The following is a 131,334-nucleotide window of genomic DNA, read 5'->3' as shown; positions in this document are numbered from 1 at the left end:
AACCCCTGGAATTCTGGTAGGTGTGACAAAATGGAGAAATTTAAACCAAAATGACGTTCATTTTCTAGTGAACCCCCTTTTTCTTTTTTTCTTTTTTGTTTGTTTGATCGGAACCAAAATTACTATCATTTTGTAGTGAAACCCTTATATTTTGTGCTTGTCAAATTAACATCAGTACCCCCTGTAAAAAAAAAAAAAAAAAAAAATCGTTCCTCGGCGGGCCCTGACACACACGTTTTCTTTTGCTCTCCACCCGTCCCACACTTAAAAAAAATATGGTGCAGCAACAGTCGAGAGGGAAAGTGGAATGGACTGGAATGGACGTGAGAAGTGAATACCAAATTGGTATCAATCTGAATTAATCACCGCACTGAACTATGCTCAACAAGCCTTTTTAGAACATCAGAGGGTACGTTGCAGACATTGGCGTCAATCACGGTGCATTAGCCCCTCCATATTTAAAAGTAAAGTGGGGGACAATACTCGGTCATGCCCCCCTCGCGCCCTCGTGAAATATAAATTATGGGTGGACTTAAAGCTGAGTTCACATTAGGTATACGGAATTCGCTGTTCACTATACGCTATACGGGCATGGCAGGTCACATAAAGTATAGCATGCGTGTCCTATACTTTTATATTCATTTAGCGCCGTCAAAATAAATACATCAGGAGATAAAGGTTTGGCTCTTATCCTCCCACTTAAAATAGGGGGAAATAATCATTTGTTATTTATGAGAAATCGTTTCTGTCTTTTTTTTGTTTGTTCATCTGGACTTGAATGTATGACAATAAGCATTCTTTCATACAATAAGCATTCTTTCATTTTACAAATTATATATCACAAATCCTTTACACAAATTATTTTGTATGTAACGTTCTTATAACATGTCTTTTTCAAGTTGATTTAATGACCTTGGTATCTTTGTTTATGATGTTGACTTATTATGAATGTATTTATTTGATTTATATTTTGTTGAAATGAAATAAATGAAATGAAAATGAAATGAAAATACCTGTATGAAGTAAAAAGTTCTGGGGTTTTTTAAGAGAAAAGAAAACACAATTTTTCTCCGCACAATATTTATTGGCATTCGAAAAAAAAAATTGTTTTGGAATAAATTAAAGCAGAGAAATTCCCTCTGCAAATAATTGAAGTTCAGTCTAAATACGACTGTTTAATGTGGTTATTTGAGTCATATGATTTCACACACCAAAACTAAAATTTTATTTATATTTGGGGGTGATTGGAAATATACAATGGTTATGTTTCCAAATATAATATATTTTAACAATTCAAACATGTATCAGCCTAATTGATGTTATCAATTATTCCTATTTTTTGCTTTGAGGTCGTCATTTTTATGATGGGGGTATGCTTAATTCTAGGCTCCACCATCCCAGCTTTGTAACCTCATATCAAAATCGAATAATAAAGAAATCATTATGAACAACATTTTCTTTAATGAAATATATTTCCCCATTATTTTCAACTTATTATAAGACTAATAAAGTAATTAGATATGGCTCAACTAAGTATGCACAACAAAATGGTTGAACTTGTTTTCAATCATTTCACGGTAGAAAAATGATGAACCACATAAATCAAGTATGCACAAGTATGCACAACAAAACGGCTGACCTAACACGCACTGCGGTAACACACTCTGCGGGTTAGTTCAACCATTTTGAACTTGTTTTCAATCATCTCATGGTCAAAAGGAGAAAGAAAAATGATGAACCCACATAAATCACGCAAAATATATATGAGGTGTTGTTATTTCAATAAAAAAAAACGATAGGGGGAGCTTGACATTGTAATCCAGAAGTGCTGGTATATACTATGTAGGCATTTCCTATGAAATTGCAATAAAATGCGAAACAGGATTATTATTTTTTTTTTAATTTACCTTATTTCACCACAGCACACCACCTGCCACATCCGGAGTGGATGGTATATGTTGCACGAAAATCGAACAAGTTCGATTCCTACTAAACTATACTATACGACATTTCCGAATAGTATCCTCTATAATGTGAACATGTTTTAGGTAATCCTATAATTCGATTCAAGCTATTCGCGTGACCTTCGAAAACGTGCATCGTATACCGAATAGTATATACTTCTATGTGAACTCAGCCTAATGTAGCAGCCAACTTTATTCTAGAAACTAAAATAAATCAATGGATTGTTAAAGGCTTTCAGTGGAACATTCAATTCCTTTGTCCATGGCGGACTAACAATGCAAGTCACATTCAGAAAATCAGAGGTATATAGGCCTACTGAGGCATTTGTTCTTGTTTCGTCGCGACGGTTACAGCCCGATAGTCCTCGGGTTCGACTTAATAAACTTATTACATCGACATGGCGAGATATTTTATCTTGCCAAGTCGACTTATAAAACGTTATAAGTCGACTAGGCAAGATAACGTATCTCGCCATGTTGACATAATAAGGCTATTAAGTCGACGTGGTAAGATAAAATGTCTCGACAACCTCGACAACCAAATTGCAAATTGTGCGACCCAATTTGACACTATGAGCAATCGTAATAGTCAATCACCTTTTAAGCTAGTCGGTTCTTACCACTTCGGTCTTTCTTAAATATAGAGCACGAATATCAAACCACAGTTTGGTCATTCTATATCTGCTTATTTTCCTATATCTGCTTTACATGTATAGCAGTGATTCGCATGAAATAACAGGCTTGATTTTTATTATCCCTTGTCATGCCTGGGGAAAGTGTTGAGAAATAAGTATGAAATGAAGTATAACATGAAGTATGAAATAAACTATGAAATGTAAACCCCTTTTAAATGAAAAAAACCTTATTAATGAAATAAGGTTGGAGGTGTCTGAAATGAACTTTTGGTTACAATGGTTTGTTTCATTGTATGTCCTCAGATCCAGCTGGCACAAACAACCTAAAAGTTATGTTTACCTATAGCTTAAAAAGTTCATTTAGGGAGAAAATCGTTATAAAAAGTTAAATGTATCCGTTTTATTTCCATTAACCAGAAATGACTCCCAAAAGATCAAAATGTACAGCGCGGTTAATTTTTTTGTTTTTGGCCGTTTTCCATCGACACAGGCGTGAAAATCATCATTTCTGCGCAAACCGATTTCTGCGAGCTTTACAAACTTAAATGGACAGTGCTCACTCAGTCGTAGGATTTTATCAAATATTTTACTTTCATCTGATAGATGAGACCAAAGCCTAAGAATATATGTGAAAAAAAATATCCCCATGTTGTATATTTTTCAATGTGTAAACTTTTTATCGATACGCACTTTATAAGAACTGTACTTTTATTACCGTTATTATTATTATTATAAAGACACATTTTCTTCACTGTTTTTAATCTTCACTTTATTCGGTAATTAAGATGCAGTAAAGACACAAACTATCCGTTGGAGATGATAAAATATAAATGGGTTACTTATTGTGACAGCCATTTCCAATTCAAGGCAATTTACAACTTGTTTCTATCGCTGTAAGTTTTGGTGTATTTGTCTGTATGTTAATGGCTTGATTTATGTTGTCTGAAGATAATCATCCTGTATTTATTTTCATATAAAAATATACAAAAGTTCGTATATTCATTAAGAAATTCGAGATGGGGGGGGGGGGTATCGGTATATTACGAGTAAATAATTACCAAAGAAACGATGCTCCTTTCCATCTCACGCGTACTGTGTCTCACTTCGCTGAGACGGATTTGAGACGTATTTGGGACTACTTTGAAACGGTTTTATGACGGTTTCGAAACTCGGTGATGCCTCCGCGACGGAAAACAAGTATCGAAGACCCGGGATCGAAGACAGGCGCGTAAACAGGATTTTGCATCCCGGGGATGGGGGGGGGGGGGCGACGTGATTTTGGCGCCCCTGTGTACTTTTCGTAAAATGCCCATCCCTCTCTCCGCCTTAATTGCATGTTGAATTTTATTATCTTATTTCATAATCACATGAACCAAAGGCAATTGAATACCACTTATTTTTTTAATGAAGTGTTCATTAAAAAAATCTATTCATATGATGTAATACCCCTATTTAAAAAAATGATCTGATGAACTTAAAAAGGACATTTCAAGCCTCATTTGAATCTATGAAAATTATAAGTATATCACTGAACAAATAATGCGAGAGCGAAGCGCGAGCTGACATTTTTGATCTAAAAAAAAAGGAGTATTTCAAGCTCCATTTGAATTTAGGAACAGAATATCATTGAATCAATCATTCAAATTTGCGCCCCCTCCCCAAGTTTAAGTGAATTTGGCGCCCCCTGAAAAACATGAGTTTGGCACCCCAGGTCAAACATACATTTGGCGCCCGATCCCCCCTAAGTTTAAGGTAAGTTTGGCACCCCTTATTTCAGGTCAATTTGACGCGCCTGGTGGAACATGAATTCCGCCCCCCCCCCCTTCATGTGAGACATGAGTTTGGCGCCCCCCCCCCCTCCATGTAAAACCAATCCGACAGTACGACCAGTACGACAATACACCAGTCGGTGGCCTGTACTGTTTTTTGAAGAAGAGGAAAACATAAATGTGTCGCCCCCAGTCAAACATCAATTTGGCACCCCATCCCCCTGCGTTTAAGGTCAGTTTAGCGCCCCCTAATTACAGGTCAATTTTGCCCCCCCCCCTTAGGTCGAACATCAATTTGGCGCCCCCCCCCCCTTTACAAACTCTTTATGGTGGTATCTCACGTCGCGGAAACTACTTTGAGACGGATTTGGGACTAAAGTAGTTTCCGCGAAGTATAGATACCACTTTCTTTGTACAGGCCTACAACATTCATCCCTTGACCTTTTGTAAATTTGATACGTTCAATTTAGTTTAATTGTTTGTTTAATTAATATCCTTAATTAAGCATAATCATATATATATATATATATATATATATATATATATATATATATATATATATATATATATATATATATATATATATATATATATATGGGGCTTGTCAAATCTTAACCAGCACCCCCTGTTAAAAATCGTTCACACAGCCCTGACGACTTGCTGATAACATGATGTAGCTCGGTACTATACCTGTAGCATGGGTCTGACGAGTTTGCTTTGGTTTGGTTTTATTTACCGGATGACAACAAAATACATTGTACAAAATATTAAGAATGAATATATAAACACTTCAAGAGATACAGATGGATCACTCTATTCAGAGCCATTGATAAAATGGCTCTGTTCTTCCTGGAGGTCCAATAAAAGTAACAGGAGAAATAATTTATTTATTTATTCACACATATATTTAAACAGGTTCACAAGATTAGAGATAAAATTACTGTTTTGCATCTTGGTCCTGGTGTATAAAAAAAGTAAAATGGTAATTAAAGTAAATATGACATATGTATATTAATACATTAATGATAACAAGTATATTAATAATTATGAATTAGAAACAAAATGAATACTACACATGAGCGAGTGGTAAACAAAGTATAAATACCACAAAATAGATGACACGTAATATCAGTCCTAACCCTCCCCTATTCCCTAAGGAAGTAATGATACCCTCAATCCAACCCCCCCCCCTCCGGTTAACCAAAAGTTAAAAGATCAATGTTTTCTATCCATTCATCAAGGTCATGCAGTTTTAAATAAAGTGAGTGTGTTGGGACTGCGAAGGTTGAGTGACAGTTCATTATATATTTTCGTTCCACGATAGGAAAATGACCGCTTACAATAATTAGTCTTTGGTTTGGGCAATACAAGATTTTCTGCATTTTCTCAGGGCAAAAGTACTTTGTTTAATTTGTGGACGAGATTATTTTGTAAGTATTTCGGAGCTAAATCGTGAAAAATCTCATCTAAAATCTATTGAAATCTAAATCTGAGTGGCGACCCAGTCTTCTACCAACCAAAGACAAAAATGACATCACAACGCTATAGCACTAGGGTTCAAGCCCCTGCTTCTAATCCAAACCGACATGGTAATCGTATCATAGAAATCACTTTGAACGGCAATCCAGCAACCACTGATTGTAGTTTCCTTTTAACAGCCCACATTAATGTGTATTCTGAAGGGGATTGCTCAGTTCAACCATGGACCTATAGTAGGTCCATGGTTCAATAATTAACTCTCTTTTGTTGTATATTCTTTGCCAGGGCCCTGGGAACGATTTATTTTTCAGGGGGTGCTGATGTAAATTTGATAAGAAAATAAAGAAGGTTTTCACGCTACAAAGTGAAAGTCATTTTGGTCACCTTGAACCTTGAAGAGTAATCCCTTTCAGCAGCTTCAAAGCTATCCCGGGATGAAAACATTCTGTGTATCAGTGCGAGGTGCCATGGTGAAGTATATACATTAAAAGTGAGTGTGAACCGTGCAAGTATAAACTGCCTCTTGGTTTACATCATATAAGAGATCCAACAGGATGCTGCATCACGAGCAAAATTACAAGCAAAAAAGAAGAAAAAAAAGGTTTCACTACAAAATGAATGTCATTTTGTTCCAGAGATATTTGACAAGCAAAACAAAGTTTCCATGCAAAATGTAGGTTACATTTCTCAATTTTGCCACACCTATACCAGAATTCCAGGGGGTGATACCTATATATGGCAGAATGATTTAATGAGAATGATAACCGTCAGCGCCCCCGCTTCCCATGGCCATACTCTTTGCCTGCACATAATTTGGTAATCATAGGTGGGGAAATTAATGCACAAACTTGGGCCCTGGATGCTCATTGTACTATTTCATAAAAACCAATAGGCATGGCTTGCTTCTCAAAGATTTTATGTATAGCAACACAATAGCCTTGCTACCAACTTTAGATTCTATCTCCGGGTATAGGCTGTGGTCATCTTGCTCAAATCGATGATATCCTAGTCAGAAGGAAGTGGATCAATTCATTTATATAAGGAGAGCATAAATTTCAGTCTTTTTGGTAGGATAACGTCCAGTATCGATTGAATTGTATTACGTAAATATCAAATAAGTTATCGCCAGTGTGAAACTCAATCTAAAGACCCCGCGAAAAGTATTGGGCTCAGGTAAACCCAAATGATCAGTTGAAAGATCAATATGTGTGTTCGGGAATCGATGACGAAAGTGTCACAAAACCTCAGTAGTGACAGTGACACTGTTAGCCCTTTGCAGTTTCGGTTACTAAGGGCATGAGGAGACTCTTTGCCCTGAGGTAAACTGTGGACGCTTAGCATGAATGATGAAATGAGAATACTGCGCTTCATCAATTACATTAGCTTCCGTGATGCCTTGCCTGATCTGGAATAATTAATAAAAACAAAAGAACCGCGGTCACTGTACACATGGCACGTGTGTAACAGCTCATAGCAAAATCAGGCAAGGCATTGTTTGGAGTTGGCTCAAATGGGTTTTCGACTAGAATTCACGTCTGTTTAGTCAACCATGACTAGTATCCCAACAAACTAAATAAAACTAAACAAACTAAAATGCAAAATTGTTTTAAAATCCACATCCCCTTTAAGGAAAGGGCTATAATAAAAGTGACATATTTTTTTTCTGGCTCGCTCCGTATAATGCAGCCCGAGTATTCAAAATAACTTAACATTCTATATAAAGAAAATGTTTCATTTGTCGTTTGGTCATTCCGCTCGCCAGTAAAATTTAAAAAATAAAATTATGGGCGACAATGAGAGAGAGAAAGAAGGATAGAGTAGATTGAAAATTATGTATCTCACAATTTTCCTTAAATAAGTGACCTTTGATATTAGCGGTGTATGAAATACATCTTAAAATAAACTTCTTCGGCGAAAAAAGGAGTTTTTTTTTTCAAATTTCTTGTGCGGTAGGTTATTAATTGTTAAAATCACAGGGTATAGAAACGGGAAGATAGGGAAAAGATAATTTCGGATATCGAACAGGTTAAGGACAAAGATCAAATCAAGTGTGGGGTGGAGCCAGAATGTTCCTATTTGTGTGGAGCTCGGTGAGCAGGTCATTCTGCAATATACCCCATAAACATACAAAAAAATAACACTTCCCCCCAAAAAAAGTGATAAAATCTATCACATTTTCCAGGCTCATGTTCTAAATACGTCAAAAAACAATATCCAACGAGTTTTAGTTTCGATATTCAAAATAAACATGATAAAGACCTGGTGTTATTTGAGAGAAATCTCTGTTGTCTCAAAAAAAAAAGAGTAGGTCGGAAAGGTAGAGACAAAATTAATATTTGGTAACAAAATCTCCTGGATGGCTTATTCTGGATTTTTATCCTCCCCTCTTCTTTTTTTCTTTGTTTCTTGAATGCCCTTGTTGGTGTTTATTCTTTTTCTTTTCCTCCTTCCCCCTTTCCCTCTTCTATTCCTATCATGATATTAACAAAATACTCCTTTTCCGTTCCCTTTCGGGGTTTCGTGTGGCTTTCTGGAATGAATCAGCCCAGTGCATAAACACTTACACTAACCCTCTCACACACATGCCCCCCACCCCCCTCGAGTCATGAAATATCTAATTTAGAAAGAAAATGCTTTCCTTCGCTTTCCCGAATTGTACAAGAGCTTCAACGAAAATTGTATTTTGTTATTGGTGGAGAAAATAGTCATGTGGTTCATTTTTCTTCCTATACTTGTTATAAGGGATATCTCACAGTACTTGTAACTAAAGCCCCTTTCACAATTGACGTACGACCTGTTTACGACCGCCTGCAACAGATTTTTCTTGTTGTTGCACGATCGATCTCTTGGTGTCTTGCGAGCACTCGCAGTGGTTGTAGACGAACGCACGAATTTGAGGTGGTCGTGACTGGTCGCATCTGAATCTGAACATGTTCAAAATCCAAACGCGATCAAATACGATTGGTTTACTCGCATCAGGTCGTACCATCGGTCGGGCGATCATCGTGTGAGTGTTGTTCAACGTTGTACGACTTGGTGCGAGAGGTGACACAACTACGTATAGTCGCATTTAGTCGACTGGAGGTCGTACAACACTTGCACATGCGCTAGATACCTACAGAGACCAGTCTTGCGACTGGTTGCGATAATATAAGACTGTTGCAAGACCGATCGAAATTACGGCTTACAACATTCCACTACCGTTGCATTCGCATGTATGCGACCGTACAGCCCCTTTCACAATTGACATCCGACCAGTTTACGACCGCCTGCAACAGTTTTTTTCTGCTGTTGCACGATCGATCTCTTGGTGACTTGCGAGCACTCGCAGTCGTTGTAGACGGTCGCACGAACTCGAGGTGGTCGTGACTGGTCACATCTGAACTTTGAACATGTTCAAAATCCGAACGCGATCAAATACGACCGATTCACTCGCATCAGCTCGTATCCGGGGTCGTACCATCGGTCGGGCGATCATCGTGGGAGTGTTGTTCAACGTTGCACGACTTGGTGCGAGAGGTGGCACAACTAAGTAGTCGCATTTACTCGACTGGAGGTCGTACAACACTTGCACATGTGCTAGCGACCTACATGTACAGAGACCTGTCTTGCGACTGGGTGCGATAATATGATGTGCCATAAGACTGTTGCAAGACCGATCGCAACGGCTTACAACATTGCACTACCGTTGTGTGCGACCGTTCCCCTCGCAATCCCTCGTGCAACACTCGCATGTGATCGCACGAGCACAATAGGATCATAATCGACTTACTCGTGCAACGGGTTTTACTGGTTGTTTTTGTTGTACGACAGCTGTTGCAACTGTGAAAGCCTATGTGCGATATTATGAGATGACTGGCGATTGATGCCTGTTGCAGCCTGTCGCACGACCAAAAGGTCGCAAGTGGTCGTACGTCAATTGTGAAAGGGGCTTTACATACATAGTTCGCGACTAGTTTGCGACTTCAGATTTGCCTATAGTCATGTTTATTTTTTTTTCTTCCTATGCTTGTTTTAGCCTCCCTCTTAAGGGATATCTCACAGTACTTGTAACTAAAGCCCCTTTCACAATTGACGTACGACCATTTGCGACCTTTTGGTCGTGCGACAGGCTGCAACAGGCATCAATCGCTAGTCATCTCATAAGATCGCACAGAGGCTTTCACAGTTGCAACAGCTGTCGTACAACAAAAACAACCAGTAAACCCCGTTGCACGAGTAAGTCGCATATGCTCTTATTGTGCCCGTGCGATCACATGCCAGTGTTGCACGAGGGATTGCGAGTGGAACGGTTGCATACATGCGAATGAAACGGTAGTGCAATGTTGTAAGCCGTTGCGATCGGTCTTGCAACAGTCTTATGGCCCATATTATTATCGCAACCAGTCGCAAGACAGGTCTATGTACATGTAGGTCGCTTGCACATGTGCAAGTGTTGTACGACCTCCAGTCAAGTAAATGCGACTACTTAGTTGTGCCACCTCTCGCACCAAGTCGTACAACGTTGAACAACACTCGCACGATGATCGCCCGAGCGATGGTACGACCCCGGGTACGGCCTGATGCGAGTGAATCGATCGTATTTGATCGCGTTCGGATTTTGAACATGTTCAAAGTTCAGATGTGACCAGTCACGACCACCTCGAGTTCGTGCGACCGTCTACAACGACTGCGAGTGCTCGCAAGACACCAAGAGATCGATCGTGCAACAACAAGAAAAAACTGTTGCAGGCGGTCGTAAACTGGTCGGACGTCAATTGTGAAAGGGGCTGAACAGTCGCATACAAGCGAATGCAACGGTAGTGGAATGTTGTAAGCCATAATTTCGATCGATCTTGCAACAGTCTTATATTATCGCACCCAGTCGCAAGACTGGTCTCTGTAGGTCTCCAGCACATGTGCAAGTGTTGTACGACCTCCAGTCGACTAAATGCGACTATACTTAGTTGTGCCACCTCTCGCACCAAGTCGTACAACGTTGAACAACACTAACACGATGGTCGCCCGACCGATGGTACGACTTGTTGCGAGTGAATCAATCGTATTTGATCGCGTTTGGATTTTGAACATGTTCAAAGTTCAGATGCGACCACTCACGATCACCTCCGACCACCTCGAGTTTGTGCGATCGTCTACAACGACTGCGAGTGCTCGCAAGACACCAAGGGATCGATCGCGCAACAACAAGAAAAAATTGTTGCAGGTGGTCGTAAACAGGTCGTACGTCAATTGTGAAAGGGGCTTAACATACATAGTTCGCGACTTCAGATTTGCCTATAGTTGCACATTACGTCTCCGGAATGTCTCCTTAAATCATGGAGTCTCCGAGGAGTCGCGAGAAAATCGAACACGCACGATTTTATTGAGACCTTTTTCTAGTCTTCGCGAAGTCTCCGAGACATCCGTCGCAGACTAATGTGATGACTAATGACATCCCACATTACTGAGATGTGTTGGCGCGATGTCTCTGCAGAGTCTCATAAACCCTCTCAGAGACGTCGCGAGACCTGCAGCAGACCAGCAGAAAAGGCAGCGGCGTAACAGGGGTTGGTGGCCAGGGGGGGCAAGAGCCAAAAATTTCCCGGTCATATCATGGAACAGGCAATGGCGTCATAAGGCAAAACTTTTGAGGGGGTGATATGGCGTACCGGGCAAATATATATATATATAAGCGAGCGAAGCGAGCGAGCAAAAAATTTCGACATTTTTATTGCAAAAATCAAATTTTGTGATAGATTTTGACATAATGTTAAAAAGATGATATCATATTTCACCCTCCTCTCTTTCCTTTTTTCTCTCTTTTTTTGTACGCCACGGTGAACAGGATTTTTGTTATGATTGTGAGCATCAGGGCGAAGCTCTATATGCTCGAGGGGGCCGAGTATGGCGCTTCTGGCAATAAATAGCTTGATATAGGTCCCGAGAGAGCGAAGCGAGCGAGATAAAAAAAATCACCTTTTCATGAGAATCTAACATGAAGATAGATTTTAACGTGATATTCAGAAAAATATAATACACTTTCCTTTCTTTCCTCATTTTTTTTTGTTTGGTTGTAGAACTTTTGGGGGCCATGGTCCAAACTCATCCATATAACAGTGCTTTATGGGTGGGGTCCAGGGCAGAGCCCCGGAACCTCTTGATATCAAAGCCATTTTGAACCTTACAGATGGCCACTTATTTTAATCAAATTGCGTGTATATTTATATAGCTTTAACACAACACATAAATTCAATGCAGTTGTGTATCGTAATCATCCAAATATTGTGAGGGGCACACCATAGCAAATGTGTGAAAATTTGTAAAAAGTCACCAGCGAGCGAAGCGAGCCGGAAAAAAAATGGCCTGTTAAAATGAAATTCTAATTATGTGATAGATTTTTACATCATTATAGCAAATATCATGTCATATATTTTTTTTCATTTATCTCATTTCGCTGCCTCCTTTATTTTCTTTTATTTCCCCTTGGCTGTGGAACCACCCCCCGGTACGCCAGGGTCCATATAGGGGCCCGTTATAGAACCCATTAAAGTACGCCAGGGTCCATATAGGGGCCCGTTATAGAACCCATTAAAGGTTACAGATGAAGAGCCCCCACTGCACGGGGTCTTGACTCTTGGACAGAGCCTTTGGAGATTTAGCAAGTTTATGATAGACTTTCATACGACATTATGCTATATACCACTGGCGTAAATCCGTGTTGATGGGTGGGGGGATGACTAAAATATTTTGGCATTTTTTTGCAATCATGTTTTTAGATATGCAAGGAATTGTCATTGATATGTCCACAGTGGCGACCGTGGGTCACGGCATGGGGGGGGGGGGGGGGCACCAGCAAAATTTTTGAATGACTGAGTGAGTGACCTAATAGAGACATTTTAAGGACAATGTCATTAAACGGATATGTATCTCACTGATCAAATAATGCGAGCGCGAAGCGCGAGTTGAAATTTTTTTATATTCACACCTAAAAGGGGCATTATAATAAAATTTGTGTAATCATGATAGGTACCTGTCTCGCTTAACAATGCGAGCGCGAAGCGCGAGCTGAAAACTTAGATAATTCAGACCTGAAGTGGGGCATTCTAAGGTTTCTTTGTAGGAATTAACTAGGACCATACGTATTTCATTAACCGAATGATGCGAGCGCGAAGCGCGAGCTGAAAACTTTTGATATTCAGATCAGAAGAAGGGACATTTTAAGGACTGATTTTAGGAATTCATGAAGAGCAGACATATCTCACCAATCCACTAATGCGAACGTAATCACGGACAAGAAATGTTTCATATATACCAGGGGCCGCGGAACGGTTTTCAAAGTGGGGGGGGGGGGGCTGAGCCAAAAGTGGGGGGGCTGACCATGCTAAAAATCACAATCATATGGTCATTTTTACGTTTTTGTACACGGTTTTGGAAAAAAGTGGGGGGCTGAAGCCCCCCCAGCCCCCCCCCCCGCTTCCGCGGCCCCTGTATACGAAGACCTTAACAAGGGGCAATCACTTTTGAGTCATGAAAAAGAAGCATATGTCACTACATAAAACAATGATAACTCAAGTGCTAGGAAATATATTTGGTTTATATTGACTTGAAAACGGGATGTTTTAGTACAACAGGATTATATATCTCGTTAGACAGACAATGCGAGCACCAGGAACAATGAAGACGTAGGCCCTGGGCAAATTATGTTTCATAAAGTTATGATACAAATGTTTCTTATGTAATGTAACTTAACATAGTTATAATATAATACAACATTCTAATGAATAATATTTTCTTCTTTCCCACAACGTTTCTCTTCCTTTCTCCCTCTTTTCTCCTTTTCCCCCTTTCCCCGTTTTTTTTTGGTCAGCCGATGGGGGGGGGGGGGATGTGCCCCCATGTCCCCCGTAGTTACGCCACTGTATGTCCATATGGCAAATACCCCTCCAATATTATTATCTTTTTTACCCCATGATGGTTTAATGGTTATATTAGAGATTACATTCAACAAATTTTTGACATTCCGTCTTAATCCCTTCCCAAAGACCCCAACATTGATGAATTGGAAGAAACGGGGGTTTCTCTTCAATGTTATAATAAGGACATAAGTATTTCGTTTGGAAATGGTGAACTGGCTCTTTATTTGCATTTTATGATTCAATAATATTATTTTATTTGTTAAGCGGTATTTTTGGAAGAATTTTCACCAATAAAACAATTATCTCTTGTGATGTTTTTTCATTTCTTTCGTAAAAAGTGGGGGGGGGATGTTTGTACAGGCCATCCCCCCTCCTCGAAAAGTGGGGGGGGGGATATATCCCCCCATCCCCCCCCCCGGGATTTACGCCAGTGCTATATACCATCCATTTTCCTTCCCGCTCGTTATCTCAATCCTCGGCAGCCCGGTAGTGTACGTTATCTTGTCCCTATTCTTTAATTTCCAGTTTAGATTTTGGCTAATTCCATTCTGCATTTATTTCCCGCTTTTGTTTTCCTTTTTGTCATCTTTAATTTATTTCCCTGTCTTACTAATCATGCTAATGTATTTGTATATCGGGGCGAATTGTTCTTTCTCACTTGTTTTTTTTTTCCTTCCTTTTCCCGTTATCTTTCCGTTTTCCCTTTTTTATGTTTTTTCTTAGTTTTCTTTTCCCTTTTCCTTTCCCTTTCCCCTTTTTTCTTTCCTTTCCCTTTCCCCTTCCCCTTTCCCCTTTTTTCTTTCCTTTCCCTTTCCCTTTCTTCCCCCTTTTTTTTCTTTTTCCCGTTTTATTTTTATTTTCCCGGTGAGCTCCGCCAGGGGGGGCAGCTTGCCCCCCCTGCCCCCCCGCCTGTTACGCCACTGAGAAAAGGTACTATATATCCGTCATCAAAGGAAACGTCTTTGTGGCATCTCAGTGACTACAGTTCAGAGGGCGTCTCAAACATAAAAGTTCCTTGGGTCTATACCTAGGAGACGTCTTTGCGACATCTCACCAGACAAGGTGACAAGCGTTTTTCTCCGACAGTCGCGGGGATGTGACTGAAAGGTCTCCATAATGTAGTTGCAGCGACGCCTATAGGACATTTTAGTTCTGTCGAGGTCTAAGATATGTTATATACCGGGCAGTTGTTGCAACTAAGAAAATGCTTCGACATGTTGCAGCAATATCCCCGTGACTGTCGGGGAAAGTTCTTGTCACCGTGTCTGGAGAGGTCATGCAGATAGCCGCCTCCTTAGTAAGACCGAAGAAATTGTTAGTTTGGAAACATAATTTCACAAAAGCTGAAGTCTCTGCATGCGACGCCCAAGAGACTACAGTCGCGATTCTGTGATCTAATGGGACGTCTCTACGACTACGTCTCTATTACCTCTCAGAGACTACAGTCACGGCTCGACTCCAACATAAAAAAATCCCCGGTTTAACCAAGGAGACGTCTGTCCAACGCCTCCAGACAATCACTTTGTCTGACACTCACAGGGATGCTTGCTTTGAGTAGTCGCTGCGACGTTTCGGATATATTGCTGTAATGTCCCCGCGGCTGTCGGACAAAGTGCTTGTCACCTTGCCTGGACTTGAATCAATAGAGAAAATCGAACAAAAATAACGCTGAAAATTTCATAAAAATCGGATGTAAAATAGGAAAGTTATGACATTTTAAAGTTTCGCTTTTTCGCCGAACAGTTATGTGCACAAGTCGGTGATATGCATAAAAAGTCAACGATATTTCTTTTGTTTTTGTTATTTTTTATTATACAATATTTCAATTTTGGCAAATTTGACAACAATGACCAACTTGACTGAGCCACAAATGTTAAAACAATGGTAATTCCATATGACTTGTTCAGAGAGGAAGAAAACTTTGTTTCACATGACAATTTAATGAGGAGAAAATAAAAAATATTTCACGTAATGAAATACAAAATAATAGTGAGTGGGAGATGGCATCGATCCCCTCATCGGCATACTGACCAGGGTGTGCCTAACTAAAATAACTTTTTTTTTATTTTACATCCGATTTTGATAAAATTTTCAGTGTTATACTTATTGTATTTTTCTTCTTTTAGTCAAATCAACTATTAGTTGGGGTGGACTTATCCTTTAACCCTAATAAGTCTATGGGCTGATTCACGCCCCCTCCTTCGACATTTTTCGTGATAATTAAACCCGCAGCGCGAATTTTATTTTTGACCGCGTCGCTCGCTGACTTTTTACTTTTAATTCTCGCGCAACTTTTTGTTTTTATTAACCACTTTTATGAGGCCGCCATCAATTTCAATCATAACCGCCTACGGAGGATGTCTCCTGCGTTCATTAAGTACTTTTGTTATCATTATTAATATTAAAAAGTCTAGATAAATTCCAGTTTTGGTAACGATCTAAAAATGACTTTTTACAGAATCTAATATAATGACCACCTAAGTGTCTGTTTGTATTAATAAAAAATATGTGCCAAAGGATTCTGGAAGAAATTGTGTAATTGCTGAGAAATAAGCAAAATAAGCGCGGATTCGGTCACTTCCGTCGGGTCTTTATTTTAGCAATAATAATACACTGTCCCACGTGTGCCTATCTGTGTTGGTGATCTTCAGTGTGAACATTTTTCAGCGTAGATTTCAAGATTTCACAAAGTTCAGTTTATGTAACTGTACCAGATCTAGATCCTCGATGATATACTGACAATTAAGCCTTGTTTTACAGACTTTCTCATGAAATCAGTGTTTACTGCAAATACTGGAATTTCTCTCGCATCGTTATTTTGTATTCATTATGGTATTATGATTACAGTATATTGTTTATGTTATGGATTATTTTGTATATTGTATATAATTATGTCAAATTTGATATTTTATTATTTTGAACGCAGAAATACAAGCAACAAACAAATAAACTTTTGAGACCAAATTTGTACCCCCCCCCCGATACACAGTTCCCAAATTACGCAACATTTCGTAAGTGCATGTCAAACCCTCGAAAATTGCTTTTAAAAAAGGGAAGAAAAAAAAACACCATGAATTCATGTACAAATCCAATGCAAATAGTGTTTTAGCCAAAATTCATAAATGTATCATTGTGTTTACTTTTAGTGGTTAAACTCAATTCATTTCATTTTTTATTAAGGTCAAAATAATGATTTCCGTTCAAAAAAATAATGTAATAACAATTTTATTTTGAATTCATTTGATCAGAATCGTACAGAGATTATATAATGAAAATAAATAGCAGTCTAGATGCCTTATTTAGTTAATTACAGCAAGTTTTTATTTGATTCATAAAATTAGCATATTTATTAGTAACGAGATTTTTGACGAATTTGATCGTAAAGTTTTGTAGATTATGCCATGGGAGATACTTTTATAAATTTTTCAAATTTTGGTCGCAATCGCGCATTGGACATCCGAGATCATAAGGGGGAGGGGGCTGAATCAGCACCTCATACAGTCTTCTAATCTTATGCGTCAAAATAGCCCTGTCATTTTAGGGTTAATACCGGGTGAGCAAAGTTCTCGATTATGCTCTTCCTAAGGAAGTTAAAGTCAACTACCGGGTCTTACAAAATGTAATAAAATAGGAATGTTGTTCCTTCAAGACCTCTTTCTCTTTTCTCCACCCCCTCTCTCTCTCTATCCTTTACTCTCTTCCCCTCTATCGATATCATCTTCCTTTCTACAAATGATTTGAGTTGCTTCTTCACAAACGACTCGTTTTACATTTTTTTTTAGATTCGGTTTCAGAACTCTCCAAATGGAGCCTATCGGATATCATTTTTTGTTATATTCATGTGCTTACGTATTATAAGTTTGTTGTTTTTATTCACCAATGTTTATTTTTATTTATAATCATGTTAAAAAAGGGGGCAGGACGAAGCTGTTTTTTTTTTCATAAAGACAATATGATCTTGAATACATTGCCTACTTAGTTGAAGTCTACAGGACAGTTTACTTTTTTTTTGTTAAATATGGATTTAATATTGAATATTGTAAAACCATAATAACGCAGTTCTATAGCGCATCACATGGCATAGGAATGCGCTTCCAATTGACTTGGATATTATTACCCTGGCTTTAGCCCAGCGGCCTTTTACAGCCTTTTACATCGACATCGACGAGGCATTTCAAGGAATAAATAAATCTCACCTATGTTGGGTGCAGCACAATGTGGACGAATTTCTTGCCGAAGGAAATTACGCTATGGGTATAGGATTCGAACCCACGACCCTCTCATCTAATAAACCAGGGGCGTAACAAGGGTTGGTAGCAAGGGGGGGGGGGGGGGGGGGGCAAGAGCCAAACATTTTCCGGTTATATCATGGTATGAACAGGATTTTTTATGATTGTGCCCCGAGCATTAGGGCGACGCTCAATGCGTGTTAAGTACCCCCCCCCGGAAAAAAAGAGGGGGCACAGCGTGGCGCGCGCAGCAAAGAAAAAAAAAAGAAAGAAAGAAAAAAAGGGGAAAAAAGAGGGAAAAGAGAGGAGAAAAAAGAAGAAGAGGATGACGAGTGAATAAAATAAGATGAGGGGAAGACTTGGAAAATAAAAAGAATCTTTCATGTCACTATTTAAAATTTTTGCTCGCGCTTCGCGCTCGCATTGCCTGTTGGGTGATTTTCATATCTTGCTCAATATGGAGCATAAATATCAAGTTCGGAAGTCAATATACAAAAACATATTCACCTCGGAAATCTAACTTTCATTGTTTTGTGTGATTTACAAATTGATTTTTAAAAAGTGCTCTGTAAAAATGTCATGGTTATGGTCTGACTATTAAGTTAACCATTGCTCTGGACAGTACTGGCACTGGATATTTGGTTGGGAGGCCTATTAGGCTTAAAGGACAAGTCCTCCCCAACCAAAAGTGGATTTGAATAAAAAGAGAAAAATCCAACAAGCACAACACTGAAAATTTCATCAAAATCGGATGGAAACTAAGAAAGTTATGACAATTTTTAGTTTCGCTTAATTTCACAAAATAGTTATATTCACATCCTGGTCAGTATGCAAATGAGAAAACTGATGACATCACACACTCACTATTTCTTTTGTATTTTATTATATGAAATATTCTAATTTTCTCCTTATTGTCCTGTGAAACAAAGTTTTAGTTCGCCCTGAACATGTGGAATTACCATTGTTTAACATTTTATGTTTCAGTCAAGTTGGTCTTCATTGTCAAATCTGTAAAAATTGAAATATTGCATGATTCAAACTATAAAAAAAAAAAAAAGAAATAGTGAGTGAGGGACATCATCGATTCTCTCATTTGCATGTGACTAAATTGTGCATATAACTATTTTGTGAAAAATAAGCGAAACTTTAAAATGTCATAACTTTCTTATTTTACATCCGATTTTGATGAAATTTTCAGCATTATGCTTGTTTGATTTTTCTCTATTGATTCAAATCAACATTTTTCTGAGGTGGACTTGACCTTTAACGGTTGACCACATAGACGAGAGTCACATATCCCTTTTAGGAGATGGGTTTGATTAGGGGAATGAACCCCCCTTTTTTGGAGGGGGGGGGGGTTATTTGCTTGTCAACTTCACCTGGGAGCATGGCCCTGGGAAGCGGGGGAAGCTGCACCAAATAATTATTTGGGGGTGCTGCGTGTATTATTCTCCGGCATAGGCAGCACCCCCAGGTATTGGGGAAGATATTATTATTATTATTTTATTCGGCATTTTAACAAAAACAGTTTACAATCAATTTACAAGAGAAGAGAATATACAATTACAAAGTGAAAAGGGATGTTTACAGAACAAGTCCAGGTTGCCTGGAAAAGGAAAAAGTTAAATTAATTACTGTAGCCCGCAGGCTTTCCTCTCCGACCTGGACTTGTATGTTAACACCCCAAGAATAAAAACATATACATAGATTATTATATTAATACAAACAATAATTCATATAGAAAAAACATATTGAAATTGATATGTATAAGAACAATCTAATATAGTGTGATTAGAAACGTAGGACAACTTAAAGGTGTAGTAGATTGGTATTATATGCAAACAAAAATGTTCCCAAAATGACCTTCATTTTGTAGTGAACCCACCCCCCTTTTTTTTTGCTTTCCCAATTTCTCGGGACCAATTTGATCTCCCTTTTGTAGTGAAAGCCTTTTTTTTTTGCATTGCAAATTTACATCAGAACCCCCAGTTGTTGTTCCCAGGATTCCGAAGGTTTATTTATTCAGAAGATTCATTTTTCCGAAAAGGTTATACCGACACATCCAAATTACAAGATAATAACTCCTGTTGCACAGCTATAATACAATAGTTCTACTGCGACATGGCCCTGGGAAGCGAGGGTGCTGGGGTGAAGAACCCCAAGATTTCCCGGGGGGGGGGGGCAGCATGTATTATTCTCCATAGGCAGCACCCCCAGGAATTCTGGTAGTTGTGGCAAATTTGAGAAATGTGAGGAAAATGACCAACATTTTGTGTTGAAACCCTTTTTTGCGCTTGTCAAATTTACTTCAGCACCCCTGCAAAAATCGTTTCCAGGGCCCTGTACTGCGTATTACAAAATGAATCGTACATTAATAATAATAATAATACACAGTTCTTGTATAGCGCATATCACAATTATGAATAATGTCTCTATGCGCTTTTCCAAAGGACTTGGATATTATTACCCCAGCTGTAGCTTGGGAGCCGTAATTACTAAGATCACAGCGCGCGCGCATTTCAAGGAATAAATTCCTGCCAGGTACCCATTCACATCACCTGGGTTGAGTGCAGCACAAGGTGGATAAATTTCTTGCCGAAGGAAATTACGCCATGGCTGGGATTCAAACCCACAATCATGGCATCATTCCGAAGGTTGGTAATTCCAAAAGTTCTTTAATCCGAAAAGAAAAGGTTCGTTGAAGTCTTTAAGGCCGAATATCCCACATCAACTATGGAACTATAATATATCTTCCATCAATTTTCGGACTTTTACCTTCTGAATAGCAAACCCTATTTCGTTTCCGGATTAACCATGGACTTACAACTTCGGACTTATGAACCTTTGGAGTACTCGAACCTTCCGAATAATTATTGCGTAAACGGTAATAGTTTTCTATTCATTAGCATTTTATAGTTATATTTGGTCTTGCTATACAGACGAATTAATGACGATGATTTATGATATCATTATCATTAATATTATTATCATTATTATTAGTAGTAGTATTATGGTGATGATATTGATGATGATAGTGGTGCTGGTGATAATGATAATGCTGATGACGATGGTGATGATGCCCAAAAGACAAATGGAGCTCTCTATTGACATGACTAAAAACGGACATACTGAAGCTTTTCGACATGCACGCATCGGAGTAAAATCGCATGACTGCTAGAGCAAAACAATATATAACAGAACCGAAACTAGACAATGGACGCTAAATGGCGAGCCGTGATTGGATGTCAAGTAAACAAGATAGGGTCTACATTTCAAACAAAAAAAATGGAAACCATCAGGGTCGAAATAATTTTGCAGCACGATATACCGGTAAGTAGATTTGTAAAATTTATTCATTTGTTCACATGAAAAAGTAAATACATTTGCTTTAAGCATACATGCCATACATTGCAATAATAAACAATAGTCTTGGGTCAATTAAAAAAAGACAATTACAATTTTCAAAGGTAATTTGAATTTAAAAAATATATGAATGATAAATGCAGTATGATAAATGGTAATTATACAGTTCAATTCATGACATAAGTGAATCACACCATTAAGTTTCAGAAAACAAGTGCCACACTCATTCAATTTTTTTCCTTTTCCTCATGCAGAGGTATTATATTCTTCATATTCCTTTCTCATTTTAAGGTCAAGTCCACCCCAAAAAAATGTTGGCTTGAATAAATAAAGAAAAATCAGACGAGCATAACGCTGAAAATTTCATCAAAATCGAATGTAAAACAAGAAAGCTATGACAATTTAAAGTTTTGCTTACTTTTCACAAAACAGTGATATTCGCAACTCAGTGACATGCAAATGAGACAGACGATGATGTCCTTCACTCACTATTTCTTTTGTTTTTTATTGTTCGAATTATACAATATTTCATTTTTACAGATTTGACATAAGGACCAACTTGAATGAACCATATCATATTAATCAATGGTAATTCCACGTGTTCAGGGAGGAATTAATTGTTGTTTCCCTTGACAATGAGGAGAAAATTTGAATATTTCATATTTCGTATAATGAAATACAAAAGAAATAGTGAGTGGATGATGTCATCAGTCTCCTCATTTGCCGACCAGGATGTGCATAACTGTTTTGTGAAATTAAGCGAAACTTTAAAATGTCATAACCCTCTTATTTTACATCCGATTTTGATGAAATTTTCAGTGTTATGCTTGTTGGATTTTTCTCTTTTTATTCAAATCAACTTTTTTTGGGACGTGTCCTTCAACAATTTCTTTCGATCCGCATTGTATGTAGAGTTACAAAACAGCTTACATATACACATGCAGTAAGCATCAACTATTTAATCTAAAATTAAATAAAGATGAAATAAAGTTTCTCTATCGGAATGAAACTCTTCAAGCATTTGAATTAAATGAACACTGGATTTAAATCGCCATTTTACATAAAGAAGTATCTCATTCTTGAACTCATACCAAATTGATTATACATCGAAAACTCTTTCTTATTATTGTTTAATATAATTATGCTTCCACATCGCATTTCATCTCATCTGAAAATTCAATGTTACATTTGATTGGTTTGGAGTCGGTTTATCCGATGCGACTATGCATGACCCGACTGTGCATAACCAAATAAAATGTAATAGATACATAGGCCTACACTTGTTTTCCTCTATAGATAAATTACATAAAGACAAAACAAAAATGGAAGAACGGAGAGGTCAAATATACAATCCCACTATATACCACAGTAAAATGTGTACACACAGAATGGGGCGAGAATGCAGAATCAATTTCCCTCATTAAGTTGTACAATATTTCATCTCAATTTAAAATCGTCAGACAAACATATCTATTATACGATAAAAGACATTTCACAGTTTCAGTAACACTTTTTACAGATAAGTACTATTTTCATCCCTGTAAAATTCTTGTAAAAAGTTCTTTTTTTCAGAGTAATCATGAATGATAAAAGAGAATACTTGCATCTCACAATTTGGAAGATCATACATCCCATTTTTCCCAAATAGAAAATTTTATCACTGCAGCATGAAATAAAGAAGCATAGAAAAATATCATGAGATCATACATTACATATAAACCCTTTTTAATCTAATATATTTACAGTTTATTTCTGTACATTTCTAAGATGTCAAACATGATTGTAGAAACCCGATGAATTATTAATATTTTCTAAAATATTTTTAAAAAGTTTTATATCAGTAGTAACTTGTATTCTATGAATTGTATAGTGTTTTTATTTTTAATTGATATTGTATTAGTCTATTCTTTCTTTTGATTTCGGTTTGTAAATATAACATTTTCAGCCTGCGAGCTACTAGTACCTGTTTCATTCGAAGTACTATTAATTTGAATGATTGGGCAATATTTAGCAAGAACACATGAACATTTATACAAAATGAAAGCGCTATCAAAACAAGACATTACTACTTGTCTTTGACCTTAAGAATATGACATTTTTGAAAGATCAATGGCATGGTTAGCTCTAAGTTTGAGCGTTTGAAAGACATTCAGTGCAGTACTGTAGTGTAGTTTTGACGCACAAGACTAGCATAAATGCAACTTGTTGTTTTGATGCGAGGGTCCTTCGAGCCCAAGATATTACCAGGTACTTTAGGCTGAATATTCAGACCACTTTCATCAAGGGAAGGGTTTGCACCAAAAATTGAGGGTAACACAGGCATGTTGCTTTTGGCCAATATGTGTTCTCAGGTTTTTGCAGTGACAAGTGTGGCATATCATCATTAATTGGAGTACTAATAAATGCAGAAATTAATTGTAGTACTTAATTGCTATATAGTATTTAATACAATTTCTTGCAGTACTTCATTTGAGTACTTAATTGCGACCAGTAAATTTTCTTAACATTTAGGAGGAGAGTTCAATTAAAAACCCGGTCATAATAGAAATATAACAAACATTGAATAGTATTCCTCTATTTTCTGAATACATTCAGTGAAAACAGCCAAGTTTTGTTTCCATGATAAGCTATTATATCTAATAACATTATCCAAAGGAACGCAAATATACATTAATAACAAGGCATGTGCTTGGGTTGAATTGTGTTAAAAAAGTATATAAAAAACTCAATACAAGCATACATGTACATCATTATTACCAGCTGATATTGATAATAGGGGAAAAACTGTTAAAACAAACTCCTTCCTAAAAAGAACATTAGAAACAACACCTAAACCTAATCGTGCTGGGGTTAAACTTAATGAACCAAACAATTTAAGAACAATCCTACATACATATAAAAACATTTACAAACCACAAAATGACTCTGGGAGTAAGCACTGCTTGAACAAAATGTGTCTAAATCTTTTAACACAATACATTAGGCCTTTACCAGATATGGTAGGAATTTATTCTTTGAAATGCAGAGCACATAGCAGCTGCTCTGTTAAAACCAGGGTAATTATGCTGCATTACCACAGAGGATTTGACTTCTAATAAGCGCTGTATTAACAAGTAAAGTTATAGTACCTCAATGACACAAGTAATCAATTATTATTGCTTGCCCTGGGACTGGGGCCTGGGGAATATAGTCCCTGGAATGATGTCCTCAAGGTAGAATTGCCTTCACGAGAACTGTCCTGAGATACTGTAGAGGCATGTTTTGAGAGAAATTTTCAATGGGAATCGTTCATGGGGGGGGGGGGGGTGGAGGGGGCAAGGGGATGGGAGGGGCAGGGGTAGGGAAAGGGAGAGTAGGTCACCCTCCTGGGGGTGGGGTACAGGCAGGACATCCACCCTCCCATCCCAGGAATTTTGAATTTTTGTACAGGGGGTGGAGGGGGCAAGGGGATGGGAGGGGCAGGGGTAGGGAAAGGGAGAGTAGGTCACCCTCCTGGGGGTGGGGTACAGGCAGGACATCCACCCTCCCATCCCAGGAATTTTGAATTTTTGTACAGCAGCATATGGAAGAGGGGAATAAAACAAATCCCTGAACATTATTGCAACAAACATACAATATTTTGCATTTGATATCAATCATATTATTAGGTTTATCTATGGTAACAAGGCACTATTGTCTAGATCATTACCGGCCGCACAGAAATGTTGTTAGCAATAGCAGAGCACTAGCAATAGGCCAAGTCAGATCTTTCAGATTGTGATTTTAAACGTTGATCCAACGCTGTTGACATTACCGGTTGTAACAATGGCCTAAGTTAGTGCATTGTTGGTGCAAACAATCTTTCTTTGCGGACAAGGTGTTATTGGTTCAGAAACCCCAGTGGCGGATCTACAAGGGGAGGGGGGGTTAGGGGGTTTAACCCCCCCCCCCCACACACACACACTTGGACTGCCAAGTACGAAATAGTAATGACCTACATTTTGCAGCCAGCCCGAAATTACCTTCATTTTATAACCCCTTTGTTTTTTTGCTTGTAAAAAATTTTTCAATACCAAAATGACCTTCATTTGGTAGTTCGCTTGTCAAATTTCTTGGTACCGGTAAATGACCTTCATTTCAGAGTGAAGCCCTTTTTTATTGGCTTATCAAATTTCTCGGTCAAACCCCCTCCTTGGAAAAAAAGCTAGATCTGCCCCTCAAACCCTACACTCGTGAACTATGCAGATTTTATGTACATGATTACGTTTATTTCCTCGTGAAAGTTCAGTAAAAAAGGGGCTAAATTCATGCTTGAATGAGACGTGATTAAACAAACATAAAAAATCCTGCATTTTACATGGTTTTGTATGATGGTACAATTGAAACCTTTGAGAATAGAGAACAGTGAACACACTGTGTGGCGTTGTGTCTTTCCAAAATGGATCAAAATCCAGTATTAGCTGCTACCCTCTAGATTCATTCGGTAAAAAATCTTTTTTTTTTAAATGTTCATATTTATTTATTAGTATTATTTTTTTTTTTTTTTGGGGGGGGGATTTTCACAACCTATTGCCTAAATCTGCAACATTGGAAAGCGTTAACATGGAAGAGAATGGGGAGTTTTGGGGGCGCATTTTCAAGGTTTCCAAACCGGTTTTGTGCGATTCAGGGGCTCAAAAGACCTGAGCCCCGATGTATTTTCTTCACAAGGATTCATGTGGCCTTTGGTATGGACTCCTGCTTCTGGCTCCCCTGTTTCTTCTGAACATTGTGTGATGATTGGATCCTTAACTGAAAAATAATAATGATTGTGAAGATCATAAGTTGTTTGTTTCTTAAATATGGAGATTCCATTTTTCATTACTAGTTATCACTCTCGGTCTCAAGGGAGAAATTAAATTAAAGTCAAACCTGCTACATTGACCACCTGTAGCCTAAGACTGCAAAAGGGTCTTCCTTGAATATCATTCCCAATTAAAACATGCTGGAAAGGAACCTTTAAACAAAGACCAACTGCTTACAAGTATAAAGACAGCTTTTGTCTCTAATAAGACTAATTGATGGTCTCCATCGATAGGTTCACTCTCTTATCAACAAGAGTGTCGCTGAGGCAAGCACATAATCTGCCTGCCTGTAAAGCGGAAAATGGAGTTATTGGTCAAGCAAGAAAAGTGGAAGGTGGTGACTTCACCTTTGACCTTCTGACCTCAAAATCAATAGAATTCCTGGGATCTATGTTAGTATCATACACACCAAATTATATTAGCCTAGGTTGAGTTAAACTTATATCGCGTTTACAAGGACTGCAGAAGGGTACAATGAAAACATGTCACTGTGACCTTGGCCTTTTGAACTCAAAATCAATAGGCTTCCTGGGATCCATGCTAGTATCATACACACCAAATTAAACTGAAGTTTTCGCGTTAACAAGGAAACCTGAACGGATGGAGAGACAGACGGACAAAGAGCATGATACCATAATACTTCCCGTCTAGGATGGGTATATAAAAAGATTAATAATTCAAAATATAAAGCCCCCCTTTCTGCCAAACCTGTATAAATTTATATACACTATCTCATATTGAAACTTTAATGTATTATTGAAGAATTATGATCTATTTCTGCAATTTTCACATACAGTAACCGTATGACCTTTGGGCTATATTGACATCTACTTCTAATAAAATCAACCTCCTTACTAAAAAAGAGTAAAGTTTTAAAATAATCTGTCTCATTATGGTTTTTCAGTTATCAAAAGGCACGAATTGGAAGGAAAAAAATCCCAAAACAACTAACTCTCGTATAAATTTTTGAATTTTCAATTATTGATCTAATATTTCAATGAATTGAAGATTTTCATTCTTCACGACATAGATGATCATTTACATGTTAGAATAAAACTCAATTATTTTAATAAAAGAGGGGGTATTACCACACACACCCCCACACACACCCACCCTCACACATACAACACATACCTACCATTCTTTGGGAGAGATGGCTCAAATTCTTCCAACGTCTTGACAGCGATGCTTAATCTCTGTTCGCGTAGAATTTTCTGAAGTTTCTTGGATGATTCGAGGCTTGATCCTTCTCTATTCCTCCACCTTATAAAGCACTGAAAGAGAGCTTCTTTGTAGTTTGGTGGTTTATTGCCACCAACTAAGTTGGAATATTCAACATCGCTTCCTGTGAGTTTCCGGCCAAGTGGATCAGCGTACTTTGGGCAGTCAATCTGGGAGGACAAGTCCAGCAAAAATCTATCATTACCCAAACAATTTGGTTGTTCTCCTTGTCCTGTAAATAAAAATAAATGCTATGTAAATAGGAGAATCATGAATATTTAGACTGCAATAGGTAGTCTACTTTATCAATATTCATTTACTATTTTTTTAATCTATTAATTTATTCATTTTCTTTTTTTTAATAGTCAATGACAATTATGCTGTTCTTTTTATGCATGTACAATACAAGCTTGAAATAATGAGTTAAGAGTTGGTGGTTATCAACTTTGATGAAATTACTCAGGCAAAGTACACCAATCCCCCCCAAAAAAAAAAACCCAAACTAAATAAATAAACAAACAAACAAATAAATAAATAAATAAAAAAAGGGAAAAAATAAAACAACCATATTAATAAAGCGATTAAAAAACTCCCTTTCTCTTTTATTACAATTTGGTTCTCAGTGACAAAAAAAGTGATAATTTTTGTCACAAAAACTAACACACCAAAAGATTAATGTGGAGAAAATGATACAATTTTCATTTATTTTCATTGTTATTAATCTAAGGGGCTAAGTTTATGCACCTCTCCGCCATCTATGCTACCATGTCTTATTTAATAAAATTCAAAATCATGTTGCAAGACTTCATTGTCATTTTTTTAAATTGGGTCACTTGTCATTTCTTGCAATTTATGTAACATTAACTTAATCACCATAGGAAACAATTGTATCAACTTACTTTTTTGAAACCAGGTTGCAACATCTGTCAATCCAAACTTGTTTAGAATCATAATCATTTCCCTGCACTGGCCATCTCCACATCCATTTGCATCTCTCCATTTAATAAAGCACTTGAAAACAACATTTTTATAGTCAACCGACGTTTTTCCAATAATATTGGCAACCTCAGCATTGGATTCTAATAAAGCAAGGCCAAGCTCACCATAGTTCTCAGGAGCATTGATAGTTTCAGAGAGTTCATATATTTTTCCGTCCTCAGATAAAAATGATGATATCTGTTGGCCCCCAGCAGCCATTCTGAAATTAAAGAAAGGAAAGTGGGATGAAACAAGACCAAGGTCAAGGATACCTCAGGTGATGGTTCGTATAGGCTCCACTACACTTCAGCTGAGAGTAGCGGTAGTGAAGTGTAGTGGAGCCTGGGGGAGGGGGGGGGGGCCCAGTCAAATTATGTTTTTCTCTGTGTGCAAAATAACCCCCTAAACAAGGATTTTGCGGGCTTCTTTTACACATTTTGGCCTCTAAACAAGTTGTCGAATATGATCCCCAAACAAGTTTAATCTACTTGCTAAAAATAAGCTATAGACAAAACTATATTCATGGGTATTGCATGCCCCCCGGTATAGGGTTAAAATCCAACAATCAGGAAGAACCAAAACACTTTTCAGAAACGAGGAAAAAGCCCTATAGGGTAAGAGCTTGGGGGGAAAAACATACCCTAAACACGTTTGGCTAGTCTTTAAAAAAAAGCTTTGGAAAAAAAAATACCCTAAATATGTTTGACCCAGCGATTGACCATTGACCAGTTTTTCAAAACAACCCTTTTTGGAAAAACGGTGTTTTTGATACCCTTAACGAGTGCACGCACAGCCCGTGTACAAAACTGAAAAAACACCATTTTAAGTTTAAACGCATTTTTTTGGTCACGCGTGTGTACAGCAATATATTTGACTGGCCCCCCGGGCCTATACGAACTATTGCCTGAGTTAGGTCAAGGAGAAACTGACCCATTTGAAAACCAGAAATTGGTTGGTCCTTTAAAAGCAAATAGGAATTAAATAGGCCTAGTCTAATTCAATAGTCAACAGAGATCAATATAGTTCTGATAGAACTCATAGATGCTCAAGGCTAAGTTACATGATACTGTATCATGTAACTTAGCTTGATACATCACAAAAGGAAAGGTAGCACATCTACTCCAAAATTGAAAAAGAAGATGAGCAAGGGCTTAAATTTAATAATCCAAATTCCAAGAAACACCATCAAAGACCATGGCCTATAACAGTTATACTCGTCAGACCTAACATTAGATCATGGATTGATCCTACTAGTATAGACCAAAAGCTTCGGTCTCTGTTATGTTGGTTGTTCAGCTGAACTCCGTTGGCTTCACTCACCAAATACAGAGACCGAAGTTCTAGCGCGATCTGTACAGGGGACTCAATGGCCATATGTTTATGTGTATTAAGTTTAAATAAAACAGGGCAGTGAAGTTGCGCGACAGCCGAGGTAAGTCACTGTTTTTGTTCCTTTTAACTTGATTTTCCCCGTTTTTTGGCAATTAATGCCAAGAGGGGATATTAATTTGCATTTCGGTCGCGTTAATTTTCAAAAGTTTGATTCATTCAAGACAAAAATTGAAGAGCCCCGACGGGGGGATTTTGCATTGTAAGTCCCCTAATGGTGGCTGCACGATAGCGAGCCGTCAGTGTATGAGGAGAAATTAAAAAAATAAAAAAATGTTAAAAAACTCCTCGAAACAGACGGCTGCCAGCTGTCTACTACTAGTACTACTCGAATCCATGTTGTTAGATCTAATGTTAGTCTACCTGCTACCTAACACATGTTTTAACAAGTTAATGGTTTAAGAATAAATGCATCTAGGATAATTTCTATTTCTAAACTTAAATTATAAGTTACCTCGGCTCAATTCAGTCACAGACACATGCACAGTTATATTAATATATATAGTTACGGACTTGGTTGTAAATGTAATGCCTTTTGAAATCGAAAATGAACTGGATCGAATGATGTATAGTAGATATCGCACTGGTTACGAACTTGGAAAGAGAGTTTGCTGGGATGAGCTTCTCCGCTTTATAGCTTTAGAACTTCACAAAATATGGCGTTGACTGGGCTTTGTCACAATTCGTGTGTGTTATTTGTGGCCGGTGGGAATCGCTCGGGAATTCCCCCAAACTTAGTCTGCTCTACAGCTTTGTGTGAATATTATTATTTAAAACTAGATTAAATTTCATTATAAATTCGAAGAAGATTAGAAAAAATTGAAAAGAAGAAATAAATATAAACATAATGAAATTATCTAAGTCGAATCAAACCCCCTGTATCCCAAATTACTTCACATAGAAGATAAAGAAAATTAATTGCAAGCTGCGTACTGACCCTGCCAGTTAACCATTAACACTAGCTTCACGCGAGAACTTTGACCATATTTTCCGGCGCTGCATTGCTAGCCGCTCATTTCCAGCTCCATAAGAAGGGTGAATATATAAGCATTAGATTTTGCCATAAATAAGGTTTATTTTTCTATATATATGTGGTATGGTAGTAAAAGACCCCATTGTGTTGACGGTACTTGTGTTTCCTCTTTTTTAGAATGATTAAGGTGTCGTTAAGACGTACTTATGTTTGCAATGACAAGATGATGACGAAAGTCAAATCAGACTTTGTCATTTTTTACTTCGGTCCCAGCCATAGCTATTGGTGTAGACCGATAAACAGTAGAGGCGCTGGTCCCGCGATCCCGCAATTAAAAGCTCTGTCTCAAAAGATTGGGATTGTCCCACTCATTCTATGAACAAGGTTATGATATACATGAACCTTGTTCTTATTTTCTCTTTTTTTTGGGGGGGGGGGGAGGGGACAAATGCTTGATTTTTTTGACACTGTCAGTTTCCATTACAGGCAAATTGAAATAGTAAATACAGCTACATTTCATCATATTCTCAAAGTAAATTTGATTCTTAAAATAGAGATTGAAAATGACAATTATCTTGCCATAGTACTTTCCACCGTCTATTTTTCACGACTTGCCGTCTTCCAATAATCTTGTTATGAAACCTGATATGTTTACATTGACTAGCACACTTGATTGGCGTCGGCACTTGACAGAAAAATTTCCTAGATTTCTTGTGATAATGTTTGCCAAAACTCATTTTTGTTACTCGCAAGCTCACCGGGGCACATCCGGTGAGTAGTTATAGTACAAATTATAAATATATTAAAATTTTACGCTTTTAAATTCAATGAAAAATAGCAAAATTGCTTACCTCGGCCTGAAAAGTGGTTTTGCATGTTTATTGAACCACGGAAGTAAAAGGAAGCCCGATGGCGCTAATAAATTTCATAACCTTTATTCAACTCATCGGTAGTTTTAAAACTGTGTCTAAGTTCAATTCCTATGATTGTTTGATAAAATATGGACACCAATAAATGCATTACCTTCCAAACATATTTTTAGATTATTATTACTGACGATAACACTTTTTTAAATCATTCAAAGCAATGACAAATTAACAAAAAATAAAATTCTATGTGCCTTGAACAAAACCAGCAGTGCGAGCCGTTGTTCGTTTGTCAACAAACAGTCCACCAAAGTCTACAATGAAAAGACTGGACACTTTGCCATCTTCGCGTAACGCTTTGCATCAATTTGCGTGTAAAGTAATGTCTTTACCCTGTAGTGTCTTTGATATGAATATAAATTGCACGCCCTCCTTAGTTGAAAATTGCTGTTCAAGGAGGGGCACAGCACAGACATCAACAGCAAGGAAAAATATTCTTTATTCAAAGTCAAGTTAGAAAAAAGTCACCAAAGAGAATATATATCATTCGGTAAGTGAAATAGAACAATTTGACTTTATTTTAGATTTTGTCAAAATACCAAATTTCGCGCAATCCCATGGATGGAAGTGTTCCATCTGGACTCCAGGAATCTCCAAAGAAGTGGAGGGATCAGCTAAGAGAGAGAGTTGCATGCATCGTGCCTTGATTTTCCTGTGCATCGTGGCATGTAATGAACGTATGGGTGTTTGCCTTGATTTGCAGATAGTGTTTGGAAAATTGTGTACTGAGGAAAGGTAGTCAAAAAGTCAGTCCAAGTTGAAGATGTAAGTCTGAAATGAATGAAAGTCTGAAGTTTATATAATTCGGCTCTATAGGTTTGCCTTATACTCTCGCATAGATATAATTTCTATAATTGTTATATAGCTTTATTTTGTTCTCACTCCAGTCAATTTTTCTACTTTGTCACCAGCTCTGAGAGTTGCTGTTTTATTTGGTGATCCTCAAACTTGGATGAACAGCTGTGTCAGGTAGTGACCGACTAGCTCTGTGCATCATGAGTACTGCTACTACTACAGCCAGGAAACAAACTCCTAGTGATTTCTTAAAGCAAATCATCGGCAAACCAGTTGTTGTCAAACTAAATTCAGGTGTAGATTACAGAGGTAAGAAAAGGGCATACTTCTCTCAGGACTTTCATTTTCTTCTTTTTTTCTTCTAGGTCTATACAGTATATTTAAAAAATCTGGTGTTTATTCCTTTTTTCTTTATGCTCCCTTTTCCCCTTTCTTCCTCAATTGCATCTATGGCTTTTGTATGTGTATTCATTCTCCTGCTAATCTTGTTTATTTTTCCCATCTTTTTTCATACTTTCCCCATTTTTTTCCTTATTTTTTATCACCTTCCTGCTTCTATTTCTTCATAAAAATAAAAAATCATCATATATATTTTTGAAATTGTAAAAAATTGGTGTTCATCCTGTGTCTTTGTATCCAGACACACTATTACATGCAAGCTTCTATAAAAGACATATTAATTCATTGTGAACTGTAAATAACGCAATATGTAAAATTTCGAATAAACAACAAATATCATGGATCAGCTCACAGATGATGTCACAGAATAATCAGAACAGAAAATTTGTTATAAAGTTTATAGTCTTCATATTATCCTTCTGTATCTAATGTAAAAAATTGTAATCTCATGAAATTTATATTATTCAATTTTTTTTCAATTTATTTTATTTCATTTTATTATCATTTTACTAGTACTAGTAGTATTTTTTTTCTTATTGTCATTTTTATTATTATTATTATCATTATTATTATTATTATTATTATTATTACTATTATTATCATCATCATCATCATCTTCGTCATCATCACCATCGTCATCATCATCACCATTATCATCATCACCATCATCATCTTTGTCATCATCACCATCATCATTAAGTACTATCATTACTACCATCTTTTTTTACAGGAGTTCTTGCCTGCTTGGATGGATACATGAACATCGCCTTGGAGCAGACAGAAGAGTATGTCAACGGTCAGCTCAAGAACAAATATGGTGACGCTTTCATCAGGGGAAATAATGGTATGCTCTATTGACACCTTAAAACTAACCCCAAACCGACTAATGCTATCCAATATTTCTCTTCACATGTTAGTCAATTTGCATTATTCAGTGTTTCATAATGCATGCTGCGCCGCCAGCATTCATTGTCATGAGAGGCTTGCTGGTCGACACACTTTTTCCGTAGACGTATAAAATAGCATGGGCCGTGGTCTGCAAGTCAAGTGAAAACTGAAATATATCCAACCGAAGGATAAATCAGTGGTGGATCCAAGGGGGGGGGGGGGGGGGCACAGCCGGCCTGTCCCCCCCCCTCCCTTTGAGAGCCATAATCAACATTTCTAATGTAAAATATATACTGGTTTTACCCGCTTTTGAAAGTGAAGACCTTTTTTTTTTGCTTGTCAAATTTTCAATTTACATTTCATCTTAACCATTATAATGGGGAATGCATGATAGCCACTATGAAAAAAAACACATAAAACAGGGAATCAGTTTTATAATTATGAGGGGAGCAATAAAAAGCTCTCCTAAAACTTTAAGGGGAGTGGTAGGGGAGCACGGCAAAAAGCTCTTATTTTACATTTCAAAGGGAGCTTTTTTTTGTCCGATTAATGGATAGAGGAATGTACAATGAGCTACAACCCACAACCAAAGGAGACAAAAATCAGATGCCCTGAATATATGTAATGTTCATATCACTTCAAATATGTGTTATTGCTTAAATGTAATTGTGTAATGAGGTTTTCAGGGTCGGCTCTAACAGTTCGATCATTGACCGACACTCGTTCTACATTCAGGTAGATTGATGTTAGAATAGAGATTATACATGAAAGAAAAATGTTGTACAAACAATACAAAAGTGTATGATGTTCCTTGATTTCTATTTTTTTTTCTGCATTTATCATTTTATGTCAGAAAAAAAATCAAATTCGCTTAGGCAAGCGATAAATCGATCTATGTGAAATGGATTAAGGCGAGCAGTAGAGAGTGATCGCTCTCACTCCCCTTAAACTGACTGAGCACCTGATAAAACCATTATAGCAAGATTCCTGCTCAAAGTCACAGCACAGACTTTGGCAAGTTATCTTATAGTCATTGAAATGCATGCAGTGCTTTGAAAAGTTTTGTTCTTTTCCTCATCATCATCCAATTATTATCAATATCAATCAATTTTGTATTGCATCCATTTCTTCCAGTTTTATACATCAGCATGCAAAAGAGGTTCTGACGACACACCATGGAACGCTCCACGCTTATCTTAGCATTGTAAATATTTTCTTAGAACTGTGCCGTGAGAGGTCGATATGTCAGGAAAGGCCCAAAGTCTCAAGAACTGCAAGAAGCAGGATGGAAGAGTTGACAAGCTACTGGACTGAAGAACTGTTGAGGATGAGCCTTAGAACAACAGTATCAGCAGTGGTTTCCAATGAAAATAAGTGACAGTGGAAGACCTATTATGTGGTGACTTAAAGATGCTCATCGTTATATCAGGGCCTCATGACACAAAATTTTACATCCAATTGCAAACTACAGGTACAAACAATTTTGACTGGGCTACAGTGGGTATGTTGAACAATATACGCATGCTCCAGTGAACTTGATTGGTCTCTGTCATTTTGCAATCGATTGCATACTTTTGTGTTACAGGGCTATGGAGATGTTGCTGAAAGAGTTGCGTTTGGCTTGAAGTTGTACTAAAAATCAGTGGGGCATGGGCTTTCAAGGGGAGTCTGACACTATTTGGATATAAATCTCACATGGTAGAACCGTGGTGGATCAACTTTTGACTTGCAGAAGTTACGTATTGCCTTTGGAAATAAATGGTTAAGTCTTTATCTCACTTTCCCTGGCCCGACACAGTTGCCTGATGCTAATGAGGCATGGTCGAAGCTTTCTCGCTGGTACACTGAGTTTGCTTTCCCCACAAGATGTCTCTGTTACAGGTTTTCCCAATGCTTTTTCCAAAGTGTGGGATCAGCAAATAAAAATCCATTGACTGTGAAAGCAAATGCCCCAATGACTTTAAAATTTCTTTTGATATTCAGTACATCACTGCTTTTACAGTAACATGCTCTACTGTGTAGTCATTAATGCATTAGATTCTTCATATTGTGCTTGATATTAAGTCACTCCTAACTCTCATTTTAATACCTCTGGGGCCCGTCTTACAAAGAGTTGCTTTTGATCCGATCAATCTGAATTATATGGAAATTCATCAATGTCATAATTTTTTCTTATGGAAATTTGCTCAATGTCCTTTTAAAAAAAAGAGAAGCATACTGAATTGTCAAGAAAACAGTGAATGAATGAATATACGTCATTTTTAGAAAATATTTTGAACAAACAGGATTGTATATTAGATGTTGACGTTGCTGGCTTTCCATAGTTGCAAGTGATCGGATCAATCACATCTTTTTGTAAGACGGGGGCCCCAGTGAGAGTTATATTTTCATTGAAGCCCATGGGGGGCCATTTCACAAAGCTGTTTGTATGTTAACCACAACCTTATGAATGACCGGTGATCCTTTCTTGTGCTAAATTTTCCCCGGTTTAACGTTATTTGATAATTTGAGTGCATTTCCATTTACCCTCATCAAGCTTTGAATATTGAAATTTTCATTCAGAAGCTTTTTAGAATGAGAACTTATTTCTATAAAGAGTGGATTTAAGATGCAGTAAACACTGATTTCATAAGAAAATCTGTACAATTGTAAGATTGTCACTTATCACCATGGATCTGGACATGGAACAGTTTCATTTAATTGAACTTTTTGAAATCATTAAATCTATATGCGAAATAACTATCACACTGTAGATCGCCAACACAGAATCCACATGTGGGACAATGTATTGTTATTATTGCTTGGAAGAATACCCAACATTTTGCTTGAATCTCCCGCTTGCTTTGCTACTCTCTCAGCACATGTGGGGGCAGTGTATATTATTGTTACTTGTAAGAATTCCCAACATTTGCTTGAATCCTGTGCTTATTTTGCTAATTTCTCAGCAATGACAGAGTTTCTTCTAGAATCCTCTGCCCTTTGCAATTTATGCAAACAGACATTAGGGTGGTCTTTTAATTGCATTCTGTACTAATTCCTTTTTAAATTCTTACCACAACTGGCATCATTTTTAAACCGTGAACCAACATGACAGAGATTCTGATAGCCCCCAAGGAAAGGGTCACCATTAGAGCATAAAGTCATTCGTAACTTATATTAAACAGCTGCATGAAACACCCCTGGGAAACACCACCCCAGTTTAGGTCAACAGTGCTCAACAGAAATTCACAGAGGGCCCGTCTTACAAAGAGTTACGACTGATTGGATCAATCGTAACTCTGGAAATCCATCAGTGTCACAAACTTTTCTACAGGAAATTTGCACGGTGAATTTTTAAGAAAACAATTAATGCATGAATATACATCATAGCTAGAAAATATTTTGAACAAACATGTTGACGTTGCTGGCCATCCATACTTGCAATTGAGCGGGTCAATCGCAACTATTTGTAAGATGGGGCCCTGTTTTGTATACATGTACAGTGAACAAAAAATCTATGCTCTGTAATGAAATTAATCTTATGATTGGTTTTATTCATATGAATAAAGGTTTTTTGCTAATTGATTACTAAAGATTTTCAATCAGTTGCTTGATTGATTTTAATTTTTTTATGTAACAGGTCCCTGATGTATCATGTTCCGAATTATTAATGTCCTTGGATATTTTTTTTTTGGGGGGAGGGGGTGTTTCAATTTGAGTGAAGTTTGATTAAGTCATTGTTAAGTTCCAACATGCACATGTAACAGTTAACATGCATTCTCATTGATTAATATCCAGTATTCATAGCAAGTCGAATGGGGATGATCTTTCCAGTTCAGTGATGGGTTATATTGTGATTGTATACCATACGTAACTAGGTATTAAGGTGTGATTTGAAGTCGCACTTAAATCTTTCAGTTTCAGTTTACAGTACCTCCCGTAGGAACTCGACAGGACAGCGTTTTGCTGGTAAACGCCAAGCTGGTATATAACCATTTACCTAAAGGAAACATTTTACGTCTAAGTTGATCAGTCATTGTGGCTGACCTTATAGACGACAGATATTACTCTCGGGTCAAAGTGGAGACAATGGCAGAGTAGGGATTTGAACTCACAACCTTGCGATTATGAGTCCAATGCTCTAACCACATCTCTGTTTAAACACCCCCTGGTATTTATTGGTGAGCATCAAAAAATGAATGAAGTTGTGATTTAAGTATTGAAATAAATGTATCCTGGTATTTGACAAAAAAAGAAAGGTCTTCACTTGTACAATGTATATGCCCGACATTTCCCACTGCAAGTATTCTTTATGTGCCTGTCTTGGAATGGGAGGGGGCATGGGCCCTCATCACATTCAGGGCAGAATGAGTGTAATGCGCCACAGTTGCAACAAATTCTTTGACTGCCGATGATTTCATGTTTATCTTGCTCTGACAAAATAAATCGATTTTAAAACCGCACAAAAATGTGGACTTCGAAATGGGTCGTTGTGAGAAAACTTACATTCAATTGCATATCAAGCGCAATTGCATTTCAAGTAAATAAGCCTGTACATGGTTAGCTCATGGTCAACTTTTCTCAAATGACCTATGCAATTTTTCATTAGGATGAGCACTAACATTTTCAAATGAAGATGTTGCGTAAAGCTTTCCTGGCAAAGCATTCAAATTCTAAGAACGAAAGCCATTCTGGGGCCCGTAACCCAAAACTCAGCAATGGTCGTAGAACATTTTTCTACGATTGATTCCATTGACTACAATGTGCAATCAATCGTAGAAATCAGCGTACGATCAATTGCTAATCTTTGTGTTATGGGACCCTGGTGACATAGTAAGGTTTGGAAATCAGTTTTATTGTCTGCTTTTGGCACATGTGACTATTGTTTGGGCTACTGTCAAATACCAGTGAATATTAAGGCTTTGTTACTCTTCAGCTTGGATGTGATGGAAAGAATATTTTTCTAAAGTATTACATAAGTAATCATCAAATCACAAATGTATGCATGTGAGTGAATTTGAAAACCACCTTCATGGTTTATCTCAAATTACCCTTTACTGCTCGTGTGCAGCTTACAACCATCAACAGGCTTATCAAGTTGCACATGAATGCTAATCAAATACTAATTTGTGTTTAGCAGAGGATTTGAGCTCGATTCTGAGACTTACTTTATTGGAATGGAATGTCGAGTTTCTCGTAACAACCCATTAGATGTTTCAAGGGCATTGCTATACGCCTTTTTTTTCAGGGGCGGGGGGGGGGGATGAGGGAGTAAACCATTCAAGCTTACCACGCATGAATATTTATAGGGGTTAAATTGCCCCCCCCCCCTGCTATATATGTATATGTTCAAGGAACAGTTAACCAGGAGTATTGAAAAAATTATCACTATTCCACTTTAGTTTTATTTTATTTTTTTAATCTTATTTTTCATTTGGTTTGTAATAACTTGTATGTTGCAGATTCCAGAAAAAAATTCCATAGACCTGCAAAATGACTTTGTACAATTCCAAGCTTAATACACTTCAGTGAATAATTTTCCTGGTATCACATCGCAATTTGCACAACATTTTTTAAAGACTGCTATGCATAATGTTTTTTGTATAGCATGTTTTTACACTATAGGACTGTACATTATCTCAGATGAGAGCTTCTCTTATGACCAAAAATGCTATACAAATTTGTAAAGCATAACTATTCCCTGCATTTCTCTTTTGACATCTTTCTTTCATTTTTTATTTGTGTGAATGGAGTCAAGGTAAAAGTCAGTCTGTGCCTCCGGTGTAGTAATCCTGCAAGCATTTTTTGCCAATCCTCACATTCCTCAAGCAAGGATAAGCCAATAAGTGAAAGAGGCTTGCTGGATACCTATCCAAAGACATGGCAAAGCCTTTTGTTAATATTCTTTATTCATTCCAAAAAGAATGTGACATTTTTTTAAATTGAATTAACTTTATTTTAAGGCAAAGTTAGCTATTCCCTTGATTTTTTTTTAAATAAACATGATTGGCTTAAGTTCTGATACCATTATGAAGTCCAATATTTGCATTTCTGTATGAAGTCATATGACCTCTTTAGTATTTAATATTGGCATTTCATATTCTTTGTTGCATTAAATTAAACATTTCCCAATCATTTTCAAAGAGTTTCAACTTGATATCATAAATTGGAACTACAATTTATCTAGCTGAAGCCAGCTTATCTGAAAAGATTTTACTATAATCCTTTAACTTTTTGCCCCTTCTTTTTCTTGGAAAACAGTACCTTATACTTATTGAAGAAGTAAAAAAAATGGTAAATTGTATGCTTGTACAGTCTAGTCATTTCATTACAAGTTTTGTAATAAAATTCAAATTGACTAAAAATCAAGACAATTGTGTGCTTTTAATCTCTTTGTTGTTTTATGTAGAACCAGCACAATAATACATGTACCAAAGAGCACTAAAGGAAATTACAGTGAAATTAGTTCAAATTAAAGGACAAGTCCATTAACAAAAAAGTTGATTAGAATTAAAAGAGAAAATTTCATGAATATTAGGTGTAAAATGAGAAAGTCATGACGATTTTGATTTCCGCTTTATTTACAAAAAAATTATATGCACATTCTGGCTCGTAAGCAATGTAGGGGACTGATGACGTCATCCACTCACTATTTCTGTTGTATTCTATTATATGAAATAAAGAAATATTCTGATTTTCTTAAAACAAAATTTTTATACCTCACTGGAAATATCGGATCACCATTGTTCCAACATTTTATGGTTCAGTCAAGTTGGTCTTTATTGTCAAATCTATGGCGAAAATTGAATATTATGATTCAACAATAAAAAGAAATAGTGAGGGACATGGACTCTCATTTGCATGTCACTGAGTTATGCATATATCTGTTTTGTGAAGAATAAGCGAATCTTAAAATGTCATATTTTACTTATTTTTTCATCCAATTTTGATGAAATTTCAAGAATTATTTGCTTGTTTGATTTTTCTCTGTTGATTCAAATCAACATTTTTCTGGGGTGGACTTGGCCTTTAAAATGACATGCCACTCATAACCACTAGAGGCTGTTAGCGTTATTCATGGCAAATGGTGATGATAATATACTGGATGGCTTTAATACTTCTGGTATTCAAGAGTATTGGCAAATGTTCCACAAATCGCAGATGAGTGGAATGTTGGCCCAAACGAGTGGAATATTTCTGATATTCCATGAAATAAAGCCATCCAATATAATTATCTATCCCATTTCCCCCCCCCCCCCAAAAAAAAAAAGAGAGGGAACATTTTGAATTCAGGTGACAAGGCAAACTATTACTTCTTTGGTGAGCTGGATTAACACAATATTCTCCTCAGCTTACCCTCAGCACTGCTTCAAGAAGATAGCTACATCCAGTTTGGAAAAGAGATAGTGTTATGTAGTATGTATTCAACTTCCTGTTATCCTTTCAGTCATTCACCTTCACTTGTTTACAAACTCCCCCAATGTCATCTAAGAATCCCCAAACCCCCAATACCATTCAACTCCTAAACCCTGACCATAAATGACCAACTCTCAGTGACGTCGGCTAACTTCAAGGAACAAAATTTCTAAGTATGACTCACACTTCCAGCCCCAGTCACTTGCACAGAGCATCATCACGTCCCTTATACCAGAGAAAGTTTGATAGACAGTTACCTGTAGACCAATCAGATCAAGTTTAGATCCCCCACCTTAAATTGTTACACCCCCAAAACTAATGATATAAATAAGACTTCTTGATCATTAGAGAGGTAGAGAAAAGAGATAATACTAGACCCACACTCATCCATATAGACTGACTTCAAGACTTGGACGTTCATCCAAAATTAGTTTAACTTCAGAATCTGAATCTCATACTTCGAAATAATTTTATTAATCGTCTGTTATATCTAAATCTTCATGTACTTCGAATTGTAAACTGTAGCTGAATACTGATGATTAAATACTTTGTGATTTTGAACTGTATAACTTTCTCAAAAGTTTCTTCATTACGCTTCCCTTCTAAATTATAATTACCAATCCCAACACAATAGTCCCCTTCACCAACTGTGATTATTTGCTTTATATCTTAACAACTACATATACATGTAATTCAAAGCTATTGCTCACTGTTTCAACCTCTTTTGGAATTATACCTCAAGTGATAAAACTCAGAAGGAATGACCTTACTGCAGAAAGAGAAAACAAAAACAAATCGAGAATAGTAAAAAAAAATTATCAATCTGATAATTGAATATTCATTTGAACTTTTTCACATTCCATAACCAACAGAAAATCTAAATGTAGAATATGTGATGACATCTTCAAGTCCCTAAACAAAAATCAGAATATGCCCCCCCCCCCCCGACTACTTGTTGATGAACTTACCTTTTAAAACATATTTCATGATTTATTCAATCTGTTTTGAACCTGTTTGATAGCGTCTAGACTCTTGGTACATGTCTGTGTTGATTTCTCAAAATGTCCAGGGCCCTGTTGCATAAAAGTTATCATTATGGTAACTTGCATGGAATCCTTGATTTTGATTGGCTGCTGATCATCGTTACCATGGTAGTTACCATTGGATGGTAAAGTTACCTTACCTCTAATAGTAAATTTTAGGCAACGGGACCCAGAAACATACATGTAAACCAAAATAACTTTGGTTTGTGCTGTGTAGCACATGCGCAATCTCATAAAATGAAATCACTCGAGAACGAAAAATCTCTTGTTTTAGCAGCCATGACCCCACTTCAATGAGAACAAAAAAGCAAACAAACAGATGAGAAAAAATATGAAACAGAAAGAGTTTAATTTACAATGCAATTATGCACCGAAGGTTGGTTTACAATTCAACCTACAAAGTTGATAATATTTGGAATGTCCATAAGACACTTTCATGAGCAAAAATATTCACGGGCTGAATGTTTTTTATGATTCAATTTCATCATCCTATTATGAAAAAAAATTAAGAATTTATACATCATGAAAGCAAACATTTTGTGATAGACAAAAACAGTACAAGACACATTACGTAAAGACATACATTGAATAAATGAGAATTATAGTAAAATAACATGAAATGGCAGTTTCAAGTAAAGGATTGTAATGCAACTACATGCCCGATCCAATAATATACACAGCTGGCTGGACGATTTCCTATGTCACACAAAAAATATATACTTGTAAAGTACATTATAAAAAGAAATTATTCACTCTCCTTGCAATGTAAGACAAGGTATAAACTGAAGAAATTAGGCAAATATTCATATTATACATGTACTAGTATTATCTAGGATAATTCTATAATATTATAGACAATATCTTGTTTATACAGGATATATTACAAAGATATGTGGGCCCACACAAATGAAAAGTGGGGAGGGGGTGGGTTGGAATAGCAGTATCTGCCAAACGTATTTTTACTTTTCTTGATTCATAGAGAGATTGATGTTAAAAGTTGCCTTTTCTATGATTTTTTTGGCATCCCCCATTGAAATATATTAATAATATTCATGAATGTTGAAAGTGCACCGACAAAATACTCCCCAAGGAGTGGAGATTTGCCTGGGTCATGTTAGAGCAACAAATACGCAATTTCTATGGCAAGTTTACTATTAGCCAATCAAATTGAATTACTTTACTAGCTTTACACTTTTATTGCAAATTTGTTATCATTTACAAGCTTTATCGTGAAACTTGCCCCCTGATCTTTACAAATATTCATGTTGAAAGAGTGCTAAACAGAATAGTACTCCCTAGGGAGCGGAGATGGTGCATACACTATCTGTATGCTGTCAAGCCAGACTCTAACAACGGGAAAAAATATGTAAACTCTTTTTAAGTTAAACGAGCTGTCTCAATAAAGTGGAATATTACAATATAAACCCCCACAAAGCTAATTAGTTTACATGCATACCAAAGGCACGTAAACAAGCATGTAGTCTTGAAAGACATATAATACTGACGGAGAAATATACAAAACTTCACACAGATATCAGATTTTGTTGGAAATTTCTATTATTTGGGATAAAAATGAGGTAAAGGTGACACTTTCATGTGAACAGCGAATCTTCCTTCCTCATTAACGACGAGCTGACGGAGATATATACAAAACTTCACACAGGTATCAGATTTTGTTGGAAATTTCTATTATTCTGGATGAAAACGAGGCAAAGGTGACACTTTGCTGTGAATGGTGAATCTTCCTCACTAACATCAAGCTGAATTCAGATTTTGATCGAACATCGTTTGCTCTTTTCTTCTCAATATCAGGGGGGGGGGGTGGGTTAATGAAGGAGGCCCTCTATGGACATTCGCTCCTCCAGTCATCCAAAGCGTTGGTGACGGCGCCATTGAATGGAAGGAAAGTGACTCTGCGATCCAGGCTGAGAGGCTCGCCATCAGTAGCATTCATCATGATGATAAAACGCTTCCGGGTGGCTGTGTATACAACATGAAAAGAAAATATTCAAGATTATTTCACTATTGGTCCATGAATGCAAGCATACAAAAAAAAAAAAATTTCTAATGGCTTTCAGATAAATACATACACAAAGATGAAAAATATAATGTTATAACAATATCAAACTATACATAAACAAAATAACTTAATAATAACTGACTGCAATAGCTTACTACGGCCCCTTCATAATTCATTAGTATGATGATTAGATGTCTGCATAATGAGTACTATAACATCCCCCCTCTTCCCATTCTCCTATGCGGTATATAAATCATCATAAAATTTACATAATTGCATTTACAATAATCATATAAGAAATAAACGAGATCAGTGTTAATCAAAATAACACAGGACCTATCAGAAGTTTGTCCCCATCAAATAAATTAATCTACATATTCATTGCAGGCACCCAATTCCAGTTTCAACAAAAAGGGATAATCACCCTGACATGTTACTTTTAAGAATAACAAACATGAAAATTGATATGTGATAGTCCACTATGTGAATACACTGCACAATCAAACTACTGAGGTCCCTACAGTGTGAAAGCATCTTCACAATGTTTAATTTGATTTTTTTTTAACAGCCTAAATCACATCTTCATATATTCCACTATGTGAACACACTGTGAGCACTCAAATGTTGAGATTTCCAGTGTAAAACTACCTTTTCACATGATTAATTTTGATTACTTGAAGAAGTGTGAAGCGCATTCGCATCTTCACATAATCCACTGTGTGAACACAGTTTTATTTATTTATTTCAGTATAAAAAACATTGCACATAGCAGCCTTACGGCTGAATTGCGTACAATTTACAAAAAATGATCGATACGTACAATACACATACAATAGTTGATAAAATATAAGATATTGAAATAAGACATAAATAACTAAACTCTGATCTAGATTCAATGAATATTGGTAATAGGATTTAACAAATGAATTTACTGATGAATATTTTATAATATAATTCAAAACGGTTGCTTTGGGATGTATATGTCAAATAAATATGCCATCTTTCATATAATTCATGTACCCAATGCAAACCAATCATCTCTGCTGCAATAATTATACTATATGATCATAGGAGAGGCAGCCAACTGGCCTGCGTGTATTAGGGCATTTTTCTTCTGGTGCAAGTATAGGATTAAGGATACAAAGTTTAAGGTCATATAATGCATACAATATGAGTGGAAATGGAAATATAATATAATTCAAGACGTTCTCCTATGTCTCTCCAGTGTGAGAACTCAAAATGCTGAAGTATCCACAGTGTGAAATGAACTTCACACTATTAAATCTGATTATTTTTGTGAATCAAATTTTCACATAGTCCATTATGTGAGAACTTAAAAAATGCTGAAGTGTCTGCAGTGTGAAATTACCTTCACACTATCACATTTTAACAAATATAAATCACGCCTTCACATAGTTCACTAGGTGAAAACACTGTGATCATTCAAATTGTTGAGATTTCTACAGTATAAAATTAATCTTTTCACACGATTAACTTTCATTATTTCAAGCAGTGTTAATTGCATTTTTCACAAGGTCCACTATGGGAACACACTGTGATCATTCAAATTGTTGAGGTGTCCACTATGTGAAATTATCTTTTTATATGATTAATTTCTTTATTTTAAGAAGTGTTTACTGCATTCTTCACAGGGTCCTTTTTGTGAACACACTTGTGAGAACTCAAAATGCTGAAGTATCCAGTGTGAAATGAACTTCACTCTGTTAATTTTAACATGGTGAATCACATTTTCACAGTCCATTATGTGAGAACTCAAAATACTGAAGTGTCTGTAGTGTGTTCACATTAACACATTTGAGAATTTTAACAATGTAAATCACACCTTCACATAATCCACTATGTGAAAATACTGTGATCACTCAAACTGTTGAGGTGTCCACACTATAAACTAATCTTTTCACACGATTAAATTTGATTATTCAAGAAGAGTTTATTGCATTCCTCAAAAGGGACCACTATGTGAACACACTGTGAGAAATCAAAATTTTGAGGCGTCCACAGTGTGGAATTATATTATATCACATTGTTAAATATGATTTCATCTTAGAGTGAATCAAAAAGGTAGGATATTTCCCATGAAAACAGATAAGACTCATGATTTCCAAACAAAACCCGCTGACCTACCTGACATATCTTCAAACATATCACATCGGCCACTGCACGAGCTATCAGGAAATTCATAGTCAAGGGCGACTCTATTTTTACCGGTGAGCAGTTCATCATAGTGGCGTTTTTCTCGAAGCAACCGAACATCATTCGCTCTCCTTTTCACAATGTATACTGCAATAAGATACAAAAATATGAATTATCAAACTACATGTAGGTTCAAGTATTTCTTGAAGCAGGCGAACGTCATTCGCTCTTCTCTTCACAATTTATACAGCAATAAGGCACTAAAAACTATTCATTATCAAACAAGTTTCACATGTACATACATGTATGTTTATATTTATGTTTTCTCTTTGGTACATTTCCTAATCATATTCCTCACTCTGATGTGTCTATATAACATTATTACCTATGCAAGGCATTTTAGCAGCTGAATAATAAGTCATAAATTTGTACGCTACATTCAATACGAGACCAATGTGGTAAACATTTGCCATGGTGCCCTCTTCGAGTTTTGCCTGAATGGAATATTGTACAAAAACAGAGGGCAACCATTTGCCATATTCTTGTCAGCACGCTTGCACAGTAGGAGCCAATTTTGATAGCCGATTTCAATATTCGCAAAATCTGGTTGGGACCAGTTTGTGAAGCAACACAATGTAGATAAAGCGTGGCGAAGCTCTACGCAGTGCATGATGATGCATGCATTCCCAGCTGATCGAACAAAAGTGCAAAATTTTTATGTGTTAGGTGTATGTGCGCGCCATGAATGGTGCGTGACTGGGCGTAACAATTACACCACAATAACTCAGCAAGGATTACTTCATTAAGTTTATGAATAACCAGAAATCAGAAGTAGTGACAAGCAAACAGGCATATATATTGTTCCAAATAATAGCCTGAATTATACATTTCACAGCTACAGATACGAAGAAATACATTGATATGCTCCTCTTTCGAGGAACATCAAGTTGCCCTTGAGAGAGCCATAATGCCCTCATCTAAAGACTTAGGCCAATATGGTTCCGTTGCAGGCAATATATTTAATGTTCCCGTCAAAGCCAGTCAATATTATACAAATATCTGTCATTTCATTAATTTCATTCTAGTTGTGCATTTTGTCCATAAGAGCATGCCAAATTGACATGTAATTATCAAATGCAATTTTCACTATGGAATTAACAGAGTTCAACAGAGATTTCTCAACCTCCTTTTTAGCAGTGAGCAAACATTCTGACCTTTTTAATACAAACATTTAATTTTGTGACAATTTTTAGCATAATATTTAATAATTCATAATTTGTCACCCCATTTCCTCTCCTTTTCTTTCTTTTTCTCCCCCTTTTTTTTCCTTGGTCATGAAAATTTTGGGGAGTCCATGGCCCCACATCAGTAGGCCAGTGCCCCCCCCTCCTCTGATATTTTACAAGTAGTGGGAAAAGGCCAAACATATTTTATTTTCAAAAAATGGGCAATAGATGTCTTAAGTGGTCATGTAGTCTATATTACCTCTATAATTGATCGAGACAAAAATGTCACTTTTGTTCGTCTCCCCATTCCCCCCCATCAAAATACAATGACATCGCCCCTGAAAGCAGATATGAATGATCACAGTATGAATTTAAATAGTAACAAGAATGTTGCTAAGGCAAGCACATAATACGCCCGCCTGTAACACGGAAAATGGAGTTATTGGTCAAGCAAGAAAAGTGGAAGGTGGCGACTTCACCTTTGACCGTCTGACCTCAAAATCAATAGAATTCCTGGGATCTATGCTACATGTAGTATCATACACATAAAATGATATGAGCTTATACATTAAGTTAAACTGTAGTTATCACGTTTACAAGGACTGCAGAAGGGTAAGATGAAAACATGTCAGTGTGACCTTGACCTTTTGACCTCAAAATAAAGAGGATTTTTGCAATCCATGCTAGTATCGTACACACCAAGTTATATGAGCTTAGGTTAAGTTAAACTGAAGTTATCGCGTTCACAAGGAAAAGTTAACGGACGGATGGACGGACACCGAGCGTGATATCATAATACATCCCGTAGGACTGGCCTATAAAAATCCACTCACCAAAGTTTGAGCTACAGAATCTGTCCATTCCATCTTCTGGGATTGAGGCTTCTTCACATCTAGGGCAATCTACATAATTACACATAAGGTTTTGAATAAAATGAATTTTACTTCTACACTGTACCATGCCAAATTCACCAACTGACACCAGAAAAGACACATAAACATCAAACAGAGTTGACATTTTCTCGCACATTAAAGGGGAAGTCCAACGTATCAGTTACATGAAGTTAATTAATCATAAAAATACAAAATTTGGGAAACTATTACATGATACAAAATACCAAGTCAATTGCTTGACACTGGTATCATTATTTTTACACAAAACCAAGAATCAGATGAAAATACTGCAAAAGAGCTACAAGCTTCCCTGTACAAAAATGCATTAGGGAATTCAACAACCCTGACCACATTTTCTATAGGCGCGATCAAATGTCGTATCATTCTTTCACGTGCAAATTTGATGTATTGCAGGTTTGGCTGACCACACATTTGCATATTAAGTGTCCGCAGCTTTTGTTTGCTTTGCTTCAGGACATGTTTCCAAAAGGATTTGCACATTTTATCAAAAATCTGTATGGCATCTCCTTGAAAATCCCCACATATCTCAGTAACAAAAATTAATTGCTGCCTAGAAATTTGATTATGTAAAGAGAAGGACTTGTACTTTCATTACTGTAAAACGCAAAAAAAAATTTTTTAGACCAAATATGACTGATATAACGGTTTGGATGAATGCAAAGGAAATGTTAGATCAGTCGAATGAACTGTTTTTAAAACAACCTTAAAGGGGTACTCCAAGCTGAAAATAATAAGATTTGAACAGTAAGAGTTATATTAGAAAAATAAACCCTGAAAATTTTTCATCAATAACGGATGAAAATAACAAAGTTATGTCATTTTGAAAGATTTCTTTAATTCAGTGAAACAGGCCTGTCTTCATAATATGAAATGAGTGAGCCGATGTTGTCTCTCAACTTACTACTGTGTAATATATCATATGAAATTAAATCTATTCTAATTTCATCTATTCTAGTTTCATCGCACCAGAATGTAAAAATATGAATACGGTAACTACAAATTTAATGTGGAAGATCGTCATTAGTGAAAATTATTTTCTTTCAAAAGAGACATTCATTTTCATTTGTTTTACACACAAATGAAAATATGAAATTGGGGACATGTCATCAGCCCACTTTAATTGCATATCATGATGGCAAGCATGCAACCGTTTAAAAAAATCCAATAACTTTGTTATCATTAATCAAATTTGTATGAAATGTCCAGCATTTAGCCGATTTAATTCTACTTGATTCATTTAGGTATTTTTCAGCCTGGAAAACCCCTTGAAGACAACCTTGAAGACAATTATCTTACCATGGCAGCTTCCATCTTCGTCTTCTGTGTAGCCTTCAATACATCGGCATTCATAAGTACCAGGGAAGTTGACACATTCTGAGCCTGCTGGGCAGATGTCCTCAACAGTGCATTCATCGAAGTCAGTTGGAGGTGGCGGCGTGGACGGTGTTTGAGTTGCTTCTTCTGTTGTTCCTGCGACCACTTCCTTGGGTTCTTCTGCTGCGGCTTTCTCAGTTACCTCTGATTTCTCTGTGCTGTCTAAAACTGTCACAACCTCTGTTCCTTTTGCCATTACCTCTGTGCCTTCAGCAACTGTCACAACCTCTGTCACTACTGCCATTTCTTCCGTGCCTACAACAACTGTTCCCACCTCTTTACCTTCTGTGGCATTAACGGCCGGAGTGCCTTCTGTGGCATTAACAGCTGGAGTGCCTTCTGTGGCATTAACGGCCAGAGCGCCTTCTGTGGCATTAACAGCTGGAGCGCCTTCTGTGGCATTCATGGCTGGAGCGCCTTCTGTGGCATTAACAGCTGGAGTGCCTTCTGTGACATTAATGGCCGGAGCGCCTTCTGTGGCAATAACGGCCGGAGCGCCTTCTGTGGCATTAACAGCTGGAGTGCCTTCTGTGGCATTAACGGCCGGAGTGCCTTCTGTGGCATTAACAGCTGGAGTGCCTTCTGTGGCATTAACAGCTGGAGCACCTTCTGTGGCATTAACAGCTGGAGTGCCTTCTGTGGCATTAACAGCTGGAGTGCCTTCTGTGGCATTAACAGCTGGAATGCTTTCTGTGGCATTAACGGCCGGAGCACCTTCTGTGGCATTAACAGCTGGAGTGGCTTCTGTGGCATTAACGGCCGGAGCGCCTTCTGTGGCATTAACAGTTGGAATGCTTTCTGTGGCATTAACGGCCGGAGCACCTTCTGTGGCATTAACAGCTGGAGTGGCTTCTGTGGCATTAACGGCCGGAGCGCCTACTGTGGCATTAACAGCTGGAATGCTTTCTGTGGCATTAAAGGCCGGAGCACCTTCTGTGGCATTAACGGCCGGAGCACCTTCTGTGGCATTAACAGCTGGAGTGGCTTCTGTGGCATTAACGGCCGGAGCGCCTTCTGTGGCAGTAACAGCTGGAATGCTTTCTGTGGCATTAACGGCCGGAGCGCCTACTGTGGCATTAACAGCTGGAATGCTTTCTGTGGCATTAAAGGCCGGAGCACCTTCTGTGGCATTAACGGCCGGAGCACCTTCTGTGGCATTAACAGCTGGAGTGGCTTCTGTGGCATTAACGGCCGGAGCGCCTTCTGTGGCAGTAACAGCTGGAATGCTTTCTGTGGCATTAACGGCCGGAGCACCTTCTGTGGCATTAACAGCTGGAGTGGCTTCTGTGGCATTAATGGCTGGAGCGCCTTCTGTGGCATTAACAGCTGGAATGCTTTCTGTGGCATTAACGGCCGGAGCGCCTTCTGTGGCATTAACAGCTGGAGCGCCTTCTGTGGCATTAACAGCCGGAGTGCCTTCTGTACCATCTATGGCCGGAGTGCCTTCTGTGGCCTTAATGGCTGGAGCGCCTTCTGTGGCATTTATAGCTGGAGCGCCTTCTGTGGCATTAACAGCTGGAGTGGCTTCTGTGGCATTAACAGCCGGAATGCCTTCTGTACCATTCACGGCCGGAGTGCCTTCTGTGGCATTAACAGCCGGAGCACCTTCCGTGACATTAACAGCTGGAGTGGCTTCTGTGGCATTAACAGCAGGAATGCCTTCTGTGGCATTAAAGGTTGGAGTGGCTTCTGTGCCATTAGCAGCTTGAGTGCCTTCACTTTCTTCAACATAGATAATCTCCGTCACCATTTTGTCAGTGGCCATTGGACCTTCGTCAACTACTGAATGATCGGTTTCATTCTTAGGTTTATCAACAACTGCATCGGTCTTGAGCTCTGCAGGAGTTTCCTCTGTAGCCTTGGCTGGTTTATCTGCATCTCCTTCAGGTGTGGTATCCCCTTCCTTCTCTCCTTCATCAGCTCCTTGTGCCTCTGTATCCTTGGATTCTGGATCCTGCTTGTCCTGCCCAGCGGTGTCCTTGTCCTCGACTGCTTCCGCAGGTTTGCTGACATTCTGCTCATCGTCCTTCCCACTACCTTGGAAACCAAATCCTGGGAAGGGTGTTCCTTCCTGAGATTCAGGACTTTGACCAGGATCTCCTGTATCTGTAACTTCCCCTTCTCCTTCCCCATCTCCTCCACCTAATCCATCACCTTCTCCTTCTGATTGGGCTTGGTCAACAACTACCTGAGGTGGAGGAGGTGGTGGTGGGATTATTTCTATCAAAACCGGAGGTTGAATAACAACGAGTTCATCATCAATTGGTTCTGCTTCAGGGTCACATTCTATATCAAGTTCAACCGATTTTGTCAAACCTGTAAGGAACAAAAAAATATATATATAAATAAAATTTGTAAAGATCTAATACTGGCACATGTGCATGTTTACATGAACACTGACATTTCAAAATGTTGGTCAATACATGTACCTCATTGAAATGCTCACAACAAACTTAAATTCACATGTATGATGTTTTTTTTTTTAATTGAGATAGAATAGCTGCCAAGCTATATCTACAGGACACTGTAACATAAAACACATACTGAATTGTCGAATTAATAATAATTATATAAGTCAAAGACAAATCTCGTATAAAAAAAGTAACAAGCGTTTGTTAATATAAATTGTATGTCTTTACGTTAACAGGGCCTAGAGTTTGATTCCAGTCGTAGACATTACAAGGGGAAGACTGGATACTCAATTTGTCAATTCGTTGAAACGCTCGATTTCGTACATGGGGAAGGGCGCCCAAAGGGCCGAGTGAGTAAATTTTTTCGCACATCGGCGGGTGGGTGTGTATGAAATATATTGGGGGAAATGATAGAAGGGTGATGGAGAGGATGCAGGGGTATAATAATAATAATGATAATTGGCATTTATATAGCGCTTTATCAATTTACGACTCAAAGCGCTTCACAATTATTATTACCCGGTCACTGGATTCATAGCATTTCAAGCACCCTGTTAGGCGCATACTTGCTAAACCAACCACAATGACGGTTGTTTCCTACCGGTACCCAATTAGCACCTGGGTGAGAGTGGCAATGTGTGGATTGACGTCTTGCCAAAGGGCGCTAAGCCATGGTGGGATTCGATCACATGACCCTCTGATTACAAGGCGAGAGTCAGAACCGCTACACCATGGCGCTTTCACATGGGGATAATGCCACCTTTCCTTTCCCAAGAAATCTCTAAGACATAATCATCTCAAGTTATGTAACCAATTTTTTAAGGAAAAAATTTGTCAAAATGACCCTCTCTTACACCCCTCTATCATCTCCCCCATATGTTTTATACACAACCACAAATGACGATTACGTGAATGCATATACCTGTACGTACCCAACGCTGTCGGGTGCCCTTCCCAAGCGCAAAATCTATTGACTATCCAGTCTTCCCCTTGTAAAGTCATTTGTTCTAGTTCGATTAACAAAATTCCACCCTCTTTTTTTTGTGATTAGGGTACCGTCAAACAGTCAAGAATTCTTTCCTCTTGGCATGGCCACCACCACCGTGTGCCTGTTGGGCACCATCATCAGGCACGGTCAAAGGAAAACTTGTTTGTCACCATTTTAGACAGACTACAAATTTCAGGTACCGCTGACTGAAAACTTGGAAGAGAGAGACGGTATATCTCACTCTGTCAGATGGAAATAATCTTCTTTTGGCAAAGTTAATTCATAACTTTGCGAAAATCAATCTTACCGAAAAGAGTAAAATGAGAGCAGTTGATTTTAAACATGTTTCATCAAAATCGGTTACAAAATCAGAGAGTTATGGAAACTTGAGAAGTCTTGCAACACTTTTTGTAGGGATCCTCAGAACTCATTTTGTGAAGAAATTTTCAGAGATTGCCACTTTATGGTGATTTACTCCTCCCATTGTGCTCAGGTGGCAAGATACAACTCAAAAGATATATAATGGGGGAAAATCTGAAAATATTTGTACAAAATATGGAAAGTTGTCCACAAATCAGCCATTTGGATGTTTGCCAATGTGAGGATCCCCATACTTTTCAAACTACCATATTTCTCTTATTTTAAAACCAATTTGGTGAAGCTTGTTTTAAACCGATCCTCCAATTTTATTCTTTCTTCTCAGATTCATTCTCTCCTTGGGTTTTGGTTTTCTTGAATTCTATAAAACGGTCTTGATATCGATGTTAAGTCATTAAAAGATCACTCACTCTGTTCGTAGTAATCTGTGGCAGTGATATAACCCGGCTTCACATCTTCCACATCAAATTCTTTGGTCACGTCGAAGCTGAAGACTTGCACTTCGTCATCAAGCTGCCATGAGAAGCGTTACCAACCGAATCATTGTCATACATGTATAATTACAAATAAATGCAGCAATATAAAAACTGCATTTAAAACTGATCATGTTTTCTCACTACATGCATTGCAATCAGCGCAGATGATTATCTTTTGTTCCTCGGGGGGGGGGGGGGGGGGGGGGGGACATCTATTGTTGCGTCCCTCCCCCCCAAAAAAAACACAAAAGACAATCCTCTGTGCTGGCGGCCATGATTACATGACTACCAAGCAATCAATATATACTTTAAATAAATAATTATTATAGTACTCAACACTTAAAAAATAATGATTCATGAATGTTAACAAACCAGGGTAAAATTAGAATCCAATAGATGACACAATTGGAGCATATCATGAAGCTTAGTCCATGATTGTTTCATAGAAATGATTACCTGATTAATGCAAGAACCACACTAGATTAGATATCGTACGTTTACATTCATATCATGTACATGTAACTTACTAGAAAGCTTTTTAATAAATTGTATTTGTAGAATGAAAAAATATCAATTTCTTTTCATCTCTAATGCATAGAATTTAAAAGGAAAAATACTGCAACGAAAGACAAATATAATACCAATTTTGCATATTGGAGAACTAAAGTCTTGATAATATCAACTTGCTAATAAAGCAATATCTTTTACAACTGCAGGTTTCAACAGGTTTTAACAAATCACAATTAAATCACAACAAACAAAGCTTCAAGTAAGATACCAATGGCCCTTTCTTAACATTACCGATCCATCAATGTTATTGTCAGAGTTTTCAATATAAGAAAAATATAATATCCCGGTATTGTACACGGACTTGTCAGGGCAATGATACATATATGCATCCTCGTATTCAGAAATCACTTTTAAAGTATTACTAGCTATCATTAGATGTGATTAATTGGATCAATTGCAACCCTTTGTATGGCAGGGCCTAGAGAATTACAGTTCTATGAGATAAATGTTTATTATATAATGTCACTTGAAATCTTTGAAATATAACTGAACAGCTATGTCGCTGAGATATCATACTCACACTGTCAAAATAAAAGTTGATCTTTTCCCCATCTATTTCATGCCTCTTTATGGCAGGGTATCTGTCTGCCAGCGATTCTAAAGAAGACTTGATTGGGTAAAATCCAGACGGCGGTACCACGGTAACCAATGCCATGTTAGATTCCTCGTCCGGGGCATCATTGTTATAACTAGGTAAATTAAAATGAAAATAAACATGCGTCTCCAATACATTAATAACAAGTAAATGGGTAGTCAATCACATCCAGTCAACTATTGATGGCATGCCTTCACCATTAGGGAGTATTCGCGATTGCAACGGGAACAGATTCTGCAACATGGTTTAAAATCTATTGAAAATAGAAAGTCAAATCACAATGGCTAGCTGAGAGGTTTTGTTTTTAAATTGGTGGACCAAGAAAGCAGATAGTCCTCACAATTGGACCAGACAAAAATTGCAAATATGCTGTCTGTCCAGAGTCAAGGACGACACTGCTGTTTTGAATCACCAATTTTTTACAAAGACTGCTTTGCCATGAAGGGCTTTTGACAATAGATATTCTGCGTTCCAAAAGGCGTCTGCGTAGTGGTTGCAAAAACTCCCTATTGCAAGATTTACTATATACAGTTCAACCTCTCTTATCCAGCCTCCCCTTATCCAGATCTCTCTATTATTCGGACGCACACTTGCTGAGATATTTCTTTTTTTAATCTAGTACATGGAGAAATGAGATTTCAATCTCAACTCAAAACTCCTACGCAAACTCACTTTCATTACATACATTTTCGAATATAGTCTACCTACAACCACAATATTTTTTATGAAAATATCTTATCCAAATCACCAAAATAACTTAGACAGGATAATTTTCCAGGAGATGAGGGCGCAGCACAACCATTTCATTATGTTCTCTTTTTTTCTGGGATAAAACAACACATGTCTCACTATTATTAGCGCTAGACCTCAATACGGACAGCGCCATCTATCATGTTTGAGCCTACAGTCATAACAATGGCTGACTTTGCAAAGTTGCGATGCTCGCCGCGATGATCAAATTTTAATAATTAGTTTTATCGAGTGATTCTCTTTCTTTCGAGGTATGCTCTATATATACCTCAATCATTTCAGCAGGTAAATTATCCAAGAGTTTTGGTAGCTAATCGATTTCATTTGGACCGTAAAAAACGCCTATAATTTGCGCTGATACTGCAGTGAATACTGTCTGCGTATTACGTGTAGCTACCATAGGGGAGCCAGCTGCGTGTATTTAATATCTGGATATTTAATTCCTTATCCGCATTGGGCTGGTCCTAACGTGTCCGGATAAGAGAGGCTGAACTGTACAAAAAAAAATGTAATTAATTGAAAGCGATTGGGTCTAGATTGATCTGTGGAGCGTTCTGGCCCAGTGGATTTGTCTTCTGACTTTGAAACAGGGGGTCAAGGGTTCGAATTCCAGGGGTAAATTCCTTCAGCAAGAAATTCATCCACATTGTGCTGCACTCAACCCAGGTGAGATGAATGGGTACCTGGCAGGAATTTATTTCTTGAAATGCCTCTGCGCTGTAAAAGGCTACAGGGCTAAAGCCAGGGTAATGATATCCAAGTCCTTTGGAAGCGCAGAGGGACAGTATGTCTTAATGTGATATGCGCTAAACAAGAACTGCGTGTTTATTATCATCTTACCCGACACTGATAGTGATCCTGTAGTCACTGCAGACTCCTTTCTTGCTTCTCAGGGGTTCAACAGCATTCTTCAGTGCAAACGATGGTAATTTCTCACTTGGCATCACGTTATAGTTCATGGCAATCTAAGAAGGGGGAAGATGGAACAGAAAAATATATTCAACATTAATAAAACTTACTTAAAACTTATAAAGCCTACAGGTACTGGATGATCGCTATAAAAAGCTTTAAGGAATTACAGAATTGAGAAGTCAACAGGTAACACACTGCCTTCTGGATTTAGGTGATCATTGTACAGAGCCTATTGGAGTTACAGAATTTAGGCAGTCAATAGGTTAACAAATTGCCTAAATGAAACTGTGTGATCCCTGCATAAAGCATATGGGAATCATAGGATTACCGGTAATCTATTGATACTATATATGTCTATGATATATGATCAATTGAACTCAACTGAACTCAAACTGAATTGGATCAACTGAAGTACATGTAGATCAATTGAACTCAACCGAATTGCATCAACTAAACTGAACTGAAGTAGATCAATTAAACTCAAACTGAATTGGATCAATTGAACTTAACTGAATTGAATCAATCGAACTCAACTGAACTGATCGAACTCAGTTGAGATCAATTGAACTCAACTGAACTAGATCAATTGAACTCAACTAAATTTTATCTATAGAACTCAACTGATTTAGATCAATTGAACTTAACTAGATCAATTAAACTCAACTGAATGGGATCAATTGAACTCAACTGAACTCAAACTGAATTGGATTAATTGAACTCAACTGTAGTAGATCAATTGAACTCAAACTGAGTTGGATCAATTGAACTTAACTAGATCAATGAAACTCAACTGAATGGGATCAATTGAACTCAACTGAACTCAAACTGAATTGGATTAATTGAACTCAACTGTAGTAGATCAATTGAACTCAAACTGAGTTGGATCAATTGAACTTAACTAGATCAATGAAACTCAACTGAATGGGATCAATTGAACTCAAATGAACTCAAACTGAATTGGATTAATTGAATTCAACTGTAGTAGATCAATTGAACTCAAACTGAATTGGATCAATTGAACTCAACTAAATTTGATCTACAGAACTCAACTGATTTAGATCATTTGAACTCAACTGAACTGGACTGAACTGAACTATACACTACCTGGATCAAAGCACATCCTGACTCTCTGGCCCTGATGTTCACAAATCTCAACATCCCATCAAAGTGATATTCACTCTGTTGCCTTCTGTTGACGTCGTTGACAAAGAATCGTCGACTGGTGATCATGCCCGAGGGACGTACAAGCTTAGCATCTATGTATAAAGATACTTCCGGGTCGGTGTTGGCCGCAAACTTACCAAGGGCAGTCAGACCCATCACAGTGTCCTGTAAGATAATGGAAAGAATCTTTACCATCAACTATGTCCTGAAAGCCTTGCATCTGATTGGCTCGGGGCCAAAACCTCAGAAAAAATCAGACGCGATGCTTCATGAATCATTCATAATTTGCCTAACCTCGCACCACCGATTGTGAGATAAACACATGGTACAAATTACATCATAGGTAGCTAATCATTGATTGAGATTAGTCCCTTAATAACTTTATTTTAAGCCTAGCCTGCTTTGACATTAGGGGAGTGTTTAATAAAACAAATAATCACTAATTTTCACTGACAAATTTAACCTATTTGGTCTCCTTGCCATTTAGCACATTGACCATTTTGGATAATTTCCAAATAAAGCTACATCCATTGGCCTGTATTCTGAACGCAGGTTTAAATTAAACCCTGGTTTAAAGTCGTGGTTTAACTATGGAGAGCCAATTGGGGCACAACTCCCTCACAGTTCACATCCAATTTATTGACACATATCACACCCAAATTTTTCATAATTGTCTGGGAATGATGAATTAAGTAGTTTGAAGTATTTTTCTTCATTATGAAAGCAAAATATTAGACACAGGATATATACAATCAAAACAGATTTTTTTTAATTTTTGGCTCCCCATAATTTTAGCAGAGAGTTAGACCATGGTCTAAGTCAAACCTGACTTCAGAATACGGGCCATTATGTCTAATAACCGCTTAGTCTGCTCGGTTAGATGAACTGTTTATGAATCAAATATTCATTTGACGAAGTAAGAATTTATAAGCAGACATAGTGGAAATTAGGCCAAATGGGCATAAGATTGAATGATAATTAGACTATGGGGTTTTAAACCAAATGCAGAGCAGACCAAAGATATAGTAGACCAACTGGGTCTACCCTAAATGGTATTACAACTTTTTCAATTCAATTCAATTCTTTATTCCATTTCCATTCAAAACATAATACAAAGTAATATCAAGTAATACAAATCAAGTACAATTTTACAGACAAGCATTCTTACTTCGTAAAACAAAAAACAGAATAATATTGAGCATAAATGGAAATGAGGGGGATCCACTAAAAAGCAAAGCTTGTAAAGTGTGGATCCCCCTTGGAAATGAAGTAAATATAGTCAACTTGTTCATATGTGCATATATATACAAGAAAGAAAAAAGAGAAGGAACAAAAAAGTCGAAATCATATTGATGTAAACATAACTACTGAACAAATGCAAAGCAATTCACACAAAGAGGTCTTCGCTGTGAAGGATATGTTGCGCAACAGACAGAAGAACCAACTGCTTGTAGACAGAGCGAATGTAAAGTAGTGATCTTTGAACAGTCTGTGAGCTTATACACACCTGTGTTGAGCCATAGCCGCCCTGTGCACCCCGATACTTGATCAACCAACGGACAGTGAGCGATGTCCTCTGGCGCGCAACATCTGGCGTGTTACGCAAGAACTGGGTCAGGATCATGTAGGAGTTGATCTCGATGTTGATAGAACTGGTCGAAGCCGTGCGGTACGAGGACTGAGACGCCTGGCGGTTGCTATTCCAGTAGAGTAAGTCACCTGACATATGAAATACAAGAATTCTGAGTGATTACACAACACTGTCACCGACAATGGCCCATATGCTAAGGTCTGCTTTAACTTCGAATATGATATTAGTCAGTGCTAACATCATCATAAACCAAAAAAGTCAAGATGTGGAATTCTCATCTGCATAGTTTGAAAACCCAGACATCAGCGACCACCTTCAAGGCAATCTAAAAACATACCTGTACCAAAGTGTTTTTCTTTAGCAGACATCTGTTTATGTATTTATTGTTCAAGTTTCGAACCTGTAATCCACCATAAGTCCAATTTGTCATGAAGCACCTTAAGCACCTTATTAAGATAGAAAGTGCACTACATGTATATGAATCTCATATTATTACGATCATTGTTGTTGTTGTTATAATCACTATCATCACTACTATTATTACTTTTATTATTAACATGTCAAAGCAGAGTCTCACCTTCAGATACGGCACTTTCGTTGAGTTTAGTCAGGACCTGATCGAGTTTTGAACTTAGGTTGCTGTCAGTTTCCAAACTCCTCTCTGCCAGAGCCAAGGCGTACGCTATCTGAGCCAGGGCATACGTATCCTCCACAGAATCCAGGTCTGCTAGCACACACTCTAAGCCTTTCACTACACCTTCATCCTACAATTAAAAAAAAATCAACATCTCAGAAATGACCAAATAATGAATAATGAATAATAATAATAACAGTATATTTACCCAGGGTAGCCACTTCAATTCCGAAAACTATTCTCCCTGCGGGCCCTGCTGTTGTAATTACCCCAGCTAAGCCAGGCTACCAATTCCGGTGCACACAGCTTTTTGAGGAATTACTTCCTGCTGGTACCCACTTACCTCACCTGGGTCGAGTGCAGCACACTGTGGATGAATTCTTCGCTGTAGGAAACTACAACATGGCTGGGATTTGAACCCACGACCCTCTATTTCAAAGTCCGGAGACGAATCCACTGGGCCAGGACGCTCCACAATAAAGTTCTTGTCATGAACGCATAACTATAATGAAACATGTCCTGAAAGAGCATTTTCTCCAAAATAATTTGATACTATTTTTTTATTTGGTATCCATGTATGTTTAGGCTTGTATAACAAGGAGACCTTCCTATCTTAAAAGTAATAATCGGTTTGTACCAAAGGAAGGTACAATATATGCCTGCAATGAATGAAACCAGATTTACATAAAGTCATAAGCCTACATGAGTCTCAGTAAACTTCATTAAAAATCAAGACTTTAATTTTACACTAAAAGTGTTTATTAACAATTTTCGAGTTAATCTAAATTAAAGGCCATGAAATTTACTGCAACTAGTAGGAAATATTAGGTGTGGGAGCTACATGTATGGAAGGCAATCTAAATAATGCTTCCAACACCAACAACAAATTTGATAATGTGTTGGAGCTTGGAAGGTAATCTAGACAGTGCTTCAAACATCAGCACCAACACCAAACTCGATTATGTGTTGGCACTATGGAAGACAATCTAAATAGTGCTTCCAACACCAACACCAAATTTGATTATGTGTTGGAGCCTGGACAGTAACCTAGACAGTGCTTTAAACATCAGCACCAACACCAAACTCGATTATGTGTTGGAACTATGGAAGACAATCTAAATTGTGCTTCCAACAACAAACACCAACCTCAACACCGAACACCCAATGCCTTTACTTACATCAGCAGGTAGGCCGGCCTCAAGGTAAGTCACAATGACGTAAGCAGTCAACATGGATTCACTGCTCACACCGCCCTGTGTCAAGAAAAATAAAAAAGCAGCAAAAAGATAAGGAAAGAAGGAAGGAAATTGAAAAATAAGAGAAGATTAATAGGATTAAGAAAAACAGAAAAATGGTAAAAGCAGCACTGGAAGACACTCCTTATATGTACACAAATTTTGTTACAAAATTTTGACAACAATCATATGGTTATGATAGAAGAGAGCTGTAAGCCCCAAAAAGAAAATCTCTTGAATCTCATCTGCACCTGAAACTTGATTCAATTTACATGACTGAATAATTAACCCTTTGCACACTTAATGTGAAATGAAGAGTAAAAATTGTTTTTATGATATTTTCTATGAACCTAAATTTCCATATTACACCAATGATTCTGAATATTATTGGATACAGTAGATGTTAACCGAAAACAAGGATTAGCCATTTCTTAGTTTCTCCCGTATTTAAAGGAAACGGAAAGTCTAATCTTCACAATTGTTGAATTTGATTGTACAAATGTGTACATTGCAAAAGGGGTTGATCATTTTGTTCAAGATATCTTTTAACACAATCTGCCTACCATCATAGCCTTGTAGCCGAGGTGACCGACAGATTGGATGCAGCCGGTCTCTGGATCCTGCAGATTCTTCAACCATGCCATGCTAACATTCATATCGGCCTTGTCCACATAGATAAACTTACTAGCCTGAGCTAGAGATCTCACGACAAAGGCAGTCAACCAGGTATTACCTAAAAGAGAGAGAGAGAGGGGAAGCAAAACCATTATGTGGTCATGTGGTTTAGTGGTTTGAGCACTGGACTCATGACTGACCATGAGGTTGCATGTTTGAATCCCTGATCTGCCATTAGTTCTGCTTTGACTAAAAAAGGCCCAAGAGTAATTTCTGTCTACTTTAAGGTCAGCCACAATATACACTATGACTAGTGAACCTAGATGCAAAATGTTTCTATGTACTTGGTTACCAGCTTGGCATTATGAGACAAAAAGTTAAGCTGCCGAGTTCCTGCAGGAGTTAATTAATCCTTGAGATACTTGGGACTGCTGAAATTGAAATAAAACCCTAAGTATTAAACAAGTTTCAGATCAGCATAACAAAAATTGTATTATTTCACCAACAAACATGGGAATTAAGCTGGTCCAATGACAGATCCAGTATTTAAAAAAAGAAGGGGTGCTATGTACATGTATATTAAATGAGCAATTTTGAAAATATAGAGGGCGGTACACATCCCTTGGTACACACCACCCCCCCCCCCCTTGGATCCGCCACTGTGCTAGTCAGACAAAATTCTATATTTCAGACATATTCAATGACTGAACACAACATCTTGTAAAAGTTCTCTGACCTACCTGATTCATCACTTTCTCCAAACGCGGAGAATGAGCCGTCTCTGTGGCGGTAGTTGAGTTCCCGTTGGTAACCGACCCTCATGTTGCGTTTGAGCGTTTCCTCTTTGTCCCTGTTCTTATCCGTGAGCTGATTGGTGGCTGTCAGGTACTCAAGGGCCACGATGTTGGGTACAAAGCCGAGCATGTTCTGCTCTCCGCAGCCGGTTGGAAGGCGGATCAGGTGCTCGAGATTCTCCAGGCTTGGGCCAAGCATATCACCTGATAACAAAATGATAGTACACGACTTGTAGGCTAACCACGAGTGGTATATTTCATAATATTGCATTCCCTGTGATCCATATTCAAACTTGTAGGCTACTGTATTTTGTGAAATAAAGGAATTCATCCCCCCCCCCAAAAAAAAAAATGCCGCTGTGAGAAAACGCCATCAACTTCTCGCTTCTTCTATGCAAAGTGTCACAAAAATGTGGGTTACCTTTATTTACCAAAAGAAAGTCACTTCTCCAAGTGGCAATTAGACCATATTGATAGTGAACCAATTAAAAGGTATAGCCCAATATATAGACTATCTAAGAAGTAGACCACCTGCTTGTGGACCAAGTGTTATAACCATTATACCATGCATTGTGTACCCTAAACAGCAATTAGACCAAATGGATTTAGCCCAAGTATCATTAGACTATCTGAGAAGTAGGACCAATTGTAGACCTAGTGAGTATAAACCACGCGTTGTGGATCCCAAACTGCAATTATACCAAATTTATATCAGACCAAGTAAGAGGTAAGCCTGAGTAGTATTAGACTCTAAACAATTAGGTCACGTGTTGTGTACCCCACAGGGCAATCAGATTAAATTGATAGTAGATAAAATAGGTTAGCCCTAGTAGTATCAAGGCCACCGCAAACCTTACGAGCAGTCCACGATCAAATTTTTTATCAAATGGCATTTTGCTCATTTCCTGAAAATGTGGAAGATAAGTATCTTTTTATCTGAGGTTCAAATTAACTGAAAGAACACTAACATAACAATTTTGGATGAGATTCAAATGAACTAATAGAATACTGATAATTTTTTTTGACAATTGCAAGTGTTTATTTTGGAATAAAGGCCAAATCGAATTCAAATTGTAGCCCATCGTACAATTGCTATGACATATTTACGACTAGGTATTAAATTCATTTTTAAACCAATAAGGATGATAGCATAGTCACAGATTTGAACATAAGTTTCTGTATGATGATTTAGAACATTACACAGTAATAAGATATTTCAGGTCTCAATATTAGTATCAAATTCTACTACGTTTTTTTTCTTCAAAATTGCGTCGCAGACCAAGGGTAAGGCATGCGTCGGCCTTTAAACTATCTGAGAAGCACTTGTGGATGAGTGAATATAAAAGAGAAGCTACTCACCAGTGACAATTACTTTGCCTGAAACAGAGTCTGGGACTACATGAATGGCTCCAGTTTGATTCAAAAGATATGTAGGGACCGATACACGTTGCGAGTAGGTGTTGAATGGATAATCTGTTCATGAAACATCCAATAATACAAATGTGATTTTTTTTTTATTGACATAATGTTGACAAACATCTGTAAAACAAAATGACGATAATCGAAATAATGTTGATGCTAGATATAGAAACGTTAGGTAAAAATTTGGGGATCTCATTCTACATCATCACAAGATATTTCACAACTTTGGCTATTGAGAGGTTGCAAGAAACTTGGGATCAAATGCAAGTCAACAATTGGTCACATAATCAATCTTCAGTCTAGCAATTTATCACAAATTGGCAATTGATCCCAGGTAGGTATCCCATAAAGCTGTTCGTAAGTTAGGATCGACTATAAGAACGACTGGTAAACCTTTCTTAAACGCAAAATAATCACCAATGAACATTTGATGGTGAATATCATTTACCACAAGAAAGGATCACCGGTCGTTCTCAAAGTCACTGACCTCTTAACTTTAAATTAAAAAAACAGCTTTATGAAACGGCCCCCTGGTCTGCATCTCTATGTGCCATAAAACTGAACAATGATAGTGTTGATAAAATTATATCTATCCCTATTATCTATTCTGAGTAAATTAAGTGCAAAACCCAGCGCTATAAAAAGAGCGCACTGCCATTCATTGTGAGGCTACTAAACTCAAAATCTGAATAACTGGCTAAATTATAATAATGATAACAAATAATACATTGTATGAATAATTGATTTTTTAGTTGGCAGTATGAAATGAAATGATTAGCATCAAAGTTACTTATTCTACTTATAATATAGATGCATATCATAAATTATGCTCAAATTATAAATCTTAATGCTCTTGGACACATTTGAAAAAAAAACCTTTTATACATTTCAAGCTGGATATCCCGCTAGTCTTTATCATGTTTGCCAAGGCAATATATATCAGTGTTTTAACGATACAAAAAATATTTTTATTGCCACCCATATTGTATAAATTATATGACCTTAAACTTTGTATCCTTAAGCCTATACTTGCACCGAAAGATGCATGGCACATATATCACAAAGCAACTGTATTGAATTATATTATATTATAAAATCTTCATCTAGTAAAATCATTTGTTAAATCCTATTACCATTATCCATTTATTCAGATCAGAGTTTAGTTACTTATGTCTTATTTTAATATCGTATTGTTTGTATTAATCATTTTTGTAAATTGTACGCAATTCAGCTGTAAGGCTGCTATGTGCAATGTTTTTTATACCAAAATAAATAAATAAATAAAGTTCAATAATTTAAACATCAAAGTGGATATCACATCAGTATAGAACAGTATATTATTTTCTATCCATGAAGTTTTTTTTTTTTTTTTGGGGGGGGGGGTGATAACAGACATAAAGGTCCAAAAGTAAGAGCTGCAATTCCTGCAAACTCAGAATAATACAGTCATTACAGATAAATAAGTGCAATGGGATTTTCCCCCTGTTTTTATGATTACAGAATTCGAAGGAGTAATCGTCACTTTTTTGTGGCAATTTATTTTAGATTATATGTTCTTTCTTACCAGCCAAACAGAAATATGAACTCCAAGAATAGTCTTCTGGTACTCCTTCAGCCTGAGAACACAAGCGGAAAAGATTCCTTTTAATAATTTAATTTCATTTCATTTTCATTTACATATATATATATATATAATAATATAATAAAAATCTGCGTAAACTTAATTGATTTTAATAGCTATTGGATAATCCTAATTAAACATTACCGATGTAAAACATTTTCTTTTAAGATATACCTATATTTAGTAAATTAATCCAAATATATGCATGGTAATTGTAAAGCCATTATGTCTTTTACATCTTCAGATACCTGAAGAAGGCCCAACTAAATGGCCGAAAGCTTGTACTAATAAAAGTTGAAGAAATCCAGGCTACGTCTCTAGCTTCAATGCTTTTTGAGCTTCTTTGCCAATATATTACTCACTGAAGCACCCACGCAATGTTTAGGTCCTTGCTCATCACAATTATATATATATATATATATATATACATGTATACATATATACAAAGCAATGTACAAATACAGATTAAGAGCGGTGGAAGGGGAACAATAACAAGGGCTTATGTGGATGGCCAAAGTTGACAGTAATATATACATCCTTTATATGTGTACATGATACAAGAAAATGGTACAAACTTACAGGTAGGATAGAGAAAGAAGTAGGAATTATTCATTTAATTGTCAAGAGAAAGCCAAAGGGGTTGTAAAGTAAATGCGACCAGTCGCCATGAAACCAACAATAAGTCACCCAAAATGAATTTTGAGATTTTTGTTGAGTTTGAAAGGGCACATCCCCTATGCTTTAAAATGATATATAACTTGTCAAAAGGGCTCAACAGTTATCCACACAAGTACTTGATAGCATTCAGAAGAAACCAGGAGAGAGCTTCAAAAAGTAAGGAGAAAACAACATTCGAAGGAAGTGTGAGGTTCACTCAAGCATGAGATGAGTGCACTGTGCAATCTCCGTGACAATTCCAAGCAGTTCACCAAAATTTCCATCAGATAAAAAAGCCTTGTATCTTGTCTTCTATACTTCTGTACAATTTTTAATTTTGTTAGTATGAAGAAGAAGAATTACTCTTTCAGATAAGCTAACTGTATACATGTATCTTTGCTTTTTGAAGACCAAATGACTATTTTGGCTATTATCAGAGAACCTTCCCTTAATTGCAACTTATTGTTGGTTTTGGGGTGGCTTGTTACAAAATTATGTTTTTTAATCAAACCTGAATTTTTTACATGACTTACTGTAACAGTCTAAAGATTAACTGGAGAGATTATTCGACAGTAAGAAATATCACTGAAGGTGATTAATACCCACACCGCCATCAGGACAGCTGCAAGCTGTTTACATGATTCATTGCCATAACATGCTGTTACCATAGCAATTCACATTACCACACTACTAGACAATGCATCTTGCATATTTTTTTACACCAAGACCAATGATTTTACCAGATTTCATAAGAAAAGGTAAAAAAAACGAGGAAGTATTTTGATATGATTTCTCTAAATACCTTGACGAATAATTCTCTCCTGACGGTGTCCTCAGCTCCTGCTTTCTCACTGACGATTTCATTCCCGCACAGGGTGTCGGAGTCAACCACAGATACACCATTCACTAGTCAACGAAGATCAAAATGTATACATTAAATTAATACCGCTTTCACTATCATGATTATTTGGTTCGCATCAGTCCTGCACTAAAATAGTCCGCACCCAAAATTGCATTCAGTAACTATTATAGCAGAGCCGCGCTACTTTTACGATCGCCCATTCAAAAACTCGGGCACATAAGGGATAAACGTCATGGTAACTGAACACACCATATACAGAGCGGAAGTGCTCCGAATTGTTACCTTTGTCTATGCAAGGAATTTTGGCTGGGGTCTGGTGCTGCTATCGTTCATAAATAATTCTTTGGTCAGTGCCTGGTGCAGGCCTGGCACTGGCCTGGTGCTGATAAAAGCAGCACCAAAATAGCCAGGGCCTGGCGCAGGCTAGATTAGCCCGCGGCATTCATAAACTCAACATTTTTTATTTAGCCCCGGCTTGTTCCGGACCAGCAACTTACTGAAAGGGGTATAACTTTCTCGTTGATCAACAACAAGTCACCATTTTTCCGGTATACAGAAAAAAGGGGAAAAAATCCAGAAAAATACAATTTTTCAGGCCCCCCCCCCCAAAAAAAAAAAAATACAGTGCAAATCATGAAAAACAAAACACCTGCTTTGTTAACTTTCCTTTTCTTTGGTCTCATCCAACATGGTCTACAACCAGAGCCCCGTGCATAAAAGTTACCATTATGGTAAATTGGTAACTTTTCCAAGCAATGGTAACTTGCATGGAATCCTTGATTTTGATTGGCTGTTGATCAGTGTTCCATGGTAGTTACCATTGGAAGGCAAATTTACCTTAATAGTAACTTTTATGCAACAGGGCCTAGTTTGTTAAAAAACCATTCGGTCTAATTGCCATTAAACCCATTTACTACTTTGTCTAATTCCTAATTAGGCAGCACCTATTTTGTCTGTCATCAACTTGGTCTAACATCATTCAGTCCAGAATAGATTGAATTAGTTGTTTACGAGCCAAATTTGAATTTAACAAACTGCAAATCAATCAGCATAAGGGGCATTAGACCAGATGGCAAATCAACCAAATTAATAATAGACCATACGGCCCGTATTCTGAAGTCGGAATTAAATTAAACCCTGGTTTAAAGTTGTGGTTTAACTATGGAGAGCCAATAGTGGCATAAATCTCTAACAGTATAATTTCAATGTGTCGGTTAATGATTCTCTCAAATCATTTTTAACTGTTTCGGAAGGATAGATAAGATAGCTTTCTTCACCTTTCACGAGCTAGGAAAGAGTACAGTACAAATAAGAAACATGCAATGTAAGGAAAATGTGACTTTTTTGGCTTTCCATAATTTTAGCACAGAGTTAGACCATGGTTTAAGTTAAACCTGACTTCAGAATACGGGCCTATGGGTTTAGTCCATACGATCTTGGACTATTCTAGGGGGTAGATAGACCAATTGCATGTAGTCCAAGTAAATGTAATCCTTCATATTTACCTTGAAGAGGAATTTGGCCAACAGCTAAAGGAACGATACGGAACTCGACCGAATCGGCTTGTCCTCCGCACACGCAAACATCCTGAGAATCGGACTCTGATACCAATGTGAAGCTTTCACTAGCTGCCAGAGTAACCCTCACCTGAAAACAAATAAAATAAACAATTTAGTGGATAATGGTCACAGATAATGGGCCACTTTCATGAAAACTTATAAATAGGGTAACATTGCAATTATGGTACACTAACCCACAAGGGGTCAACAGTTACAATAAAAGGGGTCGACAGCCAATGAAAGTCCAGGTTTGCATTCTGGTTTCCATATTAGCAAATTTACATTAATAATACATCCTTATGAAACAGACCAAGGATTTATTTATTTCTATACTTGTCTATATACATTGACTATTTATCATTAACAAGTGGAATGCCTCTGGCAGTCTCGCCTGCATTACGCGATTTGATATAGCAGCAGAGGTAACTTTGAAAAAGCTATTGAATAATTATTCAAAAAAGAAAGCACTCATATGATAATAAAATACAATATCTATTGACGCAACATGACCTATGACCATGATCATGTGACCTAAGGTGTGTGCAAAACAATCATTCATACTTGATTATCCTTATGTCTATGTTTCATGAACTACATGACTTGTGTAGATCCATAAATAAATAAGTTATGATGACAATTCAACAAATACCCCCAACATGGTAAAAGTTCATTGACCTCAAATGACCTTCGATCTTGGACAATTCCACAAATACCCCCAACATTATCAAAGTTCGTTGACCCTAAATGACCTTTGATATCTTGCAGGCAAATAACAGAGGTATAGATGCCAAGCCACTGAGGTAAATTGCCAATTCATCTATTGCCAAATCATCACATGATCTACCTTCATAGTCTAATGCCATTTCGTCTAACAATCATTTGGTCCGACCAACAATTATTCTTTACGTCATAAGCTAATAAACCCTGAAGATCTAAGCCCTTTTACAGCTCATTCTGGAAGCTAAATTGGGATGGGTGCACATGAAGTCATTACCATGGCCAATAAATTCAACGTACCACTAAACAGGCGTCTAAATAGTTGAAGACACTGATTTTGACAGGGACGTTCTCTCCTCTGATCACGGAGTAAGGTAGAGAGAAAGATAGGAAGAACGGCTGGAACGTTATCAGAGAGGTTGCCGGGGCAACGCCCAAACCGTTTTCCGGGGAGAGGCAGAAAGCATTGGCGACCCAGTCGGTGATGGTGTGTGGTGCTTGGATGTCGATAGAAGCGGATCCCAACTCACTGCAAAGTACAGGCAGATACAAAGAAAAAAAAAATAATAATCATGAAAAATTATTTGTTGATAGAAATATCGGTACAAAATAATATTGGAAGCTTCATTTTGATGATTGAAAATGAAATTGATAATGAAAAAAATATATATACCGCTATTCAAAATATAATTCATAACTACATCATCAATATATATACATAGATCTTCAATTAAATCATGATCATCCAAAAACTAAAATAACGAAATACATGTAGTTTATGTATAAAAGACTTCTAGCTAATTAAGTGTAAGAAAACAATACACATTCAAAAGGAGATAACTCAGGACTAAACCATTCAATTCCTATTTCTCTCAGATATACATGTAATACTTCTTTACTTAGTTATGAATAGCATATATTAGAAATATGATTAAATAATAGAAAAATATAATCAAAATTATAACATCATCATATATAATACTAGATGTACTTCACTTGATACCCGTGGTGGAGCGAATAATTTTTTTTTTTTAAATTGCATATATGGAAAATTATTTAATAATGGTTGTGCTCATCATTTAAATGATCTTATCTCAAAATATGTAATGTACCCTCTAGAAATCTAAGATCTCCAGGAGCCGAGTTGTTGACAACTCGTAGAGTCAAATGCTCATTAAGCTTTATTTGCTTATAGTGCTCTCACTTTGTGGAATGCCCTCTCTTCAACAATACACAATGCCAAGTCATTCAAAGCCAACCTTAAAGAAATATCTATTTTCATCATGTTTAAAATAACACACCCCCCTTCTGTGTAATAATTCCCTCTGCACCTCTGAATAGATAACTAATGTAGATAGAAGGCGCACTCTAAATGCTATATATTATCATTATTATCATTATATTTATTGTTATTATTATCATTACTAGTAGTAGTAGTAGTAGTAGTAGTAAAAGTATTCTCATAATTAGTATTTTCATTATTATCATTATCATTATTATTATAATTATTACCATCATTATCATCATCATCATCATTATTAAAATCATTATTGTTATTATCATTATTATTATTACCATTATTATTATCATTATTACTATTATTATTATTATTATCATTATTATTATCGTCATCATCACCATCATCATCATTATTATTATTATCATTATTATCATTATTTTTATGTAAGTGTAAATACATACTCTGTGGTAACCAAGTCCCAAAGGAACGTTTCAGGGAAATAACTCCTTATCTCTGCTCCTGATTCTGCTTTCTGAACCCTTCCAACTTCCTCCACAACGTTATCCTGAGCAGCAACGGGAATAGCTAGATCGCGGGCAATAGGTTCGTTATAAAATATGGGGCCATAATCTGGAGATAATATCAACAGAACACCCTTAAATCAATAATGATCACGATACTATCAACTACAACAACAATTTAATAGTAGCATAAATAAAAGTACAATAAGCAGCAATAGTGATATACTAATATCACTAATAATAATTTTCATTCACCCAGGGTAGCCACTTCAGCTTTTACTAACTGTTCTGCCAGCAGGCCCTGCATATCATATTGTTATTATTAATACGTCAAGCGCCTGACCAGAAGGCAGAAGGTTCAATTGTTTCAAGTCTTTGGAATGAATTGGCAGGGGATCGAACCCACAACCTCCCGTCCAGGCGGACGCTCTAACACTGAGCCACCATATCCGGTTATGATATCAGTCACGATTGGAAATCAAGCAGCAGTATTTTAGCTACAAATATATTTGGAATTGCCCATAACAAACAACACATATCTGCAGTCTCGGAAAATCACTAGCCAATTTTTCAAATTATTTGAAAATATTGTCATTTTTTTCAAATTATTTGAAAATATTGTCAAAATGGTAATATGAATGAAATACAGGAATTCAGTTGTGAGTTATCAGTTTGGTACTTGTGTGAGGAAATTGGTATTTCAAAAGAAACATCTTGGGACAAAATATAAAACTGAAAATTTAGAAATCAGTAGATTGAATAGCAACCATCAGGGTTCCATAACACAAAGATTAGCGATCAATCGCTATATGGACTGACCGCTCATTATCACTGTTACACGTGCATTCGGTTTAAAATACCAACCAAGAATCAATCAGAAGTGTTCTTTCATATTTGCTATTCATCGCTGAGCTTTGTGTTAACGGGGCCTTGTATTCTTTTCTGCGTAAGAAATGAAATTATTAATATGCCATTCAGTAAGAAAAGTCAAATCACTCACATTGAACGCATGGTTTAGTCTCAATATCAAGATTGGTGAGATAAACAAGACCAATGTTCTGAAAGAATAAAAGACAGGATATGATAACAATCATGTGAAACAAACTAACATTAAAAGATAAAGTTAAGAACCTGCATTTATCAAGCAGATACAAAATCGCACATGACTCCAGAGTCACTTACCCAGACATTACTTATTTGCTTTCAAAAGATGAAAAAGACGCAAAAAGAAAGAAAGAATGTCAGAGCAAGAGCTTCTTGCATAACAAATATATGAAGCATGTACTGTATTTTATTTTCTCTAACTTGATCTTAAGCACCCTTGGCATCCAACTGAGATGGATATTGTGCTATATCATTCCACATCACACCTGTCTTAACCCATTCTATGCCACGAGAGACCCAATAGCATTGTCTTCCTGTGGTAAGATATTGTCTGTGGCAGCAAAGCTGTTAAAATCACGACATTGGCTCATGATTCAGCCGTGTGTTATGTACTGTTTTTAACTTATCAGTGTCTCCATGCAATGGCTCCAAAATATAGTTAAATATGTACCATCTCTCAATCTTAGATCAGCTCAGAAGGATCTTTTACATTGTCCTAGTTGTCAGACCAAGTTTTACAGAGAACAAACCTTTGCCCATGCTGCCCCTTCACTTTGGAACACCACCCCATCATATGTATCATACTCTTCTACACCCAAGTTTAAATCCACTTTGAAAACATACTTATCCAAAAAGACTTTTAAATGAGTTTAATAGTGCCATGACTGCAAGCAAATTTCTCTCTTTTCTTTGCTTTTTCTGTCTTCTTCAAAAAGTGCATAGGGACGCATTTGGCAGTGATGTGCACTCTGTATTAAAGCATCTTGGTATTATAATTGCTATTATTATATTCATTCTAGAGTCCAAACCAGTCTTTAAATCCTCAACAATTCTGTTTTATGTACAGTGTACACGAGAATCATTAGTACATAATTATACATGTAATTTTGTAAGTTGGTACCAAATCTAGCTTTTCATGCACAAGCTCCGATGAAAGCCTTAATTTCATTTCCCCCTTTCCTGCTCTCACAATATTGCAGCTCATAATGAACGTATATCATGAATTTTCAGACTCGGCGAGATATCAAGGTATTTCAGCGGTATTTTTCTGGCAATAGTCGATTAAAATTGGAATAATAAATCGACCAGCACTACATCATACCTTGAAAGCGGCAGAGGCATCATCAAAATCTGATCCACCACCATACCAAGGCGCAATGGACCTTCTCCTCCTCCTCCTGTAATAGGAAGGACACCGGGAACCATAATCATAGACACCTCCATACCGGCCAAGCTGATATCTTCTGATAGAATCAAACAGCTGCATGAAGACAATGAAAGTAATAATAATAATACTAATAATAATAACTATAATAATTATAATTACAGTATATTTATCCAGGGTAGCCACTTTGGCTCTGAATCTCACAGTGGGCCCTGCTATTATCATTACAACGGCTTTAACTCAGCTACCTAAAAGTACTCAAGCATTCAAGGAATTTCTTCCTACCATGTACCCACTCATCTAACCAGGGTTGAGCTCAGCACAATAGGGGTAAATTTTTTGCTGGTAAGACAATACAGGTGAAGCTGCAAAATTCAAATCTCTATGGGCCATGGCCCACATAAATCTATTCAATCTAGGAAAATTTTAATTTGTCGACATGTTTTGTCTTCCGGGAGGTGTTTCACAAAGATTCAAAGGGGTACTTATATTTATATCTAAATAAATAGAGTAAAATTCACAGAGCAGAATGCTGAAAAATTCGTTAAAACTTGATAATAAATAGCAAAACTACTAAATTTCAAAATTTAGCAATATATTGAGAAAGCAGTTATATGCACATCGTCATGAATATTCATTGGATGGGTTGATGATATCACATCCCCACTTTCCCTTTCTTATGTTATTACATGAAATCATAATTATTTCATTTTTCATACATGTACATGTGTCAATGTTAAGTCTCCCTTATAATGTAATAAGTTACAGCAGTGAATATCCGGTGCACTAAATCAGTTGTCAATAATTTTTTTTAGTTCTTGGAGGAAGAAAATTGAATAAACCTAATTTCATATAATAAAATACAAAAGAACAAGTGGGAATATGACATCCTTAGTTTGCTCATTGAATATTCATGAAGACATGCCTAGAACTGTTTCTATGGGGTAGTGCAAATCTTTAAAAATGCCATAACATTATTATTCCTTGTCCAATTTTGATCAACTTTTCAGTGTTCTGTTTGTCTGATTTTTGTTTATCTGTTCAAATCATATTATTAAAAGCCTGGATTACCCCTTCAAGTGTGACTTACAAGTCGCAAGTTTCGTGTGGAATATAACGCATCACTCCATTGGTCAGATCATGTGCACGGGATAAAATTTCTTTATTTTCACAAGACTTCACCTGACTTAATAATCAAGTATAGGAATGAGTATTACCAACTGGCATTATATTACCAAACAAGCGCATATACTTAAATGCATTAGGCGCTTTAAAACATGATTGCGCATATATATGCTAAGAACTTTGCAACATTTTTCCAACCGCAATTTGCATAAAAAGATGAAATGGATGAAAAACATAGTTTTATATATTTTTTTTCTCAAAATAGCCAAATATGCTTCATCCATTGGAGACTAATCCCCTATATATTCAGGTTGGACTCTATGGAATTTGTGAAATCATTCAGTCTCTAACAGGTTAAAAAAGCTGATCATTGATTTTGTTCATTTTCTAACTTTCCTACTGAAAACACACCGTAAAATGATACAATTTTTAAGTGACCAAACATTTCACATGTAAAGAAGGTTGGGATTGGAAGCTGATGGCGTAAAAGAAGAAACTGATCTTGGCAAAAATTTTATATTTCTATATTTTGCAGGTATTTGTGCATTCATGGTGAAAGTTTGATTATTATAATTTTTTGAGAATATTGTATTTGATGTGATTCACGAGTGTTCTGTAATATGATTTACTACCTTATACAGGGCGTGACCCCCTAAAATGTCCCTCTGATATACGGCTGAATTTATTCCAAAATTGAATATTATTCTCAATTAAATGTGTGGAACTAGGAAGCTCATTAGGCCTTTGAGAGCTAGACCTTGTACTTACTGAATCCTTTGTCATCGAATTGTCTCCACCAAGAACATAAACGCTCTTATCGACCACACCAACACCACAGAGCGAATCTGGGTCCGCCGTCACATCAAGGGTTGTTTCATCGTTGGGTTTCACTTCAGACTCGCCAAAATCCAACGTAACCTGATCAAGAAAGTGAAGAATGCATTCAGCCCATTGTCCAGTGGATGATGATGATGATGAAGATGACAATGGAGATGATGATGATAATGGAGATGATGATGGTGATGATGATGGAGATGATGATGATCATCATCATGATGTTGATGACAATGATGATGATGATGACAATAATAATAACACTAATATTGATAATAATAATTATGATAATAGAAACAACAACAACAACAATAACAATTTTCTGTTCTCATATACCACATACAATGTACCTTTTAAAATTTTTATGTCCTTCCAAAGGGATTTGCCGGATATTACTACCCTGGCAGGCTTTCGCCAGACGAGCCTTACAGAGCACACAAGTATTTCAAGGAATACATTCATGCCAGGTATCCATTTGTCTCACCTGGGTGGAGTGCAGCACAATATAGATCAACTTCTTGCTGAAGGAAATCACTCCATGGCTGGGAGGCCAACCCATTAGTCTCAATTTCAAAGTCTGAAGCCTAATCCCCTGGGCCACATTGCTCCACAACACTTCTACAATTCATTATAGGCGTTCTACAGTGGAATTGCAAATACACAGACATAACAAATCCTTCCCAAATATGTCACATGCCCTCAAGACAACCACTCTGGCTGGAACACATGGAATACACCACAATCATGTCAACTAGTGTAGTCGTTAACAATTTACGCACCATACAAAAAAGGGAGGCATGGATATAACGACAACTTACCTCATTGGCAAACGTTTCTTCAACAGTGAACGTGATACTATCTGCCACGACTTCCCCGTCATCACGAATGTAGTATATCAATAGGCTTGTAATAGGACTCATGTCTGCCGTGACCTCAAATGACCTCTGGATATTGTGTAGCTGACCTGGCTCCGTGATGTTGACAGGTTCGGGGTCAGGGATGTCTATTCTCCATATGATCGGTGTTAGTTCTTCTAAGTCGGCAATTACATCCTCTGTAAAAGAATTAGACATCAAGAAACAAATGCTTCAAACTAGTGTATTTCAGAATGTTTAGACAAAATTTTCACTTTTGAAGGATTCTAAGGGCTTGGGGTTGGAGACCTTATGACATATATCACGGATGGGTTGTTTTAAGCTAGTCAAGATTTTAAAGTTTGACAATTATTAGGACAGCCCAGAAAATGGTCTATTCAAAAGTAGTGAAAAACGTCACAACATTCTTTTGCCCAGAAATACTTCTTTACAGACATAAGACTGTCTTCTAACATTCAAGAAGTTGCCACCAGTGCCATGAACTCTAAAATAAAGCTTTTTCTGACCTTTCCTAAAAAAAAATATCAATCTAGAGTTGCAAATTTTGAACAGTCCACCAACGAAAAATGAATTCATTTACAGCATGGTATTGATGATGATCATCTTATTTTGCTGCAATATTTTCATGAAACACAATCGTTATCAACGAATAAACACATGCATAAAGCCTGATAATTGTTTCGTATTGATTTGTGGTAAAAAAAAATTCTGACATTGGGGGCCTGCAACACCGAACTTAGCAATTATCGTAGAACATTTTTTTAAACAATTGTTTGCATTGTCTGCAATGCACAATTGATCATGAAAAATCAAGCATACGATTAATCGCTAATCTTTGTGCTACGGGAACCAGGTCAGGAATGTAGCAGACAAACAATAGCCTCTTCTATACTTCTGTACTAAGTACAGTCAAATTTACGGTGTGCTATAAACCAACAAGAACCTTAAGACAGTACTTAGTTGCTCCGAAGGACAAAGCTTAGAAGAAGGATATCACTGGTCCTATTTATCTGATTCCTGGTCAAGGACTGACAACTACGGGTTTGTGTCAGGAATTGGAGAAACAGAGCATTCCCTTCAGACCAGATTCCTTGAACATCGACGCCCTAGCTCCACTTCTTCTGAGGTATCGCAGCACATCCACATTGAATCACCTGAAAATCACGCGGACATCAACAAGGTACAAGTGGTGGACAGGGAGCCACGGTACTTTGAGAGAGGTGTGAAAGAAGCAATCTACATCCAGGCGTTGAAACCTTCTCTCAACAAGGACAGAGGGCGATACAAGCGTCCCAATGTCTACGACCCGATCGTCGATTACTGTGTCACTAAGGTCAAATCGGGTCACATCGCCGAGGAAGGCTGCAGTCAACAGTCAAAAATTTTGAGGCAACGAGTCAAGTTTTCTTTGTGTGTTGTGAACAAATGTTCAAAATCTCTCCTTTTCAACCAAAACAGATGAACTTTTACGATCGCAGTCAAACTTGCTTTAGTAACTACTACCTGTATTGAAGGACCAACCTTACATAAAGACTAGAGTTTCCTTAGAATAGTATTCCCCCGTTAAATTTGTACTATAAATACCATCTGCACAGAGAGACTGACCACTTTTGTCTCTCCTGAGTGGTCTTTACATACCGGTTTCACTGTACATATTTGGGTTCACAATAAAGACTTATTCAGCCTAACCATAAGAAAATGTCCTTCATTCAACATAATTATTTCTCATTTCATGTTATTTGTCTTAATTTATACATATTGTTATGATATCTTTGGGCCCGTGGTGAATTCTTAGGGGGCCTACACCTTTACATGTGTCTATCAATCAGACAATGCTTTATCTAATTGAACACATCGTAAAAATAAAACATTTTTTTTACTTTTCACACATGAAGGTGGAATAAATTAAATGAAATGAATGGATTACGAAAGAAGTCTATACCTGTTATGCAGTTCTCACGGGCCATACAGGAGGTGCCATTGACCGAATCTCGGTAGAGTCCGTCTGGACACGCGCATCCAATGACACACTGACGGGTACAGATCTCGCTAACGTTCTGACCACAGATTAGCGGACAGGCGGAAGAGCAACTGTTGAATACCAGATCACCTTCACACTCAGTAGCTACCATCAGGGACAAAAGAGAAAATATATTGGATATGGATAAAAATCTCTTAATAAAAGTAGTAATAATAATAATACAGTTCTTGTATAGAGCATATCACATTATGATATAACATCCCTATGTGCTTCCAAAGGACTTGGACATTTTTACCCTGGCTTTAGCCCCACAGCCTTTTACAGCAAAGAAGCATTTCAAGGAACAAAATCCTGCCAGGTACCCATTCATCTCACCTGGGATGAGTGTGGCACTTTGAGGATCAATTTATTTCCAAAGGAAGTTACACCATGGCCAGGATTTGAACCCACAACTCTCTGTTTCTAATCCACCCAGCCAAAATGCTCAATTTTTTTTATAAATTTGGATACAGACTTATATGATTTCTTTTTACGTGACACATTACATTCTTTTTTCACATAAACAATGTACAGGTAATTACAATATCAGCAAAGATGAATTAAATGAATATTAGATTAAGTATAGTGAAGATCACATCACTATGAACACGAGCAGGAATTTCTCTCGTTTTACTCTCAATAAAACGAGAGCCACTTCTCGCATAAAAGTCTCTAATTTTTAAACTATTTTTAACGGATTTTCATCTCAAAATTTTCGAGAGCAAAGTTAGTTTTTATGATCCTCCAGAAGGCCACTTCTAGAATCTGTCTCAAATTTAATGGCCGTTTGGCCCTGAATGGCCCAAGCGAATCACTTCGCTGATGGGATTTACGATCCTACAGGGAGTATCCGTTCCCTCTCGATTGCGGCCACAATGCGCTTAATCTCACTCCCAGACTTTCACGAAATTTAAAAAACAGTGCAGGCTTACAGTGAATTTTACATTTACACCGATATCTATAGTAATAAGAATAAGTTTTAAAATAAAAATAACTTTTGGTAGAGCATGCATTGTAGATGAAAAACACGACTACACGGCGGTATTCTGCAGCATTCTTTGGCAGTACAGAAGATCAGAACTATCCATTATTAGTCCTGAAAATGGAAATATGGTAGTACGTCGCGTTTGTGTTGTTTTTGTACTTTTACGGATCTGAAAGGCCCAGAATTTTGTGGCACCGTCGAACAGGAAACAGAAAAAAAATATGTGCTGATAATGATATAGTGGCTGTTCCAATCTCATTATTTTTGCAATTTACTGGGAAAACTCCAGCAACACCTTCATCAGTTTTCGAATAGTACGATATCACAGCATGACTTTGATAATATTATATGAATTGTAAATGTTATTATAAATTTATCGCATTTTAAATTTATTACTGTTCTGTGCTATTTTCCACAGATCCCTGCAGAAAGCGTTATGGCAAAAAAGGGTTAAAAGTTACAGTTGGCTTTACTCCAGTTCTTGTATATTGAAAAAATAGATAAAATGCAAAGTTTACCCAATTATAGTTTTGCTTTTGTTTGTAATGTACATACTGCATGCATTCACCGCATTAGCTGAACACTCATTATTCGCAGCGAATAAAAACATGAAGAATAGATATGGAAAATGAAACTTTTAAAGGAGACATTAGCTTAGACAACATCCTAAAGAATAATAATATCAATTTGTCACCTTTTCATTTTATTTTCAATTTCGAACACACAAATCAATTTTAAACAAAATCAACAGATGCAAATCATCGTGTTATAGCAAAGCAAACCGAATACAATAATCTCAATCACATCAAAACTTTCATAAGATAAACTAAATATTTCTGAAATTAGGCTTATGACTAATTGAATGAATGCGTTTAAAATGAGAACAAAAGCAAAGAAGCGAGAAGGATTATAACACTCATACTGAACGCAAATATGAAAGGAACGTCAGATGGCCATGGATAAATGGGGTGGGGCTCCACTAAAAGAGAGAATATGATACAAAAGAAGAAGGAAACACCAATTATGAAATATGCACCTAATCAAGGGGGCACGATCGCACAAGTCATACAAGCTCTCTTCTATTGAGAGGAAGGAAATATGGGGGCGTATTGAGTATAAACGGGTTCTACGTAAATGTTGTACGAGTTCTTTGCAGGGGACACTTTTTCTCAAAATATATTGTTAAAGGGATGGTCCAGGCTGGATATATTTATATCTCAATATATAAAGTAAAATTCACAAAGCAAAATGCTGAAAATTTTATCAAAATCGGATAACAAATAACGAAGTATTGAATTTGAAAGATTTGCATTATTCCGGTGAAACGGTTCTTCTAGGCATGTCTTTATAAATATTCATTATAGGTGGGCGGATGAAGTCATATCCCCACTTCTTTTGACTTTTATTATATGAAATTAGGTTTATTCAAACATTCTCTACCATGAACTAAAACAATTGGATGGACAACAGATTAAATACAGTAGTTATTTACTGCCGCAACTTATTTCATCATAAAATGAGACATATCATTTACATAATGGAAAAATGAAACATTTATGATTTCATGTAATAACATAAGAAAAGGGAAAGTGGGTAGGTGACAACGGCCCACCTAATGAATATTCATGACGATGTGCATGTAGCTGTTTTCACAAAATATTGATAAACTTTAAAATTAAATAACTTCGTTATTTGTTTTCCGATTTTGATGAAATATTCAGCATATTGCACTGTAAATTTTACTTTATTTAGTTAGATATAAATATTTTCAGCCCGGACCATTCCTTTAAAAGCGTAAGGTAATTCTTGATGGTTATACCTAAGTATACATCGCAAGATTCGATCGGTAAATATCCTTATTTTTCAGGATGTTTGAATAACAGAGACTGTCTGAAAAATGTCTAAAATTAAACATACTTATAATCTGCAGAGGTTTCTTTTTGTAAAATCATGGTTCTATAGGATCCATGGTAGAATTAGCAATAATTCAACACAATATGGTGCACTAATATTACGAGTATTATGTAATGAGATTTGAGTAGAACTGAATGAATATAGGTCAAATCCCGGGTCAAATGATTTGTATGCGGGGGCGGGGTCCATTTGAGTGTGTTTATTACATATGCACCAATATTTCTAGGTATGGAGGATCTATACCCTCCTCCAGTGGCGTACCTAGGATTTTCCACAGGGGGGGGGGGCAAAATTGGCCGCCAAAAAATTTGACAAGCAAAAAAAAAAAAAAGAAAGGTCATCAATACAAAATAAAGATTTTCGTACCAGAAAAAATTTGACAAGCAAATAAAAAAAAAAAAAAAAAAAAAAAAGGTCTTCAAAAGCTCGTCAGGGAGGGCAGAGTGCCCCCCTGCCCCCCCCCCCCCGTAGGTACGCTAGTGCCCTCCTCCCATGAATATGGACATTAAAGGGGATCCAGCGTTGGTCATAAAATGTCGTGGTAGAAGGGAGAAAATAAATAAAACAGAATGGTGCTCTATGGTGAAAGGAGTTGGAGAAGCAATTTGTCCGCTATTCAACTTTCACCTATCAACTTGTCTAATTTTTTTCTTCTTAAAGTTATAACAATTTGAACTTTGGTTCAATTCTGCTTTTAAATAACGGTGTTCTAAGGTGAAAGTGTCCTTGACTTTTAAAGGCCAAGCCTGTGGTTAGTCTAATACCAATGCATTTAGTCCAAGTGATATATGGAGTAATTGGCTTGAAGCGGGGGTTGGTTATAGTTATAAGATGTAATGGAAACAAGCCACAATCTCCAGTTAAAATTCCATCAGGAGTATTTTGGAGGAACTACAACCATGGACCTATTACGAATAGGTAATAGGTCCATGCTACAACCAAGTACTAAGAGCCAATCTCCTCTTACCGACTTTATGCGTGTAGAGAAATCCGACAGACAATCCTCCAATATACATGTATTCAAAGTGTTCCAATTTTTGCACGATCCCAGTATTTGTATGTGTATACACAAAACTACACATATTATTATCACAAAACTAACTTGGCTAGCACAAGCGGTATTTTTTATTTTTGACGGAGAAACGGTATATAGTACGATAACTTGTATGTGAGATGAAATGGAAGACACAGTGGATGAAGTTAATTTGCTCCAAGTGAGATGATGGAATTTGACGACGTTCTCAAAATACGTGTTTACTAAAGTAGAAAACTTTGAGAAGTGTGCCAAAGAAGAAAGTAGTAGTTTTCATCCCAAATGTGATGTAGGATGTAAACGAAGAGAGAGGGGAGAGAGAGGTACCAATTCAGAGAATTTATAGTGAGTCACAAGTGAGTGTGCTGTGTGAGGGTCATTATTGACCACTTGATGGCATGTTTATTGCTAAGAAGTGGAAGGGAAATGTCCTCTCGAAGACGATGGGCAAAGTTGAGAAATCAAAAAGGATAAAATTTGGAAAATACTACAAGCTTTTTTAAACCAACTGGTTATTTTGGTGAGTGGACAAATTGGAAATTGGAAATTAGGGCATGTGGATAGTGGACAGGCTGATGGTAAATCATAATTATGAGAGTAGACGAGTTGGCATTTGGAAGAATTGGCTTTAGACCAATTGAAAATAAAGGGCGATCATCTTCAATGCCAAAATTTTTATTCATCCGAGGAAAGCAAATGAGAAAACCAGTGGTTCTTTATTATAAGAACATAAGAAAAACAGCGGGATATACTTATTTTTGCCTGTAATATACCTATATGTTCACACCTTGGTCAGCTCGTTCTACAAACGTCGCGGTCTCACAAGATCGCCCGGTCTCCTGATAGAAGCAACATGTAGAATGATTTGACTCTATTCTCTACAATACTCTATTGTGTTGACTTATGTGTTATACAAGGCAGCTCGTGATCATTGGGGTGTCATTCTTTTGCAGCCTGTATGCATGCTGAGTATCCAATTAAGTAATTTAACGATGTTGAAGATGTATTCGGATGTTCACAAAGTGCTCCAAATGCAAGGTTTCACTTCAAAATGTTATACCTGGTCACCACATTCCCTCAAATAAAAGGGTATCATTACATGAAACCCCGTATCTTGCTATGTTTATAAAACCTTTTTGCATTCAAGGTCTCTAAAATTTGAGAACATCGCTATTTAGAAAAAGATCCTTAACGTACCAGTCCTATATACCCCCCCCCCCACCATTATCGTTAAATGCCCTAACACCCATCAGGGTGTTTTCAAGCATTTTAATAGTGTGATTTTTTTTTCGCTCGGTCGCTACGCTCCCTCGCATATTGAAAATATTTTAATGGAGGGGGTGTACAGCTTATTGGTCAGTATAAGGCTACCAACAATAGGTCATTTTCATTGTAATGAGTATACCAACGCCAAAATTTTCTCAAGCGCCTTGTTGCACCCACAAATGTAATAATCGCTCACAAATGTAATAACGCCCACAGATGTAATAACACTTTACCCACAAATGTAATAACGCCCACAAATGTTATAACACTTTACCCACAAATGTAATAATTTCACCCACAAATGTAATAGTGCACTTTACCCACAAATGTAGGCCTAATAATTTTTGATCGCCCACAAATGTAATAATGACTTTACCCACAAATGTAATACATTTGAAGGGATTTTTGGCTAATCCGTTCTAAACTAAGATCCTATAGTAATGGCTTCATATAGCACAAAAGTGCAAAGTCTTTGTTGGAGATAAGTCCAAAGTCTTTTTCCAGACCCGGTTGTTTAAAAAATTATAATATACGTCCAAAGTCTTATTTCCAGACCCGGTTGTTAAAAAAATTATTATATAAGTCCAGTCTTTTTTCCAGCCCGGTTAATTAAAAGATTATTATATAAGTCCAAAGTCTTTTTTCCAGACCCGGTTGTTTAAAAACTATTGTATAAGTCCAAAGTCTTTTTTCCAGACCCGGTTGTTTCAAAAAGTGCATTATTACATTTGTGGGTGAAATTATTACATTTGTGGGTAAAGTGTTATTACATTTGTGGGCGTTATAACATTTGTGGGTAAAGTGTTATTACATTTGTGGGTAAAGTGTTATTACATTTGTGGGTAAAGTGTTATTACATTTGTGGGTGCAACACGCCCCCCCCCCATAAAAAAATCGTCTAGAACCGCCCCCGTTCGTACTGTGTCTTATCACTATGGAGAGGCATTATTAGCACCCGAACGTATTTCTATTTCAATGAATGGAAATAAAATTATCCAAATGATGAAATGAGTGATTGATTTTTATAAGAATCGTGTTCAAACAATCAATCTTGTATGACTCGGTAATGACATGGTAAACGATTGTTAGTCACACCATAGAGCTATGGTCACATCAGCTATTGCCAAATCTGTAAAGATTAAAATATTGTAGATTTCAAACAATAAAACACAATAGAACTGGTCAGTGAGAGACATCGTCGATTCTGTCATTTGCATGTGACTAAATTGTGCATATACTGTTTTGTGAAAAATAAACTAAACTTTAAAATGTCCCAACTTTCTCATTCTACATCCGATTTTGATGTAATTGTCAGCATTATTCTTGTCTGATTTTTATTTATTGATTCAAATTCAACAATTTTTGGAGATTCCCAAACTATACTATACCCCTCAGTGTGTAATAGCTGTATGGTCACATCATGGACCTATTAGTATGAAGGTAATCTATTCAGCATTGAGAAACCATTCTCGACTTTCTTGACCCTTAGCTCTTTTTATGGATATTTCAGTGGGAAAACAAAGGTGCCATCTGTCTCGAAATATGGGTTAACACTCCCCGAGTCGAGTCCCAAAGTACTATTTCTTCCGCTTTTCAGCAAGCAATTTTAAAGCAAAGTATCTGCTCACGGGTGGAGGCATTTAATTCGTGTCATGCTATATTTGTTTGTTTGTTTGTTTTTATTTCCGAATCAGATAAAAAAAAATACACAATATACAAGAGAGATACATACAATAACGGAGGATCACCCAATTCAGCTGTATTTTCAAAATACTGCTGTTCTTCCTTGGGGTCCTACATTTACCATACAAAGTAATATACACCATAAAAAAAAAACATTTCAGAGTAAAATACATTGACAGAAAAAAAAAAAAAATTACTAAGACAAAAAGAAAAAAGAAATACAAATGCTCAATCTAAATAATTATATAATAGAGTATGAAAGGAACTTAAAGTTGGTGCATTACGAATTTCATTGGGCAATTGATTATAAATTGATATGCCCCTATAGAAAAATGTCTTTTTACAATTGTTAGAATTTGGTTTGGGTAAATTAAGGTTTTGGTTCGAACGAAGCGAATAATTTAAAGTTCTTCTAGAAATGTTATCAGACATATAGTTTGGAAAAAGATTGTGCAATATTTTATAAATCATTGTACATATATGCTTTTTATAGCGGCATTCAAGAAATTCCCAATTCAAAGTCTCATGAATATGTTGATTGGAGACAAAAGAGTAGGGATTTATTTTCATAATTATACGGCCAGCTCTATTCTGGAGTTTTTGAAGGGCTGACAGAGAACCTTGTGGAGCTGAATACCAAATGACGTTAGCGTAATCAAAATGTGGCAAAATGGCGGATTTGTATATCAAATTTAAGCTTGATTCGTTAACAACATGTCTTAACCGTCCAAGAAAACTAACCAGTTTACTGATTTTCTGACACATGTTATGTATATGAATATCCCATTTCAATTCAGCGTCAATGTGAATTCCGAGATATATATATGAAAATGTTTATGCGATGAAACATTTCTATATCGCTGCACATCCATTTCCTGTGTTGTTTTGAATATCACTGCAGTTTCTTAATCATACAAAAAAGGAAGCGCTTATTATGAGCGAAATTACATTTTTTTGCCAAGATAAATCACAGAGGTTTCCATGCCTCGCATGCATGGAAAGTAAAAGTCCCGCATCTAGCATGCATCATCCCTTTCATAATTATGTTGAGCTCTTTTTTCTTCGTAAATCGAGTTATATAAAAATATCAAAACTAGAGCAGGTTAACATGGTTAAAGTTTCAGAGAAAGTTTTAAAATTCAGAGCTTCAACGCCATTCGAGTATTTGCTCCCATTGCACATTTCACCGACAAATCAAGTGAAGATTATTTATATGAATCACATAGATAGCTGGGCATACAATTAACATGACATCCATTAAAAATGATTTGCATATTTGAAACGGATTAAAGAGAACACAAACACAGTCGTGTAATTCCCTATCAGGACAACACATCACCGTGACACTTCCAAAAGTCTAGGGGTTCTCAAATGTAAGATCTCGATAAATTCAGAGATTCAGTCATGCAGATGGAGTTATTTTAATTGAACCAAAAGCCTTTTTTAAATGAATTGAACTGCTGTGATAGCAAACAGTAAGTTGTCAAAATTGTTGGTGGTTGGTAAGACACTCTTCAACATGTTGGCCAACACAGTGTCCACACAATTCAATTTTGTGTAGTTTTAAACCAATAACATGAATAATGTGTGCTTTGGGTGAAAAATTCACAGTATTGGTTGAACACTACCCATAGTTGGATAATTTTTGTATCCAACTGTTGTATGGACAATAATATGTTACCCAACATTTTAAGAGTGTATTTTCAGTTATCATGAAAAAAAATACAGTCCTATTCAAAAGAAGATCTGGTTGATACTATAAAGTGGATATGGATCAAGATTATTAATTTTTATTCAAATTATAGCATTTTTACAATTTTATGTTTTTGAAAAGTGTATACTACACGTGTGAACCTGTAAATTGAACGGATAAGCATCAGTGAAGTATAATTAGACAAGGAAAAACATCATATTCACTCTTTTATCAGTACATGCATAATCATAATGAAAAAATGTTGGCCTTTTGACTTCAAACATCGCAAAATGACAACATTTCAGAAGTTCTTATACATTGTATCCAGTCTTAAACGATGGAAAAGAATACACTATAATATCATTGTATTATGGTATAATGTCATGTTACTTTTAAACTATTTTAAGGAAGAAAATAGTTACAATAATTCTATAATATTCATACTAAATCAATGTTCAACCATAGAGGGCGTAAAATTTCAAAACAGAAATATTTGTTTAAAAATCAGCAAATGCAAATAAAATCATACAAATGATGAAATAAATTATTGATTTGTATAATTAATCAGAATTAAAAAAATCAACCTTGTACGATTCGTTTTTATCAAATAACGAATGCTTTGTTATGGATGCTGGAGAAAGGTTCATTTTCTTAGACAGTTTTCAAATAACCTCATTTTCATATAGGCCAAAACATGTTGCATGTAATTTCAGAGGAGCAAATTTAACGAAAACCCTGTTGAAATGACATTTGATTATATTGTCAAACGGAACAATTATACGGATCTTATCGAAAAGAAGGAGAAAACATAAATATTATGAATAGCTTTAAATCTTTCAAAATATCCAGCAGGAATGATGCCCGACCCGGACTGTAATTCCCCCGGAACTCAAGGCGGGATGTGTCAGGCGTAGCCGTAGAAGCAGCAGGCTGGAATTGCCAGGCTTGACATGACTTAGAATTTTTTGCACATTTTACAGAAAAATCAAGTGAATATTGTTTATATGAATCACAGAGATAACTGGATATTATACAATTTACATGACTTCCATTAAAAGTTAATTTGCATAATTTAAACGGATTAAAGAGAACACAAACACAGTCGTGTAATTCCCCATCAGAACAACTCATCACCGTGACCCAACCATGTAGGGGTTGTTAAAGTGTAGGCTAAGGGCTATCTAAGAAATATAACAAATGCCTATATAATATACATGTATTGATGTAAGATCTCGATATATCAGAGATTCAGTCATACAGACAATGACAGATGAAGTTATCTTAAATGAACCAAAGCCTTTTTAATTGAATTTGCATTTGTGAAAGGTGGGCCTAAATAGCAAACAGTTGTCAAAAATTGTTGGTGGTTGGTAAGATATATTAAAAAAAAAAATTCCACCAGTAAGATCTGTTTAATATCAAGAATACAAAGTTATCTCACAGCTGTATGTAACAGCCAAGTTGCAGTGGTAATAATTGATGGGAAGAGCACCGAAAATTGACTTTATATCAATGTGTTGTTATTATTATTTAAACAAAATACAGTCGATCCTACTCAAGAATAGATCTGCATTGGAATACAATAACGGGATATGGATCAAGATGATTTAATTCAAATTACAGCTACAATTTCATTTCAGTAATCTACATCTGCCAAAACGTGTGTTTAAGAAGTGTTGTAACACACACTCTTAAAACTGTTGGGCAACATACAGTCCACACAGCAATCGGTTAAAACTTTATCCAATTCTGGGTAGTTTTAAACCAATAATGTCTGCTTTGTTTGAAAACTACCCAAAGTTGGATAAAAGTTTAAATCAATTTTTGTGTGGACAGTATGTTGCCTAACATTTTAAGAATCATATGTGTACCTTTAAATTGAACGAAATCAACAGTGAGCTGTCATCAGACAAGGAAAATTATATTTGGCCTATAAATGGCCTAATAAGAGCTCATAGAAATTTAGGGGTGGCGGAGCGAAGGTGAAAGTGGGGGGGGGGGGGGGACAGGGGAAAAGGGCACATTTTTCCCGAAATGGCGCTCTTTTGAAACAAAGCAAAAATGCTAACTTATCTACCCATGCACTCACAAAGCTTTAACCCATGAAACTAAAGTACATAGCCTATCATTTGATTTTAGCAACAGCCTCGTTTTCCTCGAGGCTCGATATAATATATTCATTAATTTAAAATGTGTATTTTCAGAATCTTTATAATAGGAAAACTTGTGCCAAGTGAAGAGGGACGCTATTAAAACATTAACTAATTGAACATTTATCAAAAGTAAACAAGGGCATATTATAATACACAGTAAATACGCTGTTTAACCTTTTATACAACGCTGTTTACTACATATGAACATTGCAGTATTTGTTTAACCATTTAAACAATCCTGTTTAATTTATTGAAGATTACTAGATATTGAAAATTAAACTTTGTTGTTTATAAGAGTTAAACACTAACCCTTATTTAAACCTTTTAAACAATTACTCTAATGTTCGTATAGTAAACAGCGTTGTATATATTTCTTTTACTATATAATGTAGGACAATCAATAATTTAGAGGTTATATATAGGGATGAATTTCATTATCAATATAAATTTGTTCAAGTACACGGAGGCTCGAACAAGACAGAATTTCGATTTCAGTAACACTACTCTGAACGCTAAGATTTTATTGGATGGAATGTTAATATAAGTTATATCAAATGTTATTACAATTTATTTACTTTTCGGATCGCTACGAATCATATATTGTGCACCGCGGGCTTAAGAGGAATCCAGTCTCATATTTTGTAGTTAAGAAATGTTGAGGTCCGTGCGCGGGGGTGCACCTTTAAAGTCGAATTAAAGATCTATGGATTATCAATGTACAGATAAATAACCCATCAGTAGCAACTGTTAAGTAAATTAAAAAAAATTGACCTCTGGAATAATATATCTTATACAAGAAAATAATGATAGTTATTCAACAACAACACAAACAATAATGTGACAATAATGAATTATTCTTGGCGAACAGAAAGTTTGGGAAACAACAAAAAATATCGATACATCGTTAGCTGTCATTAATAATGAAACTGAAAAACATAGAAAATATAGTATTCTGGCTTAAAATATTTCCCACAGCCTTAATATTACGATCATGGATCCTGTTGATTGTTTTTAAATGCTATATTGCTGTACTTCTAATTATTTCGTTTAATCCAATACTGTCGGCGCTATATAGGAGGACATGATTCCTTGCAAATTTAAGATTACTGAAATAATGATGGGTTACACTCCCCGGGGTTACACTCACGGTCTAAGCTCAGCTGTAATTGACAACATAACATAAAAAATCAGCTGAAGAAAAAGAAAATAATTGTCTAATGTTAAAGTTATGTCCTGCCATGGCTCATGTAAAAATAAATCAGATAAGCACATGGACCAAAGATTGTTGCACGGTGCATATGCCTTTAATTTTTCTGCCATATTTTTGGCATACACGACGATCCGAAGGGGGGGGGGTGGCTCATCCTTGAATTTTAAAGCCAAATATAATTCTGTTTTGTTGGCTAAAAATATTTCATACGAATCATTTAGGGTATAAACAATTATTCAGGTGAGCAGGGAGTATTTTTTTAATAGAAAAATGATTTGCCACTCTCGTATGTTATGCAACTTTTTTAAAATTTTGTTTTCTTCTCATTGGTATAACTATCAAAGGGCTATGTCCCAAAAGAGATGTATGTGGTAAGCTTTGAAGCTTTATCTCCTTCCCTCCATGCATGAAGCTATTAGCTTCATGCTCCATGCATGTGCAGCTTGTAACAAAATCGTCTTCTGCCAGAAAGTATAAATGCCTTAGACCATAGAGCTAGCTATATACTGGACCTAGCTATATAAAATACCGTGCAGACCATGGGTCAGGGGGTCAAGACGGGGTTCCATTATTGTTAGGACTGACTTCTGGCAATTTTAGTGATATCCTTGGATTTTGTTGTCTACGAAACACGTTTACAAATTTCATGAAAGAGTTTCCCGACCTCGTTTGATCGCCGGAGATGGAAAGTTTTATTTTCCTTCCCTCGACCCAGATGGATGTAAATCAATGTGGGAACTAGGCGAGTGAAATAGTTTTCAATATCATAGGACAGAATGGTCGGGAGAATGTTGTCCAAACCGTCTTTCAACTTACGTTTACAGTAGTTATCACATCAAGGGCTATGCATATGGGGCTCCGTGAATACAAGAATATACTACCATTTCTCACTTATTGTGTTTAAACAGATAAGGCCTATCTCGATTTTTTTTCAGGATGGCTATTGCTATGGAAATTAAATTTTTAGCAGTTGAAAGACAGAATAGTGTCTAAAACGTCATCAAGGGGTATGTAAGTGAGCATAGTGAGTGCATGAGCCTTGAAGATTAGTAAGTTGTTGAAAGTAATGTGCTTATTATTACAGTGGAAAGTAAGGGGAAGAAGAACGAAAACTTAATAAGAATAGGAAAACGAAATATAAATTAGTTGTTACATCACAGTTGGCAAATAAGGATAAAATGTTTTAAGTCGAATCATTTAAGTATTAGGTACTTTATTACAAATGTTTACAAAATGAGCAGAACGAATTTCCATGTGAACAATAAAATAAAACTAAAATTGAAATGAAAACTAGTTTTACTCACTTTTTAGAGGTGAGATATTTAGATGATAGTTATCGGCCATAGGGATGTCTTATGAAATAATACGCCGACACAGTCCACAACTTAAAAAAACTTGGAAATATCACGTTGATTAAATCGAAAAGGAAAATATAGCGGAAAGGACAGAATTTGAACAATCTTTAAAACTGTATTCAGAGATGATGCAATTACCCTATAAAATGAATAAAACTGTAGAGATATGTCAGAAATGTTGTTGTCCTGTCGGCATTGATTTGATCAATGCCATTGATCATACACTTAACTGTTTTGAAGTATTTAAAAAAAGAATATATCACTCGCTTCTACAAATATACCAGAATAAGAATGACAAGAGCACACCGCTCAAATCCACGCCTGTGTATGCATAGAGCTATCCATCATGTCCATGGTGTATGTAAGGGTGGTTTGATTGGTTCATGATCAAAGTTTTATTATTTAAAGGTCAATGGAATCATACAGTTCATGTGGAGTCGTTAATAATAATGAAAAACATTATTGCGGTCGTAGAATAAATTGTGCACAATACTATGTACTCAGCAGCGTGCAAATAATGAGAATCTGAAATGATTAAGATTTACAATAAATAAACAACAAATAAATATGTATACTTAAAAATCGAGATAAAATGAATTAGAAACTAGAAAATTATATCATGATTGACTGCAAAAGTGGAGCGACCGCAGAGGAATTTTTCGTTTTTAGAATGCAAAATTAGCCAAAATAAAACATTTTGACTGCATTAAATTATGAATTCACGCGTTATTATTTGAACATTAATAAATTAACATTTTTTCTTTTAAATACATTTCTCTTCACAATGTGTGTATTGATTATCTCTAATGAAATTACTATTGGTAATTACAGGCGGGCAATGCTTGCATACATTGCCTACTTGGATGTGGATGTTATATATCCACGTTCTGCATGTGCACATTTCCAGTCCTCCTGGCAGTGGTCAAGCATGGAGCTAATAGCTCCATGGGTCAAGGGTTTAACCCCTAGCTCAAACTACAAGGTCTGAAGAAGATGAAATGAACATTTGTATGCTGATCGTGATTCATAGGTCCGTGGTCATACCATGGACCCTACATTGGACAAAATAAAGACGTTCAGATCTACAGATGAATAAACGGCAGTTCTTCATGACTTTCCTCTATGGATATTGCCATCCTCCAAGATGGTTGGGCCATCTGGCACAAACTTACATTAATGTGAACAATATATGGATTAATATTTTCATTGAACAATTCATCATGCTTTCTCTCTCGCTCCATCGTCCTTACACATGTATGCGTGTATTTTCTACGGTGAAACCAGGGATATAACTCAAAATTTCGCGCGTAATGTCAGTGTTGGCGGGAACTTTCTCACTGGAAAACAAAATGAGGGAATATGCTTTCGCGCGGGCTTCTGTACATTGTGATATATATCATGGCGACGAATTGTCCACCATTAGCATGCATGACCAGCGGAATACGTTGATGTTTGTGAGTATACCTTTTCCCTATAAATTGTATTCTTCCTGAAGGAAATGTAAATTTGAATATTATAAGCACATACAGTAAATATGTGTTTTCGAAACATACGTCAATAAGAAAATAATCTACATGTAATTTTCACACGATTGGCGTCTCATAAATTAAAGCAGCTCGTTTATTAGGCCTGTTGTCAACTAAAAATCCCATGAATTGTCATTGTAAATAAAAGTAAATAAAATTGAATGAATTAATATGCGCGAGCAGTATTATGATATCAGGAGGATTCATCATTTTGATGTTTATGAGCGTTGGTCCCTTTCCACGAAGGCTGGGGGGGGGGGGAACTCAACTTAAACTCAGTAGCGTGCATATGGAGAACTTGGCTTTGGGGCGCTTGCTCCTGACTAAAAAAATCACGACCAAGGAAAAAAAAAATTGAAAGGAGAGAAAGGTGAAATACATTTTCTGAATATGTCAAAATTTATCATAATACTTATGTCAGAATTTTTGCTTCCACGCTGACAACTTTTTCATAAATGTTGTCCAATAAGCCATGATCCTTTTTACTTTTTATTTCTTACTTCTCATATGAATCCAATCAGTGTATATACATGTTTTATATATTTATTTCTATGTTGTCTCAATGTAATCTGTACTTTTATCCTGAATTCCTTTCAATGTTTTTACTTTATTATATTGTTGTCCTCTTAAAATTGTATGCGTGAACCAGAATTTTGTGTTATTATGATCACAGTTTACAATCATTACATATTCATTTTTATTCACTTGAACATTCATATTATTCATTTTATCATTCCTTGCTCCTTGTGAAAACCTTTTTCAAGAACGTGATATCAGCCTAATTCATTCAATTCATTCATTTTATAAAATATTTAGTGTAAATTCTTGCCAAACTATTTAATTTTATGATCTTTTCTTATAACAACATATACTATGTCACTTTTGTTATTCTGTTTGATTTACCGTACATGTTATGCTTCTTTCATATGTGTTTACTTTTTACTTTGAATTGTATATGGACCCCATGGAAGAACAGTATAGTCATGTAGACTAAACTGAAAATGGGCTATCCATCCGTTTTGCATTTTTTTAAATACGGAAAATGAATACTATACTATACTATCCAGCCCTCACAAAAAATTGGCTCATTATGCCACTTTTTCAATTCAATTCAACTAAAGGGATACATACTCCAGCCGCGGGCTGAAAATAATATAATTTAAAGAGATAAATAAAAATCAGGCAAACAAAACATTGGGTCCAAATCGGACAAGGAATAATAAAGTTTTGGCATTTTAAAGATTTGCCTTATTTCGGTGAAACAGTTCTAGGCATGTCTTTATATAAATATTCAGTGAGCAAGGTGATGATGTCATATCCCCACTTGTTCTTTTGTATTAAGGAATTAGGTTTATACATTCTTTTTCTAGCAAGAACTAAAAAAATTGGATTGACAACAGATTAAGTGCATCAGATATTCATTGCTGCAACTTATTTCATTATAAGGGAGACACATCATTCACACGTTTGTATGAAAAATGAAGCAATACTTATTTAATGTAATAACATTTTTTTTTAAAAGGACAGTGGGGACACTAGCGTACTTACGGGGGGGCAGTCTGCCCCCCCTGACGAGTCACAACCCATGCAAAGGACGTATCCCTGCCCCCCTGACGAGCATGAAACATCCTTTTTGCCCCCCCTGACAAGCTTGAATACCTTTATTGCCCTCCCCTGACGGGCTTGAAGACCTTTTTTTTGCTTGTCACATTTTTTTCTGGTACAATATCCGTTATTTGTGATAGAAAACCTTTTTTTTGCTGCACCCCCTGTGGAAAATCCTAGGTACGCCACTGAGTAGGGATGTGACATCATCAGCCCACCTAATGAATATTCATAACGTGCAGATAACTATTTTCACAAAATATTGATAAACTTTGAAATTCAATTATACTTCGTTATTTGTAATCCGATTTTGATAAAATTTTCAGCATTGTGCTCTGTGAATTATACTCTATTCATTTAGATGTAAATATTGTTCAGACTGGAGTACCCCTTTAAGGTTTATTGAAAAAAAAAATGAATTGAGAATTAAAAATGATTCAGATTTACAATTATAGTAAATGATAAAGAAGAGAGATAAAAATGTGCAATTAAAAATATAGATAAAATGAATAAAAACAAATATGTTTGCTTATAATACTATAAACGAGAAGACGGCATAGAAGACAGAAAACCGTATTGGTGCTGCCACCAAAAGAACAAAATAATGAATCTAAACCAAATGTATTGACATGAGGCTATGTTCAATGTGCGAAAAGCCGACTTCACTTGTCGTGCATCAAATTTCTTGTTCAAAGTTTATTCTAACATAAAATTTTATATTTTATTCATTTTTTGCATATTTTGTCAAAATCGTGTAAAAGAGCAATGGAAATAATCATAATTAGCCATTTTCTGTACTTCACCCAGCCTAATGACCTTCTGTTTGTATTGGACCAGACTTCGCTCTTTCTCCAGACCAGTCGGTGGGAGTGTCATTAAAAAAAACAATGGCTTTGGTGTAATGTATGACACATTGCTTCATTTAATTGCAAATACAAAAATTATATACTTAATTGCAGAATAGTTATTGCTGGTCAAATTGGTCGTTTTCATTATTATCTAGGGATGCCTTATGAAGTGATTATAATCCATCACAGGCCACAATAGGCTTATATAAATACATGGAAATAGCACGATGATTTAAAAAAAAAAAAAAAAAAAAAAATATGGGACAAATTGTGAACAATCTTTAAAATTATATTCAAAGATGATGCAGTCAGTCACCATATTGAATATAATTATTGCAAAGATATATGGGGACTACTGTCCGAACAGAATGTTTCATTAACGGCTTGATTTGATCAAAGTCATCTCATCATACACTCTTGACTGCCTTGCAGTATGGGATAGGACTTTTTTTTATAAAAAAAGGGTATGACCCCACTGCTTACATTCACGCCAGTGTATCTACTTTGATTGGTTCATAAAGTCAATGAAAGTTTGTTTGTGTACTAGTACTAGCGTAGAGCTCCATGGTACTAGCATGAAGCTCTCTAATAGCTTCATGGTACTAGTATCTGTTTCATTATATTGGACCATAGAGCTATTAGCTCTATGATGGGACAAATCGAAGTGTTTAGATCTACACGAGAATAAACAGAAGTTTAATTCCTCTATCAATATATATTGCCACCCTCCAAGAGTTGGACCATCGTGCACATATATGGATTGAATCAATCAGGCTCTCCCTTTCTCCATCCTCTTTCACGTATACACGCTTGTATTCTCAACGGATATGTCCATGGCGAAACCAAGGATATACAGTAGCTCAAAATTTCACCCGGAGTGTGACTGCCATAAGTGGTGGCGGGAAGTTGCCCAATGGAAAAAAACTGAGGAATTTCAATATGCTTTTGCGCCAGCGCCTGTACATGACTCTCATGGCTATGACAATTTAATGTATACCAATTCCAGGTACCAATATAGAATGCATGACCAGCGGAGCAGATGCTTGAGAATACACCTGTTTTCCTATAGACTTAATATTGTATTAATTTAAGGGAAATCCTTCCTGAAAGAAATGTATTTGCATACTATAAGCATACGACTAGAGGTTCTCGAAACAAACGTCAAGTAATCTTCACATTATTTGCGTCTCTGCATTAATCAAAACAGCTCTTTCGTTAGGCCTGTGCGGTGTGCCTATTTAAGTCCTGAACATTGGCATTGTAAATGAAAATAGATAAGTGATGGAATAAATAAGTTAATCAATTATTTAATAATGATTTTAAAAATAATTTTTATCATTCATGTTTTTTCTTGAAAACAAAACTTGCGTAATATTTTCAATGATTACGGATGCGCGGGCAGTACCACATGATAATAGGTGGAATCGTATGGTGTTTAAGAGCCTTGGGCAGTTGGGCCCCTTTTCCTCGAAGTTTGGTGGGGGAGCTTAACCTAAAACTATTCAGTGGCGCACAGATATCCCCCCTTGGGTCGCTTTACCCCACCCCCCCCCCCATATCCCCCAAAGAAATGAAAATCACGATTAAGAAAGAAAAAAGAGAAAGTGTGAAATTCATTATTTGAATATTATGTCAACATTTTATCACAATATCGTAATTGTTTTAAAATGTTAAAATCTTTTTCATAAATATACCCGAAAAGCTATACAGCTCCCTCATTTATTTTTGCTCATTACGCCACTGATTTAATTCAATTCATGCGAGGTTCATTTAAAAAAAAACCTGCTGCAACCACCATAGTGCCAGAATTATTTTGATGTAGCCGGGAATTAATTTGAAAGTTTTAGTTGGTAAGCTTTATATTTCCTTCATGCGAGAGATACACAAGAAATCGAAATGATTTGTGAAACGAGGAGACAGCTCAGAATTGGCAGCAGAAAGAAATAGCCTTATTATGGTGCTGCCACAAAAAGAAAAAAATAATAAATCGATACCAAAAGTCTTGACATGAGGCTATGTTCCATGTGCAGAAAGTCGACTTCTCGGGCATCAATTTTCTTCGTTCAAAGTTTGTTTTAACATGAAATTTCTTACTTTATTTATTTGTTTACATGTTTAGTCGAAATTACGTAAATGATAAAGGGAAAAAAATCATAATTAGCTAATTTCTATACTTCACCCAGCCCAATGACCTTCTATTTATATCGGGGCCAGACTTCGTAGTCTACGTACAGTTGTTTGTCCAGACCAGCTTGGTGTGAATTTCAGAAAAAAAAAACAATAAACAATGGTGTTGGTGGAAAAAATGAATTAAAGTATATGATACATTGATTCATTTCATTGTTAATTCATTAACTATGTACTTGCAAAATAGAAAGTGCTGGTCATATTGGTCGATGCCATTATCATATCCAATATAATGTATGAATATACAGACTATCCGATTACCTATCTGGGGAGCGAGCGCCCTTCGTCCGCTCGTAAAAAAGGACATTAAATCGAGATGGTTTCTAGTGATTCAGCAATGGTTTACGACCGTTGTCAAAATTTGAGAGGAATTGAAGTTCTCTGACCTTCGCCATTGGCTCAACGATGTATGAAAAATCTAAAATATATCTTGTTTTCAACGAATTTACAACTACCCCTTTTACCCAAACGAGATAAAAACGAGTGATTTTGGCCAAGGAGAAAAGGAGTTGAATTGGAGACCATTCGTGACATTTATGAGTTAAACACGAGAGAGAATTGAGAGATTTTGGCCGGGAATCTCATAGTGCATGGCAATGAGATCAAATTGACAGTAGACCAAATAAATTAAACCCACGTTGTATGACACTATCTAATAAGTAGGTAAACTGCTTGTGGCCCACGGGAATATACGTGCATACCTTCAATACAGCCTAATGCAACAAATACTAATGATAATATCAATAATATTACGCTTTTAAATAGTGCTTAATACTTCATAACGACGTCTCTAAGCGCTTTACAGATTATTACCCCTGTCATCGGATCCTGACATGACTGAACACAATGCACACTTTCTCCACTCCCTGGAGAGCATTCCAAAAAGAGTTACAAGACTCAACTGCTAGGCATACTACATATCTCATCCTACCGGTAATAACACCTAGGTGGAGAGTGGCAAAGTGTGGATTGACGCCTTGCTAAGGGACACCAGGCCCGTAACACAAAGCTTAGCAATGATCGTAGAACATTTTTCTACGGTTGATTGCATTGACTACAATCAATCGTGAAAATCAAGAGTACGATCAATTGCTAACCTTTGTGTTAAGGCAACCGCACACCTTACGATTGGTCTGCGACCCAATTTCAGAATAAAATGTAGTAGAATTTGATGCTAATATTGAGACTTGGAATATCTTACTGTGAAATGTTCTAATTCATCGTACGAATACCTATGTTCAAATCTGTGACTATGCTATCATCCTTCTTAGAATAAAAGCGAATTTAATATCTAGTCGTAATGACGTCATAGCAGTCGTACGATTGGCTACGATTTGAAAGTAATTTGGCCTTTACTCCAAAATTAAGGCATGCAATCTTTCAAAATGGTTATATTAGTATTCTTTCAATCAATTTTAAACTCAAATAAAATGATATGTTCCATTCACATTTTCAGAAAATGAGCAAATTGCGATTTGTTCCAAATCTGATCGCGGACAGTCTTAAGGTGTGCGGTGGCCTTTATGGGACCCTGGCCAAGCAAAACAAGCAGGAAAGAGATACTCGTTTCCTTACCGTTTCCTTCCCCTTCTCCATTCACTTGTCTCCTCCTCCTTGATAAGGCTTCTGAGACAGGGACATCTAGTAGGTCACCTAGCGACATGAACTGTGCAAAGAAACAAAGACATATTCAATAAATCTCAACCAAAACTTTGAAGGGTGGATTATAGGTTATGAGAAAAACTAGATGAGTTCTGGACTAAACACGGTCAAAATCTATGCCTTCATCTTACCAGAGCAAAACTAAAGGTATATTGCACAATATCTTCTTGAATTTTTCAATAGTTACACATGTGACAGATTTACCAAAATTAATAAAAGTATTGGGCAAAATTAACAACAATGAAAAGGTTACATGTGACCAGCCAACCCAAATCAAGCAACAGATTGGTTTTCTGTAAACAGCTCAAACAATCATTTGGTATTCAAGAAGTACAGATTTGAAAATTTCTTTTCATTACCACAAAATTAAAATATATACAAAGCAATATACAAAATAAGCTTAATGAAAGAGTAACTTTTCTTCTTCATAATGTGAAAATTTGAAGTTGTGACGTTGAATTAAATACAATATACACGCGTTTGTCTTACACTACTTCTTTCAAGTCTCACAGAGACTGCACTTTGTGCACATCTCATACTTCATTGAACCCTCAACTTCAAAGCTTGTTTTCTCATTTTTGTAAGCTCTCACTGAAGTATTTCAATATTCAATCAAGTAGTTTGTAGTTTTACAGTTTTAACATTATATAATTTTTTAAAATCATTTTGATTGTAAGCGCTTTGGGCCTTATTGGAAAAGTGCTGTATAAGTAATAATAACAACAACAATAACAACAATGATAATAATAATAATTATTAATATTATTGTGTGCTGATCAATCTCGACATATCCTTTGTCAAGCTCAATAAAAAAAATCTAAAAAAATAATAATACTGAATATAGCAAAGAAAATAGCATACAGCTAATTTCCTTCAGAAAGCCAACTTATAAATTCTTTCCTTCACTTACCACAAACTGAAATGGCAAGTTCTCTGCCTCGGCCGTGTCGGTTGTGAAGAAAATGTTCAGGTTCTGCGTTGATCCTGGAACGAGCTTCCCTCTGATTGGCTCAATCTGGATGAAGCTGCCGCTCGGTGAGTACTGCGCACTGAGGCCCGCGATATCGTAAGGGTTGTAGATTAAGTACTGGGTATTGTTGGCGCTGTCTCGGTCACTATAGCCAGGTGCCTCGGCCTGCAATGTACAACAAACTGTGGTTTAGAATATCTACAAACAGGTTAGAATTCAGTATTCTTTTGAGTATATTGGCCCATATTCTGAACTCTGGTTTATAATTGAAAGGTAAAAGACAGTACATGTAGTTGCAGCAAGCAATTATTTCATGAGAAAGTATTTTAAATCAAGGTTAATTGTCATCATATTATCATACATGTACATCTAGTACATTCCTTTATACTTATCTTTATAAAATCATTAAATCTTAGCTCAAAACTGATAATTGTGATGATCACCAACACACAAAAGCAAATGTGGGACAGTGTATTAACATTGCTTCGAAAAATTTGATGGAATTCTGTGCTTATTTTGCTAATTTCTCAGCAATTACGCATTTTCTTGCAGAGCTATTTGGCACATATTTCAGATTTATACATACAAACACTTAGGTGTTAATTTCATTGGATTCTGTTCAAACTCATTTTGAGATCGTTAGCACAACTGGTATTTATCTCACAGTGGAATGACCAAAATTAGGGTCGATATTTTTTATATAACGACCCTAATTTTGGTCATAGCGGGCAAGATAAAATCACTTTGGAAAAAGACATGCAATAACAAGGTACATCAGTTCATGTCAAAAGAGAGAAAAGCAGTTAAATGGTTTATAAAACCACAATACTTTCTTTTTATGAGGTAAAACTTTTTTTTCAAGGATTTTTTTGGGCAAGTATATTCCAAACAATTTACTTGCCCAACCAGGAAAGTGCTTCTTAAAAGTTATGTAGCACCCTGTTTAAAGTCATGATTTAACTATTGATAGCCATCAGTGACATAAATCTCTAAAAGTACATTGTTTGATTTATCAGCCAATCTTTCACTCAAATCATTCACACTTTTTCCCCTTCCAGGGGGTGTTTCACAAAGAGTAGAGTATTACTTATGGGACAAGTCTATTTTTGGTTCCTACAACAATAACACGTCTTGCATTAGTTGTGAATTGGTGATTAATTGCTAATCTACTTCTTAAAACAGGGAGAATAATCTAATTTGCAATAGTTAAAATTGATCCATCAATTGTAAAATTGCAAATTAGATTATTTTCTTGCAACACCCCTTTAGAGTCATCATACTTCAATGCTGACATGCACATAATTGGTAACATGCAATATTATTGATCAAATATGCAGTAGTGCCCATCCTCTTAGCATGATTTGACCAATGCTGTGATGCTTATACCGCAAGAAACTGGAAATTTGTAAAAGTACAACTCGATTGGATTGTTGCAAGAAACTTGCAATCGATTACAAGTCGATTTCAGGTCTCAAATTTGCAATTGAATGCTGGGGCCCATCTTACAAAGAGTTACGATTGATCCGAACAATCCCAACTATGGATAGCCAGCAAAAATGAACATATAAAATGCATGTTTGTTCAAAAAAAATTCTAGTTATGAATGTATATCTATAAATTCATTGATTTCTTGACAATTTGGTGTGTTCTCCTTTGTTTACAAAGGAGAACACACCAAATTTCCTGTAGAAAAAATTATGACACTGATGGATTTCCATAGAGTTACGACTGATTGGATCAATCGTAACTCTTTGTAAGACAGGCCCAGGTCTGCTTCTTGAATCAATCTATAAATTGATTTGTCTTAGTTAAAATTGATCTCTCACTTGTAAATTTGCGACTGACAGCAAATATTTTCTTGCAACATCCCCCAAGAGTCACACTTATTTCTTTATTAAAAATAGCCCCCTGAACACTCACATTGATTGACAAGCTTGTGGTATTGATGTTGATATCCGGGATGGTGAATTCAATGACTCCACTGGCAGGGCTGGTAAAATTCTCAGAAAAGATGGGTCTGTAGCGATAGTTTCCGGTCTCTTGAGCTTTCACGCTGAGCATGATGAATTTGTCTCCCGCCGGCGTCCCATCAGGGTAGTTCACATTAACCTGGGCAAAATCATGCAGGGATCGTGCAATTTAAAAGGTGTTCGTTTGGTGTATAATACCAATATCTGTGGGCTTTGTGGCATAAGGTAGTGGTTTGGGATGTGTTTTGGGTGACAGGACATTTGCTCCAGGCTTTATATCTCAGAGGGCATAGTTAGGATTGTAGAGGAGTTTTTAGTTCAGCATAATGTAAAAAATAAGGATTAGGGTTCATTTAGTTTTGGAGGTTAGATTTTATGTTTGGCTTAACATGCAGATTTTCCATCGGAGCAATTGCCGCCAGAGCAAAGGTCATGGTACCGTGTTTGGAGAATGTGATAATGGACAGCTTCTAGGAACAAGAGACAGATTACTGGCATGAATAGCGGACACTGCGTAGCAATAGAAGCTCTTCTGGGCAAGATCCTGGTGGATCAATTAATGACAGGATGTGACCATTGTGTTTTAGCAAGAATACTGCTCTACCATTACCAACACACCACTAACCCACGCTATAATCTACCACCATTCCCAACTTATGAAATACCGACATTCCTACACATACAGGACAGCTGAATCACCGCCCATAAAAACGTGGAAGAATTATTAGACATTGAAACCACTGCTTTTAACATTGTTACCACACAAAGCCAGCAGATTTTTGTACACCAAATGAACACTTTTTAATAATAATCAACAGTTTTTGTATAGCGCATATCACATTATGATTTGAATGTCTCTTGGATATTATTTCCCCGACTTAGCTTGGTGGCCGTAATTACTTACAGAGCACACTATGGATAAAGTTGGTAACAAATAGAATACAACATACATGTACTATCTTTAAATAGTTAAAGGAGTAAGTGTCATATAGTTGAGAGAGGTGTGCACATGTTCTGGTGACTGCACACCCTTTTCTTCACTAGTAAGACAATACTCTACAAAAGCAATGTACTCTAATGGAAGAATAAGAGGACATACTGTACATATTTTGTAAAAGATGACATGTATATCTTTTTTGCATATCCTTCACATCATACATGTAATTCTCAATACTAATTATACTTGCTTATAAAGCGTTTTAACACTTCATCCTAAGTCTCTATAAAGCGCTCTACAGTGCATATAAAAAAAAAGTTTACACTTTGAAAAAGCCCTGGGAATTAAAAAATATACAACATGTGGGTAATTTTTTCACATATAATCTTGGGTCTGGGTCTCATCTATCTAATGAAAGTAAAAGTTTTGACAGAATGTTACACTTGAGTGAGCACTGTCCATTTTTGTAAAGCTCGCAGAAATCTGTTTGCGCAGAAATGCTGTGTGAAGGGGAAAGGACGAAATCAAACTTACCCTGCGAAACATTTCTCATCCATTTCCCTTGCACTTTTAGTCAATTGAAATAAAACGGATACATTCAAGCATTTTGTAACACTTTTGCCACCCAAATTGAAATTTCAACACTTAGTAAGCACAACCTATACCCTTTTTTGTGCCAGCTGGATCTGAGGACATAACTGAATCTGAACAAAAGTTTATATCAGACATCTCCAGCATTTTTTCACTATAAAGTTTGTATCATTTAAAGTGGGTTTACATTTCATTAATTAAATTGAAGCCTAAGCCATTTCATGTAAATCACAGCTCAGTGTAAGGCAAACATCGTCACGATGGCCTTGGTGTGTGGGGGAGTGGGGTGGGGCGCAATGCACTCTTCAAAGTGTTTTGGGCAAGGAAACAACTTAAAAAAGGTAAAAGATATCATCAAATCAATTTTACAAACTAATTTCCACGTGTTCTTCATGATTAAGGTTTACTTTTATTCGTATAACTATTTCAAAGTTCTGTGCAAATCATTTTTCACTAACTTTTCAAAAGTAAGTGGTGCTCACTCAAGCGGAAATATTTTTCGACAGTTATATTTGCTTAAATGGATCTGTACCAATGTTAAAATGTGTAAAAATCTTCAGGATATTACAAATATATAATTTTACAGGATTTTTTCTAAGTGTAAACTTTTTTTTGATACGCACTGTATAATGCAGCATGATTACCCTAGCTTTAGCAGAGCTGCTCTTACGCTCACTGTGTTTCACGGAATAAATTCCCATCAAGTACCCATTCACTTCACCAGGGTTGAGTGCAGCATAATGTAGGTAAATTTCTTGCTTAAGGAAAAACACGCCATGGCTTAATTGGAATCAAACCCACTTCCCTCAGATTGAAAGACGAGACCACAACGCCTCCTCTATTATGGCATACATGTTCATATGATGAATCATAATTAAATTTTGAATAGTCACATGCACATTTGTGAGATTTTCCAACACTCAAGATGAGCTTTATTGATTGTGCAGCAAGTATCTAAATTCAATCCCACCTACTTTGGCAAACATGGGCCCCGTCTTACAAAGAGTTACGATTGATCCAATCAATTGTAACTCTATGGAAATCCATCAGTGTCATATTTTTTTCTACAGGAAATTTGCATAATGTCCTTTGTAAACAAAGGAGAACACACCAAATTGTCAAAAAACAATTAATTCATGGATATGCATTCATATCTAGATAAAAATATGAACAAACATGCATTGTATATGTTGACTTTGCTGGCTTTCCATAGTTGCGATTGATCGGATCAATCGCAACTCTTTGTAAGACGGGCCCATGGTATCTTAATAGCTTAGGATGGAGAATCTTTGATACTTACAGTGCCGTAGAAGGGTACTCCAGGTTTGAATGTAGAGGGCGTGTTCACACGGATTGATAATGCATCATTACTCACTTTAGCAACATCAGCAGTGTGACTCAAAGATTCACCTATAATGAATGAAGGATTGAAATAACAGGGTGTTTTCACACGCATTGATAATAAATGAATAAATAATATAGGATTTATATAGCGCACGTATTCACTAATAGGTGTTCAAGGCAATCCTATATTACCCTGGCTAGGCTATTCTACCAATTCCGGTGCTCACAGCTTTTTGAGGAATAACTTCCTACGGTACCCATTTACCTCACCTGGGTTGAGTGCAGCACAATTGGGTTAATTTCTTGCTGAAGGAAAATACGCCATGGCGGGGAATCGAACCCGAGTCCCTCAGATTGAAACACAAGAGCCTCAACCACTAGACCAAAATGCCCCCAATGTATCATTACTCACTTTAGCAACATCAGCAGAGTAACTGAAAGATTCACCAACAAAATTTTACAAAACAAAGCTTGAATTCTCCAATTGCGATGTAATCAATTACAGGCTGAATCGCCAGGTCCGACCAGGGCCTGACCAGTGCAACTTTCTGTAGACAGATGTACTGACAAAATACAGAAACCAGGGACTCGATTTTAAGGCGCGCGAGATGCGCGCCTTAATCCATTTTAGGTAGCGCGATTAATAGCGCGCCTCGCGATCGCTGAGCTGCGCGGAAATGCCTAAAGTCGCCCTCGAAATCACCCAAAATCATTGCCGAGTGATAACAACTCAACGGCCCACTAACGCCATATGTTCGAGCTCCGCTTACCATTTAAAAATCATCCAAAATCCACACTCAAAATCATGAATAAGCCTTGAAAATAGCGAGGAGCGCAGTTTCAAATTCCGAAGTTGCGTCTTTTTTTCTGTACCACGTATTTCCATACACATGGTACCAGGTATGGAAAAAAAAATCAACGCAACGGTCGGGCAATGACTACCACGCACCATGTGCAATTTCTAATGCACATGTTTCCCCTACAGATATCACAATTCAGAGTCTAGTAACCTAGCATTGGTGAGTTGTCATTCGGCTTTGCTTTTCAAAACGGCCTATTAACATCCAAAATAAGTTACCTTATTTATTAATTATAACTAAAAAATCATTTATTTTCTTTTTCTAGGGGATGAGGTAAATATCAGAAAATAAATCATCAAACAAAGCTCCATCTATTTTACAAGGCCGGCGGCAGGCTCACGCACGAACGCATTGGCGCATGTAGCCAGTCGGAGCTCTGTCTCTCTGCCAGAGCTCTGGGGGACAATTAGCTCAGTAAAGGCCTCAATGATGGTGATTTTCTGTTTCAGACAGAGTTAACGTTTCAGGTATATTATTCAAAACTGCCAATAAAGTTTGATGATTTCTTCATTGTCATGTATATTTAAGTTCTTAATGAATACATTCTCACCGAATTTAGACTCCCCCATAGAGAAATGCAATTTTCATGGAGATCTGCGTTTTCAAAGAACTTCACGAAAAGTTAGGGTATGTGGGCCTTTATTACATGTACATGGCCGAGTACAGGGTATTGTACTGGAATAGACGGAGTAGAAATTAGATATTGAATTCATTTATATCCAAGTCCAACTCACAGTCACACACACACGCACAGTGCCACACACCCACATCCAAGATTCTAAGCATGAAAAAATAACTTTAAAAATCATACAATATTTAACAAAAAGCAATAATTCATTAATAAGTGAACAGGTATTCCTCAAAATATAAAAAAGTAGCATTTAAAAAGAGCCCCCTGAAATGCAAAATTAGCCCCAAAATTTGACAAAAAAATTAAAATGGAGCCCCCGAAAAAAAAAATTGTCAGTGACTTAACTTTTAGCCAAAGTCAAAACCTCACTCAAACAGGTTTTACAATCTAATTACAATACATTGTAAAACAATTATAAATATTGCATATTCGATTGTTTCCTTCCTTTGGTTGTTGATTGTAACTCAGTACATATATTTCCTCCATCTGTTTTGTTAATTGGACAAAAAGCTCTCCTTGTATGTTGAAGAAGAGCTTTTTGCAGTGCTCCTCTACCGCTCTCCTTAAAAGTTCTAGGAGAGCTTTTTATTGCTCCCCTCATAATTATAAAACTGAGTCCCTGAGAAACGTATAAGAAATTCACAGAGTCAAAGGCTTTGACAATTGGCCAGTTTAAGAACTAAATTTCTACCCGGTAATCAAAGTTTCACATGATATCGACAGAGGCATCAACAAGCTTTACCTGTGACAGCATCTGATACATCAACTTTGATTTTGAGCTTGGCATTCCATGTGGAGTGTCTATTTGATCTCAACTCAAATACAGTTAGGTCTACAGCAAGTGTGGTACAGCCATCACTGCCAGTCTCCTATGAAAAAAAATTTGAGAAAATGAGACAAATAAGGTACATAAAAAAACGTGATGTTTTCCTGATTACTAAAGGAAGCATGTATGCTTGTAAGCAAGCAATCAGAGGACTAAAGGCTGAAAATCCTCTCTTCCGAGGGACCTGAGAGGACTTTTTGCTTTCAAGTCTTGCGCAACTTTTTAGACCAAAATTTGGACCGCTGGGTAAGTAGTCCAAAATTACGTTAAATTTTGTTAGTGCATGCAGACCCAAATTTGCTAAAAAATGTGAATTTGTGTAAAAATCCAATGCACATAGAGTTTTTAGTAAAAATTCATAAATGTATCATTATTTCTCCTTTTACCAATTAAACTCGAGCAATTTCATTTTGTTCATAGTCAAAATACAGTCCCCGACAATTTCCATTGAAAAACAAACAAACAAAGAAATACATAAGAAATTCGGAAAACAATAAAATACATAAGAAAATAATTGTCATATTTAAAAAAATACAATTGATCAGAATCCTATAAACAGTCTGTGAAGAAAAAATAGCATTATAGGGGCCTTATTTAGTTAATTCTCGCTACCCCAAATAGCGATTTCGCCGAGATCCGGGAAAATCCCTGTAACGCGCATTGCATTATGGGATAGCTTTTTCGGTATTACAACTTCCTGTTCGAAAGTCCAATGCACTGTTTTGCCATTCAGATCAACAGTGCCGTCATGCACAACAACACAACGTCGCTTTCGCTCGGAAAGTTCGTGATCACAACCCTCTCTTTCACGATACAGTTTAACGGCCTTTTCTGCTAAAGTCACTAATTCTGCCCGACACTTTCCATTGCACGGTATTTCTCTGTCAGTTAAGATTTTTTTAAAGTTCCGAAACTGATTTTTTATCCATTTTGTGGTCGACGAAAAATTGAACGGAATGAATGCTGTATATATTTAGCGTCTAGTCGAATACGATCGTAATGTCAGGCCGGTCGCTAAATGCAAAATTTTAAGATATTCATTTTTTTTTTCATTTTTTATAACCTAATAAAAACATGAATACAAATTATTTTCACGTGAAATATATTTTCAATTTTTATTCATAATTCAAATGGAATCAAAACTGACCAAATTAAATAAAAAGTATTATAATCTGTACATATTACGCTGATTGGCATCGATTTCAGCGTGGTGGAAAACTCAGTATCGCGAACATCGCGCGAGCATGACTCTGAACCGGAAGTGGTGATGACGACCCGACGGAGTGAAAATTATCTCGTCTCGCGCATTATGAGATTTTTGTTCCTATTTGGGGTAGCGAGAATTAGAGCATACATGTAAATTAGCATAATTAGAAATGAAATTTTAGGAAGAATTTTATCTTACAACTTATTCCATGGGTAGCACGTGTGCTGATTTACGTCGTGATCAAACGATCGATGGCCGAGATCAAACCCCCTCCCCACCCCCCTCTTCTCATATGCATCGAAATAGCCCAGTCTTTTTAGGGTTAACACCTCCTGAAGATTGAATTGGAGTTGTGGTAATAAGGAAAGTGCAATCTACAACTACAAGTCCAACTTTTCAGCATTCCTCACTTAATCCAAACTTTATGCATTTCTTATGATTGTTGTGTAGTGTCAATAGTGTGAGTACTTACATTTACATTTACATTGATTTTGCTATGTTACATGTACATTGTATCCTGTATCCTTCACATTTTTGTTTCCATTGCTGGAAATTGATATAAATAGAATGAAAACAATAGAATGGGAATTATCTTACCTCCTCGTAAAGGGAGATTGGTCTGCTGTTGCGATAGCTGGAGACCTCGGCTTTTATCATCATGTTTCCTTGCACTGGTTGGCCATAGGTATATCTTAGAGTCAGAAGAACACGATACAAAACAAATCAAGCATGCTCTTCCATAAAATACACATCAGCCATGAATTCATTTCCAGCGCTTACATTAATCCAAGGCTATAGCTGCGGATGCCTTTCCGACCTTAATGCTCCTCTGATCTGAATGGGCTTGGAGATTTGCGGTGCCATTTTAATTTGTTCAATTTGTACTGTAATATAGAAATATGCAATTTTCCACAAAAATATTGAACTTTAAGGCTGCATTTGTGCTAACTGGCTATAATTTGAATCCATCATTTTATCAGTCTCTACCAACTTTATCGTCTACAATCAAATACAATATCAATCTTTTCTATACAGGAATACAATCATATTTTCAGCGATCACGATAATCGAGGAATATATGAAAACTGAAGATGACAATCAATGCAGGCTACGTTTAAACGGAAACACTCCATCCCTAGGATAGGATGTTAAATTGAGGCACCACATTTGCACGTTAAGAACCAACTGGACTACTCTTATATGAGTAGGGGGAAACTCCGGTGTAGTGGTCCACCCAGTCAGTTATATCGGGAGAGACCTGTGGGTCAATGTGATTCAGTTCGCTTTTGCCTCCGAGTCACAGGTGACACCACACAAATAATGATAACAAACTTGACAACAAGATGTTTAATATCAATATTCATTTGATAAATCAAAACATCGTAGGATTAGCTACTTCATGACAGTTTAATATAAATAGTTCACTATTTCATATTTCAAGAGTTACCTGATACAATGCAATACAGATCACTAAGCCATCGCAAATTGTCAATTGGTCTACACCCACTTCGCCCACTTTCCATTCGGTCTCATCCCACATGGACTAATCCTAGTTCGCCTATATCCAGTTCATCTACTGACCATCTAGTCTAATAGGTATTTAGCCCTTTATACCATTTTGTCTTCTATCAAGTTATACTATGCCCATTATTACTAATACTATTTAACTAATATCCACTTCATCTGACACCACTTAACAGTTAGTCTATATGGTTTAGATAAACTGTTAATGAATCAAACTTCCACTGTAAAACATAAGACGATGTGGAAATTGGACCGACTGGGTATTGGACCAAATGGGTGTAGCCATGTGGTATATACATGTAGACTATCTCTAGGACTAGACCAACTGCTTTAGTATAGACCAAGAGAATTTACCCTTACCCATGTACATACAAATCTACACATGGGAGAATTCGGTAGATAGGTACACATACTTACCGCGCACAGATTTTGACATCAATGGAGGTGTCGGTGAGCAAGATGTAAGAAGGCTGTGATTCAACTGTGATCTCAAATTTGGGGAGCACTGTACAGACAAAATCATATTGGTAATATGTTAATTTACCTTTGCCATCTTTATTTTCAAAATATCACAGAATAAAACAAAAAAGTTTAATTACATCATTTCATTTCTACACCTAAAATAGGTACACACAAAAAAACTGTGCAGGTTAACTCTTGATGGGGATGTTGTTACATTTTGTCAGTATGGTTGGAAAATTTATAAAATATATACACCTGTAATTGAAATATAAAATAAATATGTTTGATGGCATTGCCAATATTCATATTGTTCAATGCTTATTATAAACCAACCACAAGAAAATATGGCCATTAAGAATAAGGAATGAAAAATAAAGCATCAACAACATGAATAGAAGAAAAAGCATTCAGAAAGAAAAAGAAAATAATAAGAGCAAGAAAAAGAATACTGAAAAAAAAGTGATGACACTGTAAGAGTGATGGCGCAGTCACATTTCCCCTATGACAGCCCTAGCCCCCCCCCCCCCTCACTCTGGGGTCAGAGGGACCACATGTGTGTTCCCAAAATGTCCGGTAAGGGGGTACTTTTTCGAGGGACAAGTCCGGCCCACGAATTGTAAAAAAAGGGGGTGTATTTGACTTTTTCTCTTTGGACTCCTGAGAAATTTAAAAATCTTTCCTAAGGTATAGAGGGTTCCAACAAGAGGTCGTATTGGAGGACTAACAATAAAAACCTGTGCATCAGACTATGAAAAGTCATTGTTTTCATGGTTTTTCAATTGTTTTGTCATCCATCATGACATCAGGCAACCTCTATTGTAATGACAGCTTACCTGAGATAAAGGGGGTGGTGGAATGAGAGCTCACCTGAGATAGGGGGGTACATTGAGCAGTGTTCCGGATTTAGGGGGGTCTCCAAGGCAGAAATGGGGGGGTTCAGAAAATTGGCAGACATGAGATAGGGGGGTGCTTTCAAAGGAAGGGAATGAGCATAGGCGTACCCTAAATAACACTGAGTGGGGGGGACGGGATGACAGCCCTACGGTGAGTCAAAAACAGCCGTTTTATTCATTTTTATTCAAACCACCTATGTAGTTGGTACAAAAATGTTAAAACTGCTGTTTTCGTCTCGCCGTACGGCCGCCGTAGGGGAAATGCGACTGTAGCATAAGACTTTGAGAAAGAATAATCTCTACAACATAAATACGTCACCTACAAAAAACGCACGAGGAACGTGGATCTTACCGTACTCCTCGACTTTGAAGGTTCTCTCCGCCTTCCGATCTTCAAACTCCACCTTAATCGTCCAATCGCCGAGCAGGGGTTCAGAGGTCATAGGAAACTCCAGGTCTACCAAACCCCTATTGGGTTGAACATCCACCCACTGGGCAAGCCTAATGTCATTCGGGGTTTCTATGTAGATCAATGGCACCTATGCATGCAAAAGGGAGTCAATCAAATTCATATTCTATCAAGAGAGATTTTTGACAGATAAAGTAAGCCTTTAGGTGCCTCCCCACCTACAAGCTCAATATTAAAACACACGAAGCTTCACATTGTATGCATGGACAAATTAAATTCATTTATAATTGTATTTTTACTTGTGTGCTTGTATTTGAAATAAAATGAATGTTGCCAACACCGGGGGGCACAATGTTTATTTATATTTTAGCCAATTCTGGATTTAATTTGCTCAAATGAAAGGTGAACATATTCAAAATTCAAAATGAATACTGTCGCAACTATCATTAAATCAAGCAGCAATTGATTCTACCTGGCAGGTAACAACATTTATATAACAAACTAAAATGTTGGGAAACATACTTACTGTTGCATTGGATGGCTTAAAATCCTTATCTACGGACATCATCCTGAATTTGACTGTTGAAAAAAAAAAAAAAAAAAGCATAATTATTCATTTCATCTAAGAAATCTTTGATTCAGGAAAACTCCTACAAATTTTATGAAGAACTTCAATTTGAATTGGGTTTCATTTCAGGATATACAATGTAAAGTCAATATTTGTTAAGCACTTTTTTAAGCTACATGTTATATTTTTGTACACATTAAAACATAATCAAACAAAATTTGTGAATTATCATTTATTGAATAATATCATAAAGAACAACGCAAATTAATACTCAAGCATGGCCATTCAAACATAAACAATACATGAACAGTAGAAATACCAAAACTAACAGAGCGTTAATAACGCAAACAGCCATAAATATTGGTGTCAAAGTCAATTATATCAAATTAAAAAAAAGAAGCAAATTTAAACATGTAATTGTGGCTCGGTACAGCCAAAAGCAAGGCATTTTTTAAGCCATCTATACAGCTGTATGGATTGATCCAAAACATAAGAACAAAAATTTATTTTTCTTTTTCAAATATGTACCCAAGTTTGTTAGTCAACCTACAGTGTACCAAGTATATATTAATACAAAAAAATTCTGGGGATTCTTTCTCAGTTCACTATAAAACAAAAATTTGCATCACTGTATTACTGTTTGCATACAAACTGATGGCAACTTCAGGGGTTCTTTTTTACTTTTCCTGGGGGTCTAGCCTCTAAGGAGCATTTTGGGGGCAAATTCACAATAAGCCCCCCCCCCCTGCAACCTACCTGGTTGGCCAGGCTTGTAGATGGGCTTGTCAGTTTGAATAAGAGTTTGTAAATTATCATTGTTGACCATCACAGACTTGGAGCGGTTACATGATTCTTCGGAGTCTGGCATGCTTCTGACATCCACAATTAGCTTGCATCGTTGCCTATTTTCACGGACCATAGGCACCTATTACAATGCAAACAATGAAATAATGTCCAATAAGGAATTATCATGAGAGTCACTGTGGAACCATGAACTGGTATTTCTATCTAAACTATAAAATGCTCTCCCACTTCTGTATGTCTAAATGTGGTACACTATATGCAGCGTGCGACACTGGCACTGGTCTGACGGTCCAGGTAAAAATTGCTGTCAGGCCAGTAACTTTTCACACAAAAAACAGATTTACTGGTCCGACATGACCAGTAAGATTATATCTAACTTGATACAATATATATTTTCTTCTCTTTTGTAAGTTATAAAAATGGCTCTGGCGTCTCAAAAATTGGCTCTCATTACTTATGTTGTGTGTGTGTACTGTTTTTTTTTTTTTTTTTTTTTTTTGGGGGGGGGGGCAATAAGCAATAAAAGACAGCGAAATAAACTCAAGTCTTTTTTAAATATATTTTTCTTTATTTTTTGGGACCAGTTAATCTTAGGTTTGGTCCAGTAGAAAATAGAAAAACTGGGTATGTACTGGTCCGACATGATCAGGTCGGACCAGCAGAAAAAAAAGGGTTAGTGTGGAGCACTGCTTTATGATCAGTTGCAATCCGAATTTCAAAAAATTGTAATTGCCAGTCCTGGTAATAAAACTGTTCCAACCAATAAAATCTGCATGATCAGAGTTCAGAATAATGGTAAGCCTTGTCTGAGTCAAGTTCGAGCCTCCTTGTAGGAATAAAACAAATTCAATTCCAAATCGTAATGATGTCATCATCGATCTGCTGTGACTTGAAGCTGATTTGGACATTACTCCAACCACAGGGCTTGCCGCAAATTAAAATTATGATTGTATTATTCCTAACATTAGGCCAAACTTCAAAATTTTACTTCTTGGAACTTTCATATTTATTGCAAAATTAGACAATCACGTAGCATTGGAACGCAGAGTGTGCGATGGGCTTTACAGATAATATATGTAGATATGATGCATACATCATATCAAATACAGCACAATAAGAAAAACAGTTTACATTTCAATCAAGCTTGATTTCTTCTAATATCATTTATAAATTTTATTCCAACTTCTCAAAACACACAAACAATCCCGTAAATTACTTCCCACCTTTATATACAAAAACTGAACTTGATTTAAAAAAAGAAAAATTATTAAAATGTGTTATGTATTCCGTTGTTTCAGCTGTGCAAGAATGTATACAATAACTTCCTTTTTCTTGTCTTGCACACCATACTGCTGTAATATGTAAGGATTTTGAACTTCCTACATATATATATAACATTGTGAAATAATTGCAGGTTGTATAAATTAGCAGCACTGAAGCAATTATGAGGTGATGAAAACATTCTACTTTCCTATCACGGAAAGCAATTGAGCACCATTAGCTGCATTTCCTTGTAGGAAATAACAATGAGACAACAAAAACATTATTTAACGATTAGTCCCACAGTTATCTCACTATTCAAAGCCATTTCAGGATTTCACCTAAATTGAAACTAACAAACAAATTTAAAAGGCAAGGTCATCTGTAGATCAACTGGTTCCAATATGATGCCATGACCGGCTAGTGAACTCTAATAGCTTAACATGTCAGGGGCCTGCAGTACCAGGGGGAGGGCTTGGGGCAGCTTCAGGCCCCCCCCTTCAAGTTTTTTTCAAAAACCGTTTACAAAAACATAAAAACAACCATCTGATTGTGAATTTTTGCATGGTCAGCTCCCGACTTTCGGCTCAGTCTCACCCCCCCCACACTTTAAAAACCGTCCCGCGCCCCCTGCATAGATCATACCCATAAGGAAAATACATTGGTCTAGAGAAATTCATGTACAAAATCAAAGGTGCTAATTTGCTAAAATTATTGATTATTAATTGTTGTAGGTTAGTGTTTATTTCCTAAATTTACTTTTAAAAAGTTGTTTTTCTAGTGCTGTGGTAAACTCCATTATTATTCAAGCCCCTTGGCAAAACCCCCAAAAACTTGTTTTCAAGAATAATTTCAGAGATCTACAATATTCTGGTGGAGCAATAGCTGGATACCTAAAACATCAGAATAAGTTTTTGAAAATCGGAGCAGGACACCCCAATTAACAATTCTTTTTCTGATACTAAGCCATCAATCTAGTCCTTTCCCGATGAATTTTTTTTTACAATCCGCTTTCTCTACAGACTGCAACATAACATTTTAATTAAAGTCATGCATGAGTTGGAAATCAAATCAAAAGTTTAAAACAAATCAATTCACACAATAATACTTTAAACCAAGTTTTTGACATTCAGTCATCAAGTCTATGGCAGATGCAATTTCATGCAATTCACTTCCTCAACTGACAGTGACATACAAGTAATCACTTTCAAATTGAAGTCATAGGGGCTGGAATTCCCATGGAAAGTAATAAAAAATATCACAATAAGTCAAGGACGGGGCAGTCGTTTGGTTGGAAACACTCCTTCATGTCTGAATGAACAACTTAATTTGTTTAACATGTCTAATTGCACAATTCACGCCCAAGCTAACAGGTTTTCGCCATGAAGGATTTCTGTGTCGGCTCCCAAACAAGAGGAGTGCATATCCTGGAGTAAAGTCCTGTCATAATAACTAGAAACCAAAGTCCCAATCTGCAGCATTACAAACTGTCCAATTTCACTTTCAACAATTCAACATGCCAACCCACTACTCCACAATTTTTAAACCTTAACTTTTTCTAAATTATTACAGAAGAAAAATGCTGTTATTGATCCAAACAAATGAAAATGAAATCATTGCATTTTAGATTGAAAAAACAATGGGAAGATTTGTATATTTTGCAATGCTGGCAAGCTCAATTGAATCTGCTTAAAATTTCTTATTTTTCCTGTTTACTTAAAAGAATGTATAGTAAAATGAAAAGAAATTGTAAAAAAAAAGAATGATATTGACATGAGAAAGCATAGTACTGTATACTGTATACCAGATGGTGCTTGGGTGCTATGCTGAGCTAGCAATTTTAATCATACACCTCATCTGTATACAGAAAATACTTTGTTGGCTCGTATCTTTTGGAGCTCAGCCCGAAAGAGTCTGACTGTGGAAAATCATTATGGAGCAATTCGAGCCCTGAACAAGTTCTTGTAAATTTACAGGTATTTTGGTAAGTCAGTCTGAATGTACATGTACCTTATCATGTGAGGGTCTAGTATCATTTTATTTTTTAATTCAACATTGAAATCAGTTCAAATATTAAATCAGGTAACATTCAAAAATCCTTCTTCTATCGATCACTTACCGGGTGTAGTCAAATGTGACTTTACAAAAATAATAACAAATAATATTTCACTTTTATATTGTGCCAATACATCAAGACAACGCCTCTCAGCAAGGAAAAGACATGAGTGTGATGGTATGAGAGTTTGCATCTCTAATTTAACAAGGCATAGCCATGTTGAACTTGAATAAAGTGTCTCTTTTATTTTCACATAACAAAAAATGTCGTACCATTTACACGAATAGCAATATTCGCTTAACGCCTCAGAAGTTTAAATAGCAAAAATATGAATCAATTTTTTTCTATGAAAAGGAAAGAATTATTAAAAGCATAAAGCAAAATCCCTCAAGTGCACACCTGATCTGCAGCAGCAATGCATGCATTCAGCCAGTAGGTCCTACACGTATTGCACCAGCATAAATCTACTAAAGGCAATGAATTGAATAATACTGTGACATCACTTCTCAAGTCGTGCAATGGTACATTTTGGACAGTACATGTGCAACGGTACGAACCTTGCACATTCAGCCTCTCATTTGCTTGCATGTATGTACATGTACAACAAGATAGGCATTGTATAATAATCAATAATACCGCCATGGAAATTTTATAATTATTCCTACATTGCATTTCAAAATACTTGTTTACATTCACAAAGATCTGTTGGGAACTATATGGTACATGTAAACAGCAAGATGTATTTTAATAAGCTTCCTTTTCATTGAATATCCTGTATTTCAATTTGGTCTGACGCTAACATTAATGTCAATCATTAAATTACATCACCTCAACAGCCGTGTGAAAGTTATGACTAGAAATATACAAAGTTTTGAACTCATTAGTAAGTTCATGGGAGTAATTAAAATTCACACAATAAAATCAACATCCAACTAAACATCTGAGCACTGGACCAAGCCGTACATGACAACTACACACGAGTCAAGTTCAATGTCATTCCAGTGGGTTGAATTGAACTGGCTCATACTTCCTCTTCCAAAGCGCATTCATGACATGAACACATGGATCACTTCCGATAATCAATATACTGACATTATACCCCAGCAATCAGGTGTAAGAAAGTACAAGCATCAACAAAACAGAACCCGGCCGTCTTCCAAGTTCAAGGTTTTTAAACTAATAATAGGGAAAGACTCCAATTGTACATGCATTCTCTCTGTTCTCAAAATATTTTTTTTTTTTCAATTTTCAACCCCAAGAATCAAGGAATGAACGAACAAATATATAACATATAAATAAATAGATATGGTAAATAAATAACTTAATAAATAAATAAACAAATTAATTAATTCAGTATTGTACAATGGCTCCTATTAAACATAAATGGCTCTTAAAATCAGGTTTAAACTACCTAAAAGTATTTTATTGAAAAGGGAACAAAAACACATTGAACTTTCTTCAACTTTATTCTAAAATGATAAATTCAATAAGTATCAATTCTAGAATTATGCACATAAATATATTATATTGAAGGATTGTTATCAAGTTCTCTGTATTCATACATCTACATAGAAATCAAGACAAGATTGAATGCCCCAGCCATGTCATTTTCAAATGGTACTTTACCATTTGAAGTATGTAAATATGATTTTTAAATTGCAGGCTACTGATAAAAAGAGGCATATTTGAAATTTATTCTCCACCACATGGGCTAGAAAGATCTTTTCTGTTTAATATTATTTGGCTTTTCTTCTGAGAAGCCTTTCTCACAGCAAACTGTAATTACAACCTGATGTGTTGCAAGTGCCCTGCCTGCCCTCATTGTTTTTTTTTTTAATAAGAAATTTAATTAATACAGCTTTTATCATTGATTATCTAAGAATAATATATGGAGCTGCAGGGATTGAATTAATCAAAGGCCACTATTAAAGGCATTGGTTGCAGATGCGCTATTCATTGGCCTTATATGCCATTTACCTTTTTAGTTCTATTTTTTATTCCATGACATTTACTCCGGCAAAAATTGCTCCACTGCAAATTCCACACATTAATGGAATGCCCAACTTCAACATTGGATTTAAAACTATACCCTATCCTAAACCTAACATAATAAACCAGGGGGGAGGGGGGGGGGTACTCAGCCAAAAAGTGGTAGGTATGTGCCGCAGGAGAGACAAAAAATGGGGGCTTTCAAGCGGGCTTATTGTAAAAAGGAGGGTCTTCGGAACTACAAATGTTTGTGAAAACGGGGGTCCTTGGAACGGGTCACCTGCGTGTGAGTGCATATGCATCCCTATGGAACAGGCATACGTGCATGCAGCTAGCCCGGCGGCACGGGCACCGGGTGAGCTTGCGCAGAGGCAATGGTCGAACAGCACTCTGCAGCGGCTTTTCACCAAAATTGCAGCTCATTGTAGCGGATCAATGCGGCCGGAACGGTGTAATGAGAAAGATGCGAAGCTTTGGAACTGATTTCTTTCTTCTTTTTTCTCGATGATAAGAGGAAAATGATATGCCTTTGAGTGGCATTCTTTATTCTTTTTCTCAATAAGATAAAAATGCTGTGCCTTGGAACAGAAAATCGAGTGTAAAAATGGGGGTCCCCTCCGCGGCTGATACAGAAACTGTACCCACCACGCATTATATATTTTTGATTCCATGACATTTACTCCGGCAAAAATTGCTCCACTGCAAATTCCACACATTAATGGAATGCCCAACTTCAACATTGGATTTAAAACTATACCCTATCCTAAACCTAACATAATAAACCAGGGGGGAGGGGGGGGGGTACTCAGCCAAAAAGTGGTAGGTATGTGCCGCAGGAGAGACAAAAAATGGGGGCTTTCAAGCGGGCTTATTGTAAAAAGGAGGGTCTTCGGAACTACAAATGTTTGTGAAAACGGGGGTCCTTGGAACGGGTCACCTGCGTGTGAGTGCATATGCATCCCTATGGAACAGGCATACGTGCATGCAGCTAGCCCGGCGGCACGGGCACTGGGTGCGCTTGCGCAGAGGCAATGGTCGAACAGCACTCTGCAGCGGCTTTTCACCAAAATTGCAGCTCATTGTAGCGGATCAATGCGGCCGGAACGGTGTAATGAGAAAGATGCGAAGCTTTGGAACTGATTTCTTTCTTCTTTTTTCTCGATAAGAGGAAAATGATATGCCTTTGAGTGGCTTTCTTTATTCTTTTTCTCAATAAGATAAAAATGCTGTGCTTTGGAACAGAAAATCGAGTGTAAAAATGGGGGTCCCCTCCGCGGCACATACAGAAACTGTACCCACCACGCATTATATACTGAGTGCCCCCCCCCCCCCCCCCGGAATAAACCCTATTGCAACCTTAACCCTAACCCTACATCTTAGACAAAATAAAGCCCGGAGCAATTGTTGCCAGAGCAAAGGTTGTGTCACATCCTTTTCCCCCATTTCGTACCACATAGAAATGTGACCTGTAGAAAGAAAAGTGGCCGTGCTCCTAAAAAACGTTGAAATTCAAAGGGCATATGGACTAAATACCTTCACCTCAAGTCCTGAACTAATCTCAAATGCCAAGATATGGGCCTACTATGGGCTGATTTATGCTCTGTAATTATCTCAAAAGGAATATTTTCAAGACTAGACATTTATAACACACAGTCAACGAGAGATAATACAAAGTGTTGGTCTGTTCACTCATCCTTTTAAAGGCCTGGGCCCCGATGCAATACTATTATGGTATTTGCCATACAATGGTAATTTGCATGGAATCCTTGATTTTGATTGGCTGTTGATCATTATTATCATGGTAGTTACCATTGGATGGCAAAGTTACCATACAAGTAACTTTTATACAACGGAGCCCTGGAGCTACAATGTACATTACAAGCAGTTAGAAAATGAGTGCAATGTACTGTACCATTTATCAAACACTAGATTAGTTCAAAGGAAGTGGGTTTGGATAAGTTACCTCAAATTCAAAGCACTCCCGCTCTGAATTCATTTGGTAAATCACTTCAGCCAGAATGTCATTGTCTATCCGAAGCCAGGAGTAGTTGTCTTCCTCAAGCGTGACAGCGAGTTCAATCTCGGAGCCGCTGGGTAGATCCACGCAGATCTTCTCTGTGGTCCCGGCAAGCATGATCTTGGGGGCCGTGACAAGAAACTTGACATCACTGAAAGAGAATCACATTCAAAGTTGCTTTTAGAATTACAAGCAGAAATTACTATTGTTCACTACAGTTCACTAGTTTTTGGCTGACGTATTCAATGCAAGATATCTGCCCTAGTTTTAATAGGACTGGTATGTCACAAAACTCAACCCAACCCCGATGGACTTACCAAGAACTACACTACACACTGCAACAAGTAACGGAGTAGGCCTACAGATTTTAGGGGCCAAAACATCCCCACTTGGCTGTAAATACATGTCAGGAATTCCAGAATAACAGTTAGACTACTATATATCAAGATCCAGGTCATTGATACAAGACACTACATGACAATGAACTTAATATTCTGTAAATTATTGACACTGGCAATCTGGCATACAAATGGGCATAGGACTGGTTGGGGGCCATGGATGCCCCAAAATGTTCATGACCAACAATTAAAAAAAAAGAGAAAAAACAGAAGAAAAAAAGGGCTAAAATACTTTGTTTTCTGAATAATATATCAAAATCTAACACAAAATTATACTTTTGCACATTAAAAGTCAATTTTTGCTTTGCTCGCTCGTAGCTTGTTGAATATTTGTCTCATTGGGATACAACTCAAGAACCAAATGGAAATCGGAAGTTTTCTTTCATCCCCCTTCCCACCCTCCACAAGGTCCCACATCCCCTACCCCTCCTCCACCCAATAAAAAGACACACACACAACATCTAACCACTCTTTAACACTAAAGGGATGCTCCGGGCTGAAGATATTTTAGAGTAAAATTCACTGAGCAAAATGCCGAAATTTCATCAAAATCGGATTATAACAAATACAAAAGTTACTAAATTTAAAAAAGCAGCAATATTTCGTGAAAACAGTAATATTCATTAGGTGGGCTGATGTCACATATCCACTTTCCTTTTTCTTATTTTTTTGGGTTAGTTTAGGTTCTAAATAAAATCATAATCGTTTCATTATCATACATGTGTGAATAATATGTCTCCATAAGTTGCAGCAATTAATATCTAGATCTACTGCACTATATCAGTTGTCAATCCATTTTTTTAAGTTCTTGAAGGAAAAAATTTGAATAAACCCAATTTAATATTTTCTGATAAAATACAAAAGAACAAGTGGGGATATGACATCAATTTGCTCATTGAATATTCATGAAGTCATGCCTAGATTTAAAACTGTTTCACGGGAAAATGACAATATTTTTTAATTAAAACGTCATCACTTTGTTATTCCTTGTCCAATTTTGATCAAATTTTCAGTCTAATTTTTCTTTATCTGTTCAAATCATATTTAATTTGGTTCCAGCCTAGCCGGAGTATTCCTTTAAAACACACAAGTACCCTGCTGCATGCACTTCCTTGTATTTTGTAATGATCTGACCTCATCCCACTTCTGCAAAATGCACATGATGGAACTAGGCCTTGGCCTTGTAGGCCCATAGCCATGTGGGCATTTTATTCCTTGCTTGCATGCACCAACGCAGCTCTCCCCAGTCTGCCAAGAGAAGCTTGATGAGGCACACTCCAGGGATCGGGACTGTGCCCAGGTTGCTGGCCCGACCTCCCCAGTCCATGCCCATCACACAACTCCGGCCGCCCGCGCTCACAAGGGCAAGTCCGACTCCAAGCCCTGATGCGAGTGCAGGAAGCGAGCCAAATATTTGTGATATTTCAACCATAAAGCAACATTCTATACATTTTTGTAACCATTAGCAGTACTGTACTAAACAATAATTGATTCAAGCACGATTCAAAATCTGTGATTTTCGAACCTAAAATGTATTATGTTTTATTATTAAAGAAGGTATTTCTTTTTTTAAAAGGGCATATTTCATTTGGAAAAAAAATCCTACAGGGATTTTTTTTTTTTGGGGGGGGGGGGCAAGAGAGCACAAAGCGCAAGCTAAAATTTTCAAATGCTTAAACTGAAAATGAGTCATTTTTAGGACTCTTGTCAGTTTTCATATTTTTTTCTGCTTACAACCACTTTTATTAAACAGTTAATTAATCATTAATTATTAATACTTATTGATAATATTAATAATTATTAATTATTAAATTAATTTTTTTAATTATTATTTCTTGAAACCATATTGACACAAAAACAAATATGTTGTTTATTTCCTTGAAACTGTAGAGAAATGAGATTCAATGTTGAACGATATATGATTAAAAAGAAGTAAACATTTTTCCCCCTTTGTTTTGTCAATCTGACCCAAAACAAATATAAAATTTAGAAGAGAGATAGAGAGAAGAAGAAGTCCCACCACCAAGAATAAACTTAGACAAGGGGGGGGGGGGAGGGAAAGATGGAGTTAATGTGATATTATTTTTTAAACAATCTATTGCAAAATTAGCTTTTCTTATAGAAAGAGGGGGACAGGTTTTGTTCACTCGCTCGCTTCAATCGCTTTCTTCTTTTTTTGGACAGAAATTTTGCTCTATATATGCCATGCTTGGCCCCTCAAAGTTTCTGGCTCATCATGCCATTGACATAACCCATTTGGATATGACAAAATTGGAGACTGTGTTCAAGTTTACCAAATCTTTTCAGAATATCATTAAGACTTAAAACATTCTTGTTGGCCAAAGAAAATAATACAAGGAAAATCCTAATGGAATAGAAATCAACCTTGTTATCGTTCTTTAGAGTTAGCTATGTTTAAAGTATGAAAATTGTTGTCAAAATTGCAGTCAGATGTAAAAATTATTATTGTCATCTTGATCCTGACCATTATTATTTATTGTCATTATCATCATATGATTACAACACATTACCAATACATAATGCTATTTTTCATAACTGATGTATTCTTTGTTTGAATTTCTTGATAATGGTGACAATTACAATTGATGACACTGCTAGTACACTTACTACTGCTGCTGCTACTGTTACTGGTGATTGGTAGTATTGACCATTAGTGTTATTAAATATATATAAAAAAAACAATTGAAACATTTATAATTACTTATTTAAAACAAATGAAAGTACAAAATACAAAATGCCTTGAAAAAGCCTTAAAATTTCAAGGCTCAAAATCCTCAAGGCCAAGGCCCTCTCAAGGCCAATGCTTTGAAAAAGTAGCTAGGCATTTAGGCGCCTAAAGGCCAAGGCCGAGCATCAAGGCACTACAACACTGATTAGTACTAGGCATTAATTAGACAGGTCCAGATTTGAGGTAAAGTTAATGCAGCTAGTTTATTAAGTGTTTAAGAATTGGATATATATATAAATATATATAGATCTAAGCCTATAAGACCTATATATGTAACTATGTAAGGGTACCGGTAATTTGACGATGCTAATTCATTCTGAGCAACGTGAATGCTTACGATCGGCACTGGTCGAGGCCAAGTCCACGCGCATGCGTACTCTCAATCCGAAGACGCAAGTCATGAATATTCACATGTTGGTCCAGAACTCGGTGGGAAAAATAATTTCGCGGCCCGGGGCCCGGCTGCCGCCTGGGTGCAGCGTCGACCAGCTAGCTAGCGCGGCGCTGGGTACCGTATGTATACGGCATAGCTATAGTATACGGCGAGCATTTTTATTGGTCGACTTTGAAGGTCACATGATAGGGATAAAACGCCACAGAGGTACGTAAAAGTGGAAAAGGCGCTGGTTATCGTGTAGTATTCATGGTGATCATGTAGGATCTAGATTTCAACTTTTGCAAGATAGTTATGTAAATAACTATCTTGCACTGTATTACATCCAGATCAAGATCCAGATAATGTTTCATAATAAAATGAACCCAGGCATTATGGCGCCGAAAGGGGAGGGGGGCGCAGATCGATACTTGCCCCCCCCCCCCGGGCCCCCCCCCGGGCCCCCCCCCCCCCCAAAAAAAAAAATTTATCAACTTTCCGGCGGGGCAAAATGAGTTTTGGCCTCTTTCTTGTCTAAAATTGTCAATTTTGTAACGAAAAATTGCAAAAGACAATCTATTCTAACGGAGCAAGATATGCCTACTTATCAGTAAATTTGGTGAGTATATTACAGGCTAGATGGAAGCCTAGCTTCCATCGACGAGTAATATGCCAAAATGGCCATACCCCCGTGAAAAATATGCCTTGTAAAGTCCCTTTTATTTTCATTCTCTTCCAAGTTTACCTGCAATAAATATAAGAATATTTTTCATTGCTCGCGTACGGATCGAGGCCTACCCAGTATAATTAATATTTTCACGAGTTATGATAAATGTCATAATTCCCAAGGAATATGTGTTTAAATGCTTTATAGACACAACGTTTATATTTAATATTTACAAAATCCCTATACCATGGAAGGGGGTCGGCCCTGGCCCCTTCCCCCTCCTATTTGCGGCGTCTAAAAGAAAGGAGGTGAGAAAAGGAAGAAGGAAAGGAAAGATAAGAAGAGGAAGAAAATTAAATGAAATAATGGGAGGGGAATAACGGGGAAAAACTTCAGGTCATTGTATATATTTCGCTCTCGCTTCGCGCTTCCAACGTTGCCTGTTGGAAAAGGGGTTGGAATAATGATGTACAGTCAGTAGCGGACCGTGACCCGGAGGAGACAAAGCATTGGAGGGGCACTGTATTGTTTGTGAACAATGCTGTGCCCCCAATGCTTTGTCTCCACCGGGTCACGGTTCGCCACTGTGTACAATAGACGATAGCAAGTTCCTTCTGTGCTCCTGTCCTCTTTTATCGATGTCTATATCTGTCCTGTACATATCTTATCAAGTTTATCAAGAGTTTTCCTTCTCGAAGACATATTCTGTGTGATTAAAATGAATTTGTTATTTGGTGTAACTGACAGTTCAACTCTTAATTCAATTGTTTTGTATAAACACTAGGCCTAATAGTGATTTTGCTTAGACTGAATAGCAGGCGCAGATCCAAGAGGGGCCGAGCCGGCCCCGCCCCCCCCCTATTTTTTAGCCAACCAAATGTCCTTTTAACTTGAGAGAAACGCTGAAAAACAGAAAGAAAAGTACGAAGGAGGTATTATACCCATGTTTAATTTACAGCCTCGTAACGACCGGCCCGATCCCAGGCCTACTTGCAGTGGCACCGCATTATGTTAGTTCAGTTAAACCACGCTACTGCAACGACAACTGCGCGCATCAAGACATTCTCCTGCACGTGGGTCTCCTGCACCGGCCCATCAACGGCCGATTAGCTCTGCGTAGGAGGATTACCATAATGTGCACAAGTTGGCTGTAAAACAATATTTAAAAAATGCTTAGAATGTCCGGTTTTCAGGCCTTAATATCAACAGATTTCGAGCTCTCATCAATATTAGATAGATATTTAAGGTAACAGTTTCATGAATTCCTAATAATGAAATTGTCCCTTTTTTCAGAATGGAATATCGATATCGACAAGTTTCATCTCGCGCTTAGGAAGAGGGATAGGAAAATCGTCATTTTCATATGATGACAAAAATAATGTCCTTACAATTTCCCTGGTTGCTTGGTCTGAATAATAATTAAAAAAAAAATCTGCTCGCGCTTCGCATCATTTATCCACTTCACAATTTTTCTACCATGCTTGAAATAGTGCTCAAACGACCTTCTTCAGATCGCCATCAATTTTTCAGCTTGCGCATTATTGATTTTCATAAAAGAAATGTATTGAGAATGTCAAAGATTCTAAGTCTAAATCTCAAAACCACGCAGTTTGTTCTTTATTCAAAACGTGCTTGAATTATCCAGCTTCATATCAGAATATCAAAAATGTTCTTCTCGCGCTTCGCGCTCGCATTATTTATATATAGTCATCCTTTTTGTGATTTACGAAACATGAATAGTGTGTCCCGTTTTTAGGTCTAAATCTCATATTTTTCGCTCGCGCTTCGCGCTCGCATGAAATGTTTAGTTATATACCTATTCTGTTTAATATGATTACAAAAAGTTCATAGAATGTCAATTTTTTAGGTCAACATGTCATAAATTTTCAGCTCGCGCTTGGCGCTCGCATTATCTGATTGTTAAAATATGTATTGTTTTCATGGGTAACTACAAACAGTCTTTACGGTCTCATCAGGCAAGAACGTATATTACAAAATTCGCGCTCGCAGTAATTATTTAGTTACATACACATCTTGTTCACGATCACAATCATTGCTCAGAATGTTCAATTTTCAGGAAAAAATACATGAAATTTTCTCTTAAAAAATTAGCTCGCGCTCGTACTTTTTAATTAGGGCTTATATGACATTATTCATGTTTTGTGAGAATAAAGCTAAGAAGTTACTGTTAGGACTACCCCTTCAAATAAAGAAATGAAAATCAACTTTGAGAGGCCGATTGGGGGAAATATGGGTAAAACTTTTTTCGGCCCCCCCCCCCCCTTATTGGCGAAAGCTGGATCCGCCCCTGAATATTACAAATCGTCCGCCTTTTACACACAGGTTTGAATTATGTTAAAGATTCATTACAGATTACAGGCGCATGGTCACACTTTTTTGCATTTTTGTTTAAATACAAATCATCATCATAATATATCATCGTAATATCAAGGCTAAGATATTTTCTTAAACTTGAGACCATCTTGCTCTAAACACTGAAAATAGGGTTGTGGAGCCTAGCGAATTGGAGGAAACTGCAATCTTATCTAGCCTAAATCTTAACAGTTTCAGTCATCATAACCACTTCTTTTTAAGCCATAAGTGGGCGTTTAATATATATATTTCCTTCATCGACTGGTATGTAATATGCGACCCCGTCAGGCTTTACTTAACCCCTGACTCGTTTAAAACCCACGTAATCTACCCCATATATAGCTCCGGAAGGTGTAACTGTTCGTATAAAGTTAAGAGCAACTTTTAGAACGACTGGTGAACCTTACTAAGTAATCACCAATGAACATGTAATGGTGTAAATGCATTTACCACTAGAAAGTATCACCAGTCGTTCTTACAGTCACTCTTAACTTCCGAACAGCCGGCCCCCAGGTTCCCATTCTCGTTACTGATTTTCACAATACATCAAAGCAGTATGGATAAACAAATTTTGCAATTCCATGTGTTATGATTATGAAGAAGTGTACTTAGACTTCTATGTAAATTATGCCGCACAAGTCCCAGAGATTATAATTTATAACTATTCTAAGTGTTCAGCCAATTGATGTACTCCCTTGCTATGTATCTTCTTAATATTTAATTTTTACATACAATGTCTCTCAAAGGGAAATTCGTGCACATTCTCTTTATATCTTTAAAATCCTGAGTTCAATTACAATACAGGCCATCCTTTCAGTCATCCATATTTCCTCATCGATACGTATATAAACAAAGGATTTACACAGGCTGCATTTTAAAACAAATTGAAAGCTATGACCTGATAAAGACCTGTGAGGTTGCCTTACGTAAATTGAGAAGAAAATAATAGGAAAGAAAATGGGGAAAGGGCGGTTTCATCAATACGTAAAATCAAAATTAGTGTCACATTCAAAATAACACCATAACCCTTGAATGAAGCAATTCTCTTCCTCAAAACGAGTCGAGATTTCCACCTTGTGTCATAGTTTTGAAATGTTTCGGGATTGTTATCTTCTTAGTGCTATTTTATGAGAAGAAACAAACTTAAATAAACTGGAGAGATCACGTTGAAAATTGGAAGCCCTACATGATGTTAAACATTGGCACATTTAGGGGCTAGCAGTTAGCTCGGGACGCCATTTTCAGGAGGCGCTTAAACGGCATAAGTGGGGAATTGTGAAGAAAAGGAAAAGGAATAACGGGAAGAATAGCTTGAATATAATCTTATGCAGAATGAAATAAGCAACTGGTGTCAAAGAGGGCACGATTTCCATGCCCCTACCCCATCATAACCCCCACCACCACCCCGGCCGCGCCAGATATAAGCTTGAAAGGGGGGCGGAGACATTTATTGTTTTCTCCCAGTGAAACAGGATTTGCAAGGAGCGCTGTTTACCCTAAAGGTCAGGATATGTCCCTGTATATACTTGTATACGGTGTTGCATAATTATTCTTCCTATTAAGGCACGAATATCATCAAATCATACATTATAACACAAAATCAATATCATTTTTCATTTTAACAGACAAATGTGTTTATTCCACAACATAATGAAGATCCATGCGGTTTTATAAGCAGGCCTTATTAAAATAGCGGTGCATATTAAGTGGCAGTCGTGTGAATGATTTGTTGAGAAGGACCACTATTTACAGAAAAAAAATATCCCCAATCAATTTACCTCACATTATAATGAAACTAAGCAGATAGTGATTATTGTATTATTATAAATAACAGCCTTATAGCGAGTTTGACACTTAATGGGAATCTTAAGAGTCCCATGGGAATCCTAAGATAGAAATTTCAATATTAAAAAACAAACCTATCATGTTACCAAACAAAAAAAATTATAGCAAAGATTATCAACATAAATTGATCAAATACATTATAAATACTTTTCAGAGTATTATACATGGTCTTTATGAAAACAATTAAGTGTTGAAACACACACATCCCCTCAAACCCACACCCTCACACACACACATATATATATCCTCTTGGTATGAGATTGGTTGGGGTTTCCAAGAGTGCTCAATGCAGAGCAAAATACATATTCGATAGAATATATACATGTATATATATATATATATATATATATATATATGTGTGTGTGTGTGTATCTTTCACTATACAAGTATATGTATATAAACACTTATATTTCTTGTATAAATTTGTTTGTGCATTATATTTCACTTACTGAAGAATAAATCGAAACTAGTGAAACTAGTGAATTATTATTTGATCAGTTAGTTTATTATATTATTCTTTCCTTGACAGAGGACATATTTCAATTTTCTGGGTGTTGGATAGAGGCGAAGATACAAAAAAGAGACAAATATTGCATCTGAAAACTAATAAAAAGTGGTATTTTCAATATAAAGCAATCAATCGATGAGTAATAAAATGAAATAAACAATAAATTATCAACTAACTCACCATGGATCTTCTTGTGAGAGGCTTCCTGCCAAAAGGCAGCTCAGAAGCGTCAACGACAAAATCACTCTCATCTTGCTGCCTTGAATAACCAGTCCTCGACTAACTCGAAATCAGGCGACCCGTTCCAGGTCTAGAGGCAGCACTCTGAACCGAGAGAAGCTATGCTACCGCTCCCACCTTCTTCTCAATGATGTCAAACAGTATGGTTGAGCCAAGGTATTTAGTATAAACCTTTAGCTCAAATCAAAGGCTTCACGAATGAGGGTGACACTGGGGTTGACAGGTATAGATAAATACCGGTTCCAGATCAGTCCTTCCTGTTCGGTTTCCACTCTGGTATCCGATCTTGTGAAGGTTGACTACCAGCACCTGTTTTTCAAACCCTTCATATTTCCGCTTCCACATCGGATTAGTCTGACGTTGATTTTTTTATGTGGTCATCAAATGTTTGTTTATAGCGCTTTCATAAAAACAACTTTTTATAGGTGAGATTCTAATTAATCCTTTAACATGAAAATAATAACTGATGCAAAATTTAAAAAATCGAAATAATGAAAAAGAAAATATATTTTTGATTACCAATATTGACTTGCCTTAGTTATTTACATCATTATTATTGATAATTAAATTGAGCGATACTTTGATAAATCTTAATCAAAATATTCTTTTTTATGACCCATGTTTTGAGCGATAAGTGGCCTATCAGTAAACAATATAAATATATGTATAACCCAGTGACGTAATGAGCCAAAAAATTGAGGGGGCTAGGTATGGCATATCACGAGCGAGCAAAACTTTCGACACTATTATTACAAAAAGAAAATCCAATTTTGTGACAGATTTTGACATCATTTTCAGAAAATAATATATTTCACCATTCTCTCTTTCCTTTTCTTTCATATTCTCTTTTTTATTCTTGGTCGTGACTTTTATTCGAGGGGGGAGGCAAGAGCCCCCTAAGCCCCCCATCTGTACGCCACTGGTATAACCTTTTGTACATTTCCAACAGTATTTTGACAAAAGTCTTGAAAGGGGCCATACGCCGTACAGCGGTGATTATTGTTCCTTACTATATGTTTAAGATTATTTATCCTATATATTTGTCAATTCCTGTTA

At 36.7% G+C, this 131,334-nt stretch overlaps 4 protein-coding genes across 6 annotated transcripts; 1 reads left to right on the top strand and 3 right to left on the bottom strand.

Moving 5' to 3' along the window:
• Positions 1–25,841: 25,841 nt before the first annotated feature.
• LOC129260504 (uncharacterized) lies at positions 25,842–30,475 on the bottom strand. 3 transcript variants are annotated; one of them, XM_064099806.1, is made up of 4 exons: positions 30,341–30,475; positions 28,278–28,576; positions 27,296–27,610; positions 25,842–26,104 (listed from the first exon to the last, which is right to left on the bottom strand). In XM_064099806.1, exons 2-4 carry the CDS (start codon positions 28,573–28,575, stop codon positions 25,950–25,952), a joined length of 768 nt encoding a protein of 255 aa, XP_063955876.1. In that variant the 5' UTR covers position 28,576; positions 30,341–30,475; the 3' UTR covers positions 25,842–25,949. The 3 variants fall into 3 exon arrangements, with proteins under 3 accessions (XP_063955876.1, XP_063955874.1, XP_063955877.1); XM_064099804.1 differs by having other exon boundaries at positions 30,200–30,436; XM_064099807.1 differs by having other exon boundaries at positions 26,019–26,104; positions 27,292–27,610; positions 30,200–30,434.
• Positions 30,476–30,701: 226 nt separating this feature from the next.
• LOC129262417 (U6 snRNA-associated Sm-like protein LSm6) lies at positions 30,702–38,746 on the top strand. Its single transcript, XM_064099808.1, has 4 exons — positions 30,702–30,780; positions 32,556–32,748; positions 33,569–33,682; positions 34,861–38,746. The coding sequence occupies exons 2-4, from the start codon at positions 32,640–32,642 to the stop codon at positions 34,890–34,892; spliced, it is 255 nt and encodes an 84-aa protein (XP_063955878.1). The 5' UTR covers positions 30,702–30,780; positions 32,556–32,639; the 3' UTR covers positions 34,893–38,746.
• A 3,748-nt stretch (positions 38,747–42,494) lies between these two features.
• Positions 42,495–78,799, bottom strand: LOC129261791 (uncharacterized). Its single transcript, XM_064099328.1, has 24 exons — positions 78,610–78,799; positions 76,611–76,846; positions 75,727–75,876; positions 73,771–73,929; positions 72,565–72,622; positions 71,505–71,673; positions 70,104–70,332; positions 69,033–69,174; positions 67,468–67,571; positions 65,952–66,003; positions 64,325–64,438; positions 62,912–63,169; positions 62,120–62,289; positions 61,500–61,574; positions 60,265–60,451; positions 59,604–59,815; positions 58,037–58,261; positions 56,861–56,985; positions 55,196–55,364; positions 54,040–54,142; positions 49,775–52,168; positions 48,398–48,466; positions 46,330–46,485; positions 42,495–44,144 (listed from the first exon to the last, which is right to left on the bottom strand). Exons 1-24 carry the CDS (start codon positions 78,797–78,799, stop codon positions 44,008–44,010), a joined length of 5,883 nt encoding a protein of 1,960 aa, XP_063955398.1. The 3' UTR covers positions 42,495–44,007.
• A 20,790-nt stretch (positions 78,800–99,589) lies between these two features.
• LOC129261801 (alpha-2-macroglobulin-like) lies at positions 99,590–130,477 on the bottom strand. The gene is made up of 12 exons (XM_064099327.1): positions 130,219–130,477; positions 121,072–121,276; positions 113,756–113,924; positions 112,958–113,010; positions 112,375–112,561; positions 111,085–111,172; positions 109,741–109,834; positions 107,853–107,979; positions 105,576–105,685; positions 102,698–102,886; positions 100,718–100,942; positions 99,590–99,811 (listed from the first exon to the last, which is right to left on the bottom strand). Exons 1-12 carry the CDS (start codon positions 130,287–130,289, stop codon positions 99,590–99,592), a joined length of 1,740 nt encoding a protein of 579 aa, XP_063955397.1. The 5' UTR covers positions 130,290–130,477.
• Between the last annotated feature and the right edge of the window lie 857 nt (positions 130,478–131,334).

The sequence above is a fragment of the Lytechinus pictus genome, chromosome 5, assembly GCF_037042905.1.
Source record: "Lytechinus pictus isolate F3 Inbred chromosome 5, Lp3.0, whole genome shotgun sequence".
Lineage (NCBI taxonomy): Eukaryota > Metazoa > Echinodermata > Echinoidea > Temnopleuroida > Toxopneustidae > Lytechinus > Lytechinus pictus.
Note: the sequence above shows the minus strand (reverse complement) of the source record. Positions and strands in the feature narration are given on the sequence as shown.

What these genes read in the sequence shown, in the direction of transcription:
- LOC129260504 (XM_064099806.1), bottom strand. Translation starts at nt 28,575, where the DNA reads ATGGCTGCTGGGGGCCAACAGATATCATCATTTTTATCTGAGGACGGA. An exon ending in TGCAACCTGGTTTCAAAAAA is followed by an intron (nt 27,611 to 28,277) that starts GTAAGTTGATAC and finishes TTTTATTTACAG; the next exon opens with GACAAGGAGAACAACCAAAT. An exon ending in GCCATCTCTCCCAAAGAATG is followed by an intron (nt 26,105 to 27,295) that starts GTAGGTATGTGT and finishes ATTATTTTTCAG; the next exon opens with TTAAGGATCCAATCATCACA.
- LOC129262417 (XM_064099808.1), top strand. Translation starts at nt 32,640, where the DNA reads ATGAGTACTGCTACTACTACAGCCAGGAAACAAACTCCTAGTGATTTC. An exon ending in TTCAGGTGTAGATTACAGAG is followed by an intron (nt 32,749 to 33,568) that starts GTAAGAAAAGGG and finishes CTTTTTTTACAG; the next exon opens with GAGTTCTTGCCTGCTTGGAT. An exon ending in TTTCATCAGGGGAAATAATG is followed by an intron (nt 33,683 to 34,860) that starts GTATGCTCTATT and finishes CATTTCTTCCAG; the next exon opens with TTTTATACATCAGCATGCAA.
- LOC129261791 (XM_064099328.1), bottom strand. Translation starts at nt 78,799, where the DNA reads ATGGTAGCTACTGAGTGTGAAGGTGATCTGGTATTCAACAGTTGCTCT. An exon ending in TGGGACTTGGTTACCACAGA is followed by an intron (nt 70,333 to 71,504) that starts GTATGTATTTAC and finishes TGTACTTTGCAG; the next exon opens with TGAGTTGGGATCCGCTTCTA. An exon ending in CGAAGATGGAAGCTGCCATG is followed by an intron (nt 48,467 to 49,774) that starts GTAAGATAATTG and finishes GTAATTATGTAG; the next exon opens with ATTGCCCTAGATGTGAAGAA.
- LOC129261801 (XM_064099327.1), bottom strand. Translation starts at nt 130,289, where the DNA reads ATGAGAGTGATTTTGTCGTTGACGCTTCTGAGCTGCCTTTTGGCAGGA. An exon ending in CTACAAGCCTGGCCAACCAG is followed by an intron (nt 113,011 to 113,755) that starts GTAGGTTGCAGG and finishes TTTTTTCAACAG; the next exon opens with TCAAATTCAGGATGATGTCC. An exon ending in TGTATCAGATGCTGTCACAG is followed by an intron (nt 105,686 to 107,852) that starts GTAAAGCTTGTT and finishes CATTCATTATAG; the next exon opens with GTGAATCTTTGAGTCACACT.